General features: G+C 45.4%; 1 protein-coding gene across 1 annotated transcript; it reads right to left on the minus strand.

Annotated features, from left to right (window-relative positions):
- Positions 1-1,726: 1,726 nt before the first annotated feature.
- FAM83F (family with sequence similarity 83 member F) lies at positions 1,727-111,061 on the minus strand. The gene is made up of 5 exons (XM_069231285.1): positions 110,545-111,061; positions 73,745-73,912; positions 72,711-72,832; positions 63,035-63,801; positions 1,727-5,018 (listed from the first exon to the last, which is right to left on the minus strand). Exons 1-5 carry the CDS (start codon positions 110,998-111,000, stop codon positions 4,951-4,953), a joined length of 1,581 nt encoding a protein of 526 aa, XP_069087386.1. The 5' UTR covers positions 111,001-111,061; the 3' UTR covers positions 1,727-4,950.
- Positions 111,062-144,179: the final 33,118 nt, after the last annotated feature.

The raw sequence follows: 144,179 nt of genomic DNA on the forward strand, positions 1-144,179 counted from the left end.
TAAATAAAAAAAAGCGCTTCTCATATACAGATTTGAATAATATACAGTTTATACCTAGTACTAAAACATGTTATAACACTCCATTAAAACCACACACTCCACAGCTGACCTTGGAACACCATTACAATCCCTCTCTAAAAGAAATATCTTTGCCACCAGAAAACTTCCAGTGACTCCTTTTAGCAAAGCCAATGCAGGTTTTCAAGCCCCTTTGTATTTGCAGATTTAGCAGTTGCGCACATTTGCATGTCTTTAGGGAAGGTGACACCCTAGCAAGAGGGTCTGATTCTTATCCCTCTGCCCCTCCCTCCCTCAGAGCACACGAGACTCCCTGCCTTTGAAACCTGCTGGGGAAACTAATCGGCCAGTAATTTCGCTCTACCTTCCCTTGTCCATTTGGTGAAAGGCTAAAATTACGGACAAATGCAGTCTGTTAAGCCTTTCATCACGGACAACGGACATCAGGGCGAAATTACGGACAGTCCGTGAAATTTACGGACGGGTGGTCACCCTAAGCACTAATGTGTTTATTTCACACACACACTCGGTCTCAGCAGACACTCCGAATGCCCCACTCCTGCCGTTGTCCAACTCCTTTAATCTGTCCCTTCTTACGTCACCACACCCCCACCATTAGTCCGGCATTGTGAGGAGTGTGACCTGAATCGCCCCTGTCCAGGGGCGTAATTATGGGTTCGCCTGGACACAGCGACCACTACAGTGCCACACAGAGAACTGCAGCCCAAGTGAATAAAAACATCTTGGCCTACTTACATCCATGGTACATCGTTTTCTGTGTGGGGTTAAGGCATAAATAGTATGGGGTCACCACACTGCTTGTGTGCTATGTCAGTTAGAAGCAGTTTGCTCACCCCAACAGAAAACTATAGATGGATTGGGGTCACGGCACTGCTGGTGTACTAGGTGAGTTAAATACGCAAAATATGATCTCCTCCAATCCTACATCTGTGTCCTTCAAAGCAATGTTTTGAATGGACCGGTTCTCAGTACCTGCACTTTCAAAATCTGAAATGAAGAGTACCTGCACATTTTATCTCGGGTGCAATACTTTTAATAGGACAGTTCTGGGTAGCAAACAGGTCCTCCGGGATAATGAGTACCTACACTTTCATATTTCTATTTCAAGCACTGTTCCAAACTCAAGTCTGTAATTATTAAATCTCCCCACCCTAACCACATATCTGCCCTCTCTAAACCCAACTAATCCATTTATAACCCCAAGGATGTCGTTCTAATCTCTAATCTACCCTCTAATCTGAATCACGTCCCTGACTCCACCCTAAAATCCCATAAATCTGCAATTTTAAATGATTCCTCCCCCCAGCACTTATATATACCTTCTCTAAGTAGAACTTCCTCTTCTTAACCCACACTATCAACTCTGTAACCAGGTTATTAGCCCAGCTCTTCTCTGTCCAATCATACTGTATTTCCCCTCATCTAACCCTACCCTCTTACCACAAATCTACATTATGTAACCTTAATTTAACCCTCTTTATCCTCACATCTCTTTTTTTCCTATCCTTGCATCACAATGACATTTTCTAGCCCAAATCTGCCCTCTACCCTCATACACCCTCTCTTATATAACAGCTAGCATATTTATTTTGTAACATGTTTGTGTGCGTGGGCACCCTAAATGACTAAAAATGCCTCCTAACAAAATCTCTGGGAGGTGATTCTGAAATAATATACCACATTATCATACAGTTTCGTTTTTTATTTGTTTCCATCTCACATTATTTTCAAGTTTTGCTGTCATTTCTGTAAACTTAGATCTTTCACTACCTGTGCTGAGCTGACCCTTGCCGGCCTTCGATTACCAATATGTACTCCTTCTACGACAAAATATTTCCGGGCCCTTCAAACGATGATCTGATTGTTTACACCAAATTACACAGTTGGGTGATTTGTTTGACAAGGACAAAGGTGGTGAACCAGCGATATGGGCGCGGGGGATACAAATTAATAATTCAAAATGAGCAATTTGGAAGTAGTGCACGTCACCTGCGAGGCCCACTCCGGGGTATTGTGTACTGTTTTCCGTTTTTAAGCTGCATCTTGTGAATTTTTTCCAGAGTTTCAGGCCACTTATGTTTTTGTGTCCACTGCTGAATGCCACATCTGGTATATTGTGTACAGTTCTGAATGCTATAACTGAAGTATTTTGTACCGTTCAAAATTTTTTTGGGGGGAGAACTGTGCCATGGTTTGAGGCCACGTGTGGAGTATTGTGTCCAGCTTCGAAGGTCTCTTCTGGAGCAGTGTCCATTCTTCTCGTCAAATTTCAAGTATTGTAGGCTGGTTCCGATTGCCAGATATTGTATCAAGATCTAGAGATCTCTTCTCCAGAATGACCTAGGCAGACTGAAGATAGTTCGGCGATGGGCATCCAAAATGGCGAATGGAATAAACCACAAGTGCAACTAGGGAAGGCTTAAGAAAGTAAACATGCACACTGAAGGGAACAATGGAAAAATTAAAGATTCACACTGGAGGGGAGGACGAAGAAGCACATCCCAGTCCATGAGAGGAAGTAGAAAGTATAGAAAGTAAACATACCCCAGCATAGTACTGAGAAAACAATCGCACAATGGTTAAGGCGACTGACAATGTAAACATGCAGACTGTAAGAGACGAGGTACAACATAACGCCACACTGGAGGGGTGGATGAAAGTAAGCATGCACTCCAGTGCTTAATTTGTGCTTGTTGTATCCGGTGCTGAGCACCGGCACTTATTTTTGAGGGCCGGTACTTAGGGCCAGATGTAGCAAAGGGGTTTCCCCATTCTGTGTCAATGGGAAAATGTGTTCGTACATATGGCCCTTAATCTTCTGCCTCAAGCATTTGCTGCGAGCAAAAAAACACGTATAGGAAAGACGGAGGAAGAGAAAAACGAAAAAGCGTCAGAAAGGGAGAAAACAGAAAGCTGCAAGAGTGAGCTGAAGGGTCAGGGAGAGCTATATATAGATTGAAGAGCCCCGAGATGGCTTCAGGATTACGCAGCCTCAATTGTCCGTGTTCCCACATTTAATTGCAGCGGCATGTTTAAAAGGAGGGCTTTGAGCACCGGCACGTTTTTATTTACAAATTAAACACTGATGCACTCTGGAGGAGAGGGCAAATATAAAGATGCATACTGGAGAGGCTTGAGAATGCAAACAGCCACAAGGAAACGTGCACACTGGAAGAGAAGAGGAATACAATAAACTTACTTTGGAAGGGGGGTGCAGGAAGTAAACATTCACTCTACAGAAGAGTATGGAGAAAGTAAACATGCATAAGAAGAAATAGAAAGTAAACCCATACACAGGGGCAATAAATGAAGAAAGGTAAACATTTACGCTGTTTAAAAATGTGCAAAAAGACAGTGCTTAGTTTCTAAAAGAGTAAGTGACGGGGCCCCCAGTTTCACTCAGAAGCCTGCAGCCAGCATTATCGGGGTGCCGAATACCAAGGCTGTGTAGTCTTGATTCCACCTCGTACCTCTTTAATCCGCCACCAGAAACTCCCGGCGTCTTCACCACACTCGTTCATCTCTTCCCTGCGTATTCCCTTTGTCACTGGGGGGTCGGGGTGGTGGAAAGAGTGACTGTGTACTCTGCTGTAGAGGATGGAGATAGTAAACTCGCACCCTGGGGCTCTGAAGCAAAGGTGAAAGCAGCAGGAGTGTTTACTGGGTTAGAGAACGGAGACGAAGTCGGCAAGCCCACAGGCAAAAGCACTTCTAGTGCAAGAGGTCACCATGTGAGACTGGCTTCTGACGAACATTGTGGAACTGCAATACGGAGCAAGAAGGGGTAAAGTCTGAGACGCGCAGGGTCGTTTCTCAAGAGCAGCAGGCGTACGTGAACACCTGATGAACCAGATAATCCTTATGTGCAAGCATATGTTAGATTAGTTTACATATTTAAATTGTTTTAACCCTGAGAAATAAAGGTCCGCAAAGCTTAGCGCCAAGTGGTAAACTCCTGGTGCATTGGCAGGACCACGAGGCGGTCACAATTTCAGATGGTGGCGTGCTAGCATCATGCTTCGGTCATAATCCATAGGATGATTTGGTGACATGGTTTATTTCAGTGGGGCATTGGAAATATGCTTCAGTTCAGAGGGGGGCGCAGACACCTTGTTTCAGTCCATAGGGTATTTGTTGCAGGGCTTGACACCCGAATACGGTCTGTAAACCTGTTTAATGAGACACGGAACTTGTATGTTTGGGGAAAAATGGCACTCAGAGGCTCCACCGGGTCACCTTCATGGACTGGCAGGAAGGAACAACCTCTCTACCCATGGCCCAAATGACACTGACCTCTCTCTCTCTCTCTCTGGATACCCTGCTGGCAGCAGACACAGCTGTGACACGCACAGTGGACCAACCACTTAATTCATCTATTATGGAGACGATGGGGCCATAGCGACCCTCTGAGAGGACCGGATCAAGATTTATAGAACTGCTCAATGAGGCCAGGCTATCCTGGACCTCAGAAAAGGTGAGCTTACAGGGTTAACCTGCACAGGCTCTGATGACTCGTCTTTTAAACGTCTCTCTTTGAAGGCGCTACAGTGTCCTAGGCACCCATGCAACTCCCTGGCAATGAGCTGGAAGTCCCTCGCCAGCATTCTGCTTTGGCTTACACACCGTGTTACCCTGGAGTGTTGTGCTTTAAGGTTACCTGCAGCGTATGCCACCATGGCCTGACACGCACACGGCATCCTCCATACTGTGGGACCCAAAAACATTCTCACATGGCTCCTGCGGATTACTTGACTGTCCTGAGCAACCCTAGAATGTCGAGTTTGTTAATATTTACATCTCTTCTCAAAATGGTGGGAAGGCTGGTTTATAGGTTCCATCAGACGTACACGTACAGGGCTGGGATTACTTTCTGGGAAGCAGCAGTTTCCAATATCAGGGAGACTCCCATTCTCAAGACACAATACACTTGTCTGCAGACCTGGGCTTGTGGCTTCGGGTGGATTTGGGACTCGCATTACCTGGAAAAAAGAAGAAACATGTGAAAACCCATAGTGTCCCGCAAAGGTGGTTAAAGACGCCGTAGCAGAAAGGCTGAGGCAGCAGCTGCACCCTCATGTTTTTTGCGGCGGGATGTGTTGCAGTATGCAGAGTAGGGTTTTACTTGCACCATATCATGCCCAGTTATGATTATTAACAACAGAAAGAACTGTGTTGCTTTGACACAAGAAGCCTGATTTTCACTATGCATAGGCCTTGATTTTCACCATTAAAGAGCATGCTGTGATCTCTCCACTGTTGGGGGAACTTGGAGGTCGGCAGTCTTTAATTGTGGTTCAATATCTCAACACCAGAGTTCACAGAGTATTGCCTCTCCCTGCTACAGGAGGAGGTGCAAAACCACCTCTATAGCCGCAGCCCCACTTCTCAACACAACATGGTCAAGTGTGCCATGTCTTCCTCCGCAAGAGTTCTGAGACCCTCGAAGCTGGTTCCCTTTCTCACTGCCAGGCATTTAAAAGTAATTGATGAACAGCCAGTCCTTTTAAATAACTACTATGAGATGGCAGAAAAAATGTTGAATACAAAACAGCATGTAACTGCATAAGCTACCCAAACAGACAGAAGCTTGGAAGTGTAAAAATACTTTTCACTGCCCATACCGAAGAAATCTTTTGACAGTATTTACATGGAAGACAACCTGTTCCCTTCTTTCACTTTATAATATAAAAACTGTGTCTTAAGGATATTGTAAGTAACTGAGATTTGGCATACTTGAATTTTTGGTCATGGCAATAAAGAATTATTGTATTGAATACCATCTTTTCCACTACAAAAACAGCTGTGAAATCCTCAACAGCTGCAGTACCATTTAATACCACAAGAGAGCACTATGCAACTGTCCCGTTGGAAAAAGGAGCTGTTAAACTCTGGGCCTGATTCACAACGGTAAACGTATACTTTTGTTTTCTTTTGTTTTCCTCACATTTAGTCAACCTTTTGAGGCATTGGGTCAGCTTTGCGTTGCCATCCCGGCTGACAGTATATTTCAGGATCCCGTTTTAGAAGAACGGGCTAAAGTGAGATGGGTGAGTCCAGGGGACAGCTTCCAATGTGTAGATATGGTTATTACTGCTATTCTTAGTCGACCTTCAAATAGTACAGACCCACCACCATGTATGTGGGTCCATATGGGTCCCAATTCACTGTCCCCTCTCTCTGGTAGAAAGCGCTAAGCGGTGTACTTTCTTTGTGTATGGGTGAGATGCCTCGTGTGTTGACACCCGCTTGGGTGGAGGGGGGTGGGGACGCTGTCTTTAGAAATAACTTATGGGTTAAAAAGTGCCTGCTGCCGAGCTCCTTGTGTGTCCAGCACATTTCAGGCAACATTAAAAATGTAAAGACAACTCTGGTGAATAATGTTTCTGCTGGAGAGAGATCAGAGTTGTGTCTACTGGCAGATAAGACTCATCATAAAGTAGCGCAGAGGGTTAATGTGCCTGCTGCAAAGAACGTGTACCATGCAGATCACAGAACTGTATTTTAAGTGGATACCTCAGTCAGTTACTGCTTTTGTTAGAGATCCTTTTGTTACTTACAGTTTATAGGTTACAATCCTAATATAGCACTGTGACCCTTGAACTGACATCAAAGAGATACATACAAATTGCATGGTATAGGTTAGAACGTAATGTTTTTTCCAGCGTCTTTCTTTTTACTAATGTTGATAAAAATGGTTTGTGTGGGTGCAAATGTATTCTTATTAGTAAAGCCAACCTCAATTACTGTGGTACGTTTTAAATCCAGATTTTGTGCTTCTCCAGACCACCATTAAAATAGACTGCCTACTGGTATGGATGAAATACGATTGAAAACCTCGTAGTTCTTATTGTCTTATGTAGTATTTCCTGTAGGCTGATTTACACATGGATGATTAATTGTTTCTGCATAATGTGTGTGTAATGTAAAGTACTTTAACACCTTAAACTGGTGTGAGTAGTACTATAAAATAAATGAAATGCATGTGAGAGAGGGGCTAGGAGCAAAGAGGGGCACTGTTGGAGGGTGGTCATGAAGGAATCCGTGGAGAAGGAGGTCATTGGGAAGGGAACCAAAGACTACTGTCCTACCAGGCCCACCAGCGCTAAAGCTGGCCCGGCGCAAGAGTTACCACACTGTTACTTAGTTCCTTTAAAAATGAGAAGCTGCACCCAAAGGTTGTACTTACTGTCATTGCACAATAATAAGACTTTGCTAACATACTTCCCTTCAGCTAATCTGGCTATAAGAACATGGATGTTGATTCACCAAAATACTTGAGGCAGCAAAAATGACATTACGTACCCTTTGAACTCTAATGATAGAAGAGGTTTACAACTTGTCCTACTCTTAGCCCTCACAACTATCCTCATACTTCTTGCTGATGTGGGAAGGAAAATAAAGATAGTAAATATGGCTCGTAGAGTCCTAGCATGCTTGGTACTGTATGCTGGTAAAACAGGATAGGCTGAATTCACCCTCATGACATGGAGCAAGTTGATGCCAGGAAACACCCGAGATCTGGCCGGGTTCGCCCATGGGGTGTAGTTTCAGGTGAGGTGATAATAAATGTATTTTCTGGTAAACAGTTGGGGAAGCTGCTTTCAGTCGGGTATGGTGAGGTGTCTGTCAGAATTCACCAGGAAATTTTACATACACAAAAATAAACATACATACTCTCTCCCTCCCTCTGTTTTAAAAGCCTTCAAAGATGTTGGTTATTTGATAAAATATGTTTTCTCTCACTTAGTATCCCTACCTCTCTCTGTTCCTCATCCTATCCCCTGTCCCTTAAGCCCCCTCATGCGATCTGCTTGTCAGGTAATGTATTTTAAAATTATATTCCAACGTGTTTGTTGGAAAATCTGACACCCCCTCCCACCCATGTTACGCCCCTAGTTTCGCATAGCACATTCCTTAGAAAATAAGTTGTTTCAGATCACACCTGTAAAAGCAGAGGTAGATACAAATTCCCCGTGGGCATTCTGAACTCAGAGATTGGCTAGAACACACACCCACAGGGACTTTTAATGAATATCTGTTATTCCTCGGCTTGCTACTAATCCGTCCGAGAATATGACATGTGAGATTGCAGTGCTGTGGGCAAGGGTCATGGAGTCCTGCATCGTGTTTGGGCAGATGTAAATGTACCCCTGAAGAAACGGGCACTGACACCAGGGCATCTCAAGCTTTTGGGAACAAGAGACGGACGGCACCGGTGATGGGCCATCATAACTGCTGAAATGTGGATGGAAATTTAGGATCATTCACCACTTGTCCTTTCCAGAGAGGTATTCCACCAACCGTCATAATCACATGGGAGTTTGTTGAGTGGAAAATGTATCCTTCAAAGTTAGCAAACATTCAGAAGAGAGTTGGCACATTAATAGATCAAGGCACTATTTGGACTGTTAGCAGTACACCCAGAGAACTTCAATGCAGCCCCCTCCCACTCGCCCACCTTCCGTTCCTCTGCTGCCATGAAACAGAAGCTGTTGTCACTAGTCATGACTGGCGATTGGGCAAAGTGCCGGGATGGGGGGGGGAACAAAACAAAAATTAAAAAATATATAAATAAATAAAAAAATTACCTTCAGCGCTCCGCCGCTCTCTGCCACACTGCAGGCACAGGCTCCCAGCCTGCCCTGCGGCCAATCATGATGCTGCTCAGAGCAGAGTTATGATTGGCTGGAGTATCCTGGCTGGGTGCTCCAAGGCAGAGTAGGAGCCTGGGCCTGTTCGCCAACCAGGCAACAAAGTGCCGGGTTGGAGAGAGCCTTGTGCGCAGGTGTTTGGCTGGCCCTAGAGGACTGGCCAAACATACATGCACACTGAGGGGAGTGCTCTGTGCACTCCCATCCATGGCTGTCATCCCCCCATGGCCCGTCCCTTTAAAAATAAAACAATAAACGTGGTTTATTATTGTTTTATTTTTAAAAGTTTGCAGCTGCTGCTGGCGGGGGGTTGTGGTTCTAAAAATTCTGGACCCATGTAATTTACTTTGCCACAGCAGTACGATTTTAGTATCAAAAGACCGATAATGACTAGTACACTAAGCATGAGCATTTTCGCTCAATTCCAGCAGCGTTTTCACCTCGAAATCACCATTTTCGTCCTGCACTCATGGCTCCCATTTTATACACGGCAGCCATTTTTAAAAGTTGCCCTCACATAGGCTTATAATACAGTCAGATTTGATTCCAAGGACACGTACACCTTGATTGACTTTTCTCTGACCTGGGCAAGCTGGAACCATTGCCTCAGGCCAAACCTGTTTGGTCAGTCCCTCTCCCAGTGGCCGAATCAGATAGCATCAAGGCACAACATGCCATAAAACCCTTATTATCGCTCACACACCCTGCCTAATCTTGCTCACACCTGCACCTGCTCTTTTCTTCTTCTTACTTTACGAGGGGGAGGTGCCCGTTTTTATTGGGGGTCCGCACTTATCTGATGTAAAATACTAGGCCTTGCCGGGTAATTTATTATGGGTTGGATGACATGAAATATGAGGTTTGATCATGACACTGTTTTTTCCTTTGTAGTGAAAACATGTGAATGACCAACCAAAATGTCAAGAATGTTTGCCTGAAGCTTAAAAAACTGTATATAAGGAAACCTGACTTTGCATTGAAACACAGTCTCCTGAGAACATACAAACCGTGCTGTTGTACTTCTAGGACGCTTGTTACTTGGTTGCAGCCAATAAATTTTATCTTTGACTTCACCTAGAAGACTCTGAGTTTCTGTGGTCTGAATCAGGAAAGTACCCGAGGTCTTTGGGTGTACCCTGGCACCACTGGGTTACCGGATCAGTACCGGTTCTGAAAAACCCAGTACCTCAGTTGGCGCCCAACGTGGAGCGATACCAGCGGTACCGGTCCAAGCCTGAGGTCCGTGGGGAGCTTCGTGTGAAAATTCTGGAGGAAGGCTGCCACTTCATCGACCCCTGCATGTCGACGTGGTCCGAAAGTCTTTGCTGCGAGGTTCCCCGCTTCCCGACGGCTACGAAGGACTGCTGCCCTGGCTATCGCCCTGATTTGGACCCTTGATGTTTGGTAGAGCGAAACGATAAGACGAGTCTTCTGGTGACGTCATCGATATTTTCAGTTAAGTATAAGTGGAGCGTCTCCCAGTCCTTAGTTGGACACTTGGTTTGGTCCTTAGTTGGACATTTGGTTTGGTATCCCTTCGGGATCACTTTGATTTGGAACTTGCAAGTACCAAAGCCGAAGGACTCGTGTATTCACGAGACTATCGTAAACGATAATCCTTTGAAGTTTGAAGCTAGACTAGTGAGCGAAGATGCCTGGTCTTAGCAGACTTGGAAATTTGTTTTGTCTTGGTTGTAAAAAGGGACTCCTGTTTGGAGGACTCATGTCCGGTTCCTCCGATTGGAACTCCAACCTATGAACTATATGTGAAGCACGGAGTGGGCCCCATCACGTTTAATAAAGTATGGGTCCGCTATTCTTGGAAATAAATGTATGTGAGGCTGTTTTTGCAGTTTTTTGGAACACTATTGAGAAAAGTTTTCTTTTCTCTTGTAAATATGACTTACAACTAGGATCTGCAAACGGTTCTGTAAGTAAATTGCGACAGCGCTATTTATGAAAAATGGCTAAAGCGCGCTGTATTGTGTGTCCTGAGTGTTTTCTGTTTATATCTGAAATGAGCTCAATGTGTGTTTGTGGGTCTTCTTGATGTTTTCAGTTTGTTAAGTAAAATGTTGGTTAATTAATATTAAGTAGAAACTTAGAAAAAATCCAGAAATGAACCATGTGATGTGCTAACATAGCTATATGTTGCTCTTTAATTTATAGAATGAGCAATTGTGCACATATACAAAACTGCTGTTAAATGCTTAATAAATTAGAAAACACATTCAATAGATATAAATAGGGCCCCCCAAAAAAACGAAATTATCTATTTTTGCAAAAAAATAAATAAATTTACAGCATTTTTCTTAGATGCATTGTATTAGATGTTCACAGGCAAACTTTTCAGCTGCAGTATATTTGATAGGAATGTTCAATTCAGCCAGCACTTTCCCAGTTAAACACGGGTGGAATTTTGCATAACCTTCCTTTTAAATGAAAGTGGCGCAAAAATGTGACGCATTTCAAGTTAGGCTTATGCGCTTAGGCTTGTGAGTTAATGTGAGAAAGTAGCCTCTTTCTAGCCTTGTTACCCCCACTTTAGGCCTGTTTGTGAGTGTATGTCAGGGTGTTTTCACTGTCTCACTGGGATCCTGCCAGCCAGGACCCAGTGCTCATAGTGAAAACCCTATGTTTTCAGTATGTTTGTTATGTGTCACTGGGACCCTGCTAGTCAGGACCCCAGTGCTCATAAGTTTGTGGCCTATATGTATGTGTTCCCTGTGTGGTGCCTAACTGTCTCACTGAGGCTCTGCTATCCAGAACCTCAGTGGTTATGCTCTCTCATTTCTTTCAAATTGTCACTAACAGGCTAGTGACCAATTTTACCAATTTACATTGGCTTACTGGAACACCCTTATAATTCCCTAGTATATGGTACTGAGGTACCCAGGGTATTGGGGTTCCAGGAGATCCCTATGGGCTGCAGCATTTCTTTTGCCACCCATAGGGAGATCTGACAATTCTTATACAGGCACCTGTTCCAAGGGAATCATCAGCTGGCAAAGCTGGACTCCCTGAGGTAGAAGTACCTCTCTGTGGGATAACTAACTTTGGTGACAAAAAGAGCACCATTTTAGTTAACATGGAGCATCCCTCCAACCCTCCCAGAGAAACTTTAGTGCAGAAACCCTGCACTGCCTCACAACACTTAGGACAGCATCCCTGCCCTAGTGTGGAGCTCATAGGACAGCATCCCTGCCCTGCTCCAACTCAAGAGAAACAGCATCCCTGTTCTCTCTTCCAGCCATATGGACAAAGTTTTTGCCCAGCTATGGCTTTACTGAGACAGCATCCCTGTCTGGCATTTCCATCATTACAAATAGGTTCAGTGGATAATTCCCACTGCTCTAAACTAAAACTTACTGATAGAAACTCTGAAAATACATCTTCACATTGTTGCTTAGCTAAAAAACTTCAAACAGGGTGGTTTACATCCCCACAGGGAAGTAACCATATAGTGGATGATAAAGGGAGTAACCAGTCTATTGCAGAGCTACTCTCTACTTATCACCACTTAGACAATAAAGTCTCAACTGGCCAAGGTTAGCCTTATTGTCCTTCGTTTGGGGGGGGGGGGGTTTGTGTGAGAAAGTAGCCTCTTTCTAGCATTGTTACCCCCACTTTAGGCCTGTTTGTGAGTGTATGTCAGGGTGTTTTCACTGTCTCACTGGGATCCTGCCAGCCAGGACCCAGTGCTCATAGTGAAAACCCTATGTTTTCAGTATGTTTGTTATGTGTCACTGGGACCCTGCTAGTCAGGACCCCAGTGCTCATAAGTTTGTGGCCTATATGGATGTGTTCCCTGTGTGGTGCCTAACTGTCTCACTGAGGCTCTGCTATCCAGAACCTCAGTGGTTATGCTCTCTCATTTCTTTCAAATTGTCACTAACAGGCTAGTGACCAATTTTACCAATTTACATTGGCTTACTGGAACACCCTTATAATTCCCTAGTATATGGTACTGAGGTACCCAGGGTATTGGGGTTCCAGGAGATCCCTATGGGCTGCAGTATTTCTTTTGCCACCCATAGGGAGATCTGACAATTCTTACACAGGCCTGCCACTGCAGCCTGAGTGAAATAACGTCCACGTTATTTCACAGCCATTTTACACTGCACTTAAGTAACTTATAAGTCACCTATATGTCTAACCTTTACCTGGTAAAGGTTAGGTGCAAAGTTACTTAGTGTGAGGGCACCCTGGCACTAGCCAAGGTGCCCCCACATTGTTCAGGGCCAATTCCCCGGACTTTGTGAGTGCGGGGACACCATTACACGCGTGCACTACATATAGGTCACTACCTATATGTAGCTTCACAATGGTAACTCCGAATATGGCCATGTAACATGTCTATGATCATGAAATTGCCCCTTCTATGCCATCCTGGCATAGTTGGCACAATCCCATGATCCCAGTGGTCTGTAGCACAGACCCTGGTACTGCCAAACTGCCCTTCCTGGGGTTTGACTGCAGCTGCTGCTGCTGCCAACCCCTCAGACAGGCATCTGCCCTCCTGGGGTCCAGCCAGGCCTGGCCCAGGATGGCAGAACAAAGGACTTCCTCTGAGAGAGGGTGTTACACCCTCTCCCTTTGGAAAATGGTGTGAAGGCAGGGGAGGAGTAGCCTCCCCCAGCCTCTGGAAATGCTTTCTTGGGCACAGATGTGCCCAATTCTGCATAAGCCAGTCTACACCGGTTCAGGGGACCCCTTAGCCCTGCTCTGGTGTGAAACTGGACAAAGGAAAGGGGAGTGACCACTCCCCTGACCTGCACCTCCCCTGGGAGGTGTCCAGAGCTCCTCCAGTGTGCTCCAGACCTCTGCCATCTTGGAAACAGAGGTGCTGCTGGCACACTGGACTGCTCTGAGTGGCCAGTGCCACCAGGTGACGTCAGAGACTCCTTCTGATAGGCTCCTTCAGTAGCCTATCCTCTCTCCTAGGTAGCCAAACCCTCTTTTCTGGCTATTTAGGGTCTCTGTCTCTGGGGAAACTTTAGATAACGAATGAAAGAGCTCATCCGAGTTCCTCTGCATCTCTCTCTTCACCTTCTGCCAAGGAATCGACTGCTGACTGCGCTGGAAGCCTGCAAAACTGCAACATAATAGCAAAGACGACTACTGCAACTCTGTAACGCTGATCCTGCCGCCTTCTCGACTGTTTTCCTGGCGGTGCATGCTGTGGGGGTAGTCTGCCTCCTCTCTGCACTAGAAGCTCCGAAGAAATCTCCCGTGGGTCGACGGAATCTTCCCCCTGCAACCGCAGGCACCAAAAAGCTGCTTTACCGGTCCCTTGGGTCTCCTCTCAGCACGACGAGCGAGGTCCCTCGAATCCAGCAACTCTGTCCAAGTGACTCCCACAGTCCAGTGACTCTTCAGTCCAAGTTTGGTGGAGGTAAGTCCTTGCCTCACCTTGCTAGACTGCATTGCTGGGAACCGCGACTTTTGTAGCTACTCTGGCCCCTGTGCACTTCCGGCGGAAATCCTTTGTGCACAGCCAAGCCTGGGTCCACGGCACTCTAACCTGCATTGCACGACTTTCTAAGTTGGTCTCCGGCGACGTGGGACTCCTTTGTGTAACTTCGGGTGAGCACCGTTTCACGCATCCTCGTAGTGCCTGTTTCTGGCACTTCTCCGGGTGCTACCTGCTGCTAAGAGGACTCCTTGTCTTGCTCGACGTCCCCTCTACCTCCTGGTCCAATTTGCGACCTCCTGGTCCCTCCTGGGCCACAGCAGCATCCAAAAACGCTAACCGCACGATTTGCAGCTAGCAAGGCTTGTTGGCGTTCTTTCAGCGGGAAAACACTTCTGCGCGACTCTCCACGGCGAGAGGGATCCGTCCACCAAAGGGGAAGTCTCTATCCCTTTTCGTTCCTGCAGAAACCTCAGCTTCTTCTGTCCAGTAGAAGCTTCTTTGCACCCACAGCTGGCATTTCCTGGGCATCTGTCCATCTCCGACTTGCTTGTGACTTTTGGACTCGGTCCCCTTGTTCCACAGGTACCCAAGATTGGAAATCCATCGTTGTTGCATTGTTGGTTTGTGTCTTTCCTGCATTATTCCTCTAACACGACTTCCTTGTCCTTAGGGGAACTTTAGTGCACTTTGCACTCACTTTTCAGGGTCTTGGGGAGGGTTATTTTTCTAACTCTCACTATTTTCTAATAGTCCCAGCGACCCTCTACAAGGTCACATAGGTTTGGGGTCCATTCGTGGTTCGCATTCCACTTTTGGAGTATATGGTTTATGTTGCCCCTATCCCTATGTGTCCCCATTGCATCCTATTGTAACTATACATTGTTTGCACTGTTTTCTAAGACTATACTGCATATTTTTGGTATTGTGTATATATATCTTGTGTATATTTCCTATCCTCTCACTGAGGGTACACTCTAAGATACTTTGGCATATTGTCATAAAAATAAAGTACCTTTATTTTTAGTATAACTGTGTATTGTGTTTTCTTATGATATTGTGCATATGACACTAAGTGGTACTGTAGTAGCTTCACACGTCTCCTAGTTCAGCCTAAGCTGCTCTGCTAAGCTACCATTATCTATCAGCCTAAGCTGCTAGACACCCTATACACTAATAAGGGATAACTGGGCCTGGTGCAAGGTGCAAGTACCCCTTGGTACTCACTACAAGCCAGTCCAGCCTCCTACAGTTAATGTATCCCAAATAATAGGCAAGGGATGCAGCTTGCTTTTATATGTGGAATTATCAAAAAAAAAAGAATAATTGGGTTTAAAAAAAAAAAAAAAAATTATTAATTATGGAAAAATTATTTAAAAAATAAGTGCCTTTCAAAATCGTTTTTTAATATTTATAAAGCTTAATACCTATACTATGACCTCCTAGCATTAAAATTTAATTTAAGTTATGTTGCACCGCAAAAATGACATTTGTATGTGCAATTTTCCCTTGGCGCAGGAGCAAACAAGCTCATTTCTATAAAGTATAAATTAATATTTTCAATGGCTGACTCCTGGATTGTGTAATAGACATTCTGGTAATGCATATTATGCAAGAAAATTGTAGGATATTGATTTTTAATGCCTAAAATATCAAAGTCGATTTTGGGCTAAAGCACTGTTTAAACTGCATTTTCTTTCATTCAGAGTACTTTTTAAAGTGTCTCAGGCTTCAGTAAATGCATACATTTAGGTTTGATATATATTTGATGGTTGTGCCTTCTTATGATTCAATGAGTCAATGTGCCAGTACAAAAGCTTGTTTTAATATCGAGGTTGAAGGTTCTAACTTCAGCTGGGCCTACTGAGACGTTCATTCATTCGAGGTTGATGAAATATGTACCATTGCATGGGATTGCAACAAGCATTTATTCTAACAACTGGTATGTGTGTTATTAAGGTTTGTGAATTATTCACAGTAAATGTAGTTTAATAATCTGGAAATAGAGATAATTTTTTTTAGCGCCTAAAAAGGAATTTTTTTTTTTTTTTAAATAGAGTGAATTATTGCAGGTTAGAATGAAAACAGGAAGGCCTACTGTCTGACAGATTCAGAGTGGCAGAAGCTAGGAGAGCTACAGAGGCTGGCTCAAGTCACGCTGCTGAGATGCTATCTTTAGTTTTCCCATAAACAATGGAGGAGGCTGTCATGTTAACACTTGTGACCTTTTAAATTAGGGCCTTGTCTCTGTGAAATGCAGAATGACCCTACGGGCCTCTAAAAGTGGGATTTCTGGTTTCTCCAGAAGAACATCAATACAATTAAAGAACTTAATTCCAAAGGGAAAATATAAAAAAAAGGGGTTTCTTCGAAAGTCCCAACATCATGTTAAATGCTCTGCAGAACTGATACATTTGTGTCTCCGCTCTAAAAAAATAAAATGATGCCTGCTAGTTGCTTTTATTTGACAGAAAACGAAGTGTTGCATTAAGTCTTAGACAGAAAATAAGATGCAGCCCTTTTCTAAAATTTTGAAGGCTACATGCCTTAATGAGAACGATTTACCAATTAAGACTTATTTTTCACAGTGGAAATTGTAGGTGCCAAATTAATATGGAGTGTCAATGTAACAATTTTGACTTTTAGAAAGGTAAAACTAAGGTGGCTTGATGTTGCGAAGTAACTGACAAGAGGGTAACAGTTAAGTAATGGAAATTTATTTTCGTGTATTTGGTCCTATCATTAATTGTTCTTGCTGGTCCTGTATGTTAGAAGAGAAACAGTAAAGTTATATTTGACAGCAGATTTCCATTGCCTGGTGATCTACTGTCAAAAGGAGGGTAAGGATTTTAAACCTGACAAATTAAACAGGCCCAAATATTGGGTTTTGGGCTGCAGGTTTACAGTGCATAAAGTACATGACATGGTGTTGTGTGTCACCGCTTATTCACACATGCTATTGTTTTGTCTATGCTTTTTGTGCTTGATACACAGCAAGTATATCTGATAGCTTGACGTTTTGTGCGTTTTTATTATTTTTTATTTGTTTTTTTTGCATGTTTGTTGCTGCTTTTGATACTATTACAAGCTCCCCTGTGTTGTGAGGGGATGGTCATGACGATGCCCATCGCTACGCAACAGTTGGTTGAACTTGTTCTGGTTACTAAATTCCACAGATAATGATATTTCATGCTGTGAACATAAGAGACAACACTTCACCAGTGCATGTCTATTTGGCTATAATGGTATTGAAGGAAAATAAAAAGAGATATACAGGATCAAAGTGTGTCACCTGCAGTTAGTCACGTTACTGCCCCTTCCCTTAAAGGAACAGGCAGCCCTACATTTATGTAGCCTTGATTGGACCTAAGGATGAAATTATAGATCTGTGACTCAAGGTGGCCTAATTTCTATATTACATTAGTTAATGATGTTCTGTTTCCTAAGTAGCATATGGCTTTTGTTCCTTAAAAGAAAACCAGGTGTTCATTTTTTCCTGAAGAAGGAACTGAAACATTAGCTAGGAGTACCGTATATGGTGTAGTCACCAACGGTAGAGTTAAAATTTGTGTAACTTTGGCCTTTGTGTATCACCCGTACTCTCGGTGTTGTGTCACATGCCTGACTATCACCCAAATAATTTTTTTGTTCTTCCTATAGATTTTTTTCTTTTGTTACTTCCCCTGACCAATGTCGCATCATGCTTAGTTATTGAGATTTTAGCTATGTCCTAGTCCCATTTCTCTTTTTCAAATTCCTTTCACCAGTCAGACCTTTTATTATTATTGATGTATTGTTCAGGTTCACATTTCCAGACTGCAGTGATGTACCAGGGACCCCCATGTTATGTATAATTCCCTTTGGTATGACCAGACTGGTTTTCAAGAATTTGCCTTAGGCCTGCTTCAATGTTTTCCAGCCTGACTGTCAGGGTAGCGATAGACTGGTTAACTGACTCAATATTATAGTAAGACAAGTTTTCCATCTCAATAGGAGATATCTTATGTTTACCTTTTTGAACATGACGAATTTTCAATGTCTATTTTAATTTGGTTTTCGGTTCCCTTCTGTTCCTGCTACTTTAATTTTTGGTGGGATCAGATGTGTCCTAATCATGCAAATATCAGGACCCTCTAGTTCTTGTCTTTTTGTTTGCACATTTGACTAATTAGCCTGTGTATTGCATAGTGCACCTGATGCACAGTTTTTAAAGGAAGGTTTCTACATGTACCTGATAATCAGTATCATGTGATTTCTCTATTGAGATGTTCTAAGATAAGGAGGAACACCTAGACTTAATCATTGAGGAAAATATGTGTTTACCCCATTAGACAATGCCACTGTGTGAGGAAATCCATTCAGATAGAATTCTCATGTAGCTAAAGATGGCAGAGAATAATGGAAAGAACCCAATTAAAGATGCTAGAGACCCTGTTTTGCCCTTCTGCCTTTGTCTTTGTATTTTATGCCCATGGTGTATGGCTACTCCTTTGAAGATTGCAGACCACCTGCTTGCAGTCCTCTTGTTAAAAACCATGAACTGTTTTTGTACTAAATTGAAGGGAACTAACAACTGTGGCACATTTCCTACGTCACTAGATTCTGCGGGTATCAAGTCATAATAACCTGCAGGACATTGATTTAAGCCTAATTCCCATCAGTGACAGCTACAGATGAAAGACGGACGTTTTGGCCCTACAGTCTCAGCACCCAGAAAGTAGCAAAGCTGGACAGCGATCGCCAGCGCATGGTATCGTACTTGCTCCATCAGACGGCGTTGGACATCACAAAACCAAAGTTTCAGTGTAAAAGAGCTAAAGAGAAGGATTCCTGTTGTTGATGGCAGAGCTGTTTTGAGGTTTCATTTCTCTACCTGTCATGTGCTGGTAACCTCTGACAGTGTGCAATCCCTTGAGCTCCTTGGCCTGAGTTTTGGCCACCCCCCCCCCCTTTTCTTTGCTCCAACGGAAGAAGGGCAGTGCACCGGAGATTTCAAGTTTGGAAAAAGGCACTATATTGTGGTGCCCATGAAAGAGCAGCTTGAGCGTCCTCTGACACTAAATAATGAGTGTTGGAGTCTGAAAGTGCTGCTGAGCTTGAGCTATTTCCCAATTAATGGTGCTTGGGTCTGCACGAGATGATTTGTGCCCTTGATCAATGAAGAGCACATTGTTTGTAGTGTCTGCCACAGAGGAGAGACACTGGTGCATTGCTTTAAGACATTGAGACTTTCGAGTGAGCTGTGGGTGTTTGCCAGGAGGGCACTCCAACCAAGCAGTACTTTTCTTACGAAGAGGCCTGAATTGAGAGGCCCATGCGAAAGAAAACAACAAAAGAAAATTTGATGGACAATAGAAGCCTGCCAGAGAGGCTTTTTGAACGGACTCTGGGCATAGTTGGTTTCACAAGAGGTTTCCGTGTGATTGTATAGACTAGGTGTTAGGAGACTGATTGTTTTGCTGGCATTGTTTTAAAGTACTATTCTGTTTAGTAAAAGCAGAATAAAGTCCATTTTCTGTGGAAAGAGTACCCCCTTTTCACCTTAGAGCATTGATGAGAGTCACCACTGTTCCACCTGAACATACCAAAATTACTGAAATGCAGAGGAGCCCTAAAAATGTTACTAGATAATTTTAGGATTTGCTTTTTGGTTAGGGTAGTGAAAAATTATTATTTCATTTGTAATAGTGGTCACTACTTTCTCCCGTTGTCTATATGTTCTTAATAACGTGTTGTCTAGTGTCTTTTAAACATGACGTTGTCATTTATGGGTGGGATTGTTTTTCTCTACTCAATTGACTTCTGCACCCACTTCCCAACCTATGTCTTTTCCTACTATTGTTTCTTTGCACTCTTTTCACCCTTTTCCTGAACATGAGCAGGTAAGAAGATCAGAATTCGTAAGCAATTCTTTTGTACAGCTTCTGCATCAACACTAGTTAGTAGTGAACATCACTAATTGTTGGGTGTGTGATCTTATGCCACCTACTGCAGATAGAGGTATTCCTTACTTTGTCCTGCCATATGTGGCCTCTGTGTTACATCATGCATAAGGAAACCTGCACCAAGAGACGAGCTAAATACTAGGATGATGTTACAGCAACATCTCAACGACTTTAGAAACATAGACCTGGACTCAGATTAGCATGAGAATAGGTTTATTGCCTATGTAAGGGCAAAGGGAGGGTTTGTGGTTCTAAAAATTCTGGACCCATGTAATTTACTTTGCCACAGCAGTACGATTTTAGTATCAAAAGACCGATAATGACTAGTACACTAAGCATGAGCATTTTCGCTCAATTCCAGCAGCGTTTTCACCTCGAAATCGCCATTTTCGTCCTGCACTCGTGGCTCCCATTTTATACACGGCAGCCATTTTTAAAAGTTGCCCTCACATAGGCTTATAATACAGTCAGATTTGATTCCAAGGACACGTACACCTTGATTGACTTTTCTCTGACCTGGGCAAGCTGGAACCATTGCCTCAGGCCAAACCTGTTTGGTCAGTCCCTCTCCCAGTGGCCGAATCAGATAGCATCAAGGCACACCATGCCATAAAACCCTTATTATCGCTCACACACCCTGCCTAATCTTGCTCACACCTGCACCTGCTCTTTTCTTCTTCTTACTTTACGAGGGGGAGGTGCCCGTTTTTATTGGGGGTCCACACTTATCTGATGTAAAATACTAGGCCTTGCCGGGTAATTTATTATGGGTTGGATGACATGAAATATGAGGTTTGATCATGACACTGTTTTTTCCTTTGTAGTGAAAACATGTGAATGACCAACCAAAATGTCAAGAATGTTTGCCTGAAGCTTAAAAAACTGTATATAAGGAAACCTGACTTTGCATTGAAACACAGTCTCCTGAGAACATACAAACCGTGCTGTTGTACTTCTAGGACGCTTGTTACTTGGTTGCAGCCAATAAATGTGATCTTTGACTTCACCTAGAAGACTCTGAGTTTCTGTGGTCTGAATCAGGAAAGTACCCGAGGTCTTTGGGTGTACCCTGGCACCACTGGGTTACCGGATCAGTACCGGTTCTGAAAAACCCAGTACCTCAGTGTGGGGCGCTCCTCCTCCATAGTGGAGGAGCCGCCCCTGGTTGTCATATGGCTGCAGCAAGAGGGTGGCCTATTGACTTCTCATGTGAACACCACAAGCATGTTAGTTCCTTTTTGTGTCTAGGAGCCTGGCTTGGCAGGATCATAAGCTCCAAGGCTGCTATCTTAGACATGTGCAGTGACAGCAGGCGAGGAGCGGGCTTCTTTTCCTGTCATTTGGGGGGCCAGGAGCTTCTTATATCCTGGCAACTAGGAGCTCTGCGCTCCAGTTTTCAAAGACGTCAATCCCTGGGCATCTAGTTGCAGTGACTCATGAATAAGTGGTAGAAAATCAGCGAGGGGTGGTGAACATAAGAGACTGATGACCAGTCTCCAGCCTGCCTGAGACCCCCTTGCCAGGAGACATTGCCGTACCTCTATACTGGCATTCTATTGCGACACAAAGGTCAGGGAGTCAGTGTTTGTCAAGAAGACAGATATGAGAGCTGGGCTGTGCAAGGCCAGTCCTGCTGACTGGAAGAAGTCAAAAGGGTTCACACTGAAATGTCCAACATGAATAAGAGTGGTAGAGACGTAGGACTTGACTGATATTTAAGGCAAACACCAGCAGTAGTGTATAGACAGTGAGAATGACCAGGGATTCCAGGAGATCAGGCCCAAGAACCATGAAGCTTGTGTCTACCGAGCGACAGAGCACCACAGTTAGTGTCCCATTTAAAAGTAGATTGCGACTGCTTCTGGGAAAGCTTGGTTTGGGGCAAGGCACTGTTTGGCCCGCTCGTTCATTACAGTGGTGAGAACATAAAGAAAGGGAGATCTGAAGTGTCAGCACGTTGTACTTGTAAGATTTACTGATATATTCATGTTTGATATTTTGTATTTTTATATCGTTCAAAGGTCCAGGGTGCGTTTACTAAGCATCTAAAACAAACCAAGCACTGGCAAAGCCAATAGGTCTCATCAATGCAAGCTATTGCCTTTTCACTGTTTTTACCCATGTTGGCAGCAGTGCCTCGTGTATGGAGCATGGCTGAAAGTTTAAGAAAAAAAGTTCTATGATGCTCCCAGTACGGGCAACGTCATAGCACTTTTTTTTTTAATTGCGGGCAGGAGGCATCTTAGAAGATGGGAGGGAGGAATGGAGCAATACCGAAGTTGTAGATGTCTTCCAGTCGGCCCTGCCGTCAGCATAAAAAAAGCACTATAACTTTCAGCCATGCTGCAAAGGAGCTGCGCTGCTGTGCAAAATAGCTCAAAACACTGAAAAAGCCAGGAGTTGTTAAGGTGAGGCCTATTGGGTTTGCCAGTGGTTTTCTAGCTTGGTTGGAGGGGGAAAGCAAAAATGCAGAACAGGAAGGAGGGAGGGGGCAAACAACAATGGGGACAAGGCCAAGCAAAACAACTTGGGACAGGAGGATGGGGCGAAGCAACAATGCTGGTGGGAGTGGACAAACAACAATGCAGGATGGGAGGGTGGGAGCAGGCAATCAACAATGCAGGAGGGGCAAACAATAATAGCAGCAAGCAAAACAACGCAGGGACGCTGAGAGGTGGAAGGAACAACACAGGCATACCATATGTTGTCCCATATTCTATCAACAACTGATAAGGGTTCATTATTGGCAGATACTGGTGGTGCCAATGCCACATCACAGAAATTTGTCCTCCATCACTTGACCTTTGGTATTGGATGGGGTGGAGTTTTTGACTTTGGCTACAATGCTCAGAGGTGCTACAAAAATACTTCCACTTGGCAGGTATTTTTTAAAATAAAAATCTAGGAGCAATTAGGATTTGTGTGACTCTGTTTTTCTCGCCAGATTGGTGGTACACCTGCTTGCCCAGTTTAGACAGGGGGCTAAGAAGCTGGTTTTTGAGCAGCAATTGGCACTAATGTATATAGGATTGGTTTGTGTAGAAAGGGGGTATGTCGGGAGGTTCCAGTAGGTGGTGTGGTACCATCCAGCCTCCAGTAAGGCAGTGTGCACTTTGTTATGGTACAATTTTGAGTCTCCTTGTAGAATCAAAGCAGCCAGGACTCGGATGTATCCCTGTGTATGGCTCATATGTGCCTGAGGGACATGGCATAAATACCCAGATGAGAAAGGGTTGCTTTGAAGGAGAAGATGGACTGATTTTAGCAGTCATGGGTAGATCCCTTAATCTGAAGGTTTCTCTGTAATGAAGAATTTAATCTAGTGGTCCCAATTTCAGGGGGGGAGGGGTTCCAGCTAATTTACATTTATGTTTTACTTGCAAGAAAATGTTATTTACCCTGTATGCATTTGTTTATAGTGCTTAGTACTGTAGATTCACCTGCTTGGCATACTGCTGTCATTCAGTGTTGAGCTTGTGTGTTTGCAAGCTGTTTTTTTCTGAAGAAGTCTCTTTAGTCACAAAATGTGGCGTGACTTCTCTTGGGGGAGATTCCGTATGGGCACAGACAACAAGATAAATGGTTTTCGAACATGTGTAGTATCAAGTGAACATAGCGATGGAACCACACCTAACTGATCTCCAAATGCTGCAGGCATGCCGGAAGAAACTTAGACCATCAAAAAAGATAGAGTGTGGAGTTTGGCAAGCGCTTTTGCATCAAAGCATAGTTCTAAAGATCTCTGCATGCTGGTTGCCAGCGACAGCTACAATTACTGAATCCCAGTAGGTTGAATTTTATTCCGAACTTTACTTAAACAATTGTCTAGTGAAGTTGGATCCACTCCATCTGTTGAAGCGACCTCCTAAAATGCTAAAGCCCTGAATCGGCAAAAAACAGCTAAGGCTCTGGGGCTGGATTGCATCCCAGTTCATCTCCATGAAACAGAGACTGCAAAGGCATCTCTGTACACTGCTTATGCCTAATGCTGCCTTCACCGCTGGAGAGATGCCTGTATGAGTGCTGGGATTGTACCTATTTTGAAAAAGGGAGACAAGAGGCCCAAACTATAGACCTATTAAATTGATTAATACAGTGGCCAATATATGTGGATGAGTCCTGCTTTTACACGTGTGGGAATTTGAAAGTAGAATTGAGTTATATTTGCATGTCCTGAAGGAGGCAGGAACTCTTAAGCAAAGCTTTAGGCTACATTTGTTTTATTTAAAATGTCAGTGTTATGGGTGGTTACCTACTCCTGGGATCCATTGACTTAAAGGCTAATTTTGGTTTGGTCACTAAGCTGTTCCTTTGGCTTTTGCAATGCTTTTGGAGCCATAATGAGCCTAAAGTGCAGTTGATAGCAGCCTCTTTAAGAACAGTTTGGGTGGGGTTAGGATAGTCTATGGAGGGAACTCTCAAAGCTCTTTAACACTGAGACTAGGATTCAGCCCTTTCCACTTACACTTTTCAATTTCTTTTTGAGTGACCTCATAGATCTGATGACATCTGTTTCATAGACCATTCCAAGAATGATGGGGCATAACCCAGCCCCTATTCTGTCTTTTGATGTCCCAAACTAAAAGTGGTTGTATGACAATAAAGTCGTGCCTTTACCACACATGTCTTTTTCACCAGCCTTTACCATGAATACCTTGGTAAGGTTATAAAAAACCTATATATAAAAAATAAACATATATATCTACACACACACACACATATATATACATATGTATATGTACATATATATATATATATATATACAGACATATATGTATATATATATAAAGCATATTATTTTACAGTGGAACACTCCCAAATCCCCCCCATTTTTTAATTTACTCCTAACCTGCCTTTACCACTACTCACCCTAACCCTAAAATTACCCATACCTCCCTTTAATACATTACACCTCAAAACTTAATATTTAATTTCCTTTTTTCCTTTTTGGGGGAACCCTCAAACATCCCCATCTTTTATAATTCACTCCTAACATTTCTTTACTGCTACCCACCCATAAATCCTGAAATTACCCTTACCACCCTTTACTACTGCCCACCCTTAAACCTCAGAATTACCCTTATGTCTCTTTACCACTACCCACTCCCAATCCCTAAAATAGCCTCCTCCTACCTTTACTACAGGGGCCTGGTGGAGGCTCCCACAGCCCCTGCAGTACAGGGGGGCAGGTTTTTGTTTTGGAGGATGAATTGAACGAGGAACAGGAAAACACTTTAGAAAGCCACTCTGCTCTCCAGAGCAGAAAGAAACAGAATTGCAATACTGTTAAATATCTCCGGCAGAGAGAGGCCCACCCAAAGTGTACTGAATGTCTTGGATTGTCTGTGACAAGTGCGTGCCACAGGCCCCTACAGTCCCTGAGGCTCATGGGAACCAACCCTTTAGGAGGTCCCTGTCACCTAAGCAGACCCTATTGAGCCCTAGACCAATGAATATCTGTGCGACCTGGGAGACCCCGGGGCACCTCATCACATTCTGCAGGAGGGCCCCATCATTTTACGTTATGCCACTGTTTTACCACTACCCACCCCTTAACCCTAAAATTACCCTTACCACCCTTTACCACTACCCAACCTAAAACCCTAAATTTTGCCTTACCGTTATTTGAGAGATACACCCACATACACATATATATATATATATTACCTACTGGTTGTCGCAGGCGGAAGCTATGCGGGCAGGGAAGGAGATATAACGATTGCTCTTGCACACAAGGAGCTACATGTTTAGCAACTCCCTGTGTGCAATAGCAATGCTGGCTCCTGCAGGAGTTGGGGAGTGGGCTGGGACCGTGAGGGTTTTGAGGCTTCCTCCGCAGTCCCATTGCACAGTAGGTGCTGTGGGGGGCACCCAGGAGACATGGCCAGGCCACCAGGAATGGGGTCCCCGGGACTGAAATCGGCCTGGGGAGGGGGCTGCACAGCCCATCTATCTTATTGAATGAAGACCAGGCCCCAGGGGGTGGAGTCCCCGGGGCCAAGATCGGCCTGGGATGGGGGCCACAAAGCCCCCTCCTATATTAAGTGTTGACTGTGACAAGTGTGTTCTTTCTTGTCGTCTCCTGGTGACAGAAGAGTCCATGGTTCTTCCTTTAACATTCTACAAGTATGCAAATCACCTAGAAGCTCCACCTGCTTGACCCCACACCGTCCACCTTAGTAGTATGCAAAGGTCTTTCTGCCGTTTGCCAGGATGCTGGACAACTTACCGGGAATATGAGTACATTTCCACAAATCAAAGAAGCACTTATGTCATATAGATAACAGGAAGGACCCTGGTTTGCTGAAGATTTACGTCTTTGTAGTCTCATTCTATAGGAGGAGTCATGTTATCACAGAATTCTAGAGAAAGATGCTCCAGGAACAACCATGTTGCCAAAACACACACAAGATCATTGGTGGCATTTCCTTGTGCTCAGTTACACAGCTGCTGTGTAAAATACGTACTGGACATTTATCCAAGGAGGCAGAAAGAACTACACTTGGGTAGATATTTTGTGCAAAACTGTGGATTCTTGTTGGATAAAAGGGTTGGTGAGATTCCTTTGTGGCTGAGTCATTCACACAGCTCCTGACACACCCACACAGACACTCACACACCCACTCACAGACGCACATCGACACTCACTCAGACACTGATGCACCCACTCACAGACCAACTTATAGATTCATGCACCCACTCACAGACCCACTTAGACACTCACGCACCCACTCACAGACCCACTCAGGCTCACGCACCCACTCAGAGACTCATGCACTCACAGACACACTCAGACACTCATGTACCCACTTACAGACCTACTCAGGCACCCATGCACCCACTCACAGACCCACTCAGACCCTCACTCACCCGCTCATAGACCCACTTAGACACTCCCGCACCCACTCAGAAACACTTATGTACCCAATCACAGACCCACTCAATCATGTACCTTCACACGGACCCACTCAGTCATCCATCCACTCACAGACCTACTGAAAGAGTCATGCTTCTACACACAGATACACTCAGAGACTCATGCACCCACTCACAGACCTACTCAGAGACCCATGCATCCACTAACAGACACTCTGGGGTACTCATGCACACATTGACAGACCCACTCAGAGACTTATGCATGGGGTGTTAGGTGGTTATAGGGGGTTGGCCGCAGGGCCTGGCCACAGGCCAGGGCTGTGGTCAACCCACACCGTGCATGGTCAAAGGCCGTGCGTGGCATGGGGTTGGGTAGTTATAGTGAGCTGGCCACAAGGTGGGGGTTGGGTTAAAGCATAGTAATTATAATTACTTAACGTTAAAGAAACCATAGCAATACACTGAAAAAATAAAGGTTACAGGGACGTTACGGTTAGGAAATGGAGTTAAAAAACATAGAACTTTATTAAAAAAAAAAAAAAGTTTCAGGAACATTATAGTTAGAATCAGTACTTACTCACACAAAACCATAAAAATTCAGCAGTTATAGTTAGCTCAAGTAACTATATGTGCCTAAGGTAACTATAACTTGTGCACTCACCATACACTGCTAATTACCCCATTGAATTTCTATGGTTCTGTGCGAGTAAATTCAGATCCTAACTATAACGTCCCTGATACCTTTGTTTTTTTAAGTGAATTTCTATGTTTAAAAAAAATACTATTTCCTAACAATACCACCCCCATAACCTTTGTTTTTTTCAGTGTGTGAATGTATATATATATATATATATATATATATATATATATATATATACATATATATACACACACACACAAACACATATATTACCTAGTGGAGATGGCTTTAGTTAGGTCAGACTTTCCATAAGAAAAGCGTCTGTGTTGCTAATAGCTTTGGAACCATTTGATGAATCTCCACAAAACTTTCCCCAAAAAAGCGCTCTTATTTACCTAGTTTGTGCATGTAAAGTTTTGTGGTGATCCATCAAGTGGGGGCTAAAAAAAAATGGGGGGCTCTCAAAACGCAAAATACCCCTGTGTTTTTTATAGATTTCTTTAAGACAGGCCACAGCAAAAACTACTAAACAGAATTATTCCAAATTTGGCAGGAAGGTAGATTTTGGTCCGCAGATTGTGCTTTTTGTGATTCAGTGTAAATCTGTTCAGTAGTTTAAGAAATGAAGGGTCGGAAATAATTGTATATCCAGACAGTTGGGTTCACTAGAGTCCTGCAAAAGTGTAAATTAAAAAATGGAGCCCTGTGATTGGTCAAGATGTCTGTTTTTTGTGTGAGCCTTCACGCTCTTGCAGGAGCAAGAGGCTCCCGCAAGTCACACAAGGGCGAGCACTCTGATTGGCTGGCTGTTGAAGGTTTAGAAATGAAATGGCTGCCATTACGGTTTACTGAGAAAAATTGTAAGTGTTGTGGAAATGAAGTAAAAAAGCTATGTAAGGGGGGCAGGAGAAGGGTATCCTGTCCCCCTGGTTTTGGAGGGGATGTTTTTAAGGCATAACTACTGTGATGAAGATAAATTTGTATTGTTTTTTTTTAAATGTTACGATCTTGTGAGACTTTTGCTGGATTGCGATTAGTAAAAAGGAGTAGGTGGGCTGCCAATACATTCTACTAGAAGAAATTAATATTGTGCCCCTTATCATTGAGAGGAGGTGTGTAAAACATAAGTCTTGTGAAAAATACATTTTTGTTTTCAATTTGTCTAGAAATATTTCATTCTAAGTATATCATCCTTCAAAGGCTAAAAAAATCTCTCTCTACCCTCTTTTTCGCTCTCTTTCAACCTCTTTCTCCCACTCACACCCACTCAGACCATTACGCACCCACTCATAGACCAAGTCAGACACTCACGCACCTACTCACAGACCCACTCAGACCCTTATACACCCACTCACAGCTGCACTCAGACCCTCACTCACCCACTCACAGACCCACTAAAACCCTCATGCACCCACTCACAGACCCACACAGACACTGACGCACCTACTCTCACACCCAGATGCACCCTGTCACACCTATTTTAACACCCAGAGAGCCTGGCCGCAGCCAACTCCCGGTGTGCACGGCCAAAGGCTGTGCGTAGCGTGGGATTTGGTGGTTAGGGGGGTTGGCTGCAGCGTCAGGCCGCAGCATGGGGTTGAGCTGTTACAGGAGTTGGTCGCAGGCCCTACGACCAACCGCAGCCGTGCATGGCCAAAGGCTGTGCATGGCGGTGGGCGGATTAACATATATTAATGAAAATTACTTTACGTTAAAAAAAAAACATAGAAATTCACTGAAGAAACCAAAGGTTACAGGGACGTTATCGTTAGGAAATAGAATTTTAAAAAACATAGAAATTCACTTAAAATGTGAGCCTAACTATAACGCCCCTGTAGCCTTTGGTTTTTAAGTGTATATATATATATATATATATATATTAAATGTTACGATCTTGTGAGACTTTTGCTGGATTGCGATTAGTAAAAAGGAGTAGGTGGGCTGCCAATACATTCTACTAGAAGAAATTAATATTGTGCCCCTTATCATTGAGAGGAGGTGTGTAAAACATAAGTCTTGTGAAAAATACATTTTTGTTTTCAATTTGTCTAGAAATATTTCATTCTAAGTATATCATCCTTCAAAGGCTAAAAAAATCTCTCTCTACCCTCTTTTTCGCTCTCTTTCAACCTCTTTCTCCCACTCACACCCACTCAGACCATTACGCACCCACTCATAGACCAAGTCAGACACTCACGCACCTACTCACAGACCCACTCAGACCCTTATACACCCACTCACAGCTGCACTCAGACCCTCACTCACCCACTCACAGACCCACTAAAACCCTCATGCACCCACTCACAGACCCACACAGACACTGACGCACCCACTCTCACACCCAGATGCACCCTGTCACACCTATTTTAACACCCAGAGAGCCTGGCCGCAGCCAACACCCGGTGTGCACGGCCAAAGGCTGTGCGTAGCGTGGGATTTGGTGGTTAGGGGGGTTGGCTGCAGCGTCAGGCCGCAGCATGGGGTTGAGCTGTTACAGGAGTTGGTCGCAGGCCCTACGACCAACCGCAGCCGTGCATGGCCAAAGGCTGTGCATGGCGGTGGGCGGATTAACATATATTAATTAAAATTACTTTACGTTAAAAAAAAAACATAGAAATTCACTGAAGAAACCAAAGGTTACAGGGACGTTATCGTTAGGAAATAGAATTTTTAAAAACATAGAAATTCACTTAAAATGTGAGCCTAACTATAACGCCCCTGTAGCCTTTGGTTTTTAAGTGTATATATATATATATATATATATATATATATATATATATATATATATATATATATATATATATATATACAGAGAGAGAGAGAGAGAGAGAGATACATATTAATATACTGTCTGTCTGACAATGAGAGCTCCCCCTGGTGTCTGTAATACAGTGTATTACAGTGAGAGAAGTTTCTGGTGTTCGCTATAAAGACTGTGCGAGAGTGACAGCGCGCTCTGGGGATAGGTATTTACCACCTTAGTTTCAATTGGCACAGCCGGTGCAGTGGCACCGGTGCCAGTAGGCCTCACTGAACCCTGATTATTGCTGCTGTATTTCAGAGTATAAGCAGTGGCCAGTTGCCACATTTCTATTCTTGCACTAGGGCCCATGATACCCTGGCTACCCACCGACTAGTTTAGCCTCAATGGGACAACCTCCTGGTCTTACATATGGTGTTTGAGTGAGAGAGAGCTTACCAGTGTCCTATATACATTGACTGTATTACAATAAGAGCCCCCTCTTGTGATAGCGAGAGAGCCCCAGTGTTACGTTCAGTCTGTGCGACAGTGAGAACTCCCAAGATGTTAGATATACAGTCTGTGAGGCGGCCAAGATGTTAGATATACAGTCTGTGAGGCGGCGAGAGCGCCTCAGTGTTTTTATATACAGTCTGTATGGTCGTGACAGCGTCCCCTGTTGGGGAGTACGCATTCTCAGTGACAGAGTGCCTCCTAGTGGTAGGTCTATAGTCTGCGTGACAGTGAGAAAGCCTCTTGTTAGGTATGCTATCAGCGCAACTAGTGACAGTGAAAGCACCCCTGTTCTGAGGTATGTAGTCTAAGTTTCAGTGGTACAGCGTATGTGTGACATTGATAATTCCCCATTGAGCGCACAGGCATAATATTTATTTGACACTGAGAATGCCCTAGGTGTTGGGTATACATTCCGCCTGTCAGGGCACCCCCACCCCAAGCAGTGAAAAATACAGTCTTCGCAATAGTGAGAGCGCCATCTAGAGTTAGACAGAAAGTTTGTGTTACAGTGAGGGTACCCTCTTGTGTTCGGTATACAATCTCTATAACAGCAACAGCATTCCCCCGTGTTAGGTATATGGTAGTGGACCACTGAGAGTGCTCCCTACTGTTAGGTATACAAACTGTATTACAGCGATGGCGGCCCCTGGTGTTGGGTATACAGTCGGTGGACAGTGACAGCGCCCCCTTGTGTACGGTATGTAGTCTATGTGACAGTGTGGGCACAGGCTGCTGTTAGGTATACAGTCTATGTGACCGTGAGATTGTACCGCTGTGTTTGGTGGGACAGTGAAAGCGACCCTGGTGTCAATGAAACAATCTGTGTGAGAGCGAGGACATAGCCTCGCGAGAGCGCCCACTGCTGTGGTGGTGTAGTGTGAAACGGTGAGGAAACGTTCAAGTATGGGTCTGTCTGACAGCGAGAGCGCTCCCTGGTGTTAGATACTCTGTTTGTGTGAGAGAACCCTCCCGTGTTGTATTTGGGTGACAGTGACTGCCAGATCCGGCTTTATCCCTGGTGGCACCCGGGCGACAGTTCTTTTTTGGCGCAACCTCCCCCCGCCTCCTTCCCCATGACCTTCTTCTCCAGGGATTCCCTCACCACCACTCTCCACCAGTGTCTCTCATCTCCCCATTGCCTCTCTCTGACATACAGGTCCTTTATTTTTAAAGCGCTACTCACAGGTCACTCACACTCATTCTTGTGATCTGCATGGTACACGTTCTTTGTAATAGGCACGTTATCCCCTCTGCAATACTTTATGATGAGTCAAAGCTGCCCCTAGACAACATTCTGATCTCTCACGAGCAGTAACATTAATATATAGTTATTGTGACATTTGTATTGTTGCCTGAAACTGATGGACCCACAAGGAAGTTCATGTGCTTTTAAACCCTAGAGTTATTTTTAAACACAGAGTCCCCCACCAAAGTCAGCGCCAGGTGCAGCTGCCCCGGTCGCACTGCCCTAAATCCGGCCTAGGTGAGTTCCCCAGGTGTCAGTGTGTCTGACAGAGAGTGATGCCTCGGTGTTAGCTTAACAACTCGTGTGACATCGAGTGCGCTCCCTAGTGCTGGGCACACAGTCTGTGTGACTGTAGAGCGCCCCCTGGTGTTAGGTATACATTTCGCACCACAGTGAGAGCACCCTCTGGTGTTGGGTACTCTGTTTATGTGAGAGTGTTCTATATTTTTGGTGACAGCAACGGTTCCAGGTGTCAGGTCTGTATGACAGAGCGCGCCCTATTTGGTATTGGGTAGTCAGTCTTATGACAGTAGACCGCTCCCTAGTGTGAGGCATACAGTCGGTATTGCATTGGCAGAGCAATATAGTGCGATCTGTAAAATCTGTGTGATTGGTCTTAGGTATAAACAATCTGTCACAGTTCCACTTTTGTGAAGCACAGAGTCTAAGTGAATGTGTGAGCGCACCCTGGCCTTAGGTGTACCGTTTGTGTGACTGTGCAAGTGCACACACTGTATGACATTGAGATCGCAGTCTGGTGTTTGGTATTAAAAGTCAGAGTGGCCGCCATGGCAGGTGTACATGCGGAGCAAAAATTTCGACTGAGATTTGGCGAGTCCTATGTGCACCAGGACAGATCCATTGATCAGTTGAGAGTAAAATTTGCGGGTCGAATTTTGCTTGCGAATCTGGGAGACCGAGAAAGAAGGAGTAGCTGTAAGTGCGGGAAGAGCCATCAGTGAATAATCCATAAGGTTTCTGAAGCGATTGTGTTACCTTTCCTGTAGTAAATCAGCAGATTTGTTTATGATTTTTTGGCTTTGATTAGTGCTCACAATTTTTGCATTAGTTCGTGTGGATCGGAGTTTGGGAGGGCAAGCCGCAAGATTTTGTCAGCCGCAGTACGTGTGAGTGTGATGTCATTGGAGCCCCAATGGGAAAGGTTGGTTAGTGAGAAGGGTCGCGCACAGATTGGCAGCGGTCCGTGAGAGGCAATTGGTTGAGAACGTAGGTTAACGGAATCTTGGCATTAAAAGTCACTTCCTGATTTGATTTTGAATAACAAAAAGGTAGAAAAGATGACATTTTTCAAAGCTTTAAAGAGTGCCCTGAGGGGAGACACATATATTACAACGAGTGTAGGTGAGGCTAGACCGCCAGAAGGAACACCGACTTACATTGTAATGGAAGAGAAAGGTGTCACGCCATGTCTTTGGCTAAAGCAATGGTGCAAATTGACAGAAAAGAACGTGAACTTAGTGGTTCCTAAAACGGGATGTTCAATTTGAGCGTTTTGGAGCATTTAAGGATGGTGCTATATAATTCGAAGCCCCTTCAGAGACCAGCACATTTTGAGGCATTAGCGATTTGGGAGCTAGTATCCAGACAGCAACAGCAACAGAAATTCGAGAGGAGGATGAGAAAGGCAGAAAAGACTCTAGCAGAGGCTAGATGGGACAGTGTTCAGAAAGTCTGGAGGATGGAGACTTTGCACGGAATTAAGTTGTTTCCGGCAATTACGCAGGACAATGAGAAGGAAGGAAGGAAAGCTACTAGGAAGACTAACATAAGTCCGTCCGAGAGTAAGGAGGCTAGAAAGTCTTCAACAGTGGAGGAGGAATCAGATGATGAGTTTATTACACAGTTATTGAGAGATTGTCCACCACCATATACAGTATATAGAAGGGGTCCGAGTACCAGTGCTGATCCGATAGCCCCGACACAGGTTATTGGGACAATGAGTCTGATGCAGGTTCATGCTAGCCTGACACAGAATGTGATGCAGAGTGGTCTTAATGTGCCTACCAGTCCTGTAGTACAAAATCAGGTGAATCCGCCACAGGTTCAGAGAATTTATCCTGGTGTTCCCATTATGGAAACGACTTCGAACTTAATGATGCCAACGGAACAGGTTTACCCGAGGCGGATGCTGGTTCAGACTGAACCAACTCCAATTTTACTGCCCCACGTGCAGCCGCAGTTAATGCCAAGATCCACTCCAGTAACAGGGACACAGTCAGATATGACTCCGATGATAAATCAAAATTCGGGAGTTACCCTCCCACAGAGAGTAAGTGCCAGAACAGCCCCAGGTACTATATGTAGGAAGTTGGCTCTGTATGTGCTATTTCAAAGTAAGAAATAGCATGCACAGAGTCCAAGGGCTCCCCTTAGAGGTAAGATAGTGGCAAAAAGAGATAATTCTAATGCTCTATTTTGTGGTAGTGTGGTCGAGCAGTAGGCTTATCAGAGGGTAGTGTTAAGCATTTGTTGTACACACACAAGCAATAAATGAGGAACACACACTCAAATACAAATCCAGGCCAATAGGTTTTTATATAGAAAAATACCTTTTCTTAGTTTATTTTAAGAACCACAGGTTCAAGATTTACAAACAATGCTTTAAATGAAAGGTATTTCACTCAGGTATCTTAGGAACTTTGAATCATCACAATAGCATGTACAGTTTTGGCAAAAATGGCAATAAGCTATTTTAAAATTGGACACAGTGCAAAAATCAACAGTTCCTGGGGGAGGTAAGTATTTGTTAGGTTCACAGGTAAGTAAAGCACTTACAAGGTTCAAAGTTGGGTCCAAGGCAACCCCAAAGTTACCCCACCAGCACCTCAGGGCCGGTCAGGTGCAGAGGTCAAAGTGGGGCCCAAAACACATACGCTTCAATAGAAATAGGGGTGCCCCGGTTCCAGTCTGCCAGCAGGTAAGTACCCGCGACTTCAGAGGGCAGACCAGGGGGGTTTTGTAGGGCGCCGGGAGGGACACAAGCAGGCACAGAAAGTACACCCTCAGCGGCACAGGGGCGGCCGTGTGTAGAGTGAAAACAGGCGTCAGGTTTGTAATAGGATTCAATGGGGAGACTCTTCAACGATGCAGGCAGGCAAGGGTGGGGCTCCTCGGGGTAGCCACCACCTGGGCTAGGAAGAGGGCTGCCTGGGGGTCGCTCCTGCACTGGAGTTCGGTTCGTTCAGGTCCTGGGGGCTGCGGGTGCAGTGTGTTTTCCAGGCGTCGGGTTCCTTGAAGCAGGCCGGGGGGAGCCTCTGGATTCCCTCTGCAGGCGTCGCTGTGGGTGCTCAGGGGGGTCAACTCTGGCTACTCACGGGCTTGCAGTGGCTGGGGAGTCCTCCCTGTAGAGTTAGTTTTCCGCAGGTCGAGCCGGGGGCGTCGGGTGCAGAGTGGAAAGTCTCACGCTTCCGGCGGGAAACGTGTGGTCTTTAAAAGTTACTTCTTTGTTGCAAAGTTGCAGTTTTGGTGAACAGGGCTGCTGTCCTCTGGAGCTTCTTGGTCCTTTTAGATGCAGGGTAGTCCTCTGAGGCTTCAGAGGTCGCTGGACCCTGTGGGATGCGTCGCTGGGTGTGGGGAGACAGGCCGGTAGGGCTGGGGCCAAAGCAGTTGGTGTCTCCGTCTTCTCTGCAGGGCTTCAGGTCAGCAGTCCTTCTTCGTCTTCAGGTTGCAGGAAATCTATCTTCCTCGGTTCAGGGGGCCCCTAAATACTCAATTTAGGGGTGTGTTTAGGTCTGGGGGGTTAGTAGCCAATGGCTACTATCCCTGAGTTTGGTTACACCTTCTTTGTGCTTCCTCCCTGAGGGGAGGGGGGGCACATCCCTAATCCTATTGGGGGAATCCTCCATCTGCAAGATGGAGGATTTCTAAAAGTCAGAGTCACCTCAGCTCAGGACACCTTGGGGGTTGTCCTGACTGGCCAGTGACTCCTCCTTGTTTTTCTCATTATCTCCTCCGGCCTTGCCGCCAAAAGTGGGGCCGTGGCCGGAGGGGGCGGGCATCTCCACTAGCTGGGATGCCCTTTGGCGCTGTAACAAAGGGGGTGAGACTTTGAGGCTCACCGCCAGGTGTTACAGTTCCTGCAGGGGGAGGTGAGGAGCACCTCCACCCAGTACAGGCTTTGTTAATAGCTTTGTTACTAGCCACAGAGTGACAAAGGCACTCTCCCCATGTGGCCAACAACATGTCTGGTGTGTGGCAAGCTGGCAAAACTAGTCAGACCACACTGGAAGTCAGGTATGTTTTCAGGGGGCATCTCTAAGATGCCCTCTGGGTGTATTTCACAATAAAATGTACACTGGCATCTGTGTGCATTTATTGTCCTGAGAAGTTTGATACCAAACTTCCCAGTTTTCAGTGTAGCCATTATGGTGCTGTGGAGTTCGTGTATGACAGAGAGACTTCCAGACCATACTCTTATGGCTACCCTGCACTTACAATGTCTAAGGTTTTGCTTAGACACTGTAGGGGCACAGTGCTCATGCACCTATGCCCTCACCTGTGGTATAGTGCACCCTGCCTTAGGGCTGTAAGGCCTGCTAGAGGGGTGACTTATCTATGCCATAGGCAGTGTGAGGTTGGCATGGCACCCTGAGGGGAGTTCCATGTCGACTTAGTTATTTTCTCCCCACCAGCACACACAAGCTGGCAAGCAGTGTGTCTGTGCTGAGTGAGGGGTCTCCAGGGTGGCATAAGACATGCTGCAGCCCTTAGAGACCTTCCCTGGCATCAGGGCCCTTGGTACCAGTTACAAGGGACTTACCTGGATGCCAGGGTGTGCCAATTGTGGAGACAAAGGTACAGGTTAGGGAAAGAACACTGGTGCTGGGGCCTGGTTAGCAGGCCTCAGCACACTTTCAAATCATAACTTGGCGTCAGCAAAGGCAAAAAGTCAGGGCGTAACCATGCCAAGGAGGCATTTCCTTACACTATATCACTACCTATTACTGCTGGTCCAGCTGTACTTTTATTTACACAAAAGAAACCTACTGTACGTGAACAGGGAGCAATGTCTCAGAATATAATGAGGGGAGGACATAATGAAAATGTTCAGGTAGTCTCTACTGTGGGACAGACTTTTGATGGATCAAGATCATTGTTAGACCTCAGTCCATTTGTAGCACATCCAGATACTATGGCAGGGTCAAAAGTTAGCCAGAGTTTGAAACTGTTGACACTGCAGACCCCGAATGTAGTCGCACAGCAGGTGCCACCAGTCCAAGCAAGTAACATTTTGTTACAAGGTTTGACAGCTCAGCAGTTGACTGAATGGTTAGACAAGCTAAATACCCCACAGAGTGCTCCTAAGGGAGAGGAGTATTTGAATTATACTAGACTAAGCATGGAAGTGGGTGAACTCATTGAGGGAACTATGGGGGGGAATACATTAGAATCCTACACAGAGGCAGAATTGAGATATTTGTGCCCGAAGATGACAAGGGAAGTGAGCAATGTGCATCAGAAATTAGCAGACCTGGCAGAGAAGTACGGCATAGAAATAGAGAAAACAAAGCATTTGAAAAGAAGTTACAGATTAGATTTTGAGGCTAAAGATTTTGAACACATGAGATCTGCCGGAATGAAGGCACACCTTAAGGAATTGCTTCAAAGTGCTCAGACCTGGGGAGCATTAGACAAATGGGATGGCAGATGGGTAAAGAAAAGAGACAAGAGGAAAAGGGATTCTTTGGAACTGACTGCAAATGTGTAGCAGGATAAAGATCCAGTGAAAATGTTAACAATGAGAGAGATTCCAAGGGGGAATTTTGTTCATGTCCTGTGGAGCAGAAGTGACATTCTGCCATTTACAAATGATTATCCAAAACTAAGAGAAAAGCCAGTAGAGTGGTATCAGCAGACAGACAGGTTTGTGAAACTTGCATAGTGCCTATGGGAGGACTTGAACACATTACTAGAGATAGTAGTTCCAGCTGATCTGTGGATAGTGTAAGAGGAGTGTAGGTTGGCCAAAAAGTGAACCGGAGAGAGACAAGAATACAGGTGCACCATCTGCTCAAGTAATGAAATATTATTATAAGGTGATTGAGTTTTTGAAAATGAGAATTTCGCCCAAGAATATTCATTGGCAGAGAATTGACAGAACAGCTCAGGAAGCAAAGGAGTCCATACATGCGTACTATGAGAGATTGTTGCAGGCATTCAAGTATTACAGTGGTACAGAGACAATTGAAGGGAAAGATATGCTCCATTTTATGTTTAGATTTGTGGAAGGATTGAGACTTGAATTTAACCAGATGATTAAGAGTAATTTTATTTGTTGGCAAGCGAAGCTGATTGATGAGGTGTTGCAGTATATGAAATACTGTAGTGATGAGATGGAGTTGAAGCAGAAAAAGGTGAAAGAGAAGGGTATGGTGATGCAGATTAAAGCAGCTCAAACAGGGGTGCAAGGGAATTTTCTGCAACAGTTGCCGCAGCAGCAGCAGGGAAATATGATGTTTCAGCCCCAAATGAGAGGTAGAGGTTGTGGGGGAAATATGAATCATGGTCCAGACTTAAATACTGTAGTGGTTCAGAATGATGTGCAAGGAATGAATAAGTTATTGCCATGTCATATTTGCGGAGCTGTTGGATATTGGAAATGGTAGTGCCCAATGATGGTGCAGGAAGGTGTCGTTCAGCAGAGTAATTACATCAATTCATTCTAGAATGTGAGAGGACTTAGAGTGAGAGGTCCTAATCCAAATGTTAAGAATAATGTGAATCAAGTGCAAAATGATCAGCCCATGTGGCAGGTGCAAATGCCATGTGCACAAATGTCACAGTTGCAGCCGATGCAACAGCAGGTTCCCATGGTACCTAGACAGCAAATTCAAATACCTCAAGCCCCGATGGAACAGCAATAGATGATGCTTTCTTAACAGGTCACAGGTCAGAGGCATAACCAAAGCAGTAACACAGTGCACCAATTCTTGTTACACAGTGAGAATGGAATAAATGATGAGTGGACGAGTGACAGTTCAGAGAGGAGCTGTGTGTGCTTGCAACTTCCTTAGAAGTAGATCAAAGAGGTCCCTATGTGAAGGGAAAGGTTATGGGTCACAGAGTTTCATTCTCGGTTTACACAGGAGCTACACACTCTACAGTGAGAAGTGCTGAAGTTCCAAATTTGCCCCTTTCAGGTACAACAGTTCAGGTTGTGGGGGTAGCAAACCAGTATTTGACAAACCCAATTACAAATCCAGTTCAGGTTGAGACTGGCAACTTCCAGGGATTGCATAAATTTGTAGTGTGTGATTCAAGTCCGGTATCCCTTCTGGGAAGAGACTTGCCGTGTAAAACAAGGTGTTTGGTTACTTGTTCAAATGAGGAAATTGAGATCCAGACGAATAGCGATGATGAAGATGACCCAGCCCCAGAGACAGAGTGTGAAACTACAAATCTATTTGAATTGTTCCCGATGTTCACAGTGGAAGAGCTTCATCCTGATTTGCAAGGAACGGTTAAGGAGAAAGTGTGGGATTTGACAGGAAAAGAAGTAGGTTTAATTTGTGTGTGTATTTAGTTTTTATATATCTCTATGAATAAATTAAGTTTTGTAGAAAACTGTTGGAATGTATATTGGGATAGGAGAATGAACACCCTTACTTCTCATATTAATTGTTCTTAACAAAATACGCGATTAACTACATTTCCCATAGGTTCTCATTAGTTTGAACTATCTTTACATAGGCATATGGTGTGCTCCACTATTTCTTTGATTCTTTAAACTTACTGGTTTTTCTGCGGGAATTCCAGCATGTACATTATGGCAACAGTGTACCTTAGTGTATGAGAACCAGGATCGCATATTACATCTATGAAACTAGAGGAATGTGCATTCACTAGTTATTCAGTGTTGCCTTCTGTTTTGTTTCGTGAAGATGTTGAGCATGATTGTCTTGAAGTAACTGACTTGTGCACAAAACTGAGACCTGACATTAGAGATACCTAATTGGAAGAAAATGACCAAATTATCTTTGTCAATGGTTCTTGTCTGAGAGACAACACAGGGACCCTGAGAGCAGGATATGCTGTGTGCACAATTACTGGTACCTTGGAAGCTTCTTGGCTTCAAGGAGTGTATTCTGTCTAAGTAGCAGAACTGGTAGCTCTTGCTGGAGCGTGCCATGTTTCTGCTCAGATGAAAGTTACATTCTATGCGGATAGCCAGTTTGGATTTGGAATAGTCCATGATTTCGGACAGTTGTGGTCACAGTGAGGTTTCATGACCTCTTCTGGTTCACCAGTGGGAAATGGTGAGAGAATTAAAGAATTGTTACATGCTATTCAAATGCCTGAAAAGATTGCCGTGGTGAAATGCAGTGCACATCTGAAGTCACAAGACTTTGTGTCATTGGGAAATGGATATGCGGATCAAGTTGCAAGGTTTTACGCATTGAACTGTATATCGTTCACAGACAAGTGGGAACTGTTACCTGAAGAAGATGAAACTTGTACAAGCTATGCATTGAAAATAATTGACACTTTGGAAGAATTGAAAATGTTTCAGAATAATGTTGACAGGGAATAAAAGCGTTCATGGAGCAAATTGAAATGTGTGAAAAGACAAGATAAATTGTGGGTTTCAGAAGAGGGTCAACTAGTATTGCCAAATAGCCTGTTGTCTCAAATGGCAAGGTACTATCATGGTCAAGCACATATTGGGAGAGATGCAATGATTTGTTTGTTCAAACATGGTTGGTTCAACCCAAAGTTTAGACAAGTTGCTGAAGCAGTTTGCCATCGTTGTGTCATTTTCCAACAGTTGAACTCAGGAAAAGAGACAGTGGTTAATTTGAGCCACATTGGCAAAGCGGAAGGTCTATTCAGCAGAATGCAGATGGGTTTTAGTGAGATGCCTGTGTGTGGAGGATTGAGATATGTGTTGGTGATTGTTTGCAACTTTAGTCACTAGATTGAAGCTTACCCTACACAAAGAAATGACAGTCTCACAGTAGCAAAACCACTGCTTAGGGAACTGATACAGTGTTTCGGTTTTCCGATCTCTTTAAAATCAGATAGGGGAAGTCACTTCAACAATGAAGTATTTAAATTACTGTGTGCAGCATTGAACATTGAGCAGAAGTTGCATTGTAGCTACCGCCCTGAAGCATCAGGACTAGTGGAACAGATGAGTGGTACCTTGAAGTCAAGAGTTGCAAAGATGTGTGTGTCCACTGTGATGCTATTAATTGTGTTTGACCAATGACTTTGTGTTTCACCACTGCGCATGTTAGTTGCTCAGTGCTCACTAGTAGCACATTATATGTTTTGTTCAGTATAGCCGCCTATTGGCTTTGACATGGCATTAGCCATTACTTTCTGTATTCACTTTAGCCGCCTATTGGCTTTGACATTGCATTAGCCATTACATTCTGTATTCTGCCTATTGGCTTTGACATGATATTAGACACTACATTCTGTATTCAGCTTAGCTGCCTATTGGCTTTGACATGACATTAGACATTACATTTGATATTTAGGTTAGGTGCCTATTGCCTTTAACATGGAGTTAGACATTGCAGTTGAGAATCCAAGCTGTATTTTTCCAAGCTATGTTTTTCCACAAGATGAACCAAGCTGTTTTCTTCACACCAGACTAGACCTGATACGAGAGAGTACATTTAGGGGGTCATTCTGACCGCCGGGGCCAGGGTCGGCGGGAGCACCGCCGACAGGCCGGCGGTGCCCCGCAGGGCATTCTGACCGCGGCGGTAAAGCCGCGGTCAGACCGGCAACACTGGCGGTCTCCCGCCAGTGTACCGCCGCCCTATTGAATCCTCCAAGGCGGCGCAGCTAGCTGCGCCGCCGAGGGGATTCCGACCCCCCTACCGCCATCCAGTTCCCGGCGGTCCGCCCGCCGGGAACCGGATGGCGGTAGGGGGGGTCGCGGGGCCCCTGGGGGCCCCTGCAGTGCCCATGCCACTGGCATGGGCACTGGAGGGGCCCCCGTAAGAGGGCCCCTACAAGTATTTCACTGTCTGCTTGGCAGACAGTGAAATACGCGACGGGTGCAACAGCACCCGTCGCACCTTCCCACTCCGCCGGCTCGATTACGAGCCGGCATCCTCGTGGGAAGGGAGTTTTTCCCTGGGCTGGCGGGCGGTCTTTTGGCGACCGCCCGCCAGCCCAGGGAAAAACTTAGAATACCCTCCGCGGTCTTTCGACCGCGGAGCGGTATTTCGGAGGGGGAAGTCTGGCGGGCGGCCTCCGCCGCCCGCCAGACTTAGAATGACCCCCTTAGTGTTTTCCTTTCTGCTCAGGCTTGGGAACAGGAGAAGTCTAGGAGATCTGGCCAGTCTCCAAAGGCTTGTGTAGTTTTCCCGAGTCTGAGAGGAGGGGGCACGCTTTTGTAAGGATGATTCGGGGCTACAGTGAGTTAGATTGGAATCTGCTTGACTTCAGGCTGGAACTAGGCGCCAGTTGCCAGTCTCCCGTGTGGGTAGATAATCTCTTTCTCGCAGTTGACCAGAGTCATCAACTTGCAGACCCCAGAAAGATGAAGCTGAAGATAGGTCTCACACGGTGATGCATTTTATTTTTATGCTTTGCATTGAATATATATAATCTGCTGTGTACATTGCAACTGAGAAGTACTGTGATATATTTTGTTTTCATTGCTGCGACTACTTTTACTCATTTGAACGTGTGCTTGAAGTCTATTAGTTCGTCTCTCAAGAACTTGTGGGTGGGGAAGAATTAACAACAATAAAGGTCTTCTTTGAACTCAGAAGTGCATTCCAGAGAGGTTCTGTAAGCTCTGATACGAGATAAGTAGGAAGGCAGGACACCACACATTTGAAATGGCCTGACGCATTGCCTTTAGTGTTGATGTCAATGAGAAACACACCTCACAGGAAGACAGGATTGTCGCCGCATGAGATTCTCATGGGCAAAGCAATGAGGTTACAGCTGTGAAGTGTGCTGGAATTCCAAACTGGATTCATGCAAGTCACACGAAGAAAGTGGCATGTCCACTGGATCATGAAGAAGAATTGTTGAAAGTACCAACAACAACGAGGCAAGTCTCCGAACCGGAAAGAGAACAAAGGGGAACTGAGACCAGATCTGAGCCCGTTGAGGACATTTCAGTCACTCCTGTGAGAGACAAAGAGGAAGACCTCCAGAAGGGTAACGGAGAGCCTATCTCAATTGAGGCAGCAGGAGGGCCTAGTCAGAGGAGAGCTTTGCCAGAAGCAGATGATCTTGAGAGACAAACAGAGCAATCGCCAGACCCAGAGGGGAAAGGAGTTGAGGTGGATCAAAGTCACTGTGATCTGACTCCTCCTGAACCGATTACAGGTCCGTCAAGAGAAAACACCACAGAACAAGGAGAAGGTTTAAGTTCAACACGAAAGAGAACACTGACAAAGGGCCCACTGAAAGGCGATAAGTGTCCGGAGTCACAAGTAGAAAAAGGAAAAGGAGTGGTTGTTGAGACAACAATCGAGGAAGAAGTAGATACAACAAGGAGAGAAGATCTAAGTGAAGGAGAACTGAATGGTGATCGAAAATTGAAAAGAAAGAGAACAGCAAGTCGAAGATACGCAGGTCCTGAATGGGCATATGCGACTACAAATGAATGGCAGCAAGAGTTTTTGTCTTTTTGTTTTGATAGAGACTTTCCGGAAAGAGGCTGTTGAAAGTAACCGGAAGAGACACTGATAACCTGATTTGACTTTTGAAACCTGATTTTGACAAAGCTGCTAACCGATTTTGACAAGGGATCCTGGAAAAGAGACTGAGAGCTGTAAATAACTGCTGAAAGAAGAGTTGTCTATTTTTGCTGCAGGTTTTTCTAAATTTCCTTCTGCTTTCTGATTCTTTACAGATCACGAGTAACGTTAGCCAACAGGGTAGGAATAATAGGCGCTGTAAATATATGAGTATTGGTTTGGTGCTGATGACGCAGAAATGAAGATTTTACATTTATTAGCGCTTAAACGTAGTATTGCAATAATCAAGTGTGACTTTAACCGAACTAATAAAGATTGTACGGGGACAAATGTGCCCTCAGAGTAGTTTGCCAACATTTATAAGCGTGCTTTATATAACGTAATGTATTAGAAGTGCACTAATCCGACATAATCGTAAACGTATACCACGATTTGCTTGTTTGAAATGTTTTAGCTTAGCATAACTTTAGTGGAGGCTTTGGCCTAGTTGCCTGGTCTCACGGTTTAGATGCTCGTGTTTTCCAATGTGCTAATAAATGTGTATTTTTTGCTTGAAGCTGTACTTTTCCACTGAGATCGTTCACATGCTTATCTTAAGGTTTCGTGCCAGCCTGGCATTTTTCTCTTTGCTCCAAGGTCAATCTGCAGGTGCGGACAATGGAAGCTCTGAAAGTGAGTTAATTGGTATAAAATGTTGCAACTTACGTACCCGTCTCCAAGGATAATGTATGCTTAAGTAAAAGCTTGAGAACTGTTGTTTTTGATTGGACAATTTGAAGCCAACCTATGAACCCTCCAATGGAAGACCCTACTGGATTTGAACTGTTGTCTATAAAAACCAGGTGCACAAGAAGAAAGTAGCCATTAGCAGCCATTGCAGCCATTACCAGCCCGATACCCGCCATTTTGCAGGACATTGCAGCTATTATGGCCCACCTTGTTGCGACGCCATTTTGAAAGAGACTCTGATGCTTTCTCTAATCGAGAGAAAGAGACTTTAAATGATTCTTGCCCTAGAGACTTTAACTTTGATCCCTTTGCATGAAGTAGTAGTTTTATCTTGCCGCCGTGAGGCAATTGCCCCGTCCACCTTGCCCCTTTGCCCCGTCCCATGCTGATCGAGAAACGGTACCTGTGAGACGAAGACTTCCTTGAATGCTGATTGTATTGGTAAATATGAAAGGACATTGTACAATTGCATTGTGTTTCTTTTAGGTAACCAACTGCTGATTTTTGATAAGATCCCTAGTTAGGAGTTTTCCAAATTGATGTTGCTAAATTGTTTTTGCATGAAGTCCCACATGCCGATGCTAATTTGAGGTTAGATGAGGATTCTTTTTGTGGCACGATGCAATTTGAGACCTTGTTGTGCTGACCAATGTATGCAATTAGCTCATTACAGATTATAGTATTAGTGATTTGCATTGCTATTATCGAATGCCTTGTTATTCAAATGCTGCATAGATTGCATCTTTTCCGCCGTTATGGACAGCTATTAATGTTCATTTACGTTTATCATTTGGTGTTGAGACACATCTATATTGTGCTAGCTTTGTTAATATAGAGAAATAAATTCATTAACTTTGAATAAACTGGTGTGGTTATTCATGACCGAAAGGTCATGGTTCGCCGAAATGTATTCTGGATTAATTGTTAAGTGTTATGTTGATCAGGGTATTGCTTATGTTCGTTATTGATTACATTAAATTGACTGATCTCGAGTGAAGAGAGTCCCACTTAGCCAAAAGATTCATCGGCCTAAAGAGCGTCCAAATATAGGTAAATTATGAGTACGGAACGCTCTATCAGTAGATGGTAGCAGAGGACGGTTTAGACTTTTGGGACCCCACTCGAGACATACATGGTGTTGAATTAACGGTTTAGACTTTTTGGGACCCCGCTCGAGAGGTATATGGTGTTGAATTAGATTTTTCTTGGGTAAAACAGATTGAGAAAATGATGATGGGCTAGGTCCACCACGACTTTCCCGGGATCTCGGAGCTTGCGAATGGAGAGAATGGAGGTGTGAGATCAGCGTTGGCGGTACTGGTGACGGTATGAGTGAAGTTAGGGTTTTGCGCTTGCACAGCTTATTGCCGCAGATTGTTTGAAAAGGTTGCGAGGATTTTAGAGAATAGCAGAGGTGCGACTCCGAGTGTAGGAGTAGGGAAGTCGTCGAACTTCATAGAAATAGCGGAGGTGCGACTCCGAGTGTGAGAGTAGGGAAGTCGTCGAACTTCATGTGCGTGTGACGCTTTGTGCAGAAAAAGGTCCACGTGGTTGTTGTTGTTGAGACGGGCCCTGCGAGGTCAAGAGACTCCGGAGTATGTTGAAAAGTGTATGAGACACTTGGTTTATGTTGTGGTCTGGTCGGTTTAGTAGGTTGATCGGGCGTGGTCAACGAGTCGGTACGTGTGTTAAGGGAGTGAAAGAAAATTTCGACTTCGGGCTCTGACAAAATTCTAAGTGCACTAGAATAGATCACTGACAAGTTGAGAGCAGTCTGCGGGTCAGATTTGCTTGCGAACGTGGGGACCGAGAAAGATGGAATAACTGCCGAGGCTAGTGAAAAATCCCTAAGGTCCTGAAGCGATTGTGTTACCCTTCCTGTAGTAAACCGACAGATCTGTTTTATTATTATTTTTTGGTAGCTCGCGATACATGCCAGAAGTTGTTACGAGAGGAGCTGAGTGAAGGAGGACAAGCCGCGAGGCTTGGTCAGCCGCAGTGTGTGTGAGTGTGACGTCACTAGGAGCTGCGCTGGGATAGGTTGGTTGGTGAGAAGGGTCGCGCACGGATTGGACGCAGTCCGTGGGGCTCGATTGGAAGGGGAAAGGCAAGCGAAGAGTATTCCGGGAATTAAAGTCACTTATTGATTACAAACTTTGTGAAATAAAAGACGAGAAAAATGAAATTTTTTAAAGCATTAAAGAGTGCGATGAAGGGGGAGTCTTACATTAAAGCGAGCGTAGGAGAAGAGACGCCGCCCGAAGGTACACCAGCTTACATTGTAATGGAGGAAAAAGGGGTAGCTCCGTGCCTTTGGCTAAAGCAATGGCACAAGCTGACAGAGAAACATGGGAGCGTAGCGTTCCCGATCCATGGGACATTTAATATAAGGATCCTAGAGAATTTGAGATTCGCGATGTACGACATGAAGGTACCTCCAAGGCCAGCACAGTTTGAGGCTCTAGCGATTTGGGAACTAATGGCTAGACAGCAACAGCAAAATAAGTTCGAGACCAGGATAAGGAAGGTAGAAAAGACACTAGCGGATGCTAGGTGGGATAATGCACAGAAGGTGTGGAGGTCAGATGTATTGCAGGGGATAAAACTGTTTCCCGCAATCACTAAGGAAGAAGAGACGACAGGCAAGAAAGCTACCTGTAAGACAAATGGGAGGTGTTCCAAAGATAGAGAGGACGAGGAAAAGTTGAGAAAAGAAGAGGAGTTAGAGGATGAGGAGTTAATCATGCAATTACTGAACGACCGTCCACCACCTTATGCAGAGAATGGACAAGGTCCAAGTACCAGTTCTGCCCCTCAGGCACCGGTACAGAACAATGAAACTCCGGGTTCAGAAGCGTCATCGGGATCTAAGGACCCGAGTTTACTGTTCACCCCGCAGATACCGCAGGTTAGGAGAATATATCCAGGTGTGCCCATGTTGAAACCAGCAGAAAATGATCAGCCGCAGGTCCCAAGGTACTACAGCAGTGACAACAGTACGGGAATGATTCTAGATCCAACCGTAATGGGAGTACAGAATGGTCACCACCCAACATTGGCACAAGCTGAATCAACTCAGTTTTTGATGCCTCAAAAGCAGATGCAGGGGGGAAACGCACATGCTCAGATGACGGGGAGTCAATGGGCATGCCGGCAATGATGACCCATAGTGTGGGAATGAACATGTCTCAGAACATGGGGAATGGACAGAACGCAGATGCGATATCCCTACCCATTACTGTAGGTCCACCGGTACCTTTGTATATTCAGCCTAATTCAGGTATGAGCAGTCAAGGATCAATGGTGCACAGCGGGATGGAAAGGAGGTGCATTCAAAACACTCCAGAGACAACTCCGATAGCGGCCCTGCCAACTGGATCTGGGTCCTTGATGGAGTTTAGTCCCATATGTGCTCAGTCAACAGTGGTGAGGTCGAGTCCCCCACTGGTGATACCGCTGTCATCGAATACTGAAAAGCTGCCGCAACCATCAATGGCAGTCGATGTGAATGCTACACTGATGGGGTTGAATGTGCAACAGCTGACACAGTGGTTCAACAGTCTGAATTCCACACAAAGCTCAGCCAGTGGGAAGGGAGAAGACTATCTGAATAGGGTCAGGTTGAACATGGAAGCACAAGAATTGGTGGAAGGGACTATGGCTTGCAAGAAATAGCTGACAAAAACGGGGTGGAGATAGACAAGACAAAACACTTGAGCAGGAGCTATAGATTGGATTTTGGGACCACAGATTTTGAACACATGAGGTCAGCAGGCATGAAGGCACACCTTAGAGAATTGCTGCAGAGTGCACAAGTGTGGAGGTGCTTAGACAAATGGGAAAGCAGATGGGTAAAGAGAAAAGAAAAGAGGAAAGACAGTGTCCCAGAGCTCAACGAGAAAAGACCACAGAGCAGTGATACAGTAACCATGTTACCAATGAGGGAGACAGCAGGGGGAAAATTAATACATGTACCATGGCACAGAAGCGACATTCAGTCTTTTACGGATGATTTTCCCAAACAGAGAGAAGCCGATTGAATGGTATCAACAGACTGATAGGTTTGTGAAGCTTGCAAAATGTCTTTGGGAAGATCTGAACACCCTCTTTGAGATTGTGGTTCCGGCAGATTTGTGGGAGGATTGCAAAAGAGCTGTAGGTTGGCCGACAAGTGAACCAGAGAGAGACAGGGATACGGGTGCACCATCACCTATGGTGATGAGCTTGTACTATAAGGTGATTGAGCATTTGAAGACGAAGGTGGCCGCGAAAAACGTGGATTGGCAGAAGATCGATCGAACGGCCCAAGAGGCTAAAGAGTCGATTCATAGTTACTATGAGAGGTTGTTGAAGGCGTTCAAGAACTACAGTGGCACGGAAACAATAGAGGCGAAGGACATGCTTCATTTTGTGTTTAGATTTGTGGAAGGGCTGAGACCAGAGATAAGTCAGATGATAAAGTCGCATTTGATTTGTTGGCAGTCGAAACCGATTGATGAGGTGTTGAATTATGCGAAATACTGTAGCGACGAAATTGAAGTGACACAGAAAAAGCTGAAGGAGAAGGTGATGATGATGCAACTTAAAGCAGCTCAGACAGGTCTGCAAGGTTTGCAAGGGTTGCAAGGGTTCCAACAGCAGGTACCGCAACCGCAGCCGCAGTTGCAGGGAAATATGATGTTTCAGCCACAGGCGAGAGGCAGAGGCAGAGGAGGTTTTGGGAATAATGGTCCGGATTTGAACACTGTTGTGACTCCGAATGGTGTGCAGGCATTGAAAAAGGTGATGCCGTGTCACGTGTGCGGAATCGTCGGTCATTGGAAATGCGAGTGCCCGATGGTGGTGCAGGAAGGTGCAGGTGTTGGTCAGCAGAACAATGATGTCAATGCATTTCAGACAATGAGGGGACCGAAAATGAGAGGTCCAAACCCAAATTTTCAGACCATAAATCAGCTGCAGGGATTACAACCTATGCAGCCGCAGCAGATGCAGATGCCCCGTATGCAGATGACGCAAATGCAGCCAATGCAACAGCAGTTTCCCATGGTACCTAATCAGCAAATGCAAATACCTTTGGCACCAATGAGTCAGCAGCAAGTGATGGTTCCTCCACAGGTCTCGGGTCAGGTAATGAATACAAATGGCACCGTACAACAGTTCCCATTACACAGTGAGGATGGAATAAACAATGTATGGGAGAGTGAAAGTTCAGGAGAGGAGGGAGATTGTGTGCTTACAGCATCCTTGGAAGTTGATCAAAAGGGTCCATATGTAGAGGGAAGAGTCATGGGTCATCGTGTTTCATTCTTGGTTGACACAGGAGCCACACGTTCAACTGTTAAGAGCATTGAAGTACCGAATTTGCCACTCTCAGGGAGAACAGTTCAAGTAGTGGGAGTAGCAAACAGGCACCTGACGAACCCAATCACAGATCCAGTACCAGTCAGCATTGGTAACTATCAAGGGTTACATAAATTTGTGGTATGTGACTCAAGCCCGATAGCACTGTTAGGGAGAGACCTATTGTGCAAATTGGGATGTTCGATTATGTGTTCGAACGATGGAATTAAAATTCAGACGAGCAGTGATGGGGAAGAAGAGGACAGTGTAGAGGGGGATGAGATGGAAACTGTCGATGAAGAGTATCCTCTGATTTGCCTTTTCCCGATGACAACTGAAGAAGATATTCCAGCTGAATTACGGGAAACAGTCAGAAAGGAAGTGTGGGATATGACAGGGAAAGAGGTGGGATTGATGAAAGGAGTGGAACCAGTGAAAGTGACTGTAAAACCCAATGCAATCTTTCCCCAGACCCCACAATACCACATGGCACAAGACACCCTCATGAAAGTTGCCCAACTCATTGACGAATTTGTAAAGCAGGGAGTACTGAAAGAAGTGTTAAGTAGTCCATGTAATTCACCAATCATGGGATTAATAAAGCCGAGTGGAAAGGTCCGAATTGTACAGGACTTGAGGAAAATAAATGACATCATAATCAAATGTTGCCCTGTCCGTATCAAATCCAGCTGTGATAATGTTTCAAGTCCCTTGCGATGCTGAGTGGTTCTCAGTCATCGACTTGTCACAAGCATTCTTCTCGGTGCCTCTTCATGAGGACAGCCAATTTCTCTTTTGTTTCAAATTCTTAGACAGAGTTTACAGTTGGTGTCGAATTCCTCAAGGGTTTTCTGAGTCACCGTCAATTTTCAATCAGATTCTAAAGAAAGACTTGGAAGCATTAGAATTGCCATTCGAGTCAACCCTAGTACAGTACATCGATGACTTACTGATTGCATCTAAGACAGAAAGTGGCTGCACAGCCGACACCATTGCTCTGTTGAACCATTTGGGAAGGAATGGACACAAGGTGTCTCCTTCAAAGTTGCAGTTCTGTCAGAAGAAAGTGAAATACTTGGGTCACCAGATAGAGAAAGGGTCACGGAGAATAATGAAGGAAAGAATAACAAGTGTACTTCAAATGAGTCCACCAAAGACAAGGAGGGAGGTGAGGAAGTTTTTGGGAATGGTGAGCTACTGTCGTCAGTGGATTCCCAACTTCTCAACTCTAGCGAAGCCTTTACTGAAACTGACCCAGAAGGATGCCTTGGATCAAATTGAGCTGAAAGGAGATGAGATGGATGCTTTTATTGAATTGAAAGAATGCATGTGCAGGGCTCCAGCTTTAGGTATGCCTGATTACACGAAGCCTTTCACATTGTTTTGTCATGAACGTGATGCATGTTCTTTGTCTGTCTTGACTCAAGCCCATGGTGGCATAAACAGACCAGTAGCGTATTTTTCAGCTACTTTGGATCCAGTCGCAGCAGCACTTCCAGGGTGTTTGCGCGCCGTAGCAGCAGTTGGTATCAGCCTCACTCAGAGTGAAGGAATAGTGATGGGACACCCAGTAACAGTCATGGTCCCTCACTCAGTTGAGATACTTTTGACCCGCTCCCGAACGCAACACATGACTGGAACAAGACTAACAAGGTATGAGACAATAATTCTGGGCTCCCCGAATGTGCAGCTGAAAAGGTGCACTACGTTGAATCCAGCAACCTTGCTTCCCGGTGAAAATGCTGAAATTGAGAACGCTGAAGACGTCGAGCATGACTGCCTTCAGGTGACTGAATTTTGCACAAAACCCCGACCTGACATTAAGGATACTAAGCTTGATGAAAATGACCAAATTGTTTTTGTTGATGGTTCATGTCTAAGAGATGGGATGGGAATTTTGAAAGCAGGATATGCTGTATGTACTGTAACAGGTGTCTTGGAAGCATCCTGGCTCCAAGGAGTCTATTCTGCACAAGTAGCAGAACTTGTAGCCCTTACAAGAGCATGCCAATTGTCTACATTGATGAAAGTCACCATTTACACTGATAGTCAGTACGGGTTTGGAATTGTGCACGACTTTGGCCAACTATGGTCACAGAGAGGTTTCCTGACTTCTTCAGGATCCCCAGTGAAAAACGGGGAGAGAATAAGGGAATTGTTACACGCCATTCAAATGCCAGCCAAAGTTGCAGTGGTAAAGTGTAGTGCTCATACAAAAGGACAGGACTATGTTTCTCTGGGAAATGCATATGCGGATCAAGTCGCAAGATTTTGTGCCTTGAACTGTATATTACTCAGGGATGAATGGAATTCAATAAGTGAACCAGAACTCGAACCAGCTGAAGCATTTGCCTTGAAGGTCATAGATACAATGGATGAATTAAAAGCATTACAGAATAACGTCAGGGAGGATGAAAGAGATTCCTGGATTAAATCACAATGTATAAAGAGACCAGATGAGTTATGGGTTTCAAATGAGGGAAAATTTGTTTTGCCAAATATTCTCTTATCGCAGCTTGCGCGGTTCTATCATGGGCAGGCTCACCTAGGGAGAGATGCCATGATAAGATTGTTTAAAACTGATTGGTTTAACCCCAGATTCTGTCAAGCTGCAGAAGCAGTTTGCCATCGATGTGTCACTTGCCAGCAGATGAACCCAGGGAAGGGAACGGTTGTGAACGCGAGCCACATTGGTAGGGCGAGTGGCCCGTTTAGTAGAATGCAGATGGACTTCATTGAGATGCCTGTGCATGGAGGTTTGAAGTATGTGTTGGTGATTGTGTGCATTTTTAGTCACTGGATTGAAGCATACCCCACACGTAGAAATGACAGCCTTACAGTTGCAAAGCTATTGCTGAGGGAGTTAATACCATGTTTCGGATTCCCGATCTCTTTAGAATCAGATAGGGGAAGTCACTTCAATAACGAGGTGATAAAGTTACTTTGCGCAGCGCTGAACATTGAGCAAAAACTGCATTGTAGCTATCGCCCAGAAGCATCAGGACTGGTGGAGCAGATGAATGGTACACTGAAATCAAGAATGGCGAAAATATGTGCATCGACCAATTTGAAATGGCCTGACGCATTGCCTTTGGTATTAATGTCAATGAGAAACACCCCTGACAGAAAGACTGGATTGTCTCCGCACGAAATTCTCATGGGCAGGGCTATGAGACTTCCTGCAGTTCCCGCAAATGCGCTTTTGAATATTACAGATGATATGGTGTTAGACTACTGCAAAGGTCTGGCTGACGTGGTTCGCTCTTTCTCTCACCAGGTGGAAGCGACCACCTTGCCACCGATTCAAGGTCCAGGACACACACTGAAAGCAGGTGACTGGGTCGTGGTAAAGAAGCACGTAAGGAAGTCGTGTCTGGAACCCCGTTGGAAAGGCCCTTTCCAAGTGATCCTGACGACAACTACCGCTGTGAAGTGTGCGGGAGTTCCCAATTGGATTCACGCCAGTCACACAAAGAAAGTGTTGTGTCCCACAGATAAGGAAGTTGAAGCGCTGAAACTGCCAGTGCCTGATAAAACAGTGCTGAGCGCTGAGACAGAGCAAAACCGAACTGAAAGCGAACAGGCAGGAACAGAAGAGAGAGAAGTATTCTCTGAGGACGAAACGACCGACTCACTTGGGGAAGACCAAGGAGAAACCTCAGACAGCGACGAAGCAGCTGAAGGTGACAAAGAGCCTGAAGCAGCTGAGGGTAGCAAAGAGCCTGAAGCAGCTGAAGGTGACAAAGAGCCTGAAGCAGCTGAAAGTGATAAAGAGCCTGACGAAAGTAACGGTGACGAAAGGCTCGAAAGAGGTGAAGAAGCAGGAGAGCCTGATCAGAGGAGGGCTTTCCCAGAAGCAGACGATACAGAAAAAGAAAAAGAGAACGTGATTGATTCCCCAGAAGGAGGGGACAAGGCAGGACAGAACGAAACTGTTCAAGCTTCCACAGAAAAGATCGCAGGTCCATCAAGTGGACACGGTGCAAAGAGGAGACTAAGTATATCGCCAATAAAACTAAGAACTAGAGAAAATTTGAACGACGGAGAAAGGCCAAAAGTAAAAGAGAAAAGAAAGGAAGTGTCTGTCGTGGTACCAACCTCAAGTGAAGGAAAAGACTTGGCCAAAGAGGAAAGTACCAGCGAAGCAGAATCGAAAAGAGAAGCAAAATTGAAAAGGAAAAGGATACCGAACAGGAGATATTCCGGTCCAGAATGGGCCTATGCAGTCAATGACGATTGGACTGACGAATTTGTATCTCTAAGCCTCGAGAACGAAGAAGAAGAGATACCAATAGAAAAGAAAAGTTTTATGGACACGGTTGATTGAAAGGGTGATAAATGACATTGCTTGCTACAATCTAACGTGATACAACCAGCTGAGACATTGCTAAACCGGATGAGACACTTGCTGAACTGATAAAGACTGAGTTATTGCCGAATTGAGACAAATGCTGCTAACCGATAAGTGACTGGCCTCTTGAAGAAAACTGTGTGAACATTGCGCTCGTTCAGCTTTGTAACTGAATTGCTAAATAGTTTCTTTATAGGTGCTTCTAGCTCTCTGATTCTATACAGATCATGGCTACACAAAACAGTAGAGTGAAATATTGTAAATATGCGTGTATAGGCTTGATAATTGCATGTGTACTAATAATAATGGGAATAGTGCTTGCTACACGTGGAAAGGGTGAGAATGAGAGAATTGATGCTTCTACTTTTGCTCCTGTTACTGTCACTGAACTAACTGCATTGAAAAGACTAGAATTAGATGAGAGACACTTGCATGATAAGAAGGAACTTTCGTATAATGTTTTCTATCGCTTGCTAACAGAATATGTTGAGACTATGGATGCGAAAGATTGTTATGTGTGTACACAGATACCGACATCAGTAAAGGAAGGGGTGACTTATCATCACATGCCTCTTACATACGGGATTATATGTAGTATAGTAACTTCTAGATTTTATGGTCAGACCAACATACAGTATTTTTACTCAAATTATGATGTTACCTTTGCATATGTTCCTATAATAGCGCAGCTAAGCCAGATTGCTAAAGATTGGGATGCTAAAATAATGAGGGAATTTTTCGAGCCAATGCAACCTTTTGAAACGGCTCACGCTCATAGGGAAAACCTTACCTGCTCGCTCTCTGCAGTAGAAATAAGCTTTTTAGATCGCACAGATGATAGAAGGGCACAAATGAATGCGAAATTAGAAAAGGAGCTAAGTAAGAGGACTTCAGTAGATCATTATGATTTTGCCGCAATAAAGACACAAGGGAGAATAGCTTTAGATGCTTGGCATGTAGGGAAATTTTGTATATATCGAGGTGAATCTTATTATGACAACATTTTCGTAGGAGCGAGTGAGTGTAAACATACGTTTATCTTTAAGGCCAAATGGACATTCATGATGAACGGACTTGACCCTGTCATACCAGGTGTATATTACATTTGTGGGTATAATGCCTATTATCGTCTTCCGAAAGGATGGTGGGGAAGATGTTATTTGGGTATAGTGTTCCCAAAGGTTTATCAACTGGATGACCTATCGATGATTCCAAAGACATCTGGATCCCATCGTATCCAGAAAAGAGAGACCGCAGCTGCTGTGGTAGGAGATATATTTGGAGCCATGATTCCTTCATTGGGAGTTGTGTTGAATTCCATCAAAATAAGAAAGTTGTCTACTATAGTGGATAACATGTTGACAAAGTTTTCAGGTGCTATAATCCTGATAGATGCTGAACTTGCAGCGGAAAGAGCTATGACTCTTCAAAATAGGCTTGCTTTAGACATTCTTTTAGCAAAGGATGGCGGCGTTTGCAAAATGCTTGGTGCGCGCCACTGTTGCACGTATATTCCAGACAACAGTGTGAAAATTAAAACTATGCTTGCTAATCTAACAAAAGAGAGTGCAGACCTGAAGGAATTGAAAGAACCAGGAGTGTGGGAGAAGGTTGGAAAAGGACTTGCTTCAGTGGGAAATTGGCTTGGTAGCATTTGGAATGGAATATTACTAAAAATAATACAGGGAATATTAATAGTACTGATTTGTATATTTGGAATTTGGGGAATAAAAAGGGGAATAATAATGATTATGGAAAGAATTAAAAGAAGGAAGGAAGAGAAAATGATGAAAAGAATGGCAGAAGAATATAAAGCAAGAACTAGGGGAACTAAAAGGAAAAGAGAACTGACAGAATTTTAATGGAATAAAATTTGTGGCAATAGTTTGTGTGATGACAAGTAGTCATCAGAGGAGGGATTGATGACGCAGAAATGAAGGTTTTACATTTATTAGCGCTTAAACGTAGTATTGCAATAATCAAGTGTGACTTTAACCGAACTAATAAAGATTGTACGGGGACAAATGTGCCCTCAGAGTAGTTTGCCAACATTTATAAGCGTGCTTTATATAACGTAATGTATTAGAAGTGCACTAATCCGACATAATCGTAAACGTATACCACGATTTGCTTGTTTGAAATGTTTTAGCTTAGCATAACTTTAGTGGAGGCTTTGGCCTAGTTGCCTGGTCTCACGGTTTAGATGCTCGTGTTTTCCAATGTGCTAATAAATGTGTATTTTTTGCTTGAAGCTGTACTTTTCCACTGAGATCGTTCACATGCTTATCTTAAGGTTTCGTGCCAGCCTGGCATTTTTCTCTTTGCTCCAAGGTCAATCTGCAGGTGCGGACAATGGAAGCTCTGAAAGTGAGTTAATTGGTATAAAATGTTGCAACTTACGTACCCGTCTCCAAGGATAATGTATGCTTAAGTAAAAGCTTGAGAACTGTTGTTTTTGATTGGACAATTTGAAGCCAACCTATGAACCCTCCAATGGAAGACCCTACTGGATTTGAACTGTTGTCTATAAAAACCAGGTGCACGAGAAGAAAGTAGCCATTAGCAGCCATTGCAGCCATTACCAGCCCGATACCCGCCATTTTGCAGGACATTGCAGCTATTATGGCCCACCTTGTTGCGACGCCATTTTGAAAGAGACTCTGATGCTTTCTCTAATCGAGAGAAAGAGACTTTAAATGATTCTTGCCCTAGAGACTTTAACTTTGATCCCTTTGCATGAAGTAGTAGTTTTATCTTGCCGCCGTGAGGCAATTGCCCCGTCCACCTTGCCCCTTTGCCCCGTCCCATGCTGATCGAGAAACGGTACCTGTGAGACGAAGACTTCCTTGAATGCTGATTGTATTGGTAAATATGAAAGGACATTGTACAATTGCATTGTGTTTCTTTTAGGTAACCAACTGCTGATTTTTGATAAGATCCCTAGTTAGGAGTTTTCCAAATTGATGTTGCTAAATTGTTTTTGCATGAAGTCCCACATGCCGATGCTAATTTGAGGTTAGATGAGGATTCTTTTTGTGGCACGATGCAATTTGAGACCTTGTTGTGCTGACCAATGTATGCAATTAGCTCATTACAGATTATAGTATTAGTGATTTGCATTGCTATTATCGAATGCCTTGTTATTCAAATGCTGCATAGATTGCATCTTTTCCGCCGTTATGGACAGCTATTAATGTTCATTACGTTTATCATTTGGTGTTGAGACACATCTATATTGTGCTAGCTTTGTTAATATAGGGAAATAAATTCATTAACTTTGAATAAACTGGTGTGGTTATTCATGACCGAAAGGTCATGGTTCGCCGAAATGTATTCTGGATTAATTGTTAAGTGTTATGTTGATCAGGGTATTGCTTATGTTCGTTATTGATTACATTAAATTGACTGATCTCGAGTGAAGAGAGTCCCACTTAGCCAAAAGATTCATCGGCCTAAAGAGCGTCCAAATATAGGTAAATTATGAGTACGGAACGCTCTATCAGTGCTTATATGTGGGATATTGTTTGTGGTGTTGATTGTGGGTATATCTGTTCTCAAGAATTAAGCCAACCATACTTCTGGTTTTGAGATGACTACTGCTATAACAGCAATAGAGAAGTTTAGGTTCCATGAGAAATATTTGCATAGCGATACTAATGCACAAGGAGAACCTTCTTCTAATGTTTTCTATCGCTTTTTAAGTGAGTATGTTGAGACAAAGGATGCGAAGAATTGTTATGTGTGTACACAGATTTCTTCATTAGTCGAGGAAGAAGTTACCTACCATAGCTTGGGATAAGTTGTAGTCTGCTACTAACAAGATTTTAAAACCAGGAGTACATTCAGTACTTTTACTTGAATTATGATGTTGTGTTTTCGTTTGTTCCTATAATTAGGTATTAGAGTAGAGTAGCTAAGGAAAATGACATAGTGATAGTTAGAGGTTTCTTTGAACTTACATTGACATTTGGCACACCTTATGTGCACAGAAATAATCTGACATGCTTGCTTACACCTTTAGAAAAAAGCTTCTTAGATCACACAGATGACAGGAGAAAGGCATTGAAGGAGAAATTAGAAAAAGGCTTAGAGAAAAGGACTTACAGGAATGATTATGCTTATAGGTCAATTAAAACGCAAGGGAAATTAGCTTTAGATGCACAACACGTAGGGAAACTTTGTATATATAGGCCTAAATCATGCACTGACAATTTATTTGTGGGAACGAGTGAATGTAGGCATGTGTTTTTGTTTCAGAGTAAATGGACATTTATGTTGAATGGACAAGACCCTGCTATTCCTGGGATTTATTACATCTGTGGTCCTAATGCTTATTACTGTCTTCCAAGAGGATGGTATGGGACATGTTATTTGGAGATAGTTTTCCCAAAGATTTATCAAATAGAGGATTTGAAGAAGTTTCCGAAAGTGACTGAATTACATCATAAGAGACAGAGGAGGGAGTCCTCTTCTGCTATAGTGGGAGATCTATTTGGAGCAGTGATTCCTTCAGTGGGGGTCATTGTGAACTTGATATAGATTCAAAAGTTGTCTACTATTGTGGATAACATGCTGACAATTTTTTCAGGGGCCATACTCCTTATAGATACTGAAGTAGCTGCTGATAGAGCTATGACTCTTCAAAATCATCTTGCTTTAGACATTCTTTTAACGAAGGATGGTGGAGTCTGTAGAATTATTAATTTTAGGCACTGTTGTTCGTATATTCCTGATAATAGTAGAGGGATAAGGGACTTAATTACTAATCTGACTAATGCAAGTGCTGACCTGAAAGAATTGAAAGAACCAGGTGTTTGGGAAAAGGTTGGCAAAGGTTCTGCTTCAGTGGGGTATTGGCTCAGCAACATCTGGAATGGGATTCTATTGAAAATCTTGCACGGGGTATTAATTATTGTGGTTTGTCTAACTGGAACATGGGGATTGTGCAAATTATGCAAAAGGATTAAATTGAAAAGGTCAAAGAATAATCGAGGAGGGAAGAAAAGAAAAGGGAAAAATTATACAGAGAAAACTCAAAAAGGAAACGAAAGTATGAGAGGATCGAATTGACAGAATTTTAGCGGATGCAGAAATTTGTGGTTGGTAGTTAGTATGATGACACATTTAGTCATCAGAGGAAGGATTGCTAGCGCAGGTGTTTTCATAAAAAAATATTAATGATTGTTTATGTATTTTAAATAAATGATTTGTGTAGAAAATAAAATAACATCGAAAAATAATGCAGACGTTTGAAAAATGTGATTACGAAGAGTGGCCGCAAGTGCTCACAAGGTGTACTTACTAGGGAATTAATATTGTGAAATGTTCAATATATGTTTGACTAATGTAGTAATATGTCATATTAAGGGTTATACACTAAGGGGCATATTTATACTCCGTTTGCGCCGAATTTGCGTCGTTTTTTTCGACGCAAATTCAACGCAAAACTAACTCCATATTTATACTTTGGCGTTAGACGCGTCTAGCGCCAAAGTTCATGGAGTTAGCGTAATTTTTTTGCGTGAACACCTTCCTTGCGTTAATGATATGCAAGGTAGGCGTTCCCGTCTTAAAAAATGACTCCGATGCTATTGCGTCGGATTTATACTCCCGGGCAAAAATGACGCCCGGGAGTGGGCGGGACTAAAAAACCCGCATTTGCGCCGGATTTTAGCACCTGGGTCAGGGCAGGCGTTAAGGGACCTGTGGGCTCAGAATGAGCCCAGAGGTGCCCTCCCAAGCCCCCAGGGACACCCCCTGCCACCCTTGCCCACCCCAGGAGGACACCCAAGGCTGGAGGGACCCATCCCAGGGAAGAAAAGGTAAGTTGTGGTAAGTTTAAAAAAAAAAAAAAATTGTGGCATAGGGGGGCCTGATTTGTGCCCCCCTACATGCCACTATGCCCAATGACCATGCCCAGGGGACAGAAGTCCCCTGGGCATGGCCATTGGGCAAGGGGGCATGACTCCTGTCTTTGCTAAGACAGGAGTCATGTTTATGGCGTCTGGGCGCCAAAACAAAATGGCGCAAATCGGGTTAAGACGATTTTTTTGCCTCAGCCTGACTTGCCCCATTTTTGGATGCCCAAACGCCATTTTTCCCTACGCCGGCGCTGCCTGGTGTACGTGGTTTTTTTTCACGCACACCAGGCAGCGCCGGTCGACTAACGGCATTCAATAAATACGGCGCCCGCATGGCGCTTCAGAATGGCGTTAGCCGGCGCTAATTTTTTTGGCGCAAAACTGCGTTAGCGCAGTTTTGCGTCAAAAAGTATAAATATGGCCCTAAGTTTTAGCTTTATTAATTAGAAGTCTTAACTTAGTGAATGTCTTGGCCTACTTGCCAGGCCTCACGTAAAAGCTGTTTTTCTTAATGTTTAATAAAATGGCTGTCCTAGAGAGTTAAACTGTGATTTCTATTGTACTGTTTAAATGTGCCCATAACGGAAGCTTTCTCATGAGAACCGACTGCTAGAAGATGCTGTTCCTGTTAATGTAACATTTTGTGTGTAATGTGTGTGTGACTGACTTTCTGAGGAGGAGAACAATGGAGATTCTGACTGGAGTGGAAGCTGCAACAATATTGTTACCTGAAAAGCTGGATGATGAGGACATTGCAGGTCAACCAATCAACGACATGTGAACGGAGTAACAGTAGAATTCATTGAGTTGGAGTTTTAGTTTTATTGGACAAAGTGTGAACATGCGATTAACTGACCAATAGGAATTTGGGAAGTAGTTTTACTAGTTTTAATATAACGATACCACACTGAGAGATGACACCGTCATTGCCCATTTTTCTTGCTGGCTGAAAGGTCAATATTTCTTGTGCTCCTTGACAAGAGGTGTGCTTAACTTTAATACTTAGAGACTTTGGGGGTGATTCTAACCCTGGCGGGCGGCGGAGGCCGCCCGCCAGAGTTCCCCCCTCCAGAATACCGCACTGTGGTCGTAAGACCGCTGCGGTGATTCTGGGTTTTCCACTGGGCTGGCGGGCGACCGCCAAAAGGCCGCCCGCCAGCCCAGTGGAAAACAACCTTCCCACGAGAGCCGGCGGAGTGGGAAGGTGCGACGGGTGCAGTTGCACCCGTCGCGAATTTCACTGTCTGCAATGCAGACAGTGAAATTCAAAGTGGGTTCCTCTTACGGGGGCCCCTGCAGTGCCCATGCCATTGGCATGGGCACTGCAGGGGCCCCCAGGGGCCCCACGACACCCCATACCGCCATCCTGTTCCTGGCGGCAGAGCCGCCAAGAACAGGATGGCGGTATGGGGTGTCAGAATCCCCATGGCGGCGCAGCGAGCTGCGCCGCCATGGAGGATTCTTTTGGGCAGCGGAAAACCGGCGGGAGACCGCCGGTTTTCCTCTTCTGACCGCGGCCAAACCGCCGCGGTCAGAATGCCCTGCGGGGCACCGCCAGCCTGTTGGCGGTGCTCCCGCCAACCGGGGTCAGAATGACCCCCTTTGTGTTTTCTAATCGTTGATGCTGAATACTGATGCCTTGCTGATCGACTGATGTCCTGAGGACGAAGACTGACTCTGCTTGCTGATTCACACTGAGGATATGTATAATGCAATAGACTGTTGATTATTGTGCATATTTGCTTTTTATTTCTAGGTACCAACTGCACTGTTTTGAGCCATAGTTAGATGTTTTTCCAAATTTGTGTTACTAAATTGTTTTGCATGAAGCCCAACATGCTGATGCTAATCTGGTGTTAGTTAAGGATCCTCATTATTGAAATCATTCTAATAGGGATAAATGCTTGATGAATTTCTCTGCTAAACTTAATGTATGCAATTACTTTAACGCAGTTGACTTTGTTACTGATTTACACCATAACTTTAGAATGTGTTGTAGGTCAAGCTTTAATTAGATTATGTTTCTTCCGCTGCTTTGGACAGCCAGTGTTGTTTCTGTATGTGTTTCATTTGATTTTGAGATTAATCTACATGACCTTAGCATTGTTAATATAGGGAATAAATGCTCTAACGTTTACTACAAGGTGTGGTTATTCATGACTGAAAGGTCATGATGCGTGACAATTACTGACTCCATTGATTATTACTGTTATTGATTGTTAATGATTATTGTGTATTGGTTATTGATTATGTACTGGAGCTATGGTAAGAACATCTTAATTGCGAGTCAAAAGGTTCATCAACCTATTTGCGTCCCTTTGTAAGTTTACTTATTAAGGTCAGACACGCTACACGCGGTGCAACAATTAGAGCTCCTCTTATGAAGTACACAGTCTGAGTGTGAGGTATACCATCTCAGTGACGATGCGTGCACTCCCTGGCATTGGGTATATTCTCTAGGATAGTGAATGCCTGTGTTATCAGTCTATGTGACAGTGAAAGCACTCCTGGTGTTAGGTATACAATCTGTATTATAATAAGAGCGATCCCTGGCGTCAGGTATGCAGACGGTGGTACAATGAGAGCGCCCCCAGTGTTAAGTTTATAGTTTGCATTATGGCATACAATCTGTGTGACTTATACAACACCTCCTGGTGATAGGTATGCTGCCTGTATAACAGTGAGAACGTCACCCCCTCCCCCAGTGCTTCGTGTATTCTGAGGTGACACCTCCCCCCCTTCCCATTTTTTTCGTGTACTCTGTGGTGACCTTCCCAGTTTTTTCGTGTACTCTGTGGTGACGCTGACCCCCCCCACACCATTGTTGTGAGGTATACAGTCTGTGTAACAGTGAGATCATCCACCCTGCCCCCCACACGCACACACCAGGTGTTTCGTGTGCTCTGTGCTGAAGCCGAGGGCCCCTATTGCTGTAAGGTGTACAATCTATGTGTAACCGTGAGAGCATCCCCTTGCGTTCATGAATCTCACCTGTTTTGTTTTCACTGCTCTGAAAGTGGATGCTGTCCATGCTCCGAAAATTACTGCTCCCATGCACGCTCTGGGTCTGGGTAAGTTCGTTGTTCTCCGGCTTGTTCAAGACCACAAACCCTTCCAGTAGCTGATCCTGCGGCAAAGGATTGCTTCGTTTTCTCCTTCGGAACAAGCTGCTAAACTTCTTGCTAGCTCTGGCCTGCTTAGGCTCGGTGACTCCGTTGGGGACAAGGATCTCACCTCCATCCTTGCCCGGCTCCCATTTAGGCCTCAAGTCTGGACTCAGCTTGGCGCTTCTGCCGTTCTTTCTGAGGTTCCTGTCCTGTGGTTCCTCCACTGGGGGGATGTCTGAATTGTCCTGCTTCACCGTCTCCAGGTCCTCCAGAAACTTTTCAAGGCGCTTCTGGCTCTCGCTGCCACCATCATCCACGCTCTGGTTGCCATGGGCAGCGGGGGGCTTGTGCGCACCTCCCCAGCGAATCATCTCGCCCGGGGCCAGTCCAGGCCCCACTACGAGCATGTACTTGGGGTTGATCATCTTGCGGGCCACAGTGGGGGCATAGTTCAGGCCATCACCGTAGTCCCGGCTACCAACACCCGGTCGTGGGCTTGGCCGATAGTCTGGGATGTTCAACTCCTTGTAGAGGTTCACCTCTTCGGAGATGGCGTAGAGTTCGCGGAACTCGATGTCGAACATCTCAACATTCTGGCCCGAGATGAAGGTCATCAGGTTGCGGTCCAGCCGCAGGGAACTCCAGGTTAACCTGAGTGTGACAAATAAAGAGTTAGATTTAGGGCAATAGGAGACAACAATGCTTATTACACTTCAAAGTATAAGCAGGTGCGGGTGGGGCAAGGAAGAGCACACCCACCACTGTGGGAACATTATAGGCTAAGGCACCGCTTGGTTTAGTTTGAATTCTATTTTAGTTCAGCTGTTGTATCTCCCAAAAATGTGTGCTTTATTTAGATTGGGAGCCAAAGGTTCCCACCTGCACCACTCTAAACCACTTTCTGGCTCGTGTAGTTTCAGGAAATGCCCTTTAGAATATAATTTCTCTGTAGCCTAGTTTTTGAACACTTGGCTTCCTGGTTACATGCTTACGGCACTGTTTCTGCTTACTCCAAGATAGCTCCCCGGACCAGAACTGCACTTGAAAGAGTACAGCCAGGAGGGCATTTACCGTAAACAATATCAAGAACTGACTACTGTGTGGTAGTACAAGGGTTCCTCTGAGCTGACCCACCACACGCCGCTTTGACAAAACAAACAAGGTGTTAGAGCCAGTCTCACTCGTCAGGGCACGCATTGCCTAATTGTAAAACTAGGTTCAAAAGGTCGAGATTTGCATTTGTGTAATTCTTATTTAAACAGTGGAGAATGGCCCACCGCTAAAAGAAATACGAGTTCCTAGGGTCATGGAAGTATGACTGCTCAAAAGGTGGGGAGTCTTGCCAATGTCTAGAACAGAGTCCTGTAGAGGCGAGGTGTCGAGCTGTGGGGTTCCCTTATCCTGCACTTCTGTACATGAGTAAGATGAGGGATCGATGTAATTACAGTTTGGATACCAGAAGAAAAGCAAGTCTTGTCCCTGTATATTTACAGTCTGGCTATCATCATATCTCCAATGGTCTTTTCCATCCCTGTATTCTATGAGCATTCAACATGTCTGACCATTAAACCATTAAAGCTGATGCAGGATTCATTGCCTATTGCCAAAGCCCCAAGAATTTACTGATTCTGCGGCCGAAGAGTTTTCAACAGAAGTGTGGATTTACCGCACTTGCCACATAATCCATCATCTGCTGCATTATCTGCAGATATTAACAAAAAAAAATATTTATAGCTCAGGCAGATCAAAACTGTAAAAAAATCACAGTGATTCATGCTGCCATGTAGTGGAAGCCCTATGCCAAGGTTCACAAGTCATGTTTTAATTGCCTATTACTGTATTTGAAGATTAAACTTTACTAATAAGTTGAACCACTGGCCCAGTGTAACGTGAAAAAATTACAAAATTATTAAAGGACGTTGTAACAAAATATGTCTCATTAGGCTGCATAATCTGCCTTTTCTTGCTGCATACCCTGTTGCTTAATGTGGTCCTCCCCTGCTGCATAACTCCAGTGGCCCTGCCTATAGGGTCCATCTCCTGCTGAAGTTAAACATACCTGCAAAACTGGTTCTGAGAAAGAGATATACTTGCAAGCAAGGATAAAAAAGGATCACAGTGACAACACGAGCATGGCCGCATAACTGAGTCAGATCACATGCCCGACCTTGTGGTAAGGAGGGAATTTCTGTGACTGACATTGATTTAGGGTTACTGTGGAAGAGTTACTCACATATGACAATGTGAAAATGCTGTGGCTCCATGGCATAACAAAACTTGAGGGCCCCCCGCACATACATGGAGGTCCTCCCTTCCGAACTCACTCAGGCGCTTACAGACCAGAGTACTGTGCTGCGGGGGGCCCCTTTGTTATGCACTGCTGTGGCCATGAGTCATTATTAGTGCAGGAGATCTTCTGCCCTCAAAGCAGCATCTAGTGACTACTGTTATGTCATGTAATGTTATGCAGACTTGTACAACTCTTAAATCACCCAGGGCGGGAGGGGGAGAGAGTGGTATCCTGGCACCGAAGAGTCTTGGGAGCTACCCAACTGGGGGATAGTGAAAAAAACAGGTTTTCAATTTCTTGCGAAATTCTAAGGAGGGAGTTGGAGGATCAAATATGTAACAGTAGGTCAGTCCAGACTTTAGGGGCCATGTAAGAAAAGGTACAACCTCTGACTTTTTGGATGAGGGAAACATGGGCAAGCAGGACGTTGGCAGATGTGTCTGTTGGAGGTGTGGAAGTTGATACAGGTGTTCAGGTATGATGAGCCTGGTTGAGAAGTGCTCTGTAGGTGAGAGTGAGGAGTTTGAAAACACATGTTTGTATATGGGGGAACAACTGAAGGTCTCTGAGGTGTTTGGATATGAGACAGCTGAGTAGGAGATTGAAAGGGAATCTTGTAGGAAAGTACCATCTTGCCTGGTATGTTACCCCCATTTTCACATGCACTTAAGTTTGTTTTTGCCTGTCTCACTGGGATCCTGCTAGCCAGGACCCCAGTGCTCATAGTTTGTGGCCTGAATGTATATACCTGTGCAGTGACTAACTGTGTCACTGAGGCTCTGCTAACCAGAACCTCAGTGCTTATGCTCTCTCTGCCTTTAACTTTGTCACTATAGGCTAGTGACCACTTTTACCAATGTCAATTGGCACAATGGAACACCCTTATAATTCCCTAGTATATGGTACCTAGTTACCCAGGGTATTGGGGTTCCAGGAGACCCTATGGGCTGCAGCATTTCTTTTGCCACCCATAGGGAGCTCAGACAAACCTTTACACAGGACTGCCACTGCAGCATGAGTGAAATAACGCACATGTTATTTCACAGCCATTTTCACTGCACTTAAGTAACTTATAAATCACCTATATGTCTAACCTTCACTTGCTGAAGGTTAGGTGCAAAGTTACTAAGTGTGAGGGCACCCTTGCACTAGCAAAGGTGCCCCCACACAGTTCAGGGCCATTTCCCCGGACTTTGTGATTGCGGGGACACCATTACACATGTGCACTACATATAGGTCAATACACACATGTAGCTTCACAATGGTAACTCCGAATATGGCCATGTAACATGTCTAAGATCATGGAATTGTCCCCCTATTCCAAATCTGGTATTGGGGAGCCAATTCCATGCATCCCTGGGGCTCCACTATGGACCCCAGGTACTTCCAAACCAGATCTCTGGGGTATTCCCTGCAGCTACCGCTGCTGCCAACACACAGACAGGGTTCTGCCCTCCTGGAGTCTGGGCAGCTCAGTCCCAGGAAGGCAGAACAAAGAATTTCCTCTGAGAGAAGGTGTAACACTCTCTCCCTTTGGAAATAGGTGTTAAAGGCTGGGGGGTGGTCTCTCCCAGCCTCTGGAAATGCTTTGAAGGGCACAGATGGTGCCCTCCTTGATTAAGCCAGTCTACACCAGTTTAGGGAACCCCCAGTCCCTGCTCTGGGTCAAAACTGGACAAAGGAAAGGGGAGTGACCACTCCCCTGTCCATCACCACCCCAGGGGTGGTGCCCAGAGCTCCTCCAGTGTGTCCCAGACACCTGCCATTTTGGATCCAGAGGTGTGAGGGCACTCTGGAGGCATCTGAGTGGCCAGTGCCAGCAGATGACGTCAGAGACCCCTACTGATAGGTGCTTACCTGACTAGGTAGGCCAATCCTCCTCTGAGGGCTATTTAGGGTCTCTCCAGTGGACCTTTCCTCAGATAACGACTTGCAAGAATTCACCAGAGTTCCTCTTCACCTCTCTCTTCGACTTCTGCCAAGGATCAACCACTAACTGCTCCAGGACACCTGCAAAACTGCAACAAAGTAGCAAGAAGACTACCAGCGACATTGTAGCTCCTAATCCTGCTGGCTTTCTCAACTGTTTCCTGGTGGTGCATGCTTTGGGGGCTGACTGCCTTCATCCTGCGCTGGAAGCCATGAAGAAATCTCCCGTGGGTTGACGGACTCTTCCCCCTTCTTCAGCAGGCACCAAACTTCAGCGTCACTGGTACACTGGGACCCCTCTCATCCTGACGAGCGTGGCCCCTGGAACACAGGTGGTGGACCCAGGTGACCCAGACTGTCCAGTGGCCCAACTGTTCAAATTTGGAGGAGGTAAGTCTTTGCCTCCCCTCTCCAGACAGTAATCCTGTGCACTGTGTGAACTGCAGCTACCATGGCTTCTGTGCACATATCCAGGAAATCCTTCATGCACAGCCAAACCTAGGTCCCTAGCACTCTGTCCTGCGATGCTTAGCTCCCTGAGTTAATCTCCGGCTTCGTGGGACCCTCTTTTGTAGTGTTGAGATGACCGCCAAGTTCAGACTTCTTGAACCCATGTTCAAGGACCTCTAAGGATGCTACCTTCTTGTGCGTGGGCTCTCTACGTTGCTGAGGGCCCCCTCTTTCTCCTCCCCGAAGTGGCGACATCCTGGTCCTTCCTGGGCCTGGGCAGCACCCTTTTTCTTCAACTGTGACTCTTGCAGCTAGCAAGGCTTATTTGTGGTATTTTGCCAAGGAAACAACTCTGCTTCCTCTGCTTCTGTGGGACATCTTCTGCACAAAGGAGAAGTTCCTAGCACCTTTCGTTATAGCAGAATCTTCAGCTTCTTCCATCCGGGGGCAGCCATTTTGCACCTTCTTGCGGGGTTTAGTGGGCTCCTGCCCCCCTGGATACTTTCGCGACTCTTGGACTTGGTCCCCTTCCTTTGCAGGTCCTCAGGTCCAGGAATCCGTCTTCAGTGCTTTGGAGTCTGTTGTGGTCTTTGCAAAATCCTCTATCACGAATTTAGTGTGTTTCTGGGGCAATAGTAGTACTTTACTTCTACTTTCCAGGGTCTTTGGGTGGGGTATCTTGGACACCCTTAGTGTTTTCTTACACTCTCAGCGACCATCTACACACTACACTAGCCTAGGGGTCCATTCGTGGTTTGCATTTCACTTTCTTTGTATATGGTTTGTGTTGCCCCTAGGCCTGTTTCATCCTATTATATTCTACAGTGTTTGCACTATTTTCTGACTGTTTTACTTACCTGATTTTTAGTTTGTGTGTATAGTTTGTGTATTTTACTTACCTCCTAAGGGAGTATATCCTCTGAGATATTTTTGGCACGTTGTCACTAAAATAAAGTACCTTTATTTTTAGTAACTCTGGGTATTGTCTTTCTTATGATATAGTACCTATATGATGTAAGTGGTATAGTAGGAGCTTTGCATGTCTCCTAGTTCAGCCTAAGCTGCTCTACTATAGCTACCTCTATCAGCCTAAGCTGCTAGAACACTACTAATCTACTAATAAGGGATAACTGGACCTGGCACAAGGTGTAAGTACCATCAGGTACCCACTATAAGCCAGGCCAGCCTCCTACAAATCTCACTGCTGCATTTTGAATGACCTAGAGTCTTTTGGTGAGTTGAGTAGATATTCAGTCTTAGAAGGTGATGAGGACTGCTTGAGGGACAAATCTTTGGGGTTTTAATGTGAGCCATCTGAAAACCGTCTTCAGGAGTCTGAGAGCGTAGAAGCAGGTGGAGGTGACTGTGTGGACTTGGTCAGATAGACACCTGCTTGTCTATCAAGTTCCTTAGGTTTCTTGCAGAGTTTGACAGGGTGGTTGTTGATCCAAGTTCTGAGGACACCAGGCTGAGGACCAGAGAGAGGTCTCTTTTCAAAAAAAGACTATTTCCATCTTGTTGGAGTTGGGTTTAAGGCAGTTGGTCCTCATCCAGTTTGCGACTTCTGACATGCAGTTGGTGAACTTCATTTGGGCGTTGGAGGTGTCGTTGGAGCAGATGAGCTGGGTGTCATCTGTATAAGTTATTATGTTGAGTCTGTGGTATTGGACAATGCTGGCAAGCAGGGCTGAGTAGACACTGAAGACTGTCAGGTTGAATGAATAGCCTTGACACAGTCTGCAAATCAGGTTAGAGGCAGAGGAAAAATACAGAGGACAGGCTTACAGACTAGGAGGAAGGAGCTGATCCAACACAGGGAGGGTCCATGTATTCTGGAGTTGTGGGGGTGTTGGATGAGGATGGAAAGGGAGACAAATTCAAAAGCAGCTGAGAGGTTGCGTAGGTCCCGCTGTGTCTCCTTTTTCCATGATTAGAGGAATCTCATCAGTGGTGGTAATGAGGGAGGTCTTGGTGCTGGTATTTGGCCTGGATTTTGATTGTGAGTGGCCTAGGAAGTGGTTGGCATTGATGTGGTCACCAAATCTTCAAAGGAGTCCCTACCAACACCATAAAGACATTCATGCACGCTCTGGTCACCAGCCACCTCGACAATGGCAACGCTCTCTACGCCGGAGTGTCCTCCCAGCTACTAATAAGACTCCAGACTCTACAGAACATTGCAGCCATACTCATCCTCAGTCTCTTCAAGCATCAACCCACATATCAGGAACCTCCACTGGCTTTCTGTCCAGAAGAGATGCCAATTCAAAATCCTCACACTCGCATACAAGGTTCTCCACAACCTAGGGCCATTCTACATCAACTATCAAATGAGATTCTACATCCCAGCAAGACAACTAAGCTCTGCCTTGATAAACCTTGCACACACCTTGCATCCATCACAGCTGCAGCGGAGGCCAATCCGCCTACACAGAAGCCAAGTCCTGGAGCAGCCTGCTCCTCCACCTCTGAACAGCTCCCTCTTTAGCGGACATCGGAAGGTGACTTAAGACATAGCTTTTCACTGGAGACATGCCACCCTCAGCGCCCAGATACCCTTAGGGGTGATAGTGCTGCGTTTTATCTGTTTTTTACAAATGCTATGATTGACAATTGCTTGTTGATGATTTTTTCAAGAGTTTGGCTGGATATTGGAGGAGGGAGATGGGACTGTAGTTCACCAGTATTTTTTGGTCAGCTACAGGTTTTTTTCAAGAGAGGTAGGATAGTGGCATGTTTCCAAGAGTTTAGGAAGGTGGCTGTGGTGAGAGAGAGTTGTTGAGGACCGGTGTGAGGGCATTGCAGACAGGATTAAGTCCTTTGTTGTGAAGATGAAGTGTGGGCATGGGTCTGAGGCAGCTCTTGACATGAAGGAGCGCATCATGGTGGCAGTTTCCTGAGGATCGGTGGTCGGCCAGCATGTGAGGGTGGTTTCTTGAGTTTCTCTGTCATCAGACTGGAGGACCGGGAGTGTGGAGAGGTTGCGTTGAGCTTCAAGTTGTTGTATATGGTGGTGATTTTGGTGCTGAAATATTAGGAGAGCTGGGCTCAGAGTTCCTGTGATGGGGTGATGGTTGTGGAGCTGACGACGGGGGATGTGAACTCCTTCGCAATGGCTAACATTTCTTTTGCGGTGTTGGAGCGGTTTTCAATTTGTTTTGTTATTGTGATGTGTCTGTGCGTCTTAAGTAGGCCTGGGGATAGCTCACTAAGTTCCGTTACATGGAACTCCGTGAAGTGTCGAAAAAACTCTTCCACGCTATGAAGAGTTCCGCGAGTGGCGGAGTTTGGGTAAGTCGCACTGTTTGCACAGATTTTCAGCACCAGGAGTTTCTCCTGCATTGTAAAATCAGAGCGAACTGCATCACGCAGAGTGCCAGAGGGCAGTAACTTCTTTCTGCCACTCAAGTAGATTTTCTACTCAAGCGGAAGCTTCCTCAACCTGAGCGGTAGCTATCTTAAAGCGGGTAGTAGCGACCTGCTGCCACCGCCCACGTTCAGAAATCTTGCTCGCCAACTCAGCAATTTCTCTGAGAAAAAAAACTCCACTCTGTGTCACTTTGTGGAGCCAGCAGAGCAGAATTCTTTGCCCCTCCCTAGTCTTAAGCCGCTGGTGGGAGATCCAGAGGGCTGCTTTTTGTGTCTCATTGTTGGCATCGTATGGGTGTGTCACCAATGGCATTCAGGCCCTCGTTATGAACATGGCGGTCGAAACCGGCGTGTTCATGCTGGCGGTCAAACTACTGGCCCCCAGCGTCCCCTGATCCCTGCCAGCCGTATAATGAACATTCCTGTGGGCCGGCGGGCCGGCCCACAGGAATGCCTGGCCGGGACATATGCCTCTGTGCGGTGGGTGCAGCTGCACCTGTCGCGCAGATCACTGCCCGGATCCCTGCCGGCCATATAATGAACATTCCTGTGGGCCGGCGGGCCGGCCCACAGGAATGCCTGGCCGGGAAATTGACGGCGGCTCCACATGGAGCCGCACCAATGCCTCTGTGCAGTGGGTGCTGCTGCACCCATCGTGCTGATCAGGCAGTGACCTGCACGATGGGGCCCTGCACAAGGGCCTCTGCACTGCCCATGCCAAGTGCATGGGCCCCCAGGGGAGCCCCGGAGCACCTCCTCCACCATCCTTTCCCTGGTGGGGAAACCTGCAAGGGAAAGGCTGGAGGCTTAGGGATCATTATCCGAGGGGCAGCACCGCTGCCATTGAGGACCTGGCTTGGCAGTTCAGGCTGAACTGTTCCAATGAGGAACAGGGGCAAGACTGATTTGCATATGGCTGTGTCCAAACTGGGGTGGCATGGTGAGCACAATAACGATGGATTAAACCCAGATCTTTGACTGGGGGTGGGTGTCTGCATTGTTCAGCACTCCGTCATCATCCTTTTGTATTGCTATGTGGATTTAACCATCGATTCCATCTTGACCATTGACTCCATTTTGAGCGAGTGATTCCATTTTGTGCCCAGTTGCAGGGCAGCGCAGGTTTTTTTCCCTCACAGAAGTTATTTTTCTCTCCACACAAACACGGTCACACAGTGCTGGAACATATTATGTGGGATGCGGACCTGATAGAAGTTCACAAGGCTGAGACTGCTTTTATCAGAGGAATGTACGAATCTGTCTCAGAACAAACACTGGGAGCCTGGCCAACTTCTATAGGTGTTTTTGATGAAGTACAGCCAGCATAATGTCAGATATAATAAAAGGCCATTAATCATGGAAAACTACTGAACATGGAAGGCTGTTTAACATACAAAACCATCCACCATCCATTATGAAAGAACAGATAACATGCTGAACAATGGAAGATCGCTTAACATGCAAGGTTACTGTCTCCTAGGTCCACCATGTCAAACATCCAATGACAAAGAAGACAACCCACCTGAATGAACCAAAGGCAACTTTGTCTCCATCCACCATAATAAACTTATGGGATAGGGTGCCCGGAATCTTCCCGGATGGCATGTAGAAACCGACCCCAGACACATAGCGCACACGGAGGTTCTAAGAGAGAGAAGATAGAGTAAACAGAGGAATACAACATATTCTAGTTCAGTCCCTTTTATTCCTAGAAACCACCAAGGGCTCTGAGAAACTAAAAAGGGAGAGTCTCAAACAGCCACACAGAACTAGGTCTCATGGACAGTCCAGAGTTACAGGTCACTAAGGATAGGCCAGATCATAAGGGACGTACTTGTCATGCCAGGGTACACAATTTAAGGGCATTACCAGAGCTAGCTCCAGTTCACAAGGCCAAGCTTATCCAGGCTTTATATTAAAGAAAGAGAGGGCACAGATCTGCTGAACACTAATGTCTGTGGCTGATCAAGTTCTAGTATTAAAGGCAGGGCGAGCATAGAGCTTCAGACAACTAAGACTGGCCTGGTCATTCCTGATATTAAAGGTAGCAGAGGATAGAGATCTGGGCCACTAGGACAGGCTCGTCCAAGGATGGCATTAAGAGTAGAGAAAGCTCAGCCCTCCACGACTAAGGAATAGGATGGTAAAGACCTGTAGTAAAAGTAAACGGACATTGTATTGCAGGTCACTGGACTCTGCAATTCTTCTAGATTTGTTCCTCTGACAACAGGCATCTGAGGACCTGTTCATACAGGTTATTAGGTAGCGATCCTGCAAGTAGTTTTCATGGAAACAAGAAGAGGGAAAAGATTGGGATCTAAGCATTGGTTATTTTCCCAATAATTGTATGCTGGCCATGTGTTCAAATAAAAAAACAATTGCTGACCTACTACTACTGAGGTACCTGTGATGTCTTTCATCCATTTACCCCTATTCACCTACCCATTCATTCACTGATCCATTTTACCACCCATGCCCATCCGCTTATGAGCTATCTATTCATAATATGCACCCATCCATAACCCACCCATCTATTCTGTTCTGTGCTATCCTCACCATTAGTTTGTAGCGTTCGAGCTCCAGACTTTGGCACATCTCAATGAAGAGCTTCACCCCTTCCTGGTCGAGGATCATGTAGACAGGAACCCGCCGCCGGGATGCGGCATCCAGCACGTCCCGGAACACATCACGATCTGTGAAGAGGTCCATGACCACAGCCACCACCTGTGAGAAAGGAAGAGACCACATCTATACATGAAACACACAGCAGAGCTGTCCTTCAGGTTACACAGATGTAAATGGATAAGACAGCAAAGATCACAAAAATCTTAAAAGCTTAGACAGCTGAGGTGTTCATCAGATTACACAGATCCTACTGGGTCAGACAGCAAAACTTTCCTCCAGGTTACACAGAATTTACACGCTAAGCCCTTGGGCAGAGGGTTATACCTCAGATTACACAGAGTGCAGGTTCTGGCAGCATCGCCACTCCTCTGGTTACACAGATTTTACAGTCCAAGACAACAGCATTGTGACCCTGGTTCTCTTCTGAAGATGGGATGCATAGACCTCACACACTCGAACTTCAGAGAACAGAGCTAACTCTCAGGTTCCAGTATCTAACAGATGTTCTGACAGATTAACACTTGAATTCTTACCCTACTTTCTTTCTCCTATAAAAGTCTTTAAGCTAGGTAGGACTTGAGAACATCTTCTGCCGTGTGCCATCTTGAAATATAACCAGCGGCGGCCACCGTAAATTTCAAGGGGAGAGAATATAAAATATAATTTAAAAAATGACCTCTTCCCGACACCTCGCTCTTCTTCTTCTGTTGTCTCAGCAGTGACTGGGACACCAGCACAGGCTCCCCAGCAAGCCAGGCACTGCTTTCATGCTACACCTGGCATGAAAGCAGCATCAGGATTGGTCTGGGTGACTTGGACACACAGCCAGGTTGGAAAAACCTAAGTGCGCATGTGTTTGGCCGGCCTAAGACGGCCAGCCAAACACACATGTGCACTCAGGTGCACTCTCTCCTCCTCCCCCTCCCACCTAGCCTCGCCCCCTCCCTTCACATGCTGCTGGCTTAGCCAGCAGCTGAAAGATATAACAACAAAGAACTATTGACGCTCCTATGCCATTGCGAAGGAGCCGTCCCTGAATATAACCCAGCTCGGTTTCACTCTGCCACCTGAATCTCATTGGAGTAAATGAGAAAAACATTATAAACGTAGAAATGAAAGCAGGGACCTCGCACTACAGGGATGTAAGACACAAACCATAAGAGAAGATCTCCCCCTGGAAGGGCACGGAGGCTTTAACCACGTTGAGAGGATGTGGCATAATGGTCAGAGCTGCTGACTTTGAAGCTGGGGAACCAGGTTCAAGTCTCGGTGCTGACTCAATATCCTTTGATGCTGGGCAAATCACTTAGGCCCTCAATATGACTTTGGCGGTCTCAAAGCGAGACTGCCAAAGCCACTGGGGCTAGGAGACTGCCAGTACTGGCGGTCGAGAGCCCGCCATATTATGGATACTGCCAGATTTCTGCCACAGCTTGGGCAAAAATCCGGCAGCAGCCATGCCGATGGTTGGAGGCACCTGGGCGGTCCTACCACCTGCACCGCCCCCCCCAGAAGGACTCCATCAGCCGTGTTATGACCAAAATTACGGCCTGGTGGTGTCCTGCTGTTGGGGTGCTGCCGTCGGTAGCAGCGTCCCTTCCTGTTCCCTGCCGGACGACCCCCTCGCCGAACAAGGTAAGTCAGGTGTCTGACAGGGGAGGGAGGTGGGAGGGTGGGGGGTGTTGTGTGTCAGTGCGTGGTGTCTGCATGTGTGTATGTACGTGTGTGAATGCGTCTGTGAGTGTTGTGGTGTAAGCGTGGTTGTATTCATGTGAGTGAATGCGTGTATGAATGTCACAGAGTGCGGATCTGCATGTCAGTGTTTATGCATGTGAGCATGTAAGTGTGGATGCATCACTGAATGCGTGAGTATGTGTGAGTGAATGCGTGTATGGCTGAGTGTGAGTGAATGCGTGTATAGATGTATGTGAGTGAATTAGTGTATGGAAGTATAAGTGAATAGGTGTATGCGTGGTGCATGTGGGTGTGTGTGTGTGTGTGCATGTGTGAGGGGGGTGGGATTGGGGGGTCGCTGTGACTCTAGGGGATTGGAGGGGTTGGTGGCACTATGAATCTAGGGGGGTTGGGTCAGGGTGGGGGTTAGGTGATTGCTGGGGGGTGGAGGAGCCTTCTACCGGTGACAGGGAAGGAATTCGCCCCGATAGCCCTACCGCCATGGTTTTCATGACGGTGCTACCACCGAGGAAACCATGGCGATAGGCTGGCTCATTATACCGCTGGCGGTCTTGTGTGGACCACCGGGTCGGAGATGAACATCTCCGGCCCGGCGGTTCATACCGCCATGGCGGTATGAATGGAGATCCCACCACACTGATAATGTGGCAGTGTACACCTCCAGCCTATTGGCTGTGATACAGCCACTTTAACTCTGGCGGTCAAAAGACTGCCAGGGTCAAATGAGGACCTTAATCTCGTGCCTACCAAAAATAAATGTGTTCTTGTGTAATTGGTGCACATTTAAAACGCTCCAATACCTTCGGGTTGAGTGTGTGCTATCAAAAACTGAAAAAACGGACGAAAGGTGCAACAAAAACTTTTTCCTGGTCCCTTAGCAAAGGGGTGGCTCGAGCAGTGCAAGGGGCCCCACGAGGCAAGCCGAAGTAGCTACGGTTTGTATCCACGTTCGACATTACAGCTGGAGGTTACTATTTCCATTTGAAAATGTAAACCAATGTATTAAATTATTGACTGAAATGTTTCTAGCTTTGTTCATTTTGGCATGTCTCTACCGAGTAAGGACGAGATGTTGGATATTTGAATCTCGCAGTTCACACAGTCTTTTCTGAAGGCTTTGATCTCCTGTTCCGGTTTCCACACGGTGCCTCTATGACTTTACTATTTGGCTACTTTGCTATACCGTCACGGAACCAGGCACATTTCCTTGTTCCTGTTAAATTTTGCCTCGTTGCATTTGAAAAGTCCGACCAGTTTCCTGCGGGGCCCCGAGCCAGAATAATAAACACAACAGCAGGTGCCTGGAGGCAGTCCAGTGACTGCTCAGACAAAATGCCATTAGTGTAGTTATATCTATATATGTTATAGGTGTGCTAGGCAACTAAATAACAGGATAGCCCAGACAAGGCTTGTGAGCTTAGAACATGGCTGACAGGCAGAATTCATTTTTTTTTTACATACAGTTGTACATAGAGTAAACCTTGCAAGAGTGCTTCACAACAGGCACTGATTATGTCACAACTCTATTCCGGCACAGGGAGATTGCCTGGATTCACAGGCCCATATTTATACTTTTTGACGCTAAACTGCGCTAACGCAGTTTAGCGTCAAAAAGTTTTGCGCCGTCTAACGCCATTCTGAAGCGCCATGCGGGCGCCGTATTTATGGAATGGCATTAGACGGCGCAATCAGACCGGCGCTGCCTGGTTTGCGTGGGAAAAAACCACGTAGACCAGACAGCGCCGGCGTAGGGGGAAAATGGCGCATGGGCGTCTTAAAATGGGGCAAGTCAGGTTACGTCGAAAAAATCGTCTTAACCCGACTTGCGCCATTTATTTTCGACGCCCATCCCCCATCAACATGACTCCTATCATTGTAAAGATAGGAGTCATGCCCCCTTGCCCAATGGCCATGCCCAGGGGACTTCTGTCCCCTGGGCATGGTCATTGGGCATAGTGGCATGTAGGGGGGCACAAATCAGGCCCCCCTATGCCACCAAAAAAATATATAAAAAAAAAAAAATTATACTTACCTGAACTTACCTGAATGTCCCTGGGGTGGGTCCCTCCATCCTTGGGGGTCCTCCTGGGGTGGGCAAGGGTGGCAGGGGGGGTCCCTGGGGGCATGGGAGGGCACCTGTGGGCTCATTTTGAGCCCACAGGCCCCTTAACGCCTGCCCTGAGCAGGCGTTAAAAAGTGGCGCAAATGCGCCGTTTTTAGCCACGCCAACTCCCGGGCGTCTCTTTTGCCCGGGAGTATAAATACCACGTAAAGGCCTGGGAGTCATTTTTTAGACGGGAACGCCTCCCTTGCATATCATTAACGCAAGGAAGGGGTTCACGCTAAAAAATGACGCACATTCCGGGAACTTTGGCGCTATTCGCCTCTAACGCCATAGTATAAATATGGCGTTAGTTGGCGTTAGTTTTGCGTCGAAATTGCGTCAAAAAAAACGACGCAATTTCGGCGCAAACGGAGTATAAATATGGCCCACAGTACGCTTAACCAAGGCTGGGATTCGAACGTGGTTTCATTGTGAAAACGTGGCTCGTTTTGGGGTTGAGGTTCGAAGATTACCTCAAACTCAGCCAGAGCCAGAAATCTGACTGGTGCCTGGCTTCAGCTTTTTGTCGCTCATTATGTATGTGTGCATATTGTATTTCTACAGTGTGAACGGAGCCAAAAGGCAACAGAGTGCTCTACTTTGTCAAAGACAAGCAAAAAGTCAACAAGTAAAAGGTGATGAAGGTGGGTCATGGATGGTTAATGCATTATGAAGTAGTGCTCCTTAAAGTGGGGAGACCAACTCTTTCTGAAACTGGAGCAGTGGTCCTTGTTGCGGACCTGATGGATAATGGGATGTTGTGGTAGATTCTGGGTGCATAGATGCAAAAACATTGTATCTTGTTCTATTTTTTATTTTTTACATTTCTTAGTCTGCATTCTGATGGTATCCTGGCTTTAAGTGTACCGAGATTCACCAGAGATAGAGAAGAGGCTTTAAAATAGAGTTATGTATCATCTTCAGTTTGGTGAGTATTGTTACTGTTATCTGCACATAGAACACCAGTTGACTCCATGCATAGCTGGAAGATGACAGGAGACAGTATGGAACACTGGGGGACTCCACAGGCAATAGGGATCTTTTGTGACCTGGAAGTCCCATGTGAACAAACTGGTGTTGATTGGAAAGGTAGGAGGAGAACCAGTGAAGGACATTGCTGGTGAATCCCATTTGAGACTCAATGTATGTGTCAGGGTGGGGATGGTTGACTGTGTCGAAGGCAGCTTAAAACTCCAGCAATATCAGGAGGCAGGGGTCATCTTCATCTGTGGTCAAAAGGTCATTGTTTGCCATGTGTAAGGTTGCGGTCCCTGTGCTGTAGCAAAATCCAAAGCTAGACTGCACTGATTGTTCAGGGGATGATTAGCATTGATGTGGTCTTGTAGTTGAACACAGACTAATTTTTAAACACTCTGCCTAATGATTGGTAGATAGGTGATGGTACTGTAGTTGGCAAGGTCAACTGGCCTAGTGTAGGCTTCTTTAGGAGTGGGGGGATCTGACCAGTCTTGAGCTCATATAGGAAGATGCCTTGTGTGAGGGAGACCTTGGCAATGGTAAGTAGACTTAAGAGAACATCTCATAGAGAGTTTTAATGAAAGACAATGGTAAAATATCATCTTCATAAGAAGTGGCTTTGTGGCAGTTGAGTACGTCATCACGATCTGGGAGGTATAAGGTTTCAAAGGCTAAACAAGGAATAATTATGTGAGAAGAGGTGGGTGTAGGAATTGAATCAAGTTTGGTGCTGTCGATGTGCCTCCGATCTTCTGTATTTTTTCACTGAAGAAGAGGTTGATGGCATTGCATCTTTCTGTCGACTGTGGAATAGGCTGCTCTGTCAGGGAGTTGCTGCGGTGTTGGATTGTCTTGAACAGCGTTCTGCTTATATTGGTGGCTTCATTTATGGTATTGGTACAGCACCTTGGTTTTCCTGGTCTGATAAGCTGTCTCTGAGTTGGATGGATGGACTTTAGCATCAAGATGTCCTCAGGAGTTTTGTTTTTCTCCCATTCTCTTTTGCCTGTGGATGAATTGTTTATTGTTAGGAAGATCTTTAGTGTATCTGGATGCTGATGGCTTTGGCTTGTACCTTCATGGTGTAATTGGGGTGTGGAAATTCACACAGCTTTTCAAACAAATTGTTGAAGTTGTTAAGAAGGGTGTTAGCATTCGATGTGGCGTTAATAGGGTGAGAGATAAGTTCAAGCATTAGGTTGTCTTTGAAGGATCTGAAGGTTGACTGTTGGAAATGGCCCTTTTTGCGGGGTTAGCCCCAAACATTTTGCCTTCTTCCTCCTATTTTTTCTGATTTGTTTTTGCTGGTTTATTGTCTCTGCACACGTTACCACTGCAGATCAGTGCTAAAGTGCAAGTGCTCATTATGTAAATTGTATTGGTGATTGGTTTATTCATGATTGGCATATTTTATTTACTGGTAAGTCCCTAGTAAAGTGCACCAGAGGTGCCAAGGGCCTGTAAATCAAATACTACTAGTGGGCCAGCAGGACTGATTGTGCCACCCAGATGAGTAGCCCTGTAAACATGTCTCAGACCTGCCACTGCAGTGTCTGAGGTGCAGTCTTGCACTGCTAATTCGACCTGGCAAGTGTACCCACTTGCCAGGCCCAAATCTTCCCTTTTACTACAAGTAAGGCACCCCTAAGGTAGGCCCTAGGTGGCCCCATGGGCAGGGTGCAGTGTATTTAACATGTACTGGTGTGTTTTACATGTCCTGATAGTAAAATACTGCCAAAAGCAAGGCTTATCCCTCCCATAGGTTAACATAGGGACTGTCTTTAAATATATTTAAGCTCAGTTCCCCATTGGGAGCAGATAGAGAAATGGACTTTGGGGTCTCTGAACTCACAATTTAAAACTACATATTTTGGTAAAGTTGGTTTTTAGATTGTCAGTTTAAAGATGCTAGTTTTAGAAAGTGAGCATTTTCTTGCTTAAACATTCTGTGCTTCTGCCTGCTTGTGTATTCCACGTCTGGGTCAGACTGACAGTTGGGATGCTGTGAACTCCCTCTAGACAGTGACACAAAGGGAGCTAGGGTGCAGCCTGCATAGCCTGATGAGTCTCTTGGTCAAGAGTGGGGAGGGAGGAGCTGACACTTACACCTGAACGGACTGGGCCTTTCCTCACACAATGCAGTCTCCGACCCCCTGGAGTGCATCTGGAGCCAGGCCTGGGCAAGGCAGGATCTTGCGGGCAACAGAAGTTTGCCTAAATCATAGGCCAGGACTGCTATAAGTAGTGGACCCAAAACTCCAGACTTTTAGAACTCTTCTGGGTCAAGAGGAACCTCTGCCAAGGAGAAAAGCTTAGGAGCTGGAGGAAGAGTACTGCACCTTTACTGTGTGTGCTTTGCTGGGTTGGCCTGCAGTTGCTGCTTCTGCCTTGAAGAGGACAAAGACTGGACTTTGCTGTGTAGCCTGCTTGTAAAGTTTCTCCAACAGCTTGAAACAGAGCTTGCTTCCTGCTGGAAGTCTCAGGGATGTCAACGACTTTAGATTAATCTTCCTACAGCACTGGGAACTGTGTGTTTTGTACTGCAACAGAAGAAAAACCACCACAACTCCATCAGCGTCACTGTTGCCTGTACCGTGACGTGACGCCGCTACCGAGCCACAGCTTGAACCGTGACCTGTGGGCTCCGCACTTCTCCTCGCCTTCCTTACACCGCAGCCGTAGCATCCTGATGCCTCCTCTCCCCGCTGACACCGACGCTGCTGCCTGCACTTTGGCCTGAGGACACCGCTTGTGAAGTACACCACGCACCATCCCGTCCCACACCGCAGCCCCAGTCCACCAACGCCAGCGCCATCGACTCCAGCCTCATCAACAGATGCCCCTGTCTGCACCAAAACCCATGGGTGCCACACGAAGCCTGCCCTATGGCGCACCACCACCTTGGGTCTCCCCATGACAGCGCTTCAGCAATGATGACGCTGCCTGCACCGTGACCTGGAGATGTCGCAATGCCCCACAGCTGTGGTCACACTGACGCCACAGGACGGTGTCAACGAACAGCTGACTGCACCGTGACCTGTGGGCACCGCACGTTGCATCGCCCGCTTCACACTGAAGCACCAAAGCCATCAACGCCAGCGCTCCTGACTTCGTCATCAGCCTGGAGTTCAATCAGCAACAGGTGTGACTTCAATGGTACAACAGCCCCAGCACGACCTCCGGAACCGACGCCTGTGAGCCCGCTCTCTGGATCTCACCGCGACGATCACGACACCATACATTAGTACTGTTTGCGGGTATTCTCGACACTGTAGCTGGCCTGCGACGCTGTGGCTGGCCTGACCTGTTGGATTTGTTGTTCACAATGCCGTAATAGCCCCAGACTAAGCTATTGACTTCAAGGTAATTTTTACCAAATTCATATCTTTATTACTGTATGTTGGAATATTCTCATTTTGGTCTTGTTTTACACAGATAAATATTGGATATTTTTCTAAAACTGGTGAGGTGTCCTTCTGTACAGTTTTCACTGTATTACTGTGTGTTATGAGCAACTGCTTTACACATTGCTTCTGCGATAAGCCAGACTGCTCGTGCCAAAGCTACTAAGGGGGTGAGCAGTGGTTATCTGAGAAGGGTAATTCCCTTATCCTGACTAGAATGAGGGACCCTACTTGGACAGGGTGCAAACCGACTGCCAACTAGAGACCCCATTTTTAACATTGACCTTTTGTGTTGGCCTTGTTTGTTGGTATGTTGCTAAGCCTGGAGATAAGGATGACAAAGTGGTCATTAGTGTCTAGTGGTATAATTGACTTGCATTGGATTGTTGATGATGTTGAAAAGACAAGGTCAAGAATGTGGCCTTTGGAGTACGAGGGTTATGTGACATGCTGTACACGGCTGAGTGTATCAATGAGGTTGAAGTGGATGTCTCATGTTTTATTTTTGAGTTGTGTGGGAGGTTTAAGTCAACCAGGATTGTGGTGTGGGTATCTTGGATGGAAGAGGTGGTGAGGAGATCTGAACATTTATCAATGACGTCCTTGTTCTGCACGGGTGGACCACACAATGGATACTGTAGTTTGTGGTAAGAAGGACATTTGGAAGTGTGAAGATGTGGGTATGAATCATGTTTCTAGGATGAAGAGGATATCAAGATTGTGAGAGGCGATAAGGCCTGTGATGTCTGTTATGTGGAGTACTGCAGAACGGGTACTGATGAGCACGAGTTGGCATGTGCGTTATGTAGTTTGAGGGTGTGTGGTAGAAAACTAAGAGGAAAATAAGTTGTCATGCACACCCTATAAGTTGCCTAGATTCTTAATATGCAAGGAGAAACATAATCTAATAAATCAAACACCAGGAAGCTATTTGCACAACTTGAACTCACCTATTTCAAGTTGCTCTCATATGTAATGAAGAGGAAAAGGGAACCTCTGTGAAATAAAATATTAGCATATCGTTAGAAATGGGGTCTTTGGTTGGCAGTCAGGTTACCCCCTGTCCAAGCAAGGACCCTCACTCTAGTCAGGGTAAGCTACACACAATCTAAATGATCCTGTGCCCAACCTCTGATAGCTTGGCACTGAGGAGTCAGGCTTAACTTAGAAGGCAATGTGTAAAGTATTTGTGCAATAAATCATATAATAACACAATATAGCACCACACAAATACACCACACAGTGTTTAGGAAAATATATAATATTTATCTGGATAAATGCAGGTCAAAACAATTAAAATGCAATAAGTATATGTTGAGATATCATTGTAAAGTTATATAAAGTGTCTTAAGTCTTTTAAAAGCAAAGACAGTCTCTTTCAAGCACAAAGTACCTGGTTCGCGTGAAAAATCTCCGCGAAGAACTGCAGAGAAGGAGAAGCGTGGAAACAAAGGGGTGTGCGTCGATTTCTCGGGCCGCACACGGCGATGCAGCGTTTAGTTTTCACACAGGGACGCATGTGCGTCAATTTCCGGCACTCTGTCATGGATCCTTTTCGGTTGTGGGTTTTTCAGACGCTCCGGGGACGGTGCATGGATTTCCTGGCTGGTAGGACGAAGTCACAGGAGCTGCGTCGATCCAGTGGGCGTTGCGTCAAATTTTGTACCACATGGCAGGCGCTGCGTCGATTCCTCTCTGGAAGTCAGGCTGCATCGTTCCGGCTCGGCTGTGCGTCAATCTAGTGGCCCGTGCGTCGAATTTCCGGTCGCTATGCTGGTGCTGCGTCGATCTTCTCGTTGCGAATTCGGTCTGCTTCATTCCGCTTTCACCGCGGTGCAGGCTGTGCGTCGTTTGTGGCAGGCTGTGCTTCCGATTTCACCGCACAAGGAGTCCTTCTTGAAGAGATTGAGTCTTTTTGGTCCTGAGACTTCAGGGAACAGGAGGCAAGCTCTATCCAAGCCCTTGGACAGCACTTCTTCACCACAGCCAGAGAGCAGCAAGGCAGCAGGGCAACAGCAAGCAGCAGTCCTTCACAGAAAGCAGTCAGATGAGTCCTTTGGGCAGCCAGGTAGTTCTTCTTGGCAGGATGCAGGTTCTGGTTACAAGTTTCTTCTCCAGGAAGTGTCTGAGTCGGTAGGGGCCGAGGCCCTGTTTATATACCCAAATTTGCCTTTGAAGTGGGGGAGACTTCAAAGAGTGGCTTAGAAGTGCACCAGGCCCCCCTTCAATTCAATCCTGTATGCCAGGGTCCCAGCAAGGGGTGTGGCAGTCCTTTGTGTGAAGGCAGGCCCTCCACCATCCCAGTCCAGGAAGACCCATTCAAAATGCAGATGTATGCAAGCAAGGCTGAGTATCCTGTGTTTGGGGTGTGTCTGAATGAATGCACAAGGAGCTGTCAACTAAATCCAGCCAGATGTGGATTGTAAGGCACAGAAAGATTTAAGTGCAGAGGAATGCTCACTTTCTAAAAGTGCCATTTCTAAAATAGTAATATTAAATCCAACTTCACCAGTCAGCAGGATTTTATATAACCATTCTGGCCATATTAAATCTGACCTTCCTACTCCTTTCAGAAAAAGCACCTACCACTCAAACAAGGTATGAGGGCAGCCCCAATGTTACCCTATGAAGGGAGCAGGCCTCACAGCAGTGTAAAAACAAATTTAGGATTTTACACTACCAGGACATGTAAACTACATAGGTTCATGTCCTGCCTTTTGCCTACACAGCACGGGGTGTCGTATTTGTAGAAAAAGGGGAGTTTTAGGCTTGGCAAGTACTTTTAAATGCCAAGTCGAATTGGCAGTGAAACTGCACACACAGGCCTTGCAATGGCAGGCCTGAGACAAGGTTAAGGGCTACGGGAGTGGGTGGCACAATCAGTGCTGCAGGCCCACTAGTAGCATTTAATCTACAGTTCCTGGGCACATATAGTGCACTTTACTAGGGACTTATAAGTAAATTAAATAGTCCAATTGGGTATGATCCAATGTTACCATGTTTAAAGGGACAGAGCATATGCATTTTAGCACTGGTTAGCAGTGGTAAAGTTTGCAGTCTTAAAACCAGCAAAAACAGTATATAAAAAGTGGAGGGAGGCAGGCAAAAAGTTAGGGGTGACCACCCTAAGGCTGTCAGGCCTAACACATAGGATCAAACAGTTTGGACAAGCAGGGAAGTCAGGATTGATTTCAGGCTTCTGATTTCACATTATGCAGTCCATCCACTAGATTCCTATCCCTCTCCTGTTTTACCTCAAAGGTGATGATTTGTCTTCACTTACTGGTGTAAGATGTGACGTTTGGGTAGCAGGCAGAAGTCACATGAAAGCTTGGCCCGTTTTGTGCTCAAAGGTCCAAGAGGACCTCGAGCTGACCCACAGCCTAACTCGCGCCTCCAGTGGCTCGCTTACCTCTACCCTGTCTACCACTGTTACTATTCCCAGCAGTGTATCAAAAGTTGTATTTAACTGTGCTCAGCAATAGTGTACATAACAGTAGAGGGTTAGCTGCTACAGTATCCCTTAGTACAATCATCAAAGTAAAATTCCCTCTAACAGTCTAAAAAAATAGTATGCCTAGCAATACATAATCCCCTTGTACAATCCAAAACCATGCTGTACAATGTAGTAATTAGCTCTCTGTCACAGTTCTCAACAGTACTACTCCCAGCAGTATAGGATCCTCCCACATAGTTCCTAGCACCATTGTGCCACACAGTATGGGGTGTCTGTTGCAGTTCCCAGTAGCATTGTATACAGCAGTACAGGTTTGATTTTCGGATGCACTCATCAACCCTACTTCTTTCAGCAGTGTAGTCAGTCAGAAATAAGTAAAGCAGCTATGGAATCAGAGGGTCCACTCAAACCAAGAATAGACAATTTTGCGTCTTCTCAATCCATGGCTAATAGTGGAACCTAACTATGGAAAGTAATGGGGAGAACTTGAAACCCAAGGTAAGTTTTGCAGAAATGGGTAAAGAGCCAAGCATCTAGCAGACTTCATTCTGCAACCTAAAGGAACAAGAAAGAACCAGGCCAGGAAAAGAAGCAACACATTTGGGAAGTCACCTATATGGAACAGGAACCAGAGAAGCCAAGTTTGTGTAGAGATTAAAGGCTCATTAAGGGATAGACACAAGGAGACCCTGTTATACCCTAAGAGGACCCACTGTGGAAAGCGTGTAGGTCTGCACACACATTTAGTCGATTGCAGACTGTAGGAACAGCAGTCACTTATGAATTCTCTATTTCCTCTGTATATTTCCTATTCCCATGACTCACTATCACACAGATATCCAACATCCATCCTTGATCATCAAAGATCTAACCTTTGCCATTGAGCACAGCTCCAATCATCACCAAGGAGCTGTTGATCAATTATCTTTCCTAGAGCATCCATCCTCAATTAAGTACACAAACGCCATGGGTCAACTCTCTGTGAACCAGTGATCATTGCATCAACAAGCATCCAAAGAGCCCTAATTCATGGCTAAATACTCATCACTCACATCACTAGAACATGAACTACTGATTCACGACCCAAGAGCTACTGATCAGCATTCCAAAAGTGTTTGATCATACCTTCTCCACCAAAGAGTGATTCATTATTGCCTCAAAAGTAATAAATCATCCCCTCAAGGCCCAGCAACTATGCTTTATCACTCAAAAGACATTGATTGTCTCTCCAAGTGCTTTTCATAATTCTCCCATGGTCCATTGATCATCAACTCATGAACCACTGATCATCCCTTTTAAACACCCAATAGCTATTAATCATTTCCCGAGAGTCATTGATCATCACCACAGATCCATCACTTAACACTCCAAGACCCACAGACCTATGAGCCTTCCATGACTTCCTGAAAACCCTCAAGCTTAGCTCAAACATGCTGGTGATCAAGTACCTCGAAAAAAACAATTTATCATCGCTCAAATAGCCAATCATCCTACCAAGGCCAAACAAACATTATCCAGAACCAGGAGGCAACTGGCATTACTCCATGGCCATTTTATCATTTCTTCAAGACGTACCAGTCATCAGTTCAAGAGTCAAGATCCATCTATCCTCATTTCAAAAGCTCCCAATAATGAACTTTAGAGTTATCAAGCACTGCTCCATTACCATTGTTCACCTTCCAAAGAGTCACTGAACATCACTCCAAAACGCATCACTCATCATCTTAGAACCAACAATCATTTTCAGAAGTGCTAATGATCTCCATCCTAAAAGCTATCATTTATGAATCTACGATCATACCTTAAGAGCCATTGATCATGGTTCTGTGACAAACTGATAATTGCCATCAACCATCACCCTAAAAGGCATGGATAGGCACCACAAAAGTCATCATTCAAGGACTACTAGCCATTAATCACTGTCCAAAGAGCCACTTATCATTGTTATGAAAACCATTAATGAATTTATCAAGAGCCATCAGGCATCAACATAAGAACCATCGTCCATAAAATATGAATCACCACCACAGTACTCATTGATAATTATCTATGGGTCATTGATCCTTGCTCTAGGAGCAAAGTCCCACCAGTCATTGCCCCAACAGATGGATTATTTTTCCAACTTGCATCAATCATCATTCGAAGAATCATTGATCGTGAACTCAGGACCCACCATTCATCACCCAAGAGGGAGTAATCGAGTAAGAACCCAAGAACCATTGGTTGACATAAGATGCAAACAGATACATGCTAAAAATGTTGCTCTACCTGAATTTCAGCAATCAGTCAGAGACGAGGTTTTATATAAATGATACAACTTTACAGTCTATTTAACAAGCCAAAGTAGTATAATTACGATTTACATTCTTTGGAGCCTTTAATCCTTCCAAAAGCTTTTCCCTATGGTCAAACATTGTTTGAATCCACCACCACTCCCTTCTTCTAACATTCTTCCATTTGACTCAAGATTGAATTATATTAATCATCGTCTGTAGATAAGGTCTTGTTATTTGTAAAGAGATGGGGGCTAAGTCTTCAATGTATCCTGAATGTACCTTTGTTTGAACCCAGTGATTTCTGAGGTTTCCGCAAGAAGGCTACAGCCATGGCATGTTTCCAGGATATCCACATTTTACAGATATAAATACAATGGTTATAAACGACAATCATTTACACCGGCAGTTTTATCCTGACATTTTGGCATGTTTCCAGCTTATCTGGAATAATTTTGAATACCCCTGATTGAAAGTCCCATTCTGTTCCTATTTGAAACTCATTTCCCCCACTTTCAGTGCAGGTTTTGATTTCTTTACTCCATTGTATGACCCAATAGCGTTTGATAATTTTGGCAATATTTAATCTCTCGATCACTTCTCAAATCTATTTATTAATCATGGATTCCCCTCCAGGTGCCACACTTTAAATTTTTGCTGTTTTCCACTTCTTCAAATCTGCCCATTTCCACCACCAAAAAGGCATATCTTAATTCATGATATTTGTGCAATCATCTATTTGTGCAGTTATCATCTCACTAGTGGTTTATTTTTACTAGGTAATCAACTTGAAAAATATTATTATTATTATTGCACACCTGTCCTATAAATCTCTGTGTTAACCCTACAGGTTGGGGAGCAAGGCGCTAGAGGGACCATGACACTGCAATCATTCTGGTGGCGTACGACGCACCCTGAGTGTGGATTGGCAGACTCTGGTTCTTGTCTGCTTTGCTCTTTGATATCCCAGTAGCTTATAAAACAATTATCTGTGGTGTCCCCTGCTCCATCTTAAAAATAAGCATGGTAATTGGATGCCCCATCCTAAAGTTGTATTCCTCTTTTCTCAACCACAGGCCCTAAGTTGTACCTATGAAAGTCAGTGGTATCCCTTCCCAACAATGCGCTGTCCTTCCGTCCTCAATTCCTGTCACAAATATTGTTCATCATCCATATGAAGAAGCAAAGGGGCAGCATGTTCTAGAGTCAAGTAGCTACATCTCCCTTCTCCAGTATGCTCAGACCCTAGTTACATCCTATGGTTTCATCTATGGTCGGTGTCTTCTGCCTCAGAACCACAGGCAATTCCTCATCCCTCCATTCTTTAAAGTGCAACACTTCAAAAACAAATTTCTTTCATGTGCTTCCTCTTTGGGTATTTCTGACGCAATAGTATCATTAGTACTTTCTTATGAATTCACCTTGTTCCCCTGTTTCATCTTGCGTTGGGCCTTCACCCTGTATAGAAATCAGTCTGCACCAGTGTTTAGTTGGTCCATATAAGGTTTTAATAATCGAATAGTACTTATGTTCTTTAGGCTTCCACTCCTTCATCCAGGCACTGACAACTGAAGGTTAGGCGGCAGTAACATACTCTTTTTGTTTGTGCTTACAACCGTGGTTGCGGTCTAGGACCCAGATTCTGAAGCTGGGGCTATATTCTTACCACTGTACTAACCCCTGTGCTTTACAGGGATCAGCATTCCGTCCCTTGCTAAGTTTTCTACATGTGGGGTGTTAAGATGTGCAATGAAAATCGCACCCTTGCAATTTCCCCCAGGGTCAATTTCCACTGGTTAAAACTGCCTAAATTTACTGGGTAGGGGAAAATGTCAGATAAATTACTGGGAACTGTGGAATTGAGTTATCTAGGCACCAAACTGCACATGTTGTGAGTTCAACCTCAGAATAGTAGGTATGTACTGCATTGGGTAAATACTTCACCCTGCGGTGCCATGGTTTACTGGTCCTGGTAAATGCCACAACTCTCTGCAGGGCACTCGTAATCGGGGCCTAAGAGTCCCATCACAGTGGGATTGGAGGAGATTGAAGTATTTACAAACATGGTAAATACCAGGTCCAGTAAAATCCTATTCTGAGTTCAAACTCAGAAATGAGGCATAACATGCGGAAATAGATGCCTACCGCCTGGACCAATAATGAATGTGTATTTCCCAATGTAAATTTCAGCAGGTTTGACCAGGGGAAAAACTGTAGTCGTGCAGTGTGTAACGCCCTGGTTGAGGTAAAGGCTGCATTACTTGGAATTCGGACTCCTGGTTGCTCAAGGACCGGAATTTCAAGGCTCACTTGTTATGGTGGATGTAATCATATGCCACGTTTTCAGCCAAAGCCTCTGAAACAGGTTCCCCACAACAGCCATGTGAAGTTAGTAAGTAGGAAAAAAATCTGTCAATAGCCTGCAAATAACCTTGTGAGTGAAAAGCTGGGCGAAAGCGATCCATTGGAGAGGGGATTACTTTAGCACGGAAGATGAAATATTACCCTGCACCAGGTGAAAGAACCACTCCTCTCATTATTTCAAAAAGTATTCTTCCTCCTAAAGGTCAGCATTTTTGTGTGGCGTTATGGCAACCTGGCCCGCCCCTGTGTCTTGAAACCAAAACGGTCATTCTCAGTGTACCCTTAGGATATCCCCGACATCAAAATCCCAAAACATTAAACCAGCGGTTCCTAAACTTCTGTGGACCTCCAGTGAATTACTTATGGAAGCCGGGGAACCCTGCCTAAGAAATTTTTACGATTTGAACCTAAAACAATACACAAAAATACAACAACAAGTATATATAAAAAATACACACATTAGGAAATGTTGTATTAAACTCACTAACACAAAATGTGACAAATGAAAATAAGGTAAGCTTGGAGCTTTTCAAAATGTAATTTTGGGCCATTATTTACGGCACTGATTTACAATGGGTGTTATTTTCAGCATTACATTGAGCTGTTGTTTTCCATCATTGCATCTGGGCTGTTGGCTTCAGACATTAAATTGAGCTGATGCTTTTGTGCTTTACACAAGGCGGTTGGTCTTCTGCGTTATATTGGGCTGTTGGTTTAGTGTTTTGGGATTTAAATATCTGGAGGCACTCTGGTTACAGTAATAATTTCTCTCCGTACACTGACTGCCACAATTGTGGTTCCCAGACACTAAAGGGGCCACATTCAGTGATGGTTTCAGATATTACATATAGTTTCAGTGCAAAAAAGTGGTCTGCGATGCTTGAAAGGCATTCGCAGACCACAAATAAGAAATCCCCAAAAATGCGATTTCTTGCATTGCGACCTGGTTTTTGCGAGTCGCAATTTGCGATTCGCAAACTCCACATCGCAAGGAGATGCTGCAAAAAATCGCAAATTGCGATTTTTCCCAGAATGGCATTTTGCACATGCAAAATACCATGAAAAGAAACCAGGTGGTAACCTGGTGCAAAATTTAAAAGTGCATTTTCAATGCATTTTTAAATTGAACATGTAAAGCACACATGCCCTTTTGGCATGTGTGCACCTTACATGTCCCCCAAAACATTTTTGGGGTGCAGCAGAGGGGTCCTTAGGCCCCCAGCACCCTGGGCTTTTGCATTTCCAAAATTGCGATTTCTGGTTTCAGAAATAGCAATTTTGGAAATGCAAAAAATTCGCAGCAATGGGCCGAAAGGCCCATAACTGCAAATAGGGCCGGTATCTCAATTTGCGATTCGGTAATAGCATTTGCGATTTTTAAGAAATCGCTATTACCGAATCGCAAATGTGATACATGGCCCTGTGGCCAACCCCCTATAATCACCCAACCTGCACCCAGGCCCTGCAGCAACCCCCCCTAACCACCCAACCCTGACGGGAAGAGAGAGAGAGAGATATAGAGTAATTGAGAGATTCAGAGAGAGAGACAGTGATTTAGGCTTTGATGAATGATATACGTAGAATGAGACATTTCAGGACAAATTAAAAAGAAAAGTGTATTTGTCATTTAAAACTAGTGAGATCACCTTTCAGTATGAATCTTTAACTTTTGAAGTTTAAATTAGATTAAAGAAGGGAAAAACCCACAGACACACCTGGAGTAGAACCCTCAACTTTCAGTGTGACTCCTTACCCTGCTGTTTCCAGACATACCTATAACATTCAACCCACACATGTGATAGGAAAGAAACATGAATGTTCCATCACTAGGAAGGTTTAACAGTCAAAATGCTAGTGAATAAACAAACACACTGCCAAGCAATACTAGGATCGGAACCTTCATCGTACTGAGTGACAGCACAAGACCTTGACCATTAGGCCAGAAGTGACTCTGTTCCACTCTACATCCAAACATAACTATAACATTCGTACCAAACTTCTTGCTAGTCTTATTCTTTGAAGTCATTGCATGGAGAGACCATTGCAATGACAATCTCTCTCTCTCTTCCATCCCATCATGGGATGGAAGAGAGAGAGATAAAGTGACAGGACCACGGGGAGCCTCAAGTCCCCACGGTCCTAGCTGGCTTCCCACGTCCTGCGGGAGCGAGCATTGCTCCCACAAGCAGGGAGCTGCTTTAAATAGCAGCTCCCTGCATGTGGGAGAAATGTTTTCATCTGTGTTCCACGCACGTATACTTGCATGCAGGGAAACAGATGAAAACTGCTTTCTGACAGGGGGAGCAGTTTGACAGCTCCTGCTGTTAGAAAGAAGACTTTGTTTGCTGTCAGCTGCCAGCAAGCAAAAGCAAACAACTGTGTCCCGAGGATGGGCACCCCAGGGCATAGCAGGAGCCGGCCCTTATTGGCTCCTTGAGCAGGGCCGCATGTGGCCACCTCCAACAAAATCTAGCCCCATCCGTCTTTTATTGTAGCCACTTGATGTTTTAAAGAATATTTAGCCAGATCCGTGTCCGCCGGGTTTGATGTCAACATTTTTTTTTAATGCTTCTTAGTTCTGTGGTGGGGGGGGGGTTCTCTCCCTTTTGTTTTTTCACAGCTTTTTTACTGGGACTAGGCTGAACCCGAGTCCCAAGATGGCTGCCAACATTTCCTTTTTGAAGTGTTGGCAGCCAATTAGATCTCAGCACCTGATTGGGAGGGATTTGGTAGCCTTCACGTCCCTATATTTAAAATTTTGATTTTCTTTCATTTCTCTAAAACTACTGAACGGATTTACACCAAATAACAAAAAGGTCGCTTTATGGACCTTTCTGCCAAATTTGGTATAATTTTGTCCAGTGATTCTGGCACTATCGCTGTGAAAAGTCCTTATGGAAAAGTTAAAGGGGAAAATGTGTTTTCGGACCCCCTTTTTCTCGGCCCCTGCTTGATGGATCACCCCAAAACTTTCCAGTCAGCAGCTCACATGAGCGTCAAATGTTTTTGCGTGAAGATTTGTCAACTAGCGCCACAGATATAGGAAAGTTTTTTAAAAAATAGTTTATTTATAAAAACTAGGTCCTAACTATAACTATCTAGTGGCGACTGCCACTATACATATATATATATATATATATATACATTGCAAAACAAATTTGTCCTCTATGAAAGCGCACTCCCAACAGGTTATGTAATCGGCAAAATAGCGAAGCCAGCAACTCACAGTGAATTCTTTTAGCAGTTTTATTATTCCTGGCCTTGTGTTCTCATTTATCTCTGGACACGTGTTTCTGGGTTAATCCCTTCATCAGCAGAGAAATATAAAGTATTTCATTTTCGTAGGTGCAGCCATTGCTGGAGGCGTTCCAGCCATCTCTTCCCTTTTTAAATACCGAGTGCTTGGCTCTTCAGCTGGTTCAATTGCAGGCACCTGATTAGTCTGTTTAAGTACCAGTTTTGCCCCAGTGGGCCTCTGAAGTGAGTTACAAAGTGCATGCTGGTTACGGTAGTCCTGCACATTATGTCATATTCTCCCAAGTGTGTTGCTGGAGCCAAACAAAATAATAAAAAGTTAATTCCCTAAAATAGGCAGATTCAAAGTAAAATTGCTGGATTTGCTTTAAGTGTCTCAACCTGCTGCTCAAAATGTGACAATCCATTTTAGTAACCCTGACCGGCTCCTATATGCAGTGGTGCTGCTTTCCCGGCTGGACAGGCCGGTAATTCATCGCAAAACAAGTTTGTACTCTGTGAAAGCGCACTACCAACAGGTTATGTAATCGGCAAAGTAGCGAAGCCAGCAACTCACAATGAATTCTTTTAACATTTTCATTATTCCTGGCCTTGTGTTCTCATTTATCTCTGGACATAAACCCATGTTTCTAATTTACTCCTAATTTCCCTTTACCTCTACCCACCCTTAAACCCTAAAAATTACCCTCACTTCCTTTTACCACTACCCATCTCTAAACCCTAAAATTACCCTTACCTTCTTTTACTGCTTGAATCTAACCCCTTTTTGTTTTTTTTAAGTACCTCTGTGGCAAAAACATGCCAGTATGGGTGCAAATACTTACTTGCGTGGTACTTGCCTCAAAGGCATTGCATGGTAATGACTGCGCTGTAAAGGCTGTTTCCCACACTAGAGTACACTACCTGGCAGAATAACACTTCAGCACGATACCCTACAGTGAACAGTTCTTTTTCACAATAGTCATCAGTCCCCTAAATGAGATACTGCAGGACAAGACTATTTCCCTTAATCAAGTCCCGTCAGCACACCACATGCAGTGCACAGCTTTCCAGGTCAGTACCCACAGCACACAGCTCCAGTATTGTGCAGGGCTCGTTAATGTAGTACCCGTAGTGCACAGCTCACTGTTTTTTTTTGGTTTTGCCTGCATTGTTCCACAGTTCTGAGGCTGGCCTGAAATATCTCTCAAAATGGGAAAGCGTCAGGCATGGCTGAACAACATGCTGCAGTGCTGCTCTAAGAGGATGGTGCAGGGCATTGCTGAGCCACAGTGCTACAGTGCTGCTGCAAAGCTGTAATAGGGCCATTCCAAGCCACAGCGCTGCTGTGCTGCTCTAAGAGGAGAGTGCAAGGCATTGCTGAGCCACAGTGCTGCAGTGCTGCTGCAAGGGTGTCACTGGGCCCTTTCAACCCACAGCGTTACAGTGCTGCTCTAAGAGGATGGCGCAGGGCATTGCTGAGCCACAGTGCTGCAGTGCCGCTGCAAGGAGGCTGTCACTGGGACCTTCCAAGCCACAGCGCTGCAGTGCTGCTCTAAGATGATGGTGCAGGGCATTGCTGAGCCACAGTGCTGCACTGCCGCTGTGAGGTTGTCACTGGGCCCTTCCAAGCCACAGTGCTGCAGTGGTGCTCTAAGAGGATGATGCAGGGCATTGCTGAGCCAAAATGCTGCAGTGACACTGCGAGGCTGTCACTGGGCCCTTCCAAGCCACAGCGCTGCAGTGCTGCTCTAAAAGGATGGCACAGGGCATTGCTGAGCCACAGTGCTGCAGTGTCGCTGCGGGGTTGTCACTGGTCCCTTCCAAGCCACAGCACTGCAGTGCTGCTCTTAGAAGATGGTGCAGGGCATTGCTGAGCCACAGTGCTGCAGTGCCGCTGCAAGGCTGTCACTGGGCCCTTTCAAGCCACAGCCCTGCAGTTCTGCTCTAAGAGGATGGTGCAGGGCATTGCTGAGCCACAGTTCTGCAGTGCCATTGCGAGGGTGTCACTGGGCCCTTCCTAGCCACAGTTTTACAGTGCTGCTCTAAGAGGATGGTGCAGTGCATTGCTGAGCCACAGTGCTGCAGTGTCGCTTTGAGGTTGTCACTGGGCCCTTCCAAGGCACAGCACTGCAGTGCTGCTCCAAGAAGATGGCGCAGGGCATTGCTGAGCCACAGTGCTACAGTGCCACTGCAATGCTGTCACTGGGCCCTATCAAGCCACAGCACTGCAGTTCTGCTCTAAGAGGATGGCGCAGGGCATTGCTGAGCCAAAGTGCTGCAGTGCCGATCTGAGGAGGCTGTCACTCGGCCCTTCCAAGCCACAACGCTGTAGTGCTGCTCTAAGAGGATGACGCAGGGGATTTCTGAGCCATAGTGCTGCAGTGCCGCTGTGAGGGTGTCACTGGGCCCTTCCAAGACACAGTGCTGCAGTGCTGCTCTAAGAGGATGGCACAGGGCACTGCTGAGCCACAGTGCTGCAGTGTCGCTGTAAGGCTGACACCCAGCCCTTCCAAGCCACAGTGCTGCAGTGCTGCTCTATGAGGATGGCACAGGGCATTGCTGAGCCACAGTGCTGCAGTGCCACTGTGAGGCTGTCACGGGGCCCTTCCGAACCACAGTGCTGCAGTGCTGCTCTACGAGGACAGCGCAGGGCATTGCTGAGTCACACTGCTGCAGTGCCGCCTGGAGGCTGTCACTGTGCCCTTCCAAGCCACAGTGCTGCAGTGCTGCTGCAAGGGTGCCACTGGGCCCTTCAAAGCCACAGCGCTGCAGTGCCGCTCTAAGAGGATGTGCAGGGAATTACTGAGCCACAGTCCTGCAGTGCAACTGCAAGGCTATCACTGGACCCTTCCAAGCCACAGCGTTGCAGTGCTGCTCAAAGAGGATGGGGATTGCCGAGCCACAGTGCCGCTGTGAGGAGGCTGTCACTGGGCCCTTTCAAGCCACAGCACTGCAGTGTTGTTCTAAGATGATTGTGCAGGGCGTTGCTGAGCCACAGTGCTGCAGTGCCCCTGCGAGGAGGCTGTCACCAGGCCCTTCCAAGCCACAGCACTGCAGTGTAGTTCTAAGAGGATGGTGCAGGGCATTGCTGAGCGAAAATGCTGAAGTGTTGCTGCGCAGAGGCTGTCATTGGGCCCTTTCAAGCAACAGCATTGCAGTTCTGCTCTAAGAGGATGGTGCAGGGCGTTGCTGAGCCACAGTGCTGCAGTGCAGCTGCGAGGCTGCCTCTGGACCCTTCCAAGCCACAGCGCTGCACTGCTGCTCTAAGAAGATGATGCAAAGCATTGGTGAGCCACAGTGCTGCAGTGCCGCTGCGAGGCTGTCACCTGGCCCTTCCAAGCCACAGCATTGCAGTGCTGCTCTAAGAGGATGGCGCAGGGCATTGCTGAGACACAGTGCTGCAGTGCTGCTGTGAAGCTGTCACTGGGCCCATCCAAGCCACAGTGCTGCAGTGCTGATTTAAGAGGATGGTGCAGGGCATTGCTGAGCCACAGTGCTACAGTGCTGTTGTGAGGCTGTCACTGGGCCCTTTCAAGCAACAGCATTGCAGTTCTGCTCTAAGAGGATGGTGCAGGGCATTGCTGAGCCACAGTGCTGCAGTGCAGCTGCGAGGCTGCCTCTGGACCCTTCCAAGCCACAGCGCTGCACTGCTGCTCTAAGAAGATGATGCAAAGCATTGGTGAGCCACAGTGCTGCAGTGCCGCTGCGAGGCTGTCACCTGGCCCTTCCAAGCCACAGCATTGCAGTGCTGCTCTAAGAGGATGGCGCAGGGCATTGCTTAGACACAGTGCTGCAGTGCTGCTGTTAAGCTGTCACTGGGCCCATCCAAGCCACAGTGCTGCAGTGCTGATTTAAGAGGATGGTGCAGGGAATTGCTGAGCCACAGTCCTGCAGTGCCGCTGCGAGGGTGTCACTGGGGCCTTCCAAGCCACAGTAGTGCAGCGCTGCTCTGCGAAGCAGGGACTGGCCCTTCTGGCCAACAGTGGCACAGGCTGCCCTAAGAGGTGGGTACCCGGTTCTGGTGAGACACAGTAGTGCTGTGCTGCATTGAAAGGCTGGAACCGGCCCTTCTGCGGCACAGTGAGGCTGTGCCCCTTCGTGTAGCTGGGTCCATGCCATGATGAGACACAGATTTCCAGTGCTGCTCAGGCCGGCTCCCCACCCGTTTTCTTTGGCAGTCTCCCTGTGAGCTGCATCACCATCCTCCTCAGAACAGATTGCCTACACCTTAACCAGTTGCAGGCGAGGATGCATCGCTGTTGGTAGGTACTTCAGTGGGCCTGAGCCAGTGCTGCAACTATCATGCCCAAAACCGACGGCCCAGAAGTGGACTGGATCCCAAAAACATGCTCAGGGGTGCTACTGTGCCACACAAGTAAAGTGGAGAGAGTCTCGAGTTCTTGGGTGTCTGGTTGTCTTGTACGTTAGCATTTCCTTTCATACCCCCATGTTGGGGTGCTGACGCAGTTACCGACGGATAGAACCCTACACCACTGAGAAGGGGGGTTGGCGAACAGAACAGATAAATATGTTGAAAAGTGAGACCTTAGGGTTTCAGGAGGGAAAAATTGCCCGGAAGTATGAATTCAATCAGCAAATACACAATATTAGGACACAAACATTTTTTACCAATTTTCCGACAGTTCACAACATTTCTCTCGTGAATATTCATTACAGACATCCATGTTTTCACCACGATCCTCACTGAAAAGTCTAGAGAAAGAAACGGAGGCATCCCCTGAAGGCAGAAGAAACCGCAGCAGTATTTATCAGACCTGTACTAAGGCTCAGAACCCGATAGTCGGAATATGATCGGGAGACAGGGTAGGTTTCGATGCGGCATCAGTTACTCAGAGGCAACAAAGATAATCAATATCAGCAATAACTCGCAGGGCCCCGGTCCCAAGGGCACCCAGTAACTATGACGAAGTGCAACCGAGACCAACGGGGCCTTTTACTGACCTCAATGTTTGACGCTGTAATTCACTCGGGTAAGTTACTATCGTCATGTCATGGAAAGGCTCAATTTTACAACCTTAACAACCAATCCATCAGAACTGACCGAAAGACTCTCCCAGCGGGAAATAATTTGCAAAACATTTGTTACACCACCTGCAGTCATGGACTGACCATTCCAACAGAATAGCCTTCCCTTAGACGGCCTTCCGCTTCAACTGCTCAGCCAGGGACAGCACTGTGGCCCTAATAATGCTAGGACACAAAGATCACGGACATAAAAAATAAGTAATCTCCATGTACGTTGTATTGTCTTTTCAAAAGCTTTGGACAAAGTGAATAGATCTCAGCTCTGGAAGAAGCTACTTGCATGGGGTCTAGACCCAGGTCTACTACAGCTCATTATAGAATTGCAGACGAACACCTGGATAAGACTCAAGTTGACCGTTGGAAAAGGAATGTCTCCAAAAATCTTCACTTACAAGGGCCTGAAATAAGGCAGCAGCTTGGCCCCTTCACTCTTCTGGCTATGCATACTGGATCTTTGTGATGCATTACAAAGTTGGCTGGCACTAAAGTTCTGTTCCTAACCTTGCCGATCTGGTCTACCACTCAGGCAGGTTTACAATGGCAAATGGATCCATGCCTACCGTTAATGTTGAAAACAATCTCCAAGTAACAAACCTAAGTTGATGTCTTTTGGTCAGCGGAGTCCAAAATTTACTTACAGCATCAATGTCGCCAAGATATAGCAGATGCAATATTATACATACCTTAGAGTCATGCTAGATAGAATCCTAAATTGAAATCTCCCTGTAGAGAAGCTGCGAAGCAGAACCTTAAGCACAATTTAAACAAAAAAAAGGATGGCAGCGTTATTTGTTGGAGGAATGACCGGCCCATTGCTAGAGGTAACAAAGATTGTCCCAGCCCTTTTGTATGTATCTCTAACCTGGAATCACAAAATAGAAATCTTTAAAAAATAAATTAAAATGCATTATGAGACTGTTAGACTTAAGGAACATAGGCCCTCATTCTGACCTTGGCGGGCGGCGGAGGCCGCCCGCCAAAGTCCCGCCGTCAGGTTACCGTTCCGCGGTCGAAAGACCGCGGCGGTAATTCTGACATTCCCGCTGGGCTGGCGGGCGACCGCCTTCAGGCCGCCCACCAGCCCAGCGGGAAAGAGGCTTCCACGATGAAGCCGGCTCGGAATCGAGCCGGCGGAGTGGAAGCTGTGCGACGGGTGCAGTTGCATTTAGGGGCCCTCTTACGGGGGCCCCTGCAGTGCCCATGCCAGTGGCATGGGCACTGCAGGGGCCCCCAGGGGCCCCGCGACCCCCCCTACCGCCATCTGGTTCCCGGCGGGCGGACCGCCGGGAACTGGATGGCGGTAGGGGGGGTCGGAATCCCCTCGGCGGCGCAGCTAGCTGCGCCGCCTTGGAGGATTCCAATGGGCGGCGGTACACTGGTGGGAGACCGCCAGTGTTGCCGGTCCGACCGCGGCTTTACCGCCGCGGTCGGAATGCCCATTGGAGCACCGCCGGCCTGTCGGCGGTGCTCCCGCGGTCCTCCAACCCGGCGGTCATGGACCGCCAGGGTTGGAATGACCACCATAATGTTGCCTCGTCGTCTAAAACTAGAGCTAGGCCTCACTCCTCTGGCCTCTGGTCCACATTAACCGAATTAACTATTTCATAGATTGTAAGCTGGTAGGGATCACCACACTAAAAGCATACTGTAGGATGCTGGTTCCCTATATGGTGCACTAAAATGAAATACACTGTGCAGAGAATCCAGTGGATCTCCCAAAGGTTTGCAGAGGCAGAAATAGATAGATATAATGCTCTATTTGTGGTAGTGGGGCAAGCAGTTAGACCTATTAAGAGTCGTGTTAAGCATTTGTTGTACTCACAGAGGCAATAAATGAGGTACACTCAAAGAATAAATACGAATAAATACGAGACCAGTTTAGAAAAATAACATTTGCTTTTATATATGCTTTGAACCAAAGAACTTCATTATAGGGTAAGCAGTTTTTAAATTAAAAATACTTTGCAGTTTCAAAAATTGACACTGCAATTTTCAGAGTCTTCAATGTTAACATATAGGAGGAAAACAAAAATCCTGTGTTGCAGGTAAGTACTTGACTTACAAATCCACTCTTCAAGGTCAACACCAAGCAAGGGTCAAATTAGTACCGAGTGCATCCACAGTGGCACGGGGCGGCCAGGTGCAGAGGTCAAATTCGGATTGGGTGCCCAATATTAACCAATGGAGACTGGGGTGACTGAAGATGAGCTGCTAATAGGTGAGTAAAAGCAGTGTCAGAGGTTGGTCTCCTGGGGTTGAGGTAAGCACCAGAGGGTCCACAAGGCAGCACCAAACTTACTCCCTCAGCAACACAGGAGCAGCCGTGTGCAGAGTGCCAACACAGCTTTGGGCGCCCAATGTTATCCAAAGGAGGAGATCGGTTTCAGAAACAGGCTGCAGGCTGCCATATCAAGGAAATACTGCTAGACAAGATGTGTTTTTGCAAAGCTTCGTCCACATAGAAGCCTACTAAGATGGCTTCTCTAAAGGTGGAAAAGTTGTCATGTCACCAAGCACTGAATGAGCTGAGGGGAGCAGGACAGGCCACAGGCATTTAAGTCAACCAACCCTCTGGCTTGAAGAGATTTTACAGCAAACTCCAAAGCTTGGGAAGAAGGATGAAAACTGTACCCTAAAAGATGTCATACAAAGAAGATAGCTAGAGCTCAGAGAGTATACACCTCACCCCGTGTTTCCACGCATCGCTGCCTTTTGCCCGAAGCATAAAGACTTTGAGGAACAGGAATTCTATGACTCTCGCAACTACAAGGAAGGCTAACCCACAATAAAGCACTTCTTCGTCACCTCATCAGGGTTAGTAAGCGATATATAAATCAAATTAGAATGCACCAATACATATGTGGCCAAGGCCCTGCTAGCTGTGTTTTTTATATTCTTAGAAACAAATCGGTGGAAAGTGGACCACCTGGCAACAAAGAGGTCCAAAGATCTCAATGTTTACTTTTTGCTACATGGAAATAGAGATAGAAACTGACAAAACCTCAGAAATAACAAATGAAACTAAACGTGCTACGACTTCGTTCTCGTGTAAGGTTGTATCAGGCTTGTTAGTGGATGAAGCTTGCAGTTTGACTATCCTGACTGAAGTAATGCCCACAAAGAAGGAATTTTTCCACAAGATGACTCAACTCACAAAATGCCGCAGGGAACGAAGGCTACGCACAACAGAAGCTGTAATCAGACTGTGATCCCGCTGGAGAGAATGAATTATTGGTTAATATGAATGCAGAAATCCTTCAAAATTACGCTTGCAAGATGCTGCATGAAAGATAAAGTTTACATGATTTGATTAAGATACCGTCATGTCTGCCAAGAGAGTGTTAAGGGGGCAGACTATCATAAACTGTAGTCAGATGGGGATTGATCACCATATCTGTAGCCCAACAGCATCCTATCAAACTCTTAGTTTAATTTTTGGTTATTCACTTTCTGGCAGTATAAATTCATATAGCGAAATACCCAACCTTGTATAAGTAACTTTTCAGACACTAAGGTCTCAAGGATGTTAATGGTAAAGGCAGGTGGCGGGGTAGAACTGGGTAAAGGTAGGGACGAACAGACCTGGTCATAACAAATTGGGGCTTTAAGAATCTCAGTGATCAATTCTTGTTTCGACAAATATTTGATGTTTAATTGTAAATGAGGTGCAAGTGGTGAAACATAGTAGGATTGCAAGACGTGGGGTGCTGAAAGGGACACACCCAGGGTCATAAAGAAAATGCTGAAAATAGTTCTTTGTTGTAAAGAGGAATTGAGAAGATTCAACTTTTCTTGTTTGAAGCAGCGTTTGAGCCCCGAACTGACGAGACGGTCCACTTCCACATCCTATTTTCCTATATGTCAGGGATTTTCAAACTTTCAATGAGATGAGCAGTTTTCCAATAGTAATGTTTGCTTAACAGTGTTGTAAACCTTCCACCAACATTGTAAAGATTGCTAAATTGGTTGGAACCTGGCCAGGCGACACTGTGGTCACCTTTTTATCACTTTTGGTTTTGCTACAGGAGTTCCCCACTAGCTTGGAAAGAATGAGAATAGGACACTCAAAGCATTTCAAATTTCAGTAAGGAATTTGTTTTTCCTATACCGTGCAAGTTCTGGGGAATTTTGATAACCCAGATACAGCAAGATTGTCTCAGGACCAACTTTCAGCTATTTTTCCGAGATCCTTGACTTGGTCTGGACTTCCACGGTACAAGTAGAGCATTTAACAGGGCTGAATGGGTATACCTTTTTTCCCACATCTCAAGGGCTTGAGTTAACCAGTCACCCAACAGACAGGTTAATGTATTGTTCAGCCTATTGTTTTTTTTTTTTTTATAAGTAAGTACTTAAATCTTACAGCAAATCAAAATATTACAGAGTTCAATAGGAATTATAATTACAGGGTTGTAAAAAAACAGTTAAGACCTTCTTAAAACACAAACTATTCCCAGCTGTAAAACAAAAGCTCCAGGCATGAGAGAACTTAAAAAGACACTGACTGGTGGGAGGGGTTATTATGTTGAGGTCACCCCAAATCTAGTGCAGGGACCAAGAGATGCCATAGACAGACAGAGCATGTTGTGTTGAACAATTTGATGGTGGTCCCACTGTCCTAGGACCACCATGCGGTGAGGTATGGGCAAAAATGTTTTGAAAAAGAAATGCCCTGCAAAGCACTATGGGGTGGGTTTCCCGTGTGTAGTGAATGTTGTAGTATTGGCTCTCCTGCCGTGCTGGGAGAGCTGCTTTGAGTATTTCTGTTTTAAATACTCTGGTTTGTATATTTTTCAACTGCTAAACTTGTAGGTTAAGTGGTACTCATGTAAAGCGCTCCTCAGATCGAGGTCCCGCTATATGAAACATCACGTAGTCATGTAAAGCATTCCCCCGATCGAGTTTGAGTTATATGAAACTTCAGCACTCCTCTGATTGAGATTGCTCTCGATGAACCTCCCTCCAGCTTGCAGCCTTTGTGCGCAGACACCACAAAGAAACAGAGGCATTCCCAAAACAAGGAAGAAACAACATGCAGCCATGCAGCACGAAACAGTGAGGCATAAGAGAAAAGTAGTGTGCCCACACTAAAGTATCTGGCCGTCATGCATAATCCATGTAACAGGGTCAGTCTGCAAGGCGTAACAAAGCAGCCTCAAGGCAGGACAAATGTAAAGCATTTACCGATGAAATCAAGGGAATTTTGAAAGGCAGGCATAGGAGTTAAGTGATGGGGGTGATATGGTTGTGGTTAAAGCCCACAGAGTAGATTACAACATGTCAAACAGCAGCGCTTGCGCACTGCTAAGCTCGACCTAAAATAAATCTCAGAATGGAGAACCCAATGCAAGTAGCTAGCTAAAAAGATTATGAACGGAAGAAATACCATAAAGGAACCTGCAGACCTTTTAAAAGCTGCCATCTTTTTGAAAACAATAGACTGTGTACCTTTCTCTCACATCTCTTCATTAATCACCCTGCTAAGTGTGGCATCTCATAACATGATAACTGCACCTCAGTGGTCATCAAGCATGACATGGAAACATTTCCCATATAAGATCAAAAACAAAGACAACATCTTTCTACCTGTGCAATCTACACAGTGCAGCATGGTGTGATGTAGGCTGCTATTGGAATACAATACAAAGGCCCCAATTATGAGTGGGTCGGTGTTTTCCAACCCCTGTATTTGCAGGGTTTGGAATTCTGAGTGGTAATTACTACACCTAGTAATAAACGTGTGTGTTAAATGCCCCATTCTTTGTTAAATTTCGATAGGTCAAACCTTCTGGAATTTAACAGGGGAAAACAGTACCGTAATTACTGTAACATGCAGATTTAGGTGCTTAAGCACCAGCATCTGTACGTCAATCCCCAAAAACCCAGAATAAGTGCTGATTATTGCTCTCAAATTCCAAACCCACAATGTCGATATTAGTGGGTACCATAAATACCACCTCACCTCTGACAAGCTCTGAACCAAGGCCAGTATATTTAAGGCACATGCTGCAAACTGGCAGGTTTTCTTTACCACTATCACACAGAACAGCTAGCGTTCATGTGGGCTGCCACACAATACCTCTATACAAATCGTCACATGTACAACCAGTGGGAGTTTCTTATTGAGGGTGAGGGAGCACCTCCCCCCCCAATCTGGTGCAAGCCATGCAGGCAAAAATAAAATGGCAATGAGAAGATATCATTGCCAATTATTTTTTACTGATGTGTGCAGTGCATACTGCAGCAGTCCTGAGCCCAGAGACATGCTGGACGTGTCTTATGCTGTTGATTGGCAGCAGAAGACAGAAGCAGGGCTGACTGGATGCTCCAAAGTGCGCATGTCACTTTGGCCGGCTGTTTTGCGCCAGCCAAAGTGACATGCACACCTTGAAGCTCTCCACTCCGCTGTCTTAAGACAAATGGGTGGAGACCAAGCACAGGCATCCAGGGTCTAAAGGAGCATCCAGCCAGCCTGCTCCATCCAACCCAGGCGCTTCTCTCATGCTGCTTAACAGCACGAGAACAGTGTCCTGATTGGTTATGGGAGCTCTTCCTCTATTGGATAGCAGAAGAACACCGAGGAGGACGTGCAGCCTGTGGGTAAGTGTTGTTTTATTTTATTTCAAATGTGTAATGCATCTAAGTGTGCAAAGCATATATGTGTAGTGGTTGTGTTTATTTTGTAGTTAGTGTTTATTTGGGCTTTTGGAGGGAGGGGGTATTTTATTCTGGGCTTTTTACAGAGGGCGGTTTCCTTTGGGGTTTTGGAGAGAGGGTTTCTTTTAGGTGGGGGGGACAGAGGTGGGGCACTTCACTCGGCCCACCGCTTTCAAAGGGTACCAGCCGCCCCTGTGTACCACATGAGTAACGAGACTGAGAGATGTCATAGCAATAGAAGTGGTGAATCTGATCTATGAAAGCGATGTTCTGACTTACACGTACGAGTTGAACAAGTGCACAATCGTGAACATTAGTGAAATAAGAGTGCCTAATTTACTCACGTGCGCAACGTAATCACTCTTAAGGTTTCTCTTAAATGTCGCTCACAGGCATCCCCAGAGTTCCGTGCAAAATTGGTGCACACCCATTTGTGTGTTATGTTTTAGGTGTCAAAGAAGATTTGAACATGCATCTCCCAGACTTATCTGCACGCATGTTTGAGTACATTCGGAGATTCGAGATATTACAAGATAGACCGGGCAGGATCAAATGGAGGCAGAACAGTGGTAAGAAAAAACCTAAATAAACCTTTATGCGGGCAGGTATCTGGACAATTTCAGAGACAGAGAATCCAGTGACAAGAGACAGGCATAACAAAGCCTAGATACAAGACAGGCCAGAGACCAGAAACAGAGAGGTCACCGTCAAGAGACAGCGAAAGCAGTAATGTGAGACAGACGAGGTAGTATCAAGAGACAGGGAAGACTGAATCACGAGACAGCCGGACAGTATCAGGATACAGGCAGGCAGTGTCAAGAGACAGCGCGGTATCAAGCCACAGGGAGAGTGGCTTCGACAGAAAGGACAGAATCATGAGACAGACAGGAACCTATCAAATAATCGATAAGATACTGACAAGAGACATTAGTGGAAAGTGAGCAACGGGGCACCGAGATTAGACAGGCACGACAGAGACAGAGAGATTGAGCGGCTAGTGGGAAAAGGCAGTGGAGACCGGGGTTCGGAGAAAGTTGCAGCAGGAGACAGGCATGACAACGACCATAGAAAGAGACAGCAGTGAAAAGAGACAATGAGAGAAGTTACAAGAGAGAGCTTTGCTCACGAGAAGGGTATGCTAATTTCCGGTGCAACAAACAATGGCCGAAGAGTAATAAAAACGTGTGGCGCAGAATGTGGGAGGGGTCAGTGGGGGTGGAGTCAAGGTTATTATTAAAAAGAACAACGTATTCTGTCAATATTTATTGGTCGTTCACCTTCGGGTAACTGCTTGCAGAACAAGACACACTTTAAATCAAAAGTAAATACACGTTAACGGAACAAGCGGGAGATGCATTCTTTTACATTTGAAAGCTCTATTGGTTAATGTGGTCACTGCAGATGTACGCGTGTGTAACCAAAGAGCCACAAAATGGATTCTGGTTTGTGCACGGGGAGGGAGGTGACTTTGTTGTGTTTTTATGCTATGAGGAGGAGAGTTTGTTGTGCTTTAATGCTATGAGAGCCCAGTCTGTGACAGGAAGCACTATGCATATTTAAGTCATTGTTTTAAAGTTGCATTACACACAGTATAAGACAGGCTGTCACAAAATTTGCAAAATTTGAGATTAAAAAAAAGTGCTTTCAAAATATAAGTTTTAGTAATACACAATTATACTGTACCTAGTGCATTTTTTTTATAAAAGTCTACTAAAAGTACACACCATGGATGTCATTTAAGGGTCAGAACTGTGATCTCTGGCTTGCACCTTGCGACCTTGACCTCAGAAGTGGCAAAATCAGTGCCAGGAACACAGTGGTATCTCACCCTTTTGGGTTTTATTGGGGTACCACTATCCTCCTTATCTAACTACTTTTGATTACACTAATCATGAATAATATATTTACGATTGGCGGTAATAACAATTGGGTAGAGCTGGCTGGCCTGGGACTTTTCCTGCCAACTGAGACTAGTAAATATTTTTATACATATGTTGTGTGCCTGCATATGGGTCAAAGTGTATTTATATACGAGAGATCATATGTACCAGTGTGTTTATGTGTAAGCATGTGTGTATAAGTGAAAGTGAGTATCAGTAAAGGGTAGTGAGTTGATGATGTGCGAGACTGAGTGTCAGTAGTGAGTATGAGTGTGTCAGAGTGATTAAGAGATAGTGATAGCGACGGCAAGTGAGTGAATGATTGTAAAGGAGTATTAGAATCACTATGACTGAGAAAGAGTAAGGGTGACAAGGAGTGACTGAGAAAAAAGATTTACGTGGAAAAGTGGGTGCAGGTGATTGACAAAGTAGGACTGTATCAGAGTAAGAGTGAGTGACAATGAATGAGTGCAAGTTAGTGAAACTGGATAAGTGAGAGTGAGTGACAATGAGTGTGAGTGAGTGAATGTAAGTGAGCATGAATGTGGACGTGGTTTTATGCTTGTGAGTTTAACGTTTGCTTTGGCATGCTAAAGGTAATTCTTCTCTTAGGAGGTAAACATGGCAAATGCTGAAGGCAATCCTTAGCATGACAGGCACCTGTGGCAAACCACTGGCAGACTGGAGGTAATGCTTAGCATAAAGTTAGAATACTGGTACTGGCATACTACACGTAATTAATAACAGAAGCAGTTCTTGGGCTAATGGTAAAATAGTGGTACTGGCACACTAGAAAAGTATTGGCATATAAGGCACCCATGGAAAAATGCTAGAGATGGCATACTTAAGGGAAATTTTGGAAAGGGGCTCCTGTGGCAAGGTGCTGTTAGTAGCACATTGGAGGTAATTATTGTCATGAGAGAGATCAATGGTGGCATATCTGAGGTGGGCAACCATGACAAAATACTGGCTCTGGCAAAATGGAGGTCATTTTGGCATACAGGGGCACCCACTGAACACTTTGGAAAAAGGTAGTAAACTGCTGGTGAGTGGCATGTTTCAGTGGCTTGGAATACCATAAAATGACTTGAATATCTGAGGTGTGTCCTTTCACACCCTATGACTTTTGAAGAAATATATGTGAAAGTTGTGCTTTAAAATGCACTATTTGAGCCCTTTTTTCCTCTGAGGCAGGACCCCTGCACCCCCTTAGAAGAGGTGTGGCTCACTTGCTTCATATTACGCCCCAGAACTTTCAAAGATTATGTCAGCACCCTGATATATGTGATATCTAAAACAGATGTATTGTGTTTTTGTATTAGTCATGCGGTTATCATTGAACTTCAGAGATGCCACTTATTGTCATGTCACCAGGGTTATGGTCACGTAATATGACCTTCTGGTAAAATTTTATGGTCAAATGCCATATGCTGCCACTACCAGTGATGTCATTAAGGTCATAGGGTGTGTTTTGCCACTTCCACTACCTCTGGCATTTTGGTGAATCGACTCCATGGTACACATTCCACTTCTCAGCTGCTAACACGGTTACAATAACTCTCAAAAATAATAAATTCAGGGGCGGCTCCTTCACTATGGCGAAGGATCGTTGCCCCACTGGCTGAGCCAGAAGCAGAAAAATAAAACGATAGTTTACAATTGTTTTATTTTTCTGTTTCTGGCTCAGCCAGCAGCATATGAAGAGAGGGGCGGGCCTGGGCCACAGGAGGGGAGAGTGCACCCAAGTGCGCAGTTGTGTTTGACTGGCTGTCTGAGGCTGGCCAAACACACATGCACACTTAGGTCTCTCCAGCCAGGCTGTGCTAAACAGCCAGGGCAGGAGAAACTGTACAGACCCCAGGGCTGTGTCTGAGCGGCAATCACTGCCGCTCAGACCAATTCTGGCGCTGCGTTCATGCTAGGTTTTGCATGAAAGCAGCACCAGGATTGGGGGGGACCCTGTGCTGGTGTCCCAGCAGTGAATGTTGGGACACCGGGAGAAGAGGAGTGCGAGGCGGCAGGGACGGAGGCAAGGTAAGTGCTTTTTATTTTTACCTAGTCTCTGCCCGCCCCCTTGCATTATGCGGTGGCCACCACTGAATAAGTTGAAGAAAACCAATAGTGGTTTCCAAGCAGTCTTTGGATTACTAGATTAACCCGTTGTACACTTTTACATTTCTTTTTACGGCAGCAGCCGTCCTTGCAAGAAGCCTTGTTTCCAGGGGCATAGCTTTGGGGTGTGTTGGGGTGGGGAATTGGGGGTGTATGGAATACCATAACCCCCTAAGCAATGTATTTTGTGATAAATAGTTTGGTACAGGTGCTTTCAGTCAGGTATGGTGTGGAGTCTGATCAATTTCTCCAGGAATTTTTACACATAAAGAGACACACACACTCTCCCTCTCTCTGTTTGGCAAGAATTCGAAATGCTCGCTATTTTACAAAATAATGCACTTTCTCTCAATTAGTACCCCTGGCAATCTGCATTTCTCTCCTTTTCTGCTGCTCCTTACGCCACTCTTGTTCGCCTGTTTGTCATATACTGCATTTTAACATTATGTGCCAGTCTGAATGTTGGGAAAGTTGAAGCTCAACCGCCCCTTCCCCCTGCCCTCCCAAGTCTTAATGACCAAGCTACACCCCTGTTTGTTTCTTGTTTAGGTGTCAGTCCCTCCCTCAGCTTTACAGCACAAGAGACTCCCTCCTTTCCATTTCAGCTGGGGCCCCCCCCATCCCAGACCGTTCTCTTGTAACAAAAATTAAGGGAACTGTTTCTGTTAAAACATGAGGGAACGGTTTTCGATGAATTAAAAACGTATAGACACGTCGTGCCCCACAGATCCCGCCCACTTCGACCTGTGGGGGCATGACTGAGCAATTCCGAGATTTACTTGTTGCACCCGCAGGCGGAGGGCAGGCACCGAGGCACTCCTCGCTGGTGCCAACCGGCAGAACAGGAACTAGAAACCGCAGGCAGACTTTCACCTCTGTACCAAGTCCGCAGTCCACAAGCGGAAACAACCAACGAGCCGCACAGATGCGGTGGGCGCTGTGGTCGGAACCAAGGACCACTGGCAGAGCTGTGCGACCACCGACGTACCCGCATAACAAGACTGCTGCATGCTAGGGCTGGCAGAGCTGTGGGTGGCCACAGTACAGGGGTTACAGGTCGGGACTAGGTGCACGGGCAGAGGCGTGTGGGGTCCCTGTGCTGTAATAAAAGGGCTGCTGTGGGAGAGGCCAGAAGTGCATGTCCGGAATGTTGTGCCGGTCCCTGCATTGGAAAGCAGACTTGATGTGTGGGCCATTATCGGGGAACACAGAGCTGTGTGTAGTATCAGTGTGTGCAGGGCACTGTCTGCTGCGCGTCAGAAGTGAGAAGCAGCGGCAGAGCTGTGTGTGGCACACAGTACTGGAGGAGCGGGATACCGCCGGCCTCGGATGAGGAGCACCGGCAGAGCCGTGGGTACCTATCAGCACTGGAATGAATGGTAGGTTGTAGTACCTCAGGACTGAACTCTACGCCAAGGCTCTCTGCTGCTTCTAGTACTGATCATCAGGCACGTCACCACCGAGGGGCACATGCAGAGCCCCATCCTTCCCCAGCCCCGGAACGCCCAGTCTTCTGGCCCTTACCTTCTGGGCCTGCTGTACCAGCTGCCTGATGACGGCCTTTATGTGGGGGGCGTTCTCCTTGGGTGGGTGGGTGTACACCAGGAACCGGTTGAGACCACGGTAGGCTCCGCTCTGGGGCCAGCCCAGGTCCAGCGGCGGGATCTCAGTGTCCGACTTGTTGGGCCAGTAGGCCAGTGAGTCCGCTCGGGGCACCTTGCTGGCCGCCCCGTCGCCGGTGGGGGCCTCGGCCTCGACGTACTGCGTCCACGCGGCACGGAGCTGGCGAAGCTCATGGCTCGATAGGAAGTTGACCGACTTGTTTGTCTTCAGCAGCTCCTGATAACCTGGGGGGCCCCGGGCCACTAGCGCCTCGAGGGCGGCACGTTGCTCCTCGCTGTAGTAGAATTCAGCTTTGACGTCGGTGAGGCGCTCGTAGACGTGGCTGTCGTCGAGGCACTCCAGCTGGGACAATGCCATGGCGTGAAGGAAGTCGCCTCTGCCCCCGACGGCTGCACCTCCAGACTGAGGCAGGTGTAAAGTAACTCCACGGCTCCTGCTGTCAGCTGTAGTCACGCCTCCTCCCGTGAACACTCCCGTGGGCACGCCTCCTCTTCCGACCCACCCGTGAGCGCACCCAAACACCACTGGGGCCCATCTCCTCCGAAAACAGCTGGGTGTCAAAGTCCACGGCCACGTGCCGTTCTCCATGCATCCTTCTGGAAAAGCTCCCAGTTACAATGGCCGGCCGGCAGGGCTTTAAGTGGGCCGGGTCCTGCACAGCACCTGCAGTTCTAAAAAAGCAGGTGCTGAAACGGGTCCATATGGGCTCTCCATTTTTTACCTTAGCCTCAGGGTGAAAAAAAAATCTTAACTCTGCAGCAGTACCATCCTTCATTGCCTTTGATGTAACTTCAAAAAGACTCCCTATAGTTCTTTCACAGTCTTATCAGTTTAGAACAGAGGCAATCAAAATATTTTATACAAAGAAGCCATTGCTGTTGCCTATTTATCTCAAGCAACTAACAACAGTTGGCAAAGCCAATAGTCCTGGCTTGTTGTAGATGTAATGTTTGTTGTTGTACTATATATATTTGAATGGAATGATAGAAAGAAGCAGCAAAATACCAGCCGGGCGGCACTATGCTCAGCACAGATTTTAACTTACCTGTTTTTAAGCCATGCCCTTAAATACATCCAGCACCCGCCTTTGAGAGACCCCCTCCCCCCCAGTTTTTTCATCCCACTTAAATTCCTGCTGCCCAGTGTCCTGAAGCTGTAATGTGTATGCAGGTCCTGCGTGCGAGTGCTTCGCCATTTTGGATGAAGGAAGGTGTCTATATTCGTACAATGTGTGCAGGGCCACGTGCATGGCAAGAAGGCGGTCTCCCGGCTGGCTGTCCTTTGTCTACACACGGCAGCTGAAACATCCCTGTCTCGGGCGCATCTTCCATAAACTAAAATCACCTGTTGACAGTGGAGTGGGGGGTGCAGGTTCCTCACCTTTTCCACTGCCCTGAGTACGTTTCCTTCCTTACTGAAACGCCCTCCTCGGGCTTTTCTTCCGTTAGTCGTTACCTGGCAACACTGCCTCTCTTCTTGGCTCATCAGAAGTCAGTAAACGCCCTAACCTTAACCAGTTTAAACTGGCGTGACATTAATTAAGTGCACCAGGAGCCAGATCAAGAACAAAAGGGCAAGGTGGGCTCTCCTTCACAAGGGTGAAAAGTCTAATATTATTAAAGCATCAATTTGGTCGGCCAAGGACTCTGCCCCTGTCTTCAAAGTGGGATACATATCGCCCAAGGTCTATAAACGTAGTCTGGATAGTGATGGACTCTGCCCCTCAGTGCTCGGCACGTTTACAACTGTTTTATTTCCCCAGGCTAGGGTTGAGAGCCACTTGCTGCTGTGAGCAAACTGGGAGAAAAGCAGGAATGCTAAGTGAGAAAGTGAGCCCTGGAACATCTGCACAAGGCCCAGCTGATTAGCCCATTTTTGTGGAGGAGACCTCAAGCAACTGAGACTGTAGGCCACAGACAATCCATCTCATGTGTCATGTGTCAGATATCCTTTTACACGTTATCCCTGGTGAGCTTGTAACATCAGCATCCCGTCCTGTCTTCTAAGGGTATGGAACCTGCTCTCAATTCCCAGAAACACCTCTTGCACCCGGTACTCTTCTGCTGACTGGAAGAGGATACCCTCAATTTGGACCCAGATAAATGATCTTTTCTCTGGTGCTCATGAAAGATCGTCGGCAAAAGAGTTGCTTGGTCTCTAACCCTTTCTAAAGTGTAACTAGCAAACCCAGACCGATTCCCAGTGTTCCTAGGCCAAGAAAATCTTGTCCCAGGCCAGCCTTTGGTGAGATACAGGCCACCAAAGTTTGGTATTGCTTAAAACACTATCAAGAGTGATGAACCACATTCAAAGAACGGGAACAGCTGGAGTCTTAATTGGTTTGAAATTGCATATTACCCTCACGGGAAAATTAATATTAGATTCCCAATAGCTACGTGGAACTGGACACCGAGACTCGCGACGCTATGCAGACTCAGTGTTTTTGATTTGGGTGAAACAGTTCTTTGGGTGGTGTTTTTTTAATAAATTGATTTCTGGACAATTGTGACTGGAAACATGGTAGCCAGGACTTCATCTCACTGAGCTATCCAGTGCTGCATCCGCAGCCGGAGACAACGAGTCGGACATAGCATAGTAAACTTGCAACATTATATTTATTTTCTGGCACGTTTGCCTCAATAGTTACAAAACTCTTGTAAAAGGACACCTGAAGTCAGCTAAGAGTTCACAGACACAACCCTAAAGGATAACATTGTCTGAATGACTATATAGTATCTCAATGAAAGCTAGCGCCTACCCTGTAAACGCTAAAATAACGTTTGGAGTTTCATTTGTACCTCGTAGCGTGCTTGAATCTTCTGGTTTTCACTAGGTATGACATTTTTACATGTTCGCTTCACTTTCTTGCTAATACATGTCCTATTTTTTTTAAAGGTATAGCACTGGCGAGCAGTGCTTAATTTGAGCTGGCGGTTGCAAGTTTAGCCCACCGGAACTCACATTTGGGGACTAGCTCTTATCTCTCCTCCTCAGACTTTGCCCCAGAAAAACAGAGAGAAAAAAAGGGAAAGAAAGCATAAAAAAAGGAAAGAAGGAGGAAGAGAGAAACGGAAAAACACTGCGAAATAAAGCAGGGATGAAAAACAACCAAAAGGAGCTAAAGCGGCAGGGAGTGTCAGGTGGGAGTAGATGAAAGAGGTATGAGGTGGAATCCAGACTAAGCAGCCTTGGTATTCGCACCCCCTGACAGTGCATGAGCAAAACTTTAGGCCCTGTCGCTTATTATTGCACAAATTAAGCACTGCTGTTAAGACACGGAGGGTATTCGTGGTGCTGTGTCCGAGCTTCTAGCCCCTCCACCTTCTGCAGTAAGCCTAGGCTGCTCCTTGTTGCTATCTAGTGAACAAGGGGGTAGTGAAGAGCCCAAAGTAAATTAGTTGGTTGTCATACTCAAGAGCAATAGCACTGGTGACCCATTACTGCTGCACCAGTTGCAAAAGACAGTAGTCATTCATTTTTAATCGTTTTTTGTAAAGCCTGCTATCAATCATATAAAAGTCCTTCTGCGCTATGAGACATAGTATTTGGAAAAGCCACGGGCGAAGACTTCACTCTTTACAGGTCATAAAGCCAGATTGTAAGACCTTTACGAAATGGTCGTGTTCAGATGTAGTGGGCAATAGTAGTGAGTTCCACAGGGAACGACCTAGCACATGGAAGAATCTTCCTCCCCAGTTACTAGGTTTGTATTTTGGAACTGAAAAGAAAGATAAAACTAGAATATGGTCACAGTTGATGCCTGAACATACATCTTTTGACCGTTTCCAAGAGAAACAAGCATTTTCAATGCAACTGGTCTCGCATTTGCTCGAGGTAGAGCTATTAGTGTTGTAAACTCCTAATCAGACTTTTCTTGCCACACAAAAGAAAAAAAAATGCAGCGCGATCGCACTATGTAAAATGCAGCGCAATCGTGCTGAAATTGATAACGGAAAAAACGAGCGCGATCGTGCTATGTAAACCCCAGCGCGATCATGATGCATGGAAAATAAACAGATAAAGTAGTCCGGAAACCATGCTGAGAACACTGAGCCTCGTATATTTTCAGTAGTTTACCGGTGCTGTGTAGGTGGGCTAAACACTGGAAAAGGCATGACGTATGCATGCCTTTCAAAAATAAAAGCAAGCGGATTTTAAAAGGCAAGCCCACAAACCAATGAAAGTGACTGGCGTGACATGGGCGTGGTTGGATGCCCAAAGAGAGATTACTACAGGGGCCTGAGCGCTTTGCGCTCACCCCTAAAATAGGGGTGAGACTGTAAAAAGCCTAATGTATCATGCAGGTGGCCTTACACTGAAAACGCTCATTATTGGTGAGTCAATGGGGTTGATTACGAAATGTGATGACATGATCAAGCATTTCTGGGTTAGAAAACAAAACTAACTTGTTTTTTGTAAGAGGTTTCTTGGATAGTATTGGACAGGTTGGATTCTTAGGTAGGCCAAGATAAGGCGAGTAGCCGTAATTCAGCCTTGACTAATTAAAGTGATCAACAATGATCATTTTGGGAGAAAAGAATAAGAAAGTGAAAACTCTCCGACATTGCTTTAGATGGAATAGGTCAGATGACAATACTGAATATACCTGGGGTTCACACAAAAGTTTAATGTTAAAGGGTTATACCAAGAGTGTGGTGAGAAGTTACTGGGTACAGGCATGCACAGAGATTAGACGGTCACAAGGACTTTTCTCACCTATTCCTGTTGTGAAATATTGGAAGAATTTGTTTTTTCTGTGTTATAACTTCAAAAGGTTTGACTAAATCCATGTTTGAGTGGCATCTAGGACTAATACAATGTAAGAAAAAGTGTATGAGGGATTTAAACCGAATACCATCCGATAACCTTTGTCCTCACAACCCCAAAGAGAGGCCTTAAAGTGTTGGTTTAACACCTTTTACGGACAGCTTTGTACCACACCCAGAGGTGCCCAGGATGAACATTGTACACCATCAGCCCAGGGGGCCTGAGGGATCAAATGTCTTTCAGGGAGTGTTTGGGTCTAAGTGCCATGATTCTGACCTAGAGGCTAAAGACCCTCAAGGGAAGGACCGATGCTTAGTAGGAGCAGTGGAAAGAGCAAGCGGAGTAGAGTGCACATATACCGATCAACATCAATAGAGTGGTGGCTACTAGCCACTCTTCTGGCCTAGTGAAGTGCTCGCTAACCCACACATGATTCATACTATGAGAGCGGACCCTTCAGTAAAGTGGACGAAGAGTCCGCTAAAACTGTTTTTTCCAGTTTACTGAAAACGCAATACTATAATGCTGTGCCAGACATACGCCTACTAGATGCATTAGAAGGGGAAGTATTGACACTTTATACGAACGAATAAGGTACTTTATCTTGTTTATTTTGTTAGACTTTATAGTTGTGCCTCTATTTTAACGTAAATACAGCTTTTTCTTTGTGTTTATAGGACTAGGAATTTGAATCTCTTTAAGAAGTCTAAAAGGGCACACTACCCTTCTGTTTACATTCTGTTTACATTCTCCCCTTCCTTGGGCTTTGTCTCTGCCTTGCTCTTTCGTCAAGGAGCTATGTATGCAGCACCAGAGGAAGGATGCTGTAGGATGCAGCCAGTGCTTAATTTGAGTTGGTAGTTCCAGGTGGGGCCCACTGGCACTCATTTTTGGGGACTAGCACCTACTTTTCCTTATCAGACTTTGATCTAGCTCATTAGAGGCAAAAGGCACAAGGAGAAAGAAGGATGAAGAGAAAGACAGAAAAACATGACAAAGGAAACAAGAACAAATGTGCAAGAGTGAGAATAAGATGGAGGGAGTGTCTGGTGGAACATTTTAGAGGCATGAGACGGAATCAAGACTACACAGCCATGGTATTCTTTCAGTAGCGCCGGCGAAGGGCTTCTAAGAAACACTCTGGTCACTGGCACTTACTAATCTACAAATCAAGCAGTGGTTGTAACATATTGGTGCTAGCAGTGAGATGCGGCCTATTTCGGGGCTTGATACATAGACTGAGTAAAGCGAAATGGCCCTATTAAGGAGGAAGTGCTATATCCACAGGAGAACACAACGGCACCATACTGCCCCTAGGGTGCAGGCAATCCTGCATATTCACCACCAGATTTAGAACTTTCTCTATAAAAAGGATAATTTCCTGTTGTGTTACCTCCCAACTTTAAATCAGGCAATCGGGCGTCGGCCTTTTTTTTTAACACCAGACACATTAGATTGGTTTTGATATTCACAAGGCGGCAATGAAAGCTTTCACAAGTGATAAAATACATCAGGATTTTCTGCCTCGAGACACGCCCACAAAAGCTACCCTGAACCTGGAGATAAGAAAGGGAAATGCCCGGGCTCAACTCCCCAACCACATGACACCTGTCATTTCTCGCCTCTTGCTGAACTGGTTAAACTGGGGCTGGTGCCACGCCCGAGTTCACCCCGTGACTGTCAGCAGGTCACTTGGTCACGGAAGTTTCCCTACTCGCTTAGCTTTCTGTTTCGCTTTCAGCTAGATTTATGCCCGGCCTAATTCCATATTTGTGTTAACTGTCATTAAAGGCTTCGCCCAGCCAGTAGCTCAGAGTGACAGAAGCACAACCCCGCCTCTTTTTTTCCGGCGCGGCACAGGCGGCACTCATCTCGGAGGCCGTAAGGACCCATAAAATAGTTTTCTTTGAGCAGCCCTTCGTCTGCTAATCACCAGTAGCAATAGTCATTCCAGAATCTGCTGAGTTTTGTGACCTTTCGTTCGCTGAGAGCCCCTTTACAAAATCGGAAGGAATAGATGCAACAGAGCCCTTGTGGCCAAGAGGCAAATTCCAGTCTTCACCTGACTGCAATCACATGTCGTACTCGGAGTGGAAAATAGGTGACTTCTTGCTAGAGTGACTGGAGCGAGGGTGGCCGTGCTGCCCCGGGGCTATCTCCCCCTGTCAGTCACTGCTGTTCAGTGACTGCACACTGTCACTGCGGCTGAACCCACGTCTGCACCCACCTCGGGACCCCCAGTCAAAATCAGTGTCATTGCACACAGGGTAACATGCCAGCACCTATGAATGCCCCTTTCAGGACCACAACTTTCCTAAGTGTTTTTCTAGTGATCCGGCCCAGCCGCCTGCTGGGTGGCTGTGGGTGGGGATTGGCACAGTACTTCAGGGGTGTCAGCTAGGGGTCATAACCCGCTCAGCGCCAAAAGGGGGGTGCAGCTCGTGCTAGAAAGTATAGTAGCATCGACAGTTGACACCAGAGAGCATCTGCAGACACCAAGGCACCGTAGTTCAGAGATATTACAAGTTAGGATGTTCTAGAACTGGGGCACCAGGGGATCCAGGACTTCTCTGTAATGGGGACACAGACGAAGCCAGGACTCAGTCAGAAGGCAAACCACATTCAAAAGCAAACGTCAGCGCCAACCAAAACATGTTTGTGAGCAACTCCTGTACTTTCTACTCTAACCGAATACTGGAACAGAAGATGGTCAATGGAATCTGTGTTTTGGAAACAGAATCAAGGCATCAAAATCATAAGCAAGTTATTGCCAGCGAAACAGGAGTGTTTAGCCCAGGGCACGCAGTGTGCCATTTGTGCATTCCAGCCTAGAAAGCAGTCTGCTACAGTGAAACTCCATCAATGAGGGAACATGGACATGCGTAAACTCTTGTCTACGGATCCACATTGTTTTACATACACGGACCATGTCCTTGCAGTTGGCACAATTCCTACAGCAGCTTGATTTCCAAACACACTCCATGCAACTCAGCTGCATAAGACATGGCGGGCGTGTGAAAGATATTACTTATGGGGACCTGACTGGACCGCCGCACACATAGCCCCTTATTCCGAGCTGCGCATTACTATGGGGCATGTTAAACTCACACGCGATTTTACCATTACCCTGCTGTAAATCGCCCAAGTACCAAACAATTTCAAGTTACATCCCCAGAAAATGAGAATTTATCATCTCGGATCAATTTTTCAGATTTTAAAACCACATTGAATTCCCAATTCCGTGGTGTTGAATGCATACAGTTTTACAGGGACGTCCAGATAAGGTGGGGAATAAGGGGGAGGGGCAGGACAAATAAGGGAAGCAAGGGTAAAGTGCCTTCTAGTGGGAGGGGCAGCGTATGCACCTCCCCACCCCCATCCTTCGTCAGAAAAAAAGGAAGAATGAGCCATGGCTCCTGCTGCCGCCAAAGCCTCAGGCGATTTTACAGTACAGACCTCCGGCACGATAAAATAGGGTCTTATTCCCCCACAACCATAAGAAACTGGTGTAGAAAAACCAAACCACTTGGTTCCAGGCGGAGCAAAATTCCATGAGGTAAATCATTCAACTGATTCATAATAAAGAGCATAGTTGGGAGACTCCTCTCCCAAGGGTGCAAGCCAAGAGGGCTAGCACCCCCACTACCAAATTCTGCCAGCTGCTGCCAGACTCTCCATAGCTGGCCTGGAGGCGGAGCCTAAAGCCACCATTAACAATCAGCGGGACTACGATTTGGGGCACCCTACAAAGCAGAATCTAACCCTTTGTAAAATAATTGGTGTGTCTCAGCAAGCGCCGACACTGTGGGGACACTAGGGAAAAACACAACAAAGCAGAAGACGGGTAGAAAAGAGTATTGCACAACTGTCCGCACAATGGAGGGGGGGACAGTTGTCCTTGCAGACATCCAGCACGTGAAACACCGGGTCAACACAGAGAGAGTCCCTTCCACTGGAGGATTACACTAAGTAAATCTTTGTTGTGTTTCTTTCCACGGCTGCTGACGTACCTGGCTCGATGCTGTTGAGTCACACCCCTGAAATCACCAGAAGGAATGACGCGAGTGTCAGAGACAGATATATTAATAAATAGATCGAACATCAAGTGCGAGAGTTGCGGCCGTGCAGGTAAAATCGACAATCAGCCTTTAGACCAAAATTACGAGTGATATGCGGCGTGGCAGAGAGGGTCTGTAATATCAGTCGATATTACCGGGAACATTAGATGTGAGGGACGTGGCCGTGCAGGTGAAACGGCGGCAGGGGACTCAATCAATCTTTCGCCCAACACTACCAGAGACATCAGGTGATAGGGTAGCTGGACAGGTAACACGGGTGTATCAATCCGCAGAATGATATTGCCAGAGACATCGCTGTGAGAGGGGGTTGTGCGGATAACGGGTCAGGTGCATCAATCTACTGAACAGCATTCCCAGGCACTTCAGGCGCGAGAGAGGGGTCGGTGCAGGTGTGCAACAATCTGCAGACATGCATCACCAGGCACATCATATGTCAAAGAGAACATGCACATAAGCGGCACAGGTGCAGCAATGTATAGACCGACATTAACAGGTACATGTAGTGTGAGCGGAAGGTAGGTGCAGGTCACTTTACAGGTGCAGCAGCATATAGACCAACATTTCCCAGGATATCATGTGAGAGAGGTGGACTGGGGCAGACAAGAGGGGCAGATGCGGCAATCTAGAGACCAACATTGCCAGTTACCCCAGACCTGAAGGGGGTTGTGCAGGTGACACAGGCACAGGTGCATCAACATAAATACTAACATTGCCAGACACATCTGGTGTGAGAGTGGGCTGTGCAAGTAACAGAGACAGGTGCATCACAGTACCACAGACCTCAGGTGAGGGGGGCAGGTGCAGCCATCAACAAACGAACATTACCTGCGCGGTCAGGCAGTGAAGGTTAGACGGGCCTCCTGCGAGAGGAGAACGTGCAGGTTATGCATGGACAAGGGGCAGACTATTCAGACGCCTACTGCTGCATACTGACATCTTTAGTAATTCATTTGGGTCTTTCCACGTAGGTGTGGCGCCTCCTTGTTCATACAACCTTTCTAATGTTGACATGTGCTCTATTTGCACTTTCCAGTGGCCTGGTGCCAAGCCCTCACCTTCCTCTTGGGCCTATTCCGGGAGCTGTAGGGGGAGGAGAGCCCGGTGAATAGTGAAGGAAAATAACTAGTCTGATTGGGGAACCTGCCCAGACCCGGAAAAACAAAAACTTTACAAACAAAGAGAACACCAACTAAAAGGGTTGTGTGCATTTGTTGGAATCAAAACGGACCCACGTTCTTTATCCTCACAGCTCTGCCATCACCAGAAATAAAAACAACTCATCACTTTTATTCCGGTTTGACCTAAGACAGTGGATGTGCTATTACAAAACATTTTGCTACCTTCTAAGGGGCTTAAAAGCCTTCCATTGCTTTCCACTAGTTGGCTTGACTGTCACTCTAATTTCCATGCTTATTATTCTTATTCATCAGCTTCTGTAGGCTTCCTTCAACTTCATGTGTTTGTCTCTCCCCTGGAGCAGGGACACATTACCATGACCTTCCACTGCTCACTTGTTTATGTGCTACTCTATTCATTTTGTTTAAGCACTGTAGAAGAGAGTGTGTGTTTTCACGCTGTCTCCAATGTGTACCTTTCCTCCCTCCATGTTCTTCCATCACTCCCTTATAATACCCTTCCTTTATTGCTCAAGTGCTTGCCCATTCCCTGCCCAACCCTCTGTTGTCCGCATGGTTTTCCCCTGCCCCTCCCACCCATCCGCCATTGTCTTTATGTTTCCCCCAGTCCCTTCTGTCCACCCTCCATTGCCCATGTGGTTGCTTCTGCCCCTCCCAGCCACTCTCCATTGTTTGTCTTCTTGCCCCCAGATCCCTCCTGCTAGTCCTCCGTTGTCTGTGCCCTTGCTCCATCCCTCCCCTCTCATTGTCCTTGTGCTTGCCCACACCCTTCCAACCCACTCTCCATGCTCCTTCTGCTTGCTCATAGCACCACCCACCCGCCCTCAGTTGTCCATCTGCTTGCCCCCATCTCTTCTGCCTACCCCCCATTGTCTGTGTCTTACCCCATCCCCTCTTGCATGTCTTTCTTCCACCCGTCTGTGCCTTTCTCTCCCACCATCCCTCCCTCCATCCATGTTGCCTCAAGGAAGCAGACGGTTAAAAAAAAAGAAAAAATCCTATGATGTGTCTAGCACTAATTCTTTTATATAAAAAAACGCATTAACCATGGACCCAAAATAACGTTTTTTAATTAGTTTTAGCTGTGCTGAAAAGCTGCTGTGTTGCTGCACAGCATGGCTACAAAATATTGCTTAAGTCAAGAGCTCTCTTAGGCGATACCTGTTGGTTTTGACAGTGCTTGTTTAACTAGACACCGGCAGATGATTTGTGCTCGTTTTCTAAGGACTAAATAAACATGCTGGTTTATGATGATGAGTCAATATTGCTGCTTTCAATAAATGTCTTCCATTTTAATGCAAGACTATAATAACACCCTAATATACATAGGTGTTAGGCATCACTGGTAAATATGTGTCTTCTATTGACCAAATTTGGCAAATTTTCTTTGAGGTGGTTGTTCACCAGCAACATCCAGTCATTCAAAGTCAAGGTAGTGGATAGCATATATCATCAGAACTGTTGTCCCATGCTTGTTAGTGCAGTGGGAGAAAGTAAAATGTGAATAACAGTTGCAGACCATTGGGTACAGATGGTTGACCAAAGGCTTCTTTATATTTATATATGGTTATAAATTAGTTTTTATTATTATGTTTTTGAAAATCATGAAGCTGGCAAGTCAGCTAATGCTTTCTCTTGGACATACCTAAAAAGAATCCCTCACATAAGTAATAGAAGGCTACACCTCATCCAATCAGAATGCTGTGAAACGTCTATGCTCCTGGGCTGGACTGGATAAACTACTCATGCATGGATCTGGAAAACCTGAGAGCTCTGCATATGACTGAATTTCACTGCCCTACCATTATGAAATTCTTTACCATGACCCTTGCTTGCCAGACTGACACGTGACTGATAGCAAGAGCTACAGCACCCTGATTTGACTGACTCTGCCCCACACCTGCCAGCCTGACGCAACTGACTCTGCCTCAGCTATACTGCTCTAATATGCATCGTGTGCCTCAGCCCTTCCCGTCTGCCGGAAGCTACAATCAACTGGTACCTCTAGATATCGCCCCAGATTCCTGTGCAGGCCACATGCCCATTTGCCATCAGATATTTATGTGATACTGAAGCCTGAGTGGGATTGTTTTGACTAACTAATCTCCCACATGGGCGGGAGGGTGTGGGAATTATTGGAATGCCGCCTGCTCCAGCCCTCTGGCCTCTGCCCACTTAGGTATTATTGAAGAATCTAATTATCAGTGCATGTGCTTTCCTCATTCTGGAGCCTGTGACCTCTGCCCTCAAGAGTTCAAACCACCTTGGCAGGGCTATCAGTACAGAACCACTTCGCCTTTGCCTAGGCACAGTATTAAGTGCCAGGAATCTGGTGTCATTATTCAGGTATTTACATCTCGTCCCTGTAAGGCATATCTGAGGCAGTATACGACCTCTTTTGTAGCATTGCATCAGTTTTCGGGGCTTTGTCTGCAATGTTGAGCCTAGATTTAGAGGCCACAATTAAAGCATTCTAGTGTGTTCTATATGCTTACTCTGGAGCTTTGCTTCCACATCTGAAGGCTACACCTGGAGCATTGTGCCCAGTTCTGTAGTGATCATCAGCAATACCGTGCCCAGTTCTTCTAGTGTCTTTTGAAGTACTGTATCCATATATAGAGTACAGGTATGTTATGTTATATGTACTTGTATAGCGCACTATCACCAGTGGTGGTATCCTGGTGCTGTGCAGGTGTGATACTAGCTCGGTGTGATACTAGCTTGGTTAATGGGGGAAGGACTTGCTCGAAGAACCAGGTCTTCAACTTCTTGCGGAACTGAAGAAGAGGGGAGGCTCTAATGTGTAGTAGGAGGCTGCTCTATGCTCTTGGAGCAATGTAGAAGGAGGCTCGACCTCTGGATCTGCTTTGCTGATTATGTGGGACACTTGCTAATAAGAGACTGGCTGTCATTTATGGTGGGCCGGTGCTCTGTAGTGCTCTCTATGTGTGGGTGATTAGTTTGAATTATGAATGCTTGTGTATCAGAAGCCAGTATAGCTCCCTCAGATGCAGTGTGATGTGAGACTGGCGTGGGAGGCTGAGGATGAGTCTGGCTGATGCATTCTCGGTGAAATGCAGCCTCTTCGTGAGATGATTAATGATCACTCGTAGAGAGAGTTCCCTTAGTCCAGCCTGCTGGTCATCAGGGCCTGGGTGACAGTATTCCTGGTGTTGTTTTGTAGCCAACTGTAATTTTTTTCAACATTCCCAGACTATGGAAGAAGGACATGGTGAAGGCATTGATGTGGGTAGACATGTCCAGCTTGCTGTAGATGGTGATCTCAAGGTTTCTCATGTGTGGGCAGAGGGTGGGCTGCGGTCTGTAGGCAACAAGGCAAAGTCCCATGGTGAGGCATCCTTTCTGATAATTACCACTTCTGTCTTGTCGGTTTTCATCTTGAGAGAGTTTGACTCATCCAGGAACCCACTCCTGCCATGCAGGCAGTGAATTTGTTCCCAATGTTAGGGTATTTGTCCAAGAGGGACAGTATAAGTTGCATGTCATTGGCATAGGAGAGATTTTTTTATTGTTGTGGGCAATGTTCCCTCTAATTTTTTTCCACTGTGTGCAGCAGTGTGAGGTCTCCGTGCGCTGCAGCCAAGGATACGTGCGCCAAGAAATTGACCATTCACGCGAACCCAGCGCATAACTACCAAGATCTTTGGCATTAGCCTCTCCATACCACTCAAGCAAAAAAGGGATATTTGTATAAACATTACTCCATGCAATAGGGCATTAAGGCAGTTTTGTGACCTGGTAGCACACCCCAAGGACATGACCTATTAAGTGCCACCTACACCCCAGTTAGAGAAAACAGAAATCAGGAGGTTGAACCATTATGAAACTTTAATGAATACTCTCAGAGTGCTGGAGAGGGCCCTGCACATCAAATACAGCCAGTTGTATAATTAGTTAACATTTACAATTTGATGAACACACTGCTGATAAATGCCATGATGCCCCTGCCAAGATATAGGCTGAGAAATGTTCCTACCCCACCCACACATGGACTGTAGGAGGAGCCGCATCATAGTTTACACAAGTCAGGTGCCAACATTAGATGTGTGACATGTTTGTTTTTCTCGCCGGTCCTTGCCATTCTTCCAGTGCTGATAAATTTGGTCTAAGTCAACTTTCCCATTTGAGAGGTAAGCCTTTGTCCTCATCAGCCTATCTAGGTGACTCTCCTTTAGTCTGTTTCTTAATTTGGACTTGATTGAGTTCATGAGGCTGAATCCTCTTTCGCAGTCTGCACTTGAAGCCTGGAAAGTTGCACAGACATCAACAAGCTGAGATACAACACTATATTGTGCAGCATTACGCAGAGTGAAATTCACCATGTCTTGAAAGGTCCTAAACAATCAGTTTTTTATATGCGCTGCCACCACATATTTATAATCTCTGTACTGCCGAACAACATCATCAGGGGTGTCACAATCACCCAGGACCAAGACCTTCTTATACTTTTCAACAAGTCTTTGTACATTCTCAGTCCCAAAATCAAACTGTGATTGTGTTGTTACTGTATGGAAATCAAACCTTGTCCATTCCTTCAATTCATCTTCTGGGAACCTTCTTTCCATGTGCTCACAAAGAAGTTTAATGAAAGATAAAATTGGCTCACTATCATACTCTCGGTCCTCTCTGCACAAAGACATCAGATCTCTTACTGTGTTGCTCCAAAAGGCAGTGTCACCCAAGTACTGTTCCTTTATTTGGGTAATTTTTGCTCTTGCGTACTGTACAGCTTCAACGGTGGTCAAAGAGATTTTCTGAAACAACTTGCACAAAGATGCAAGTTCACCCAGAATGTCATTTAGTGCTGCAAAGGAAATGTGGAAGTTTGAGTCAGATAGTTTTTTGTAGCAATATTTAGCAATTGGGTCATTCTCCTCAACTCTTTCATGATCAAAGTATTTGAGAGCAACCTCGTAATTACGCAAGAGTGCACCAACAGCGAAATGCCTTGAAAGACACCGCACCTCATTGAGTGGCCGAAAGGAGACCGCTTCACATTCAGTGACCAAAGCAATTTCATCCAGCTTGGACTTCCTTAACGGAGAGCGGGAGAACACAGTGTGGGCAGTCTTCAGTAATGTTTCCATTTTCCTGATCATCGGCACTTTTTTCCAGGCATCATCAACTCCCAAATCTTCTCTGTGTGCACACAGTGCTGCTCATCTAGATGGGGAATGGATTGTTTGAGGCGGGTAGCAACACCATTGTTCTTTCCCAGCATCACTGATGTACCATCTGATGTGAACATGACCATTTTCATAAGATCCAGCTTATTAGCAGTGTAGAAGTCTTTCACAGCTATAGTGATAGTCTCCGCATTGCATGCACTCAGAGTTACAATTCCCCCAAACACTGTTTTGTGCTCTGTTGATGTTACAGATCGGAACTTGAAGTAGAGGATGAGCATTTTTGTAACTGAAATATCTGTGCTCTCATCAATTATCAATGTGTTATACCGAGCACTGCAAAGTTCTGCCATGAAGTCAGAGCGTATCACGCTGTTGATGGCCTCTAAAAACTCAGAGGCATAGTTCTTGCTCCTCCAGCTGTCGGGTATCTTCACATACAATGCAACATGGTCATGGATGTCTTGAACAGATAACATTGACGTGTTCATTTTGACTGCTAGCAACACATTGTTGATGAGAATCTTTATCTCCTCAGGCAGGGATCTTTGCCGTTCAACCACTTCTAGTCTGTTTGCTCTGTCACTGGCGGTTTCCGTTAGCATGGTGCGCACTCCGAAACCCAGCCTGGCAGCAGCCCTTTTATTTCTCAGTGTCACCAAAGCAGATTCATGAACTTTGCTACATAGATGGCGTTTCAAGTAGTCCAGCTTCCAGCCACCACTCCATTTCTTCCCAGTAGAAAAGTCCCCTGCAATCTTTGCTTCTGCACATACTTTGTAAATCAGCCCCACTTCTGGACTGTATAGAAATAGCTCTCCCAGTTGTACACGAACCTTGCTCCGGGACTTCTGTGTCTCAGTCTCCACAATTTCTTTCAGCCATTCTTCTTTGAACACAAGACAGCATTTATTCCTTTGTGGTGAAGCACTGCTCTCTGCAGAAGTCACATCTTTGCGCTTGAACATTTTGGTGGCAATCAGCCTACTGTGCTGCAAAACCTGCAAAAAAAGAGGGACATTATTTAAAGTGAGGAACATTACTTAAAGTAGTTTTTTATGCTATTGAATGCAATCTTCCAGGCAAGACTGAGCTATCTCTTGGAAAATGTTGCAACTAGCGATAGTAGCGAGTAATTACCTGGGGCTTTCTGTTTGATCTCACACCTGCCTGTATATGTAACACTGTCTAAGATCTCTGCAATAGAAGAAAATAAATGGTTACAGAACATGCTTGTGTTCCAGTATTTCAGATGTACTACAAGGAAAAACTATTAAATAATTACCTGGTCTTTCTGCTTGTAGTCATGTCTGCCTTTTCTAACCAATGTTAGCACTGTCTAAGAAGCCTGCAAAAGAAAAAAAAAATGGTTGACGAATTGTGTAATTGTATAAGGTATTAGGTGCATCACAAGTGAAATCTACCAAATAATTACCTTGTTTTTCTGATTCTACTCACATGCGCCTTTTAGTGATATATGAGAAGTGCTGTTGGCGATGCCTGCAACAGAAGAAAAGGTGGGTAAGGTGGTTAAAGTAGATGGTCATATTCCACTGTACTAGCTGCACCACAATGAAAAGTTGCTACATTATTACCTTGTCTTTCTGCTTCTACTCACGTGTGCCTGCTCAAATCTGTGTAGCAGGGTCTAAGATGCCTGTACAAGAGGAAAAAATTATTAAAGCACCTGAACGTTTCAATGACTCAGTTGCACCATAAGGAAAATCTAGCACATAATAACCTACTTTTTCTGCTGCTACTCCGGTCTGTCCGTCCTCCTCTATGACTAGTACTGTCTGAGATGCCTGCAGCAAAAGAAAAGATGGTTAACAGTTGGTTACAACATGTTGTCATATTATAATGTGCCAGGTGACCCAGATGGGGTACCTACCAAATAATTACTTGGTCATTATGCTTCTACACATGTCGGTCCATTCAAATCTATAACTTGCTCGGTTCGACAAACCTGTAATAGAAGCAAAGGTGTGGATCATGAACGTGATTTATGTAGAGACCCTTAATCCCACCTGGAACGTCTACAGAATTACCTGGTCTTCCTTGGTACTCACGCCTGCCCGTTCAAATCCAAATGTTGACCAGCTGTAATTGGAAAGTAGATATTTAGCATAGGTTGTAGGAGTTAATGCATTATGCATGACAGTTCCAGAGCAAGTGAGTAGTTACCTGGGCTTTCAGTTTAGATGAACTCTGGTTCCATATAATCATCCGTTTGGAAACCTACATCACGCGTTAGACATTCGATGATGCAGCCTTTACAGGCCTCCAGTTATCTGCTTGGCCACTCGATATGACTAATCGGATTTATAAGGGTGAGCCATTTTTAGGCCTACTGGCTCGTTCTGGCAAGCTGACAAAAGAAAAGTGTTCTGTTCATTCGGACAGTGAATGAGCAATGGAGGTGCCTTTAAGTCTTGTTGTTGTCTTGTCACGTTTGCTGTGGGTTCAACGACAGAAGTCCAGTGCCAGCTTATGTCTTCTTACAATTTGCTGCTTATTTGATCCTGAAGATTAATGGTTACTTTTATGCTCTGACTGCAAAGTTAGAGGATTTAATAAAGTGTGCTGTGGAGTTCAATTTGCAAGGGGGCAAATTAGGCAGAGCATTACACCATAAAAAGGACTGTAAAACTATTCCTGTAGATAGCTTTTAAATGCATCAACATGTTGATACTATGTGTAACACAGTTTTAAACTAGGACTTCCATTCAGTGACGTTAGTAGCAGGCTTGAACCTCCCAATACTACACATAACTATGCTAGATGGACTAGTCGGCAATTGTATTAATTGATATTGCATTAACAATTAATTTACCACTAATTACTTTTGTTTGCAGTTCATTGAAAGTGTTTGCATTATATGCATACAACAGATAGTGAAACGTTCATAAGAGCTGCAGAATATTGTTTTTAGCTTTAACTTGGGCCCCACTAAGTTCCACATTTCAATTCACCTCAATCCCTGGATTACCTACAAGACCACAACTGTGGACCACCATCTCCAATCAGCTGGAGGAGATTACTGGAAGCTCCAGTAGCCTAGGTTAAAGCATAATGAGACTGATTGTAGCCCCTTTTAGGTCACACCCAAAGGCATTAAGGGTACATTCAGAAAGCTGACCTATGAATGTATTCTGCCCACTGGCTGTGGTTGTCATTTTCCTGCTTTCCATTTGCTGGTTGTTTTAGGCTGTCCACCTGCAGTTTGTACCCTCCCCAAACCTTATTTAAATCAACCTTCTGAGTCCTTTCTGTAAAGAGACCTGTAGATCTTGTTCTTATCTCATCACATTTGCTGTGCATTCAAAGAGGTCAATGAATGGTCTTTCAAGGATGCTTGTTTATTTTCTCTTTGGCTTCAAAGTGAGGATTTACACTGCCAATCTTGCTAGATACTTGCGTACAAAAGGTTTTTTTAGCACAGCAACTTTTAAAATGAACCATGCAAGTATTTCAAAATACTTGCATTAGGAACACAAATGTAGCACATGGTTATTTCTGAAGTGCAGTGAAAACACTTTATATGATCAAAACAAGGCATTATACTAGGTGAGGCAGGTTACACTTCACTGTGAAGATTAAAAAAATGTGCTAATAGAATGGTAATTTCAACTGAAAACGTGTTGACTATTGGCGCTTCACACCACTGCACTCCAGTCCACACCACTACATGCTACATCTGTGCCAATGTTCTCTTCACCACTACATCAGTCCAGGCCACACCACTCTGCACAACTCCACTACACCCCTGCACTATACACTATTCCACTGTGCTCCACTCTAATATACTGACACTGAATTCTACAACACTGCATTGTACTCCACTTAATTCAACACTATACTCTGCAACAATGCACTATATCACTTCAATATACAACACTGCCACTCAATTCCACAATGCCAACTTTCTAGCCACGCTGAAATGCAGCCATGCTAGTGCACATGGGTAAAACATTGTCAGAGCCAATCGATTTTGCATGTGTACAACCTACTGGCTTTGCCAATGGGTGGTAGGCTGATGGTGTTGCACATCCCAGAGGCACATTGTGTATGGCTAAGCATTTAGGGCCAGATGTAGCAAATGGTTTTTCCCATTCTGTGTCAATGGGAAAATGTGTTCGTACATATGGCCCTTAGTACCTTCACATCAGATGCTCCCTCAGTATTGCGCAATTTATTCGTTTGTGTTCAAAGCCACAACTTAACATTTTCCAGTTCAAAAACTTGACTTTGGTCACACCAGCCCCATTTAAAGCAAAATAAGCCAGTCAATGAATAAGATGACAGCATTCCATTTACAGTGTTGGACAGTGCTTGCTTTAACCGTGCCTACAGGGAGGCTGACTGTGCCTTGCCTTCCCAACATGGGAAATCTGGTTGCTTACCAGTGCAGAGGGCGCAATCACTTAGGCAGTGGACTCGACATGATATGCACAGTCAGCTTTCGGATCGTGGCAATCCAAAAATGTGGTCTTCACAGAAGGACTCACGTTTGAGGTGTCTTAACAGCCTACATCTAATATCTCCATCATTCACTCTGGTTTTGCACCCGGTAGCAGTCACTATATAAACCTGTTTCCCACCAGGCACATTTTTGCCAGCAAGCAACAGGAAGGCCACATATGTCCCCATTTTCTCCATGAGCGAAATTGCAGGGGAGAGTTGTACATATTTATAACTAGCACTGTCAAAGTTGGTTGTGTCTTTTAGTACCTTTACCTCATAACCATGCTGCTCAGCCTGCACTAGCACAGTTGGAGTCCTGGCCAAAACCGCCAGGAACAGGATGGTGGTCGGAATCCCCATGGCGGCGCAGCAAGCTGCGCCGCCATGGAGGATTCCCCAGGGCAGCGGAAAACCGGCGGTACACCGCCGGTTTTCCGTTTCTGACCGCGGCTGTACCGCCGCGGTCAGAATGCCCAAGGGAGCACCGCCAGCCTGTTGGCGGTGCTCCCGCGGTCGTTGGCCCTGGCGGATTTTACCGCTAGGGTCAGAATGACCCCCTAAGTGATCAGAAAAAAAATCTAGCAAAGGAGAGCAGGGGGAAACTGTCCTGGGAGAAGCACACCAATGAAAAAGCAACAGGGGAGAAGCATACAAGGGCACAAAATAGCCCAGAGATTTCACAGGTGAGAGCAACAAAGCACAGCTAGAAAGAGACAGCTGCAACTGGCATTCGAGTGCTTAACCTAAATAAACAATTTGCAATCCAATAGGTCTTCATTTGTGAGTTAGCTACTAGTGTTGTAAACGCATAATTGGACTTGTCACAAATTGGTCAACTCTGCCTCATAACTTGGTACTTTCCCACCACATAATTCCAGGGACCCTGCATATAACTAAATCACTTACATTTGACTTCCTTAATCTGCAGGACAAATTAAAATGTTGCCCTTTAGCATCCTAAATGAAGTCTACCATGTTATTTCTGAGAAAATACCACTTTTACAACCCCACTAGTAGAGTTGTTGGCTAACAATTCCCAAAAAGACAAGCCCGCACAGAACTGAGAAATAAACTAGAAGGGTCACCCCAAAGTGTAATTAGGATGTTATGTTGGCCTGAATTGCCTAAAGGAAAGATTAACAGATACACCCCACTCCAAACTGGACACTTCTTATCATTTGCCATGTGACCCACTACACCACACCTGAAGCATTTTTCTGTAAATGTTTTAAACTCATTCCTTGGAATGGTTTCAACCTTGTTTTTACTTATACTGTGAACGTGGTTCTCTCTCTTAATCCCTCAGCCCCTCCTCCTACCCTACGTCCTGTGATAATGTCTTTTGGAAGCAGTAGGCTGGGGGAAACTGGAATAGCAGCGTCTCCATTATTGCAGAAGGGTCTCTTAAGATCCAGGACTCTGGGTCTTGAAAGGATATTGACATTTGCATAGTCCGCCCTCCATTCCGGTAATTATTGCATTGATATAGTTCAAACTTGATTATGGGAGCTCTATCTTGCTAAGCATCCCCACAAACCTCCTGAACAGGCTCAATTTTGTTCAAAATACCAGGAGAGATTACTTATATTAGCGCATTAGGAAGGTCATTGTAGCCCAGTTCAGTGGGCATTTCACCGGATCGCTGCGTAAGATAATGCTGTTTAGATCCATGGTCATCACAGGTCGAATAGCCTCCTTATCAGCCCTAGATTTCATGAGGTTGAAACCTCCTTGGCACTGCCCTCAGTGCCAACTTCTTGCTTTTAGATGTTCCTAAACCAGAACCAAAACATTTGAAGTAAATGCGACCAATCTTACAGCAGCCAAGGTGCCAAGCATGCTACCGCATTCCCTGATTTTGATGCATGTCTGTGATGGTTTAAAAAAGTCTGAAAACCAAACTTGCATTTCTAACCATTCATTGTGAGTCACTCCTACACCGCAACCTTTGTACTTTGTTTTGCTTCCTGTGCTGTTTTCCCTTCCCCCTTCATAGCTGTGTTATTTTACAGATCCATGTGTGCTACACAAATAACACAGCATATCATACCATGACATGACAATTCACATGTCCAAGCAGACTACACAGCTTTATGCCAAGGTCCATGAGGTGCTGCAGTCCAACCTGGTATAGCTCCTTCATCTCGCTAGGGTATAGCGCAGTGAAACACAGAACCTGTTCTTTGTTAATTGCATCAACCAACTGGATAGTAAAATACTGAAGAACTACAGAAAAGGAAAAACTTATTTGCAAAGCTGACTTTTAGCAACTATGGGAAGTCGTTTTCCTAATGTCTCCAGCTTGACAAAGGTGAAAAAAATAACAAAAATGTAATGGGTAAAGAATGTTGCAAAACCATAAAACACGTGCGGAGGCAAATAGTGAATATTCTGTTATATGCAGCAGTTTTCACCCACAAAAAAGGTTTCTACATGAACAATAACCCGCAAAAACGTTTTTGCAAGAAATATGACACCCAAAAGGAGTTTTGGCAAAAATTGACAGACTTTCCAAAGTTGTCAAGTTTCGTAAGATTCTGATTGTGCACAGCCTAGGCAGTGAACTTTAAGTATCTTGGTAAAACCTGCCCACCAGCCCCAGAACCCGGGCTTGGCACAAACATAGCTGCCAGATCCAGAGGGATCGCGCTCTCTTCCTGCACTGTTGACGCACAGAACTTGCAGAAAATGAAAAGTTGCCTACAGAAAAAACATAGTGGCTGGGTTCTTGTCTCAAAGGACTTGCTTGGTGCTACTGTCTTAAATGAAAAATGGCTCAGAGGAGTTGACTCAAAGGATTTACTCGGAGTCGAATAATAAGATGAGGTTTATGTTTTGGATAGGTGTAAACATGAGACAGCTCGGGGCTAAGGAGTTTGCTAACTTGAAAACATAAGGCATAATTGCCTCTGATGTGGTGGATTAACTAATAATTTAGGGGCTTGCTAGTCAAGCTATCCATACACCATAGATACATAGAAGACCTGGACACAGACAATCACATAAGAAGAACTTCAATGAAGCTATGAACTTTACACGATTTGACACGTTGCCACTTCTTAACATGGCACAAAGACATGCTAATGAATCCCTCAAACCGATGAATATCGCAACCCAGGTTCAATGAGTCTTGCCTAACTCATAGCTAGGGACACAGTCCTTGGGGACTTAAAGCTATGTCACTCTCACACAAAGAAATACAGCCCCTGGGGGGAAAAACACCTTGTCTCGCAGTGCAACAGATACAGTTCCTGCATATTCAGGCATCTCAAGTCACTCACAGCTACGTATGCAGGCAGAAGGATTGAGACCTCATTCATCTCAAAATCACAGAAAATACACGTACCTGTTTAATCCAGTTGTTTCCGTCCTGCTTGGCCGCAAAGTGACCCAGTTTTCGCGCTGCTTCTGTTTTTTAAACGCAGCGCTGACGTCCTCTCTCCCACATGATGCAGGCAGCGACGTAACGTTGCAAAAACGTGCACGCTTGAGAAAGGGGCCTGCGCGGTGGGGGAAGGAAGGGCGCGCGCCCGCGCGCACACATTACAGGGAACATTGGTTGTGGTTATGGATGACGACAGGCAGGAGGGTTCATGTAGATGTTGAAGAGGGTTGGCTTGAGTGAGGAGTCTTCAGGTACTCTGCAGATTAATTCATGTGATTCAGAGGAGTAAGGTTGGCTGTTTGAATTCTTAGGACTTTGGACATACATTCACTTGAGGGCAAGTCCCTGAATGCTGGTCCTGTGCAGCTGGTGTATTAGGGTGGGCTGGGAGACAGTGCCAAGTGCCCATAAGAGATTCAGTAGGATGAGGGCCACGGTTTCCCCTGTGTAGGATCACCGGATGTTGTCTGATGCTGCAATGAGAGCTGTCTATGAATGTGTGTTTGGGTCTGAATCCTGACAGCGTGGTGTCGAGGAGCTGGTGGATGACGAGGAGTTCAATGAAGTGTATGTTGATGGCTTTCTCCAGGAATCTTTGTTGGGTAGGGTAGGAAGAAGATTGGTTGTTAGTTCACAACCTTAGCTGGGTCAGCTTAGGGAATTTTCAGTAGTGCTTTGACAGCTGCATGCTTCCAGGCTTCAGGGAATGTCACTGTGTTGATGGAGGAATTGAGGATGCAGTCAAGGGCTTTGCTGATGGGGGTAAGTAATTTGTTGATGGCGTGGTGTGGTCATTGGTCAGATGAGGCCCTGGAGGGGATGGACTTCATGATTGTTGCATTTCCATCTATGGTAATGGTGTTCCAACTGGTGGAGGTGCATTCATCGCCCAACGTTGGCAGACAGGCTGCAAGGTTGCTGGAGTCAGCTGGCCTGAGTCCATGTTTTTGTTGTTTGGCCTTATTTGCAAGCTGCCAGGGTGTCAGCGCTGGTGGTGATCCAGTGATAGAAGTTCTTAACGTCTACTGGTAGGATGCCTGTTTGCTTAAGTGATTCTTGGAGAGGGTGGAAGACTAATCCTTCTCTGCTATGTTTTTCCAACAGCGGGGAGACAGGCCAGTAATGGTTCATTTTCTGTGGTGTGCAATGTTAACTTTGTTGGTTGTGATGCTAAAAACAAGATCCAGATTGTGTCTGGCAGCATGGGTGAGGCCGACTATGTTCTGGGTGAGTCTGAGGCTTCTGTGGCTTTTGAAACTCTAGGTCTTGTAGGAGGATGAAGGCGATGGAGTCCATGACTAGTGGAGCAATTGATTCCTTGATGTTTCTGATGTTGCTAGTGAAGTTGTTGGTGTGGGCAACTGTGGGTTGATAGACCAGGTTGCCTCATAGAGTGTAGTTGGCAGTGATTTGAAGTTTAAAGTGAAGTTGATCCATGCAGGTGGTTTCAGTGTCTGCAGAGAAAGTACAGCTGATGGTGTCCCTAAAGATGATGACGATTCCTCCTCTGGGTTTGAGTTGTCAGTCTTGTCTTATGATCTTATATCCAGCAGAGATGGCTGTAGGGATGTTCAGTGCTGATGCTGGGGTTAGCCATGTTTCCTTAAGGAAAAGCAGGTGTGGGGCAGAGTCATCCAGTAGGTCCCAGGTCTCTCTGGCGTGTTTGCTGAGTGAGCAGGTGTTGAGGAGCATGCCTGAGAGTGGAGAGTGTAGTAAGAGTGGAGGCTGGTTTGAGTGTGCTTGAGCGGGTGGTGTGCTGAGTGCTGTAGGTGCGGTCGTGGTGGGTGCTGAAGTAATGAGTGTGGGTATGGAGGTGCACGTGTGGAAGCAGGAGGAGCAGGTGAAGGCTCCTTCTCTGTTGTGTGGTCATGCACAACAGCAATGCAGCAAGTGGCGGCTGCAGCTAGGGGGATCAGAGAAATGAATCGGGGTAGTGTTAGGATGGAAAGGACGAGGATTTGTGGCGTTGGGCATGGTCCAAGTGAAAAGGAGTGCAGATGGACTTGCCTTTGTCATGTCTCAGTGTGACAGTGGTGCGTCCACTGTGCATCCACTTGCTGTGGCTCCCAAGTAGGTCCTGGGAAGGGAAAGAAATGTAGGGGTGATGGGCAGGGCTAGGAGGGGCTTGGGAGAATGGTAAGAGGGGCAAAAGGAGGAGGTAAGGAGCTACAGTGAGGAGGAAGAGCGAGCAAAAATAGTAGGAAAGGGCACAGAAGAACAAACAGTAAAGGGCACAAAGAGAATGAAAGTTAGAACCCAAGGGCACAAAAGAGAAAATGGAGATAACAACAGAGGACATAAAAAAGAAAACGTGGCCAAGACAAACGGCACATAAGAGAACAAGCATTAGCAATGCAAGGGGTCTCATGTTTACTCAAGCTAGAGCTATTAGCGTTGTAAATTCCTAACTGGACTTTTCTTGCCACATAGATTGAAAATGAAAAGTAAAACAGTTGACAGAAGCAAGTCAATTCAAGGTGCCATGGCTGCCATGAGCGTGACCGTGAGTTATTGGCTCCTTGCATGAATGTCTAGAAAGGTTTGAGGCTGGGATGAAACGCAAACCGAAACCAGAGGAAGGGCCATCACACGCTGTAACAGGGGTAAGCTTGACGTAGTGTGATGGCCAACAAAAATGTTCACTTAGTGAAATCACCTGTGAGGGAACTCAGCACACAAAGGAGGGACACTTCACAAAATGCACCAATAAAAAGGAAGCATTTAAGACAAGCACAACAAAGAATGAATAGCAAGAGTGGGTGTGGTTAAAAGGCCAGAGAGTGATTAAACAGCCCAGAGCACTTGTGCGCTGGATCCTAAAAATTGTATCAAATACATAGGGTGCACCAAGGCAAAAACGGTGTCAACAAACAGCATAAAGCAGTCGCAATCAAAGAGCACAAAAGATGTAAACAGTGGCAAACAAAAAGGGCAGACGAGAACATGGTGGGAAAAACAAAGGGTGCACAAGAGAAAAGGAATACAAAAAGAGGGCATACAACAGTGTCAAACAAAGGGCACAAAAGAGAAAGACAATGGCAAGCACATAGGGGAGACAAGAAAAAGCTAGCAAAAACTAAGGGTACAAAAAGAGAAGACGGAGGCAAAAACAGGTTCAGCAAAGAGAAAATTGAGGCAAAACGGAGGTCAAAACAAAGGGAGAAACCAGCGGCAGAGTAAAGAAGACAACAGAGAACAGCAGTGTCAAAAAACAGAGGCAATAACAAAGGGCGTAAGGAGAGAGCAGTGGCAAGACAGAGTGAGTGAAGGAGAGAGAGAGAGAGAAAAAGTGAGTGAGAAGGAGCGCTTCAGAAGTGCAGGCCGCAAGGGCCTTGTTTGGTCACACGACCAGGCCCAGGTAAGTCCGTAGGGCTAGGGCTGTACACCTGCCTGTTTCCTTTGCCAAGTTGACTAGGCCCTGTTCTGCAGCTTCATCTGGAACACAGTGCTCTAAGGCAGCTTAGGCCTTCAGTATGAGTGCCCCAGTTTTTAGCGATCTCTGCACAAATACGTCTCTACTGAGACCGGAAATACAAGTGGTGCAAGGATTACCCCATCCAGAAATTACCAAATCGATAAAGTTCGGTTCCCCTGATACATTTTGGCAGGTCAAACCTGCCAAAATAGAACAGGAGAAGAAAGCCCTGGAAACATCAGGACATGAATTTTGGTGCTGAATGCATCAATATCTGCACGTCTTCCCTCATTTATTTGGCTAAACGTGTAAAAGGTGCTATTTATTGATCTCTGTACATTGTTAATCCCAAGGTATTGTATTTCACCTGGTGCGATAAATATCGCCACACCTTTCGGGGCACTCATACCCAAGCCCTTATAGTATAATTATGAGCTATTAGGAGATATATATGTGTAAAATAATGGACAGACTTAAAGATGCGACCATGTGACCAATGCAAAAATGCATCCACTGAACAAGGACTTGAATCATTTGGTGCTGATATTACTAATCGAGATCAAGCGCTTAGGCTACTTATTGATATGAGATTTGTAAATGAGATCTTTAAATGTAACTTGTGCACTGGGTCTATTTTTAGATGACTTAAGAAGGGAAATATTCAGATTTATAGGGGTTGATAGAAGGTAGGGTATAATGCGGAATGTAGAGTTTTAAATGTTATAATTGATTACTAATATATTGGTTGATGATTTTAGGAAATTTTCTAGTGGAGAAGTGTGGCTCAATGGTTAGAGCGGCAGACCCTGAAGCAGAGATCTGGCTCAAGACCAGGGTTCAAGTCCTGCTTCGGCAGGTCTTGTGCTCAATTCCCCTTGACCAGATAATTCTCGCCTTGGTGCCTAATCTAATTCATGGGTCCCACTCTGCAACTCTGGGCAATAGCTTGCTTAATCTCCACAACGGCCCCAACAGCGCTTGGATGCCTGGCTTTACCCTGGGGGTGCTCAGGAGTGGGCGCCTCACAGGGAAAAGCCAGGAGGGGTTCCATAGCGGTATGAGTACAGCACCTTGAGACCCTAACGGGTGAGTAGTGCACTATACAAGTGCTAATTTACAATTTTTGTTTTTTACGCTAGGAGAAGGTAAGAAATAATATGGAGAGCACTTTTTATTGAAAAACAAAAAAGCACTTTATGATAAAGTAAGGATGGAGCTCTTTTAGAGCTGTATAGGGGTTAAATTGGCCGGCATGTTGCACTTTATGATCCTATAAGAACTTGAATTATGGAGGAAGTAAAAGAAAAGAAGAGCTTGTTTATTCTAAAATGAAATTGGTTGATGGTATTCTAGATAACCTCGCTACGCATAACAAGGCAAGAAATAAAACGTGGAGCATTCAAAAATGGGAAACTGCACTTAGAAGATCGCAAGGACCAGAGTCTAATTAGAACTGTATGTGGGATAATTTAAGTTGGCATGCTGCACTTTCAGGAACTGTAAAAACTTGATTTTTAATCAAATGAATTATGCAACTAGAGTTGGTTAATAAGAATTAGAATGATCTAAGAATTACGTGTGTTAATGTAATATGTAATTGTAAATTTTTATTGTTTTTATACTTTTAAGGCTTATGCCAAATAAAAGGAATTTTCTGATCTGATCTGATTTGGTGCTGAAGCTGAAAGATTAGTAGTTCTGCTGAAGGCAGCTAGAGAATTACAGATTCTCAATGGGAGACCAGTAACCCATGCTCTCCAATGCTCAAGAATTCTTCTTTTTTTCCGGACAAATAGTACTTCTGGATTCTGATATATTGTCGCATCTACAGGGGAGTACCCTACAGTAGGTTGGTAGGTTGTAAGAGTGTACAATGTGCCACGTTTACAGACTTTGCAGCGTCCACTGTGGACTATTTTTTATGTTCCTATTTCTTCTATATTTTTGGAGAGTTCGTCTTCTATTGTTTGTCGTACTATCAGGCCATTTTAGAGGATATCCCAATGACTCTGTAAAATATTTTCGATATGGGATGCTTAATCAGAGAAAGTCGTTATCATTTTAACCCTACTCACTTGCTTATTGGCTAGTTGAACCTCTAAATTATCATCCTTTGATGATTTATAAGATAGATCTTCCCTCATTTTTTGCTGCTGCTTTGTTTACTGCAATGTTCAGTACTCTCTCCGAGTAACCTCTTATCCGAAATCTAGTCAGGGCTTTTTTCTTAGATTCCTCGTACAAACTGTCGGTCCAACAGATCATTTTGAATCTAATTACTTCACCATACAGAATATTCCATATGGTGTTACAATGATAGTTCCTCTTACCATGTAGGATACTATTTCCCACTGTCTTCTTTATATATACTCAGGTATTCAGATTAACCCCCATCCGCCTTGAATTTAATGTCTAGGAGGTCTATTGTGAATTATGGTAAATTTAAGATTCAAATCGTTAACACTGAGTAATTCATAGAATTCCAACAATTTTGTTTCAACCCCATCTCACATGACAATATGTTGCTGATGTAACATAACCACAAGATAACCCTATTCACAAATCTTTCATTATTCACATTTCTGTAAACCTGCTACTCCCCCAGTCCACCAATACATTTGCGTAGCTGGGGGAAGCAGGTACCAATTTCTTTTCCCCATGTTTGTCTTTTACAGAGTATCTCTGAAGAGAAGAACATTCTCATAAGACATACTTCAGGGGGTGTGGCTTGCCTGAGAAAGATGGGGGATGCACTTTAGGTGTGCTCCCAGCTACTCCTATTATCCATTGCCATCCATACCATAGTGCCCTGCTCGGCACCGCAGAGATCATGTTGGTGCTTCTGAGGCTCCTCCCGGAGATTGACCAGAGTGTGGCCGTAGCTGTCTGTACTCCATGGGATGGCATGTAGAGCAGTGGCGGCTGCCTCAAAATTCAAGTTGGGGGGGATTAGGGAAATACATTTTTTTAAAAACTTACCTGTCCTGCCACCGACGCTGTCGGCCGCCGAGCTCCTCTTCTCTCCTGCTCCTGATGGTTTCCCGGGAGTCCCTGGGACACCAGCACGGGTTCCCGACGCATTCCTGACACTGCTTTCATGCTGTACCTAGTATAAGAGCAGCGCCAGGATTGATCTGAGCAGCTTGGTCTGCTGCTCAGACAGTGCATGGGAGTCTGTGCTGTTTCTCCAACCCAGCTGTGCAACACAGCTGGGTTGGAGAAACCTAAGTGCACAGTGCTAAGTCTTAGGCTGGCCAAACAGACATGCACACTTTTAAGGGCACTCCTGTCACTCCACTCCATTCCTCCTCCCCCTCTCATTGCCCAGCCCGCCCCTCCCTGCACATGCTGGCTCAGCCAGCAGTGGAAAAATAAAACAATAATAAAATATTGTTTTATTTTTCAGCTGCTGGCTCCGAGCCAGTGGGGTGACGCTTCTCTGTCACTACGAAGGAGCTGCCCCTGGTGTAGAGGTTGGCAGTCTAGGAGCCGGGTGCGATCACAGATGACACCAGGCACCCACACCCACTTTCTGAATGCAGGTTTGAGGGAACAGGGAAGCCGAGTGTTCACCACCCTGTGTCCGAGCTGGGCGGATTCGAATGGAGACGACAGCCCGATCGAAGCAGTTTTTGGAGTGTGGGCCGCCTGGCACCTGCATGGATCGGCAGCTGTGAGGAGGCCTGGTGCCAGCCACCACCTACCTGTCTGCTGCCCTGAAAGTGGGAGCAGCAGAGAAGGTAGCTGCCATGAGCCCCCACCCTGGGGATGGAGGAGATATCTGCCACGGTATATGCAACCTGGTGGCGAGGAGTGTGAACTGTGAGGTGGAGGCATTAGTACCTTGTACCTTTCACTCTGAAGTCTGCCCAGAGGAGTAGGGATGGAGATCGCCTCGAGGTGGCCCAGCTCTTCAGCCCAGTGGACGACAGCAACAGCAGTAGCGTCAGGAGTGATGGAGTGGGCACTGGTTGTATTGGCCTGATTGGTGAAGAAAGACTACACTGAAAAGGACACAACAGTGTGATTGCACCCACTTCCCGGAACTCCAGTGGCTAGAAATCAGTGCAGCAGGGAGGCCGCCAGCATACACAGCAGCGTGCCAAAGGTGCTCTAAGGAGGGACACCTGTAAAACAACCCAGCCCACAAATCACAAAACAGAAGATAACTCATATGTTTAAGGGGAAGGTGCATAAGTCAGGCCACACTTCAACATCCCAGCAGTTGTCTACTTCTCCAGATCCCCAAGCCAAAAAAGTGGACCAAGAAGTTTCATGCCTCCTCTATCCTTCAACAGATCAGTTTACCCCGGCGACAGGTCAGACTGCCGAACCATCCTGCTTACCCACTGCATCTTTCTCCAATCAATTTGCTCCTTTGGCCAGACCCACACGCGAGAATATCCAGCTTCCCAAATATGTCGGATTTCCAGGAGTAACGAGCTCGGAGGATCTCTTTGCTTTGTTTAACTCCCAGAGAAAGGCACTTGATGTTTTGATATCTCCAGCCCAGGAACTGAGCATTAAAGTAATGTAACTATTGCAAGCAAACAGCAGTTCTCCTCATAGAACCTTGGACACTCAGCCAGGCACTACGCAAAACCATCAAGCTGTCAGCAAACAATAATGAGCCTGGCAATGGGGGGATTGCATGGTCAGTTAAACATTAGCAACTCACGTCTTATCGCCCAATTTCCCTTCTGAATACGGAGATTAAACTTCTGGCAAAGACACTGGACACACACTGGTCAAATGCATGCCAGAATTAATGCACCTAGATCAGTTGGGTTTCATGCACACACGCGTTACACGACACAACATTAGGCAAGTCTATAATGCCTTAAGCGCTCGCAAGCTGCTTGGAGACACCAGCAGTCATGCTCCTGGTAGACATTGACAGAGCTTTTGATTCTGTCAGCTGGGTGTATCTAGTTGCTCTGCTTAAGAGGCTAAATTTGTAGGGGGGTGCAACAGGGGTGTTGTCTATCCCTGCTCTTGTTTGCACTGGCTATGGAGCCACTCGCCATTTCAGTTAGATTACATGCCCAGGTCCGAGTGGGATGTGGGGGTCTAAGACAGAATTTCTCTCGATGCGGACAACATCCTGTTCTTTCTTAATCAACTGGAGACTTCGGGACCTTGCATAGTGCAAATTCTGCTTATATTTGGGGAGACCTCTGGCCTCTACATGAAAGCCGAAAATCCAAGCTCCCTCCTAGGAATGGCGACAGAGGGTCCAACAAATGGTCACCGGGACTCACAACGATGGAGGGAGGCTTTCAGTACTTAGGTGTTTTCATGTCCCAGATGGCGGTGCATCCTGGGTGCAGAATGTAGCGCCCACATTGTCCTGGGTAAGGGAGGAGTTTCAGACTTGGTCGCAGTTGCCGCTGTCCTTGACTGGCAGATCGGCAATCTTTATGATTGTGGTCTCGGCCCGCTTATTATACAAAGTACAAAATTACCCATACACTATCCCCCAGGCATGGTTCTGCCAGGTTAATTTCATCTTGGGGGGGGGGGGTTCCTTTCGAAATGTGGGATTGCTCGGATTGCACTCCAAACCTGCTTTCAATCCACTTACAGTAGTGGTATTGCGGCGGCTGATATCTTCTCATATTACTTGGCTTCCCACCTTTTAAGTATTAATGACTGGTGGTATGAGACCCTGCCTATGCGGTGGAGAAGTGGATGATGGGTTCCACCTCCTTATTACATTATTTATACAATGGGAGAGGGATGCTACCTCTTCCATCAGCCACTCATGTGGTCCTCCAGATGTACCAGTGCTTCCCGAAGTAGATGGAGTGGTAGGTGAGGCTTATGGAGCAGACTCTACTATGGCAGGATAGAGTACAACAACAAGTGGTGCAATTAGGGATTCCAGGCTTGAAACCTCATTGGGATTTCCACCCTGGGAGACGTCATGCAGGGGACTGTGTTAAAATCATTCCGGGAAATGCAGACTGAGTATATGTTACATCGCTGATTTCCCAGAATTCAGCCCCCTGGAAGGCAAGCTTCTCATGGGGACCATTAAATAATGAAAATATACTGGTTGCAAATTAGTAATAGTTACACTACATTACCTGCCCTCTGACTGGTGTGGAAGGTGGACCTGGGTTCACTAGTTAATGATGAATGGGTGGAGGCTCTAGGTGCTCCTCGTGAAGTGGACATTTCAGGCCTCCTCCACTTGCTACAACTTAAATATCTCAATAAAGCTTACTATGCGAGACTGCTTGTGACAGATGGTCACTATTGCGTTCCGACATGCCTTCGATGTGGAGAGGGTGATGGTACCTTCATACATACTGTGTGGAGATGTTTGTTCCTGAATCGATTTTGGCAGGTTTCGATCTCCTGCCTCAGCGAGGTCATCTCATGGCCTATCCCCATAGTCCTGAAGCCGGACCTCCTATGGACAGAATAGGGGGAAATAGATATAAAAGATCGCTTCTTTTTCTGGATCTAACGATTGTTCAAAGAGACATTGTCAGGGCATGGAAGGCTGAGACACACCCGTCATTAGTAGCCTAGAAATGGGGCATTGATCACAGTATGGGGATGGAAGTGGTGGGGTACCTCGCCAGGGGGTGTCCCTGAAAGCACACAAAAATATGGCAAAGGTATACTCATCCCACCACTCACAGTCTGGGCGACTAAATCCAGAGTTATAGATACAAAACACAAGGACATGATGCACAAGAGTGACGACAAATACACTATGTGCAAAAGAGTTTGTGATGTGAGGTTGGGGTGGGATAGACTGTGCAAGTTACAAGTTTATGTTATTAGACGCACTGACTACAATGTCCTATATTTAATCCGTGGACTCAGTGTCACTGTTGTTCTGCAAAAACCCAATAAAAGTTGTAAACAAAAACATTAGTAACTCATTTTCTAATGCAATGCCAGTCGGGCCACTCACTAATAGAGCTGATTGTGGGCTTGTAGGTGGACAAAGAACAATAGCTCCAAAGCCTAAGCATCTTATGAATACTGGAGCTTATCCCTCAGTTCCGACCCATTGAAGACACCTTCCCTCCTCTGCAAATATTATTAAATACATGCATCTTCCAGAGAAACTTATTTCTACCACTTGGGGAATTTACTCCCATGGTATCTGCCAGGAAAGTTGAT

The sequence above is a fragment of the Pleurodeles waltl genome, chromosome 4_2 (genome assembly GCF_031143425.1).
Source record: "Pleurodeles waltl isolate 20211129_DDA chromosome 4_2, aPleWal1.hap1.20221129, whole genome shotgun sequence".
Taxonomy (NCBI): domain Eukaryota; kingdom Metazoa; phylum Chordata; class Amphibia; order Caudata; family Salamandridae; genus Pleurodeles; species Pleurodeles waltl.

What these genes read in the sequence shown, in the direction of transcription:
- FAM83F (XM_069231285.1), bottom strand. Translation starts at nt 111,000, where the DNA reads ATGGCATTGTCCCAGCTGGAGTGCCTCGACGACAGCCACGTCTACGAG. An exon ending in TGGTACAGCAGGCCCAGAAG is followed by an intron (nt 73,913 to 110,544) that starts GTAAGGGCCAGA and finishes CCTTTCTCACAG; the next exon opens with GTGGTGGCTGTGGTCATGGA. An exon ending in GAGCAGTGAAAACAAAACAG is followed by an intron (nt 5,019 to 63,034) that starts GTGAGATTCATG and finishes TCTTTTTTCCAG; the next exon opens with GTAATGCGAGTCCCAAATCC.